The sequence below is a fragment of the Scyliorhinus canicula genome, chromosome 13 (genome assembly GCF_902713615.1).
Source record: "Scyliorhinus canicula chromosome 13, sScyCan1.1, whole genome shotgun sequence".
Taxonomy (NCBI): domain Eukaryota; kingdom Metazoa; phylum Chordata; class Chondrichthyes; order Carcharhiniformes; family Scyliorhinidae; genus Scyliorhinus; species Scyliorhinus canicula.
The window spans coordinates 1,886,013-2,000,541 of NC_052158.1; the positions used below are offsets into that span (position 1 = coordinate 1,886,013).

The following is a 114,529-nucleotide window of genomic DNA, read 5'->3' on the forward strand; positions in this document are numbered from 1 at the left end:
ATGGTCTTATGGACAGCAGCCTCCAGCCCGGGGCGGCCTCCAGCCCGGGGCAGACAGCAGCCTCCAGCCCGGGGCGGACAGCAGCCTCCAGCCCGGGGCGGACAGCAGCCTCCAGCCCGGGGCAGACAGCAGCCTCCAGCCCGGGTCAGCCTCCAGCCCGGGGCAGCCTCCAGCCCGGGGCAGCCTCCAGCCCGGGGCAGACAGCAGCCTCCAGCCCGGGGCAGACAGCAGCCTCCAGCCCGGGGCAGCCTCCAGCCCGGGGCAGACAGCAGCCTCCAGCCCGGGGCAGCCTCCAGCCCGGGGCAGCCTCCAGCCCGGGGCAGACAGCAGCCTCCAGCCCGGGGCAGACAGCAGCCTCCAGCCCGGGGCAGACAGCAGCCTCCAGCCCGGGGCAGCCTCCAGCCCGGGGCAGACAGCAGCCTCCAGCCCGGGGCAGCCTCCAGCCCGGGGCAGCCTCCAGCCCGGGGCAGACAGCAGCCTCCAGCCCGGGGCAGACAGCAGCCTCCAGCCCGGGGCAGCCTCCAGCCCGGGGCAGCCTCCAGCCCGGGGCAGACAGCAGCCTCCAGCCCGGGGCGGACAGCAGCCTCCAGCCCGGGGCAGACAGCAGCCTCCAGCCCGGGGCAGCCTCCAGCCCGGGGCAGCCTCCAGCCCGGGCAGCCTCCAGCCCGGGCAGACAGCAGCCTCCAGCCCGGGGCAGACAGCAGCCTCCAGCCCGGGGCAGCCTCCAGCCCGGGGCAGACAGCAGCCTCCAGCCCAGGCAGCCTCCAGCCCGGGGCAGCCTCCAGCCCGGGGCAGACAGCAGCCTCCAGCCCGGGGCAGACAGGCAGCCTCCACCCGGGCGACAGCCCTGGGCAGACAGCAGCCTCCAGCCCAGGGCAGCCTCCAGCCGGGCAGCCTCCAGCCCGGGGCAGACAGCAGCCTCCAGCCTGGGGCAGACAGGCAGCCTCCAGCCTGGGGCAGCCTCCAGCTTGGGGCAGACAGGCAGCCTCCAGCCTGGGGCTGGCTGCAGGAACTGACATTTGAACAGACAGCAGAGGGTGGCTCGCCCAGCTGGGTGGAATTTCCCTGGAATGGAAACAACTGAGAGAGAAAAATCCCCCAGTCTGAATCTCCCCTTGGCGGTGAGCACCTTCACCAACAACTGCAACATGGGCTGGACAGCAGGCAGTAATTCCAGTCTGTGTGTGTCTGTATCTTTCTGTATCTGTCTGTGTCTGTGTCTGTGTCTGTGTCTGTTTCTGTATCTGTCTGTGTATGTGTCTGTGTCTCTGTATGTGTCTGTTTCTGTATCTGTCTGTGTGTGTGTCTCTGTATGTGTCTGTATCTGTATCTGTCTGTGTGTGTGTCTCTGTATGTGTCTGTTTCTGTATCTGTCTGTGTCTCTGTATGTGTCTGTTTCTGTATCTGTCTGTGTATGTGTGTGTGTCTCTGTATGTGTCTGTTTCTGTATCTGTCTGTGTGTGTGTCTGTGTCTCTGTATGTGTCTGTTTCTGTATCTGTCTGTGTGTGTGTCTGTGTCTCTGTATGTGTCTGTTTCTGTATCTGTCTGTGTATGTGTCTGTGTCTCTGTATGTGTCTGTTTCTGTAATTGTCTGTGTGTGTGTCTGTGTCTCTGTATGTGTCTGTTTCTGTATCTGTCTGTGTGTGTGTCTGTGTCTCTGTATGTGTCTGTTTCTGTATCTGTCTGTGTGTGTGTCTGTGTCTCTGTGTGTGTCTGTTTCTGTATCTGTCTGTGTATGTGTCTGTGTGTTTGTATATCTGCATGTGTCTCTGTGTGTGTGTCCGTTTGTGTCAGTTTCTGGTCTGTATGTGTCTGTGTTTGTATGTGTCTGTCTGTGTGTGTGTCTGTGTTTGTGTCTTTGTCTGTGTGTCTGTGTGTGTCTGTGTCTCTTTGTGTGTGTATGTGTCCGTGTGTGTCTGTGTGTGTGAGTGTGTCTGTGTAAGTGTGTCTGTATGTGTGTCTATGTTTGTCTGTGTGTGTCTGTATGTGTGTGTCTGTGTGTGTGTGTCTGTCTGTGTGTGTGTCTGTGTGTGTTTGTCTGTGTGTGTGTCTGTATGTGTCTGTGTGTGTGTGTCTGTGTGTGTGTCTGTATGTGTCTGTGTGTGTGTGTCTGTGTCTGTATGTGTCTGTGTGTGTGTGTGTGTCTGTGTCTGTATGTGTCTGTGTGTGTGTGTGTGTCTGTGCGTGTGTCTGTTTGTGTGTGTATGTGTGTGTGAGAGACTGTGTGTGTGGGAGGGGGGGGGTGGGGGGGGGGGAGCGTTGCTGTTAGAATGAAGAGGGAAAATCTGACATCCTTATATCCCGGGTGACAAATATATGTGTAATAACAACTGGAAACTTCTGAAAACTCTGGACTGCAATAAATCCAGTCTATTTATTTATATATATATTTATATATCCCCCCCCCCCCACACACACACACACACACAATTCCACATTGGCAGCACTGACACATGTGCTCAGAGCCCTGTGACACACACAAGGTCACAGTGAGCGGGGCTCAGACAGATCCCTGAGGCCAGTGGGTGGGGAACAAGGGCAGCCAGGGCTACATTCTCCGGAGCAAAGCCAGCGACTGCAGGCAAATGGTTTCATCCTGAGAGCTCGAGGCTGCCGGCACGGACAGTTCCCATTTTCCAGGACACAGCGGACCGCGGAGACCAGATCCTCAATCCAACTTGTGTTCCTCAGAGATACATCTGTCCCTGTGTCAACAGTTACATCCCTCTGTGGTTCCTGTGTTCCTTGTGCACACTGTCTGTTTCCTAGCTCACTATGTGTGTCTCTCTATCTCTGTGTATACCTCTGATTTTCCCTCTCTCTATCAGCACCGGCTTTGGCAAAGAGTCATCGGACTTGAAACGTTAGCTCCTTTCTCTCCCTACAGATGCTGAGATTTTCCAGCATTTTCTCTTTCGTGTCTATCAGCGCGGTTGCACAAGTGGATAGCACTGAGGCATCACTGCGCCAGGGTCCCAGGTTCGATTCCCCGCTGGGTCACTGTGCGTGCGGAGTCTGCACGTTCTCCCCGTGTCTGCGTGGGTTTCCTCCGGGTGCTCCGGTTTCCTCCCACAGTCCAAAGACGTGCAGGTTAGGTGGATTGGCCAAGGTAAATTGCCCTTAGTATCCAAAAAGGTTAGGAGGGGATATGGGGATAGGGTGGAAGTGAGGGCTTAAGTGGGTTGGTGCAGACTTGATGGGCCGAATGGCCTCCTTCTGCACTGTATGTTCTATCTCTATGTGTATCTCTGTGTGTATCTCTGGTTTGATCTCTCTCTCTCTATCTATCTTCATCGACTTCCTAGAACATACATTGCAGAAGGAAACCATTCGGCCCATCGAGTCTGCACCAACCCACTTAAGCCCTCACTTCCACCCTATCCCCGCAACCCAATAACCCCTCCTAACCTTTTTGGTCATTAAGGGCAATTTATCACAGCCAATCCACCTAACCAGCATGTCTTTGGACTGTGGGAGGAAACCGGAGCACCCGGAGGAAACCCACGCAGACACGGGGAGAACGTGCAGACTCCGCACAGACAGTGACCCAGCGGGGAATCGAACCTGGGACCCTGGCGCTGTGACACCACAGTGCTAACCACTGTGCTAGCGTGCTTCCGTAAATGTGTGTATCTCTGGTTCTGTCGCACTCTCCCTCTCTCTCTATCTCTGTGTGTATCTCTCATTGTCCCTCTCTCTCTATCTCTGTTGGGAGTTTTTTATTTACTTAAATTACGGGGATCGATGCCAGGCTATCAGCTTGCGATTTATATACCTCATAATGAAACGTCCATGCCCTGACTTTTCATTCTTTTAGAGAGGGAGGTACGCAGCGGCCCTTCCTGTTTATTCTCTTCTTTCCGCATTCTCCTCTCTTGCCGATTTAATTATTGATCCATGGGTGATGAATGGACATGTGTCTTTAAGTCAAGCAGCAGAGAGAGTGAAGAGTTCAGAGGTTACAGGAGAGAACACTCTGCGAGGCTGTTCGTCTGAACAGGACCGTCAGGCCTTTCAGCACGGGAGAGGGAGATGGGGTGGAACTCGGTTTGATTAACTGGCGGGGGGGGGGGGGGGGGGCAGAGGAGGGCAAGGGATTGGTCAAAAGGCTGCACTCTGCCCGTTAACAGGTGGTGATTGGAACCTATCCCCGTGGGATCGTTCTCAGAGTACCTGAACACGCAGATTACCCGAATGAATGAATCTGCGGGGGAACCATTACAGGCTGCAAACAAAGACGGGGGAGGTGGTATTCTGCGCAAATCATCGGGGCGGTAAAAACGGCGCAAACACTGGCGGGAACCACTCGGCGTCGAGCCGCACTGAAGGTGTGGAAGGGGCTGGAGTGGTTTGCGACGCGCCGGCCAGCAGGAAGGGGCTTGGCACCACGCCAACCGGAGCCGAAGGGGGGTGCGCAGGGGAGGGTTCATCTCCGCGTTGGCCATCGCAGATCGGTACAAGGCTGAGGCGGAGGAACAGAGTGCCCCCACGGCATAGGCCCATCCACGGATCGGTGGGCCCCGATCGCGGGCCAGGCCACCATGGGAGCACCCCTCCCCGGGGCCAGATCGCCCCCCCCCCCCCCCCCGAGGACCCCGGAGGCCGCCCACGGAGCTGGGTCCCGCCGGTAGGGATCAACCTTGATTTACGCCGGCGGGACGCTCGTTAAGCGGGCGGGACTTCAGCCCATCGCGGCCCGGAGAATTCGGGCGGCCCCGGGGCCCATTGAGTCAAGCCGGTTCCCGCCATTCTCCGAGGCGACTGGCGCGTTCAGGCCGGGGCGATTTTTGGGGGGCTGGAGAATTCGGAGGACGGCGGGGGCGGGATTCATGCCGAGCCCCAGCGATTCACTGACCCGGTGGGGGGTCGGAGAATCCCGCCCAAGAACATGCTCTCTCTCTCCCTCTCTCCAGAAAGACTGTGAGTGCTGTATTTCTGAAACCACAGGGACCTTAATTATCTATAGTAAAACCTTTGAACTGAAAGCCAAGTTTGAAGAGGTGCTTAAAACCACCAGCTGAAACAAAGACACTTTTTATCTTTTATTTAGATTTTTTTTTACCCCTTTCTTCCCCTCTGTGTTTGTGTGGCTTGTGTGTGTGCGTGTATAGAAGGTGGGGGTGGCTAGTTAAATTGGTGAATTAGCAATCAGATAATAGATTACCAGTTGCCCTTGCTGCACATTTCATTATAGATCTTATTGATCATTAAATGTTTAAATTAATAAACCTGACAACATTAATTACTGGGCAGCCAAGGGCCAAATAGTTTGCGTGTATTTCTAAGAATTATTGGTGCTCACTTGTGTTGTGACTCTGGGTCACGGGGGGCTGGAATTGACCGTGCCCTAGCCCAGGGTGGCACAACGCAGGCCAAAATTAAAAATGAGGTGGGTGTTGTTGCATTGATATGATGTGGAGATGCCGGCGTTGGACTGGGGTGAGCACAGTAAGAAGTCTTACAACACCAGGTTAAAGTCCAACAGGTTTGTTTCAAACACGAGCTTTCGGAGCGCAGTGATAATAAGGGATGAGGTCTCAGATCGAAAGAAGAAAACAGGGAGTCTGTGTGGGTGGAACTACGACACAGCGAGGGACATAACCATTGGTAAGGGTTTCTCAGAGGCCACCAAACTGTGGTGGTACTGATGGGCATGGTATTAATGAAGGGGTGAGCGATGTATACAGCGTGGGCAATGCTGTGATCATGGGTGTCTTCAATCTGCACATTGTAATGCCACCTTGGGCACATGTACGATCCAGGAGTCGCAACACAAGTGAAATTAACAATTAGGGTTTTAGAAAATAACCAAAGTCTCTGCTCTTTGGCTGCCCAATAAGTTTGGATACCAGGTTTGTAAATGTAAACACAATAATCATTCCTAACAATAAAGGGGAAATAGAGAACTGGCAGAGTTAATGGGGAATAGGGAACGGGCAGAGATAATGGGGGATATGGAACGGGCAGAGATAATGGGGGATAGGGAACTGGCAGAGTTAATGGGAAATAGGGAACTGGCAAAGTTAATGGGGGATAGGGAACTGGCAGAGTTAATGGGGAATAGAGAACTGGCAGAGTTAATGTGGAATAGGGAACCCACAGAGTTAATGGGGGATAGGGAACCGGCAGAGTTAATGGGGGATAGGGAACGGGCAGAGTTAATGGGGGATAGGGAACTGGCAGAGTTAATGGGGGATAGGGAACTGGCAGAGTTAATGGGGGATAGGGAACCGGCAGAGTTAATGGGGGATAGGGAACTGGCAGAGTTAATGGGGGATAGGGAACTGGCAGAGTTAATGGAGAATAGGGAACTGGCAGAGTTAATGGGGAATAGGGAACTGGCAGAGTTAATGGAGAATAGGGGAGTGTCAGAGTTAATGGGGAATAGGGAACTGGCAGAGTTAATGGGGGATAGGGAACTGGCAGAGTTAATGGGGGATAGGGAACTGGCAGAGTTAATGGGGGATAGGGAACTGGCAGAGTTAATGGGGGATAGGGAACTGGCAGAGTTAATGGGGGATAGGGAACTCTGACTTTTTTTTTCTTTTTTTTTATAAATTTAGATTGCACAATTATTTTTTCCAATTAAGGGACAATTTAGCGTGGCCAATCCACCTACTCTGCACATTTTTGGGTTGTGGGGGTGAAACCCACGCAGACACGGGGAGAATGTGCAAACTCCACATGGACAGTGACCCAGAACCGAGATCGAACCTGGGACCTCAGCGCCGTGAGGCGGTTGTGTTAACCACTAGGCCACCGTGTTGCCCTGCGGAGTGTCAGAGTTAATGGGGAGTGTCAGAGTTAATGGGGAGTGTCAGAGTTAATGGGGGATAGGGGAGTGTCAGAGTTAATGGGGAGTGTCAGAGTTAATGGGGAATTGGGGAGTGTCAGAGTTAATGGGGGATAGGGGAGTGTCAGAGTTAATGGGGAATTGGGGAGTGTCAGAGTTAATGGGGAGTGTCAGAGTTAATGGGGATAGGGGAGTGTCAGAGTTAATGGGGATAGGGGAGTGTGAGGGTTAATGGGGAGTGTCAGGGTTAATGGGGAATTGGGGAGTGTCAGAGTTAATGGGGAATAGGGGAGTGTCAGAGTTAATGGGGAGTGTCAGGGTTAATGGGGAATAGGGGAGTGTCAGAGTTAATGGGGAATAGGGGAGTGTCAGAGTTAATGGGAAGTGTCAGAGTGAATGGGGGATAGGGGAGTGTCAGGGTTAATGGGGAGTGTCAGAGTGAATGGGGGAGTGTCAGAGTTTATGGGGAGTGTCAGATTTAATGGGGAGTGTCAGAGTTATGGGGAGTGTCAGGGTTAATGGGGCGTGTCAGAGTTAATGGGGAGTGTCAGAGTTAATGGGGAGTGTCAGAGTGAATGGGGAGTGTCAGAGTGAATGGGGAGTGTCAGGGTGAATGGGGAGTGTCAGGGTGAATGGGGAGTGTCAGAGTGAATGGGGAGTGTCAGGGTGAATGGGGAGTGTCAGGGTTAATGGGGGATAGGGGAGTGTCAGGGTTAATGGGGAGTGGCAGGGTTAATGGGGAATTGGGGAGTGTCAGAGTTAATGGGGATAGGGGAGTGTCAGAGTGAATGGGGAATGTCAGGGTGAATGGGGGATAGGGGAGTGTCAGGGTTAATGGGGAGTGTCAGAGTGAATGGGGGAGTGTCAGAGTGAATGGGGATAGGGGAGTGTCAGGGTGAATGGGGGATAGGGGAGTGTCAGGGAGAATGGGGAGTGTCAGGGTGAATGGGGAGTGTCAGGGTTAATGGGGAGTGTCAGGGTTAAAGGGGAGTGTCAGGGTTAATGGGGAGTGTCAGAGTGAATGGGAGATAGGGGAGTGTCAGAGTTAATGGGGTGTCAGGGTTAATGGGGATAGGGAAGTGTCAGGGTTAATGGGGAGTGTCAGGGTTAATGGGGAGTGTCAGAGTGAATGGGGGAAGGGGAGTGTCAGAGTTAATGGGGAGTGTCAGGGTTAATGGGGATAGGGGAGTGTCAGGGTTAATGGGGAGTGTCAGGGTTAATGGGGAGTGTCAGGGTTAATGGGGAGTGTCAGAGTGAATGGGGGATAGGGGAGTGTCAGGGTGAATGGGGGATAGGGGAGTGTCAGAGTTAATGGGGAGTGTCAGGGTTAATGGGGATAGGGGAGTGTCAGGGTTAATGGGGAGTGTCAGGGTTAATGGGGAGTGTCAGAGTGAATGGGGGATAGGGGAGTGTCAGGGTGAATGGGGGATAGGGGAGTGTCAGGGTGAATGGGGAGTGTCAGAGTGAATGGGGGATAGGGGAGTGTCAGGGTGAATGGGGGATAGGGGAGTGTCAGAGTTAATGGGGAGTGTCAGGGTTAATGGGGATAGGGGAGTGTCAGGGTTAATGGGGAGTGTCAGGGTTAATGGGGAGTGTCAGAGTGAATGGGGGATAGGGGAGTGTCAGGGTGAATGGGGGATAGGGGAGTGTCAGGGTGAATGGGGAGTGTCAGAGTGAATGGGGGATAGGGGAGTGTCAGGGTGAATGGGGAGTGTCAGGGTTAATGGGGATAGGGGAGTGTCAGGGTTAATGGGGAGTGTCAGAGTGAATGGGGGATAGGGGAGTGTCAGGGTGAATGGTGGATAGGGGAGTGTCAGGGTGACTGGGGAGTGTCAGAGTGACAGGGTGAATGGGGAGTGTCAGAGTGAATGGGGGATAGGGGAGTGTCAGGGTTAATGGGGAGTGTCAGAGCCAGCCTGAGGCTGTTTCGAGTTCGCCTTGCTGTGGACGGCCCGCCTGTCCGCGCGGCGCCGCCGTAGTGGGGGCGGGGAGGGCAGGGAAACAGCCGCTGCCGCCATGATGGCCGCCTTCCTGCGCTACATCTCGGGACCCAAGCTGCGGCGGATCCACCGCGGCACCGACGGCTCGGTAAGCAGCCGGGGCCGGGCGCGTTCCGCGGCTCTCAGCGTCCCGGTGCCGGGGAGGGAGAATGGGGCGGGCTGCGGGGTTAATGTCGGAGCGGAGCCGCCGAGCGCCCGGCCCAGCGGGATGGCCCCGCCCACACTCCTCCTCCATTGGTTATCGGACCGGCCACTCCCCCCTCCCCATTGGTCAGAGCGCCTGTCCATCAGGGCCTTTCCCAGCAGGGTAGAGTGCTCCTCCTGCACTGTCCCATAGAGCTCGTGTGACCCACAGGGGGGGGATTACAGTGGGAGGGAGGGGGGGGGGATTACAGTGGGAGGGAGGGGGGGGGATTACAGTGGGAGGGAGGGGGGGGGGATTACAGTGGGAGGGAGGGGGGGGGGATTACAGTGGGAGGGAGGGGGGGGGGATTACAGTGGGAGGGAGGGGGGGGGTTACAGTGGGAGGGAGGGGGGGGATTACAGTGGGAGGGAGGGGGGGGATTACAGTGGGAGGGAGGGGGGGGATTACAGTGGGAGGGGGGGGGGGGGGTTACAGTGGGAGGGAGGGGGGGGGGGGATTACAGTGGGAGGGAGGGGGGGGATTACAGTGGGAGGGAGGGGGGGGATTACAGTGGGAGGGAGGGGGGGGATTACAGTGGGAGGGAGGGGGGGGATTACAGTGGGAGGGAGGGGGGGGGATTACAGTGGGAGGGAGGGGGGGGATTACAGTGGGAGGGAGGGGGGGGATTACAGTGGGAGGGAGGGGGGGGATTACAGTGGGTGGGAGGGGGGGGATTACAGTGGGTGGGGGGGGGGGGATTACAGTGGGGTGGGGGGGGGGGATTACAGTGGGGGGGGGATTACAGTGGGGGGGGGGGATTACAGTGGGGGGGGGGATTACAGGGGGGGGGGATTACAGTGCGGGGGGGGTTACAGTGGGGGGGGGGTTACAGTGGGGGGGGGGTTACAGTGGGGGGGGGTTACAGTGGGGGGGGGGGTTACAGTGGGGGGGGGGGTTACAGTGGGGGGGGGGTTACAGTGGGGGTGGGGGGGGTTACAGTGGGAGGAGGGGGGGGGATTACAGTGGAGGAGGGGGGGGGGGATTACAGTGGGAGGAGGGGGGGGGATTACAGTGGGAGGAGGGGGGGGATTACAGTGGGAGGAGGGGGGGGGATTACAGTGGGAGGAGGGGGGGGGGATTACAGTGGGAGGAGGGGGGGGGGATTACAGTGGGAGGAGGGGGGGGGGGATTACAGTGGGAGGAGGGGGGGTGATTACAGTGGGAGGAGGGGGGGGGATTACAGTGGGAGGGGGGGGGGGATTACAGTGGGAGGAGGGGGGGGATTACAGTGGGAGGAGGGGGGGGATTACAGTGGGAGGAGGGGGGGGATTACAGTGGGAGGGGGGGGGGTTACAGTGGGAGGGGGGGGGATTACAGTGGGAGGAGGGGGGGGATTACAGTGGGAGGAGGGGGGGGGGATTACAGTGGGAGGAGGGGGGGGGATTACAGTGGGAGGAGGGGGGGGATTACAGTGGGAGGAGGGGGGGGATTACAGTGGGAGGAGGGGGGGGGGATTACAGTGGGAGGAGGGGGGGGATTACAGTGGGAGGGGGGGATTACAGTGGGGGGGGGGATTACAGTGGGAGGGGGGATTACAGTGGGGGGGGGGATTACAGTGGGAGGGGGGGGATTACACTGGGAGGGGGGTTACACTGGGAGGGGGATTACACTGGGAGGGGGGATTACACTGGGAGGGGGGGATTGCACTGGGAGGGGGGGATTGCACTGGGAGGGGGGATTACACTGGGAGGGGGGATTACACTGGGAGGGGGGATTACACTGGGAGGGGGGATTACACTGGGAGGGGGATTACGCGGAGGGGGGATTGCACTGGGATGAGGAGGGGCAGTGGGATTGGATTTGAGCTGGAGGGCAGTGGGATTGGATTTGAGCAGGAGGGGCAGTGGGATTGGATTTGAGCTGGAGGGGAGTGGGATTGGATTTGAGCAGGAGGGGCAGTGGGATTGGATTTGAGCAGATGGGCAGTGGGATTGGATTTGAGGTGGAGGGGAGAGGGATTGGATTTGAGCAGGAGGGGCAATGGGATTGGATTTGAGCTGGAGGGGAGAGGGATTGGAATTGAGCTGGAGGGGAGAGGGATTGGATTTGAGCAGGAGGGGCAGTGGGATTGGATTTGAGCTGGAGGGGCAGTGGGATTGGATTTGAGCTGGAGGGGCAGTGGGATTGGATTTGAGCTGGAGGGGAGAGGGATTGGATTTGAGCAGGAGGGGCAGTGAGATTGGATTTGAGCAGATGGGCAGTGGGATTGGATTTGAGCAGGAGGGGCAGTGGGATTGGATTTGAGCAGGAGGGGCAGTGGGATTGGATTTGAGCTGGAGGGCAGTGGGATTGGATTTGAGCAGGAGGGGCAGTGGGATTGGATTTGAGCTGGAGGGCAGTGGGATTGGATTTGAGCTGGAGGGGAGTGGGATTGGATTTGAGCAGGAGGGGCAGTGGGATTGGATTTGAGCAGGAGGGGCAGTGGGATTGGATTTGAGCTGGAGGGCAGTGGGATTGGATTTGAGCAGGAGGGGCAGTGGGATTGGATTTGAGCTGGAGGGCAGTGGGATTGGATTTGAGCTGGAGGGCAGTGGGATTGGATTTGAGCTGGAGGGCAGTGGGATTGGATTTGAGCAGGAGGGGAGGGGGATTGGATTTGAGCAGGAGGGGCAGTGGGATTGGATTTGAGCTGGAGGGCAGTGGGATTGGATTTGAGCTGGAGGGCAGTGGGATTGGATTTGAGCAGGAGGGGCAGTGGGATTGGATTTGAGCTGGAGGGGCAGTGGGATTGGATTTGAGCAGGAGGGGCAGTGGGATTGGATTTGAGCTGGAAGGGCAGTGGGATTGGATTTGAGCAGGAGGGGCAGTGGGATTGGATTTGAGCAGGAGGGGCAGTGGGATTGGATTTGAGCTGGAGGGCAGTGGGATTGGATTTGAGCTGGAGGGCAGTGGGATTGGATTTGAGCAGATGGGCAGTGGGATTGGATTTGAGCTGGAGGGGCAGTGGGATTGGATTTGAGCAGGAGGGGAGTGGGATTGGATTTGAGCAGGAGGGGCAGTGGGATTGGATTTGAGCTGGAGGGGCAGTGGGATTGGATTTGTGCTGGAGGGGCAGTGGGATTGGATTTGAGCAGGAGGGGCAGTGGGATTGGATTTGAGCTGGAGGGGCAGTGGGATTGGATTTGAGCTGGAGGGGAGTGGGATTGGATTTGAGCAGGAGGGGCAGTGGGATTGGATTTGAGCTGGAGGGGCAGTGGGATTGGATTTGAGCTGGAGGGGCAGTGGGATTGGATTTGAGCAGGAGGGGCAGTGGGATTGGATTTGAGCTGGAGGGGCAGTGGGATTGGATTTGAGCAGGAGGGGCAGTGGGATTGGATTTGAGCTGGAGGGCAGTGGGATTGGATTTGAGCTGGAGGGGCAGTGGGATTGGATTTGAGCAGGAGGGGCAGTGGGATTGGATTTGAGCTGGAGGGGCAGTGGGATTGGATTTGAGCAGGAGGGGAGTGAGATTGGATTTGAGCTGGAGGGGAGGGGGATTGGATTTGAGCAGGAGGGGAGAGGGATTGGATTTGAGCTGGAGGGGAGTGGGATTGGATTTGAGCTGGAGGGGCAGTGGGATTGGATTTGAGCAGGAGGGGCAGTGGGATTGGATTTGAGCTGGAGGGGCAGTGGGATTGGATTTGAGCAGGAGGGGAGTGAGATTGGATTTGAGCTGGAGGGGAGTGGGATTGGATTTGAGCAGGAGGGGCAATGGGATTGGATTTGAGCAGGAGGGGCAGTGGGATTGGATTTGAGCTGGAGGGGCAGTGGGATTGGATTTGAGCTGGAGGGGCAGTGGGATTGGATTTGAGCTGGAGGGCAGTGGGATTGGATTTGAGCAGGAGGGGCAGTGGGATTGGATTTGAGCAGGAGGGGCAGTGGGATTGGATTTGAGCTGGAGGGCAGTGGGATTGGATTTGAGCTGGAGGGGAGTGGGATTGGATTTGAGCAGGAGGGGCAGTGGGATTGGATTTGAGCAGGAGGGGCAGTGGGATTGGATTTGAGCAGGAGGGGCAGTGGGATTGGATTTGAGCTGGAGGGCAGTGGGATTGGATTTGAGCTGGAGGGCAGTGGGATTGGATTTGAGCAGATGGGCAGTGGGATTGGATTTGAGCTGGAGGGGCAGTGGGATTGGATTTGAGCTGGAGGGGCAGTGGGATTGGATTTGAGCTGGAGGGGAGTGGGATTGGATTTGAGCAGGAGGGGCAGTGGGATTGGATTTGAGCTGGAGGGGCAGTGGGATTGGATTTGAGCAGGAGGGGCAGTGGGATTGGATTTGAGCTGGAGGGGAGTGGGATTGGATTTGAGCAGGAGGGGCAGTGGGATTGGATTTGAGCTGGAGGGGAGTGGGATTGGATTTGAGCAGGAGGGGAGGGGGGTTGGATTTGAGCTGGAGGGGAGTGGGTTTGCCCAGAAAGTGGAGAAGGATTGAGAGGCAACAAAGCAGCCTGCTCTTGGTTTAGGCGGAGAACAGGATTAAGCGCAGTGGAGGGGGATTGCTATGATATGCAGTGATGCAGTGGGGAAGGTAACAATGACAAAGGAGAGTACTTGCAGGCAAGGAGATGGGTTGAAGTGTGTATACTTTAATGCAAGAAGCATCAGGAATAAGGTGGGTGAACTTAAGGCATGGATCTGTACTTGGGACTACGATGTGGTGGCCATCACGGAAACTTGGATAGAAGAGGGGCAGAAATGGTTGTTGGAGGTCCCTGGTTATAGATGTTTCAACAAGATTAGGGAGGATGGTAAAAGAGGTGGGGGGTGGCATTGTTAATTAGAGATAGTATAACAGTTGCAGAAAGGCAGTTCGAGGGGGATCTGCCTACTGAGGTAATATGGGTTGAAGTTAGAAATAGGAAAGGAGCAGTCACCTTGTTGGGAGTTTTCTATAGGCCCCCCAATAGCAGCAGAGATGTGGAGGAACAGATTGGGAAACAGCTTTTGGAAAGGTGCAGAAGTCACAGGGTAGTAGTCATGGGCGACTTCAACTTCCCAAACATTGAGTGGAAACTCTTTAGATCAAATAGTTTGGATGGGGTAGTGTTTGTGCAGTGTGTCCAGGAAGCTTTTCTAACACAGTATGTAGATTGTCCGACCAGAGGGGAGGCCATATTGGATTTAGTACTTGGTAATGAACCAGGGCAGGTGATAGATTTGTTAGTGGGGGAGCATTTTGGAGGTAGTGACCACAATTCTGTGACTTTCACTTTAGTAATGGAGAGGGATAGGTGCGAGCAACAGGGCAAGGTTTATAATTGGGGGAAGGGTAAATACAATGCTGTCAGACAAGAATTGAAGTGCAGAAGTTGGGAACATAGGCTGTCAGGGAAGGACACAAGTGAAATATGGAACTTGTTCAAGGAACAGGTACTGCGTGTCTTTGATATGTATGTCCCTGTCAGGCAGGGAAGAGATGGTCGAGTGAGGGAACCATGGTTGACAAGAGAGGTTGAATGTCTTGTTAAGAGGAAGAAGGAGACTTATGTAAGGCTGAAGAAACAAGGTTCAGACAGGGCGCTGGAGGGATACAAGATAGCCAGGAGGGAACTGAAGAAAGGGATTAGGAGAGCTAAGAGAGGGCATGAAAATCTTTGGCGGGTAGGATCAAGGAAAACCCCAAGGCCTTTTACACATATGTGAGAAATATGAGAATGACTAGAGCGAGGGTAGGTCCGATTAAGGACAGTAGCGGGAGATTGTGTATTGAGTCTGAAGAGATAGGAGAGGTCTTGAACAAGTATTTTTCTTCAGTATTTACAAACGAGAGGGGCCATATTGTTGGAGAGGACAGAGTGAAGCAGACTGATAAGCTTGAGGAGATACTTGTCAGGAAGGAAGATGTGTTGCGCGTTTTGAAAAACTTGAGGATAGACAAGTCCCCCGGGCCTGACGGGATATATCCAAGGATTCTATGGGAAGCAAGAAATGAAATTGCAGAGCCGTTGGCAATGATCTTTTCGTCCTCGCTGTCAACAGGGGTGGTACCAGAGGATTGGAGAGTGGCGAATGTCGTGCCCCTGTTCAAAAAAGGGAATAGGGATAACCCTGGGAATTACAGACCAGTTAGTCTTACCTCGGTGGTAGGCAAAGTAATGGAAAGGGTACTGAGGGATAGGATTTCTGAGCATCTGGAAAGGCATTGCTTGATTAGGGATAGTCAGCACGGATTTGTGAGGGGTAGGTCTTGCCTTACAAGTCTTATTGAATTCTTTGAGGAGGTGACCAAGCATGTGGATGAGGGTAAAGCAGTGGATGTAGTGTACATGGATTTTAGTAAGGCATTTGATAAGGTTCCCCATGGTAGGCTTATGCAGAAAGTAAGGAGGCATGGGATAGTGGGAAATTTGGCCAGTTGGATAACAAACTGGCTAACCGATAGAAAACAGAGAGTGGTGGTGGATGGCAAATATTCAGCCTGGAGCCCAGTTATCAGTGGCGTACCGCAGGGATCAGTTCTGGGTCCTCTGCTGTTTGTGATTTTCATTAACGACTTGGATGAGGGAGTTGAAGGGTGGGTCAGTAAATTTGCAGATGATACGAAGATTGGTGGAGTTGTGGATAGTGAGGAGGGCTGTTGTCGGCTTCAAAGAGACATAGATAGAATGCAGAGCTGGGCTGAGAAGTGGCAGATGGAGTTTAACCCTGACAAGTGTGAGGTTGTCCATTTTGGAAGGACAAATATGAATGCGGAATACAGGGTTAATGGTAGGGTTCTTGGCAATGTGGAGGAGCAGAGAGATCTTGGGGTCTATGTTCATAGTTCTTTGAAAGTTGCCACTCAAGTGGATAGAGCTGTGAAGAAGGCCTATGGTGTGCTAGCGTTCATTAGCAGAGGGATTGAATTTAAGAGCCGTGAGGTGATGATGCAGCTGTACAAAACCTTGGTCAGGCCACATTTGGAGTACTGTGTGCAGTTCTGGTCACCTCATTTTAGGAAGGATGTGGAAGCTTTGGAAAAGGTGCAAAGGAGATTTACCAGGATGTTGCCTGGAATGGAGAGTAGGTCATACGAGGAAAGGTTGAGGGTGCTAGGCCTTTTCTCATTAGAACGGAGAAGGATGAGGGGCGACTTGATAGAGGTTTATAAGATGATCAGGGGAATAGATAGAGTAGACAGTCAGAGACTTTTTCCCCGGGTGGAACACACCATTACAAGGGGACATAAATTTAAGATAAATGGTGGAAGATATAGAGGGGATGTCAGAGGTAGGTTCTTTACCCATAGAGTAGTGGGGGCATGGAATGCACTGCCTGTGGTAGTAGTTGAGTCGGAAAAGTTGGGGACCTTCAAGCGGCTATTGGATAGGTACTTGGATTAGGGTAGAATAATGGAGTGTAGGTTAACTTCTTAAGGGCAGCACGGTAGCATTGTGGATAGCACAATTGCTTCACAGCTCCAGGGTCCCAAGTTCGATTTCGACTTGGGTCACTGTCTGTGTGGAGTCTGCACATCCTCCCTGTGACTGCGTGGGTTTCCTCCGGGTACTCCGGTTTCCTCCCACAGTCCAAAGATGTGCAGGTTGGGTGGATTGGCCATGAAAAATTGTCCAAAATTCTATGATTAACCTAGGACAAAAGTTCGGCGCAACATCGTGGGCCGAAGGGCCTGTTCTGTGCTGTATTTCCCTATCTCTATCTATCTCTATAATGATGAGAGGGAGTGCACTGTGAGGATGGGTGGGGCAATGTGCGGAATAGCTCTGGAAGGTCAGGATTGAGAGGGGGACTGGCAGCACCTGGGCTGTGGAAATGCACTCGGGGAATGAGCCAATGACAGGTTTTGTACCGAGGGGATTGATGTCATTACCCGCAGGGCCTTTCTTGAACTGCACTGGCTGGTGCGTGAAGTGAGGTTGTTTTCCAGTCGATGCTGTTGACTGCCTCGGGTGCGGTGGAAAAAAAATCGTCCCCATGTTTATCAGGGGAGTGCTTTCCCATGTAAACTGTGGGAAATCAGGAAGAGGCCCATTCATCCCCTCCTGATCACAGCTGACCTGGATTTGAATTCCATCAAGCTGTTGAGGATCAATAAACAGTTCAACTGATGTTGAAGAAGAATCTGTAACCCCCCCCCACAATCCCCAGCCTCAGAATGGGGGTGGGAGACGGGGGGGAATTGCTGGAGAGCGGTTTCGCTTTCTGTCATCCTTTACGTGTAGAAGGGCCTTCTGACTTCACTCTTCATCTGCCCAGTGCTAATTGTGTAACTTACGTCCTCGCAAACCATAAGACATAGGAGTAGAATTAGGCCATTTGGCCCATCGGGTCTGCTCCGCCGTTCAATAATGGCTGATATGTTTCTCATCCCCATTCTCCTGCCTGCTCCCCATAACCCCTGATCCCCTTATTAATCAAGAACCTATCTATCTCTGTCTTAAAGACACTCACTGATTTGGCCTCCACAGCCTTCTGCGGCAAAGAGTTCCACAGATTCACCACCCTCTGGCTGAAGAAATTCCTCCTCGTCTCTGTTTTAAAGGATCGTCCCTTTAACCTTAGATGGTGTCCTCTGGTTCTAGTTTCTTCTACAAGTGGAAACATCCTCTCCACGTCCACTCTATCCAGGCCTCGCGGTATCCTGTAAGTTTCAATAAGGTCCCCCCTTCATCCTTCTAAACTCCAATGTGTACAGACACAGAGTCCTCAACCGTTCCTCATACGACAAGCTATTCATTCCAGGGATCATTCTTGTGAACCTCCTCTGGACCCTTTCCAAGGCCAGCACATCCTTCCTTAGATACGGGGCCCAAAACTGCTCACAATACTCCAAATGGGGTCTGACCAGGGCCTTGTACAGCCTCAGAAGTACGTCCCTCGTCTTGTATTCTAGCCCTCTCGGCCTGAATGCTAACATTCCATTTGCCTTCCTAACTGCCGACTTAACCTGCAGAGAATCGTGAAAGAGGACTCCCAAGTCCCTTTGTGCTTCTACTTTCTGAACCATCTCCCTAATTAGAAATTAGAAGATACCCAATGCCTCCATTCCTCCTTCCAAAGTGCATAACCTCACACTTTTCCAGAGGAAATAGTTTTTCTTGCTCCATGTCTGACACGTCAACACCTTTAATCTTTGAATATTTTCAAGTAGGTGTTGGATGGCGAGGGGGGAGAGGGGGGTGGGTATAGAGAATCGCTGGGGAATGTGAAGGTCAAACAGCTCCGTTCTCATGGGGAAGGGGAGAGGTGGGGGTGTCAGGCTTAAAGGGGTGAATGGCTAACTCTCTTTCCTTATGATATCATAGAATTTACAGTGCAGAAGGAGACCATTTGGCCCATCGAGTCTGAACCGGCCCTTGGAAAGAGCACCCCACCTAAGCCCACAACTCTACCCCATCCCTGTAACCCAGTAACCCAACTCAACCTTTTAAAAAATAAATTTAGAGTATCCAATTATTTTGTTTCAAGTAAGGGGCAATTTAGTGTGGCCAATCCACCTACCCTGCACATCTTTGGGTTGTGGGGGTGAAACCCACGCAGACACGGGGAGGATGTGCAAACTCCACACAGACAGTGACCCAGAGCCGGGATCGAACCTGGGACCTCGGCGCCGTGAGGCAGCAGAGCTACCCACTGTGCCACCGTGTTGCCTCCAACTCAACCTTTTTGGACACTAAGGGCAATTTATCACGGCCATTCCACCTAACCTGCATGTCTTTGGACTGTGGGAGGAAACCGGAGCACCCGGAGGAAACCCACGCAGACACGGGGGAGACAGTGGTTAGCACTGTTGCTTCACGGCGCCAGGGTCCCGGGTTCGATTCCCGGCTTGGGTCACTGTCTGTGCAGAGTCTGCACGTTCTCCCCATGTCTGCGTGGATTTCCTCCGGGTGCTCCGGTTTCTTCCCACAAGTCCCGAAAGATGTGCTGTTAGGTGAATTCTCCCTCTGTGTACCCGAACAGGCGCCGGAATGTGGTGACTGGGGTATAATCACAGTTACGTCATTGCAGTGTTAATGTCAGCCTACTTGTGACACTGATAAAGATTATAAACTAAGAGTCAGGAGGACAAATGTTCACGGATCGTCGGGAAGCTTGCTTACATCTGAAGGGCCAATTCCCACAGAAGCTCTCGGGTATTGGAGGTTCTCACCGGAGCAGTCATGACCGGTCGATTCTCTTGACGAATCTACGACCTAACTCCATTTACGAACATGCAGAATGGGAGTCGGCCATTCGGCCGCCTGCTCCACCATCACACACGGCCGATCTGTTTGTGTTTCAAACTCCGCACTCTCTTGCCTAACGGGAATCCTTAAATTTATTCAGTCATTCCACCTTCTGAGGTAGAGTTCCAAAGTCGCACATCCCTCAGGGAAATAATCCTCCCAATCTCTGTCCGTGTCCCCGAGTCCTGGACTCGCCCACAAGAGGAAACATCCTTTCCACGGCCAACTTCTCGACGCTGTTCAGGGTCTTCTATACTTCAATCAAGCCGCCCCCTCACTCTTCAAACCTCAGTGGAAAATACACCTATGTTTGGATCACCTGGGGCCGTCTCAAGATTTTATACTAGGTATCAATCGAGCAAACCAGGGCCGTTAAGTATGTTCAAGGTTTTATAGACAGGATTTCCAATCAGTCAGTGAATCAAGGATGATGGGAATAAGGTGGGAAAGTGGAGTTGAGGATTATCACATCAGATCGATCATGATCTCATTGAATGGCGGAGCAGACTCGATGGGCCGAATGGCCGGCTTCTGCTCTTACGTCTTACCTCCTCTGAACTGCCTCCCGACGCATTTGGGCGGCATTGTGGCGCAGTGGTTAGCACTGCTGCCTCCCCGCTCCAGGGACCTGGGTCCAATTCCAGCCTCGGATGACTGCGTCTATGCATTCTCCCCGTGTCGGCGTGGGTTCCTCCGGGTGCTCCGGTTTCCTCCCACAGTCCAAAGATGTGCAGGTTGGGTGGATTGGCCATGATCAATTGCCCGTTGGTGTCCGAAAGGTTAGGTTGGGTAATGGGACAGGGTGGAGGCGTGGGCTTGAGTATGGTGTTCTTTCCAAGGGCCGGTGCAGACTCCATGGGGTGAATGGCCTCCTTCTGCACTGTAAATTCTATCATTAACATCCTTTCTTAATTCAGGACACCAAAAGTGTCCTCAGTATTCGAGATGCGGTCTCGCCAATGCCCTGTAAACTGAAGCATAACGTCCTTACATTGACGTTCAATTCCTCTTGTAATAAAGGATAGTATATACCTACCTCTGTACATATCAGTTCATACCTTTGGAGGGAAAAAAACAAAGTCTCCCGGGTTTTAAATTTATCTTGCATCAACTGCAGTTTGCGAAAAGGAGTTGCAGATTTCTACCACCCTCTGTGTGTGTGCGTGTTTGTGTGTAGAACAGTTTCCGAATTGCTCTCCCGAAAGTCTTTTTGAGACTAGAATTGTAGATGGTTAGTCGTTCATATGGACTTTCAGAAGGCATTTGACAAAGTTCCACACAAGAGACTGTTTCGGAAATGGGTTGAGTGGCAGGTGACAGAGTGGGGATAATGGGTAATTACTCTAATGGCCGGAGGTGGCTAGTGGTGTACCACATGGAGCTGTGTTGGGGCCTGAATTATTCACATTATGGGCAGCACGGTAGCATAGTGGTTAGCGGTATGGCTTCACAGCGACAGGGTCTCGGGTTCGATTCCCGGCTGGGTCACTGTCTGCGCGGAGTCTGCGCGTTCTCCCCGTGTCTGCGTGGGTTTCCTCCGGGTGCTCCCGTTTCCTCCCACAGTCCCGGAAGGTTTTAGGTGAATTGCATATTCTTGGGGCAGCACGGTGGCGCAGTGGTTAGCACTGCTGACTGACGGCGCTGAGGTCCCAGGTTCGAATCCCGGCCCTGGGCCACTGTCCGTGTGGAGTTTGCACATTCTCCCCGTGTTTGCGTGGGTTTCACCCCCCACAACCCAAAGATGGGCAGGATTGGCCACACTAAATTACCCCTTAATTGGGGAAAATTAATTGGGTAATATATATTTATAAAAAAAGGGAATTGTATATTCTGAATTCTCCATCTGTGTACCCGAATAGGCGCTGGAATGTGGCGACGAGGGGATTTTCGCATTAACGTAATTGCAGTAAACCTACTTGTGACAACAAAGATTATTTAAAAATATATAAAAAATTATTCATCAATGACTTGCATGATGGCATTGAAAGTCATATATCCAAATTTGTTGATGATACAAAGTTAGGCAGCATTGCAGACAGTCTAGATTTAGGATAAAAGTTATTGACAGATTGGGTGAGTGGGCAAAATTGTGTCAGATGGGATTCAATGTAAGCAAGTGTGAGGTTATCCATTGTGGACCAAGAAAGGATAGAGCAGAGCACTTTCTCAATGGAAAGAGGTTAGGTACAGTGGATACAAAGGGACTCGGGTCGCAGGGGCTGGGGTGCATCGTCATCCCCAACAATGACAATTTCATTTACTAAGTTGGGGCCTCACGGTAGCATGGTGGTTAGCATCAATGCTTCACAGCTCCAGGGTCCCAGGTTCGATTCCCGGCTGGGTCACTGTCTGTGTGGAGTCTGCACGTCCTCCCTGTGTGTGCGTGGGTTTCCTCCGGGTGCTCCGGTTTCCTCCCACAGTCCAAAGATGTGCGGGTTAGGTGGATTGGCCATGCTAAATTGCCCGTAGTGTAAGGTTAATGGGGGGATTGTTGGGATACGGGTTACGTGGGTTTAAGTAGGGTGATCATTGCTCGGCACAACATCGAGGGCCGAAGGGCCTGTTCTGTGCTGTACTGTTCTATGTTAAGTTTCCTTTTGCCGTTTTATTTTTTGGTTTCAATACAATAATAATCGCTCATCGGGCGGCAAGGTGGCGCAGTGGTTAGCACTGCGACCTCACGGGGCTGAGGTCCCAGGTTCGATCCCGCCCTGGGTCACTGTCCATGTGGAGTTTGAACATTCTCCCCGTGTTTGCGTGGGTTTCACCCCCACAACCCAAAGATGTGCAGGGTGGGTGAATTGGCCACGCTAAATTGGCCATTAATTGGAAAAAATGAATTGGATACTCTAAACATTTTTTAAATAACAATCGCTTATTGTCACAAGTAGGCTTCAATGAAGTTACTGTGAAAAGCCCCTAGTCACCACATTCCGGCGCCTATTTGGGGAGGCCGGTACGGGAATTGAACCTGCGCTGCTGGCCTCGTTCTGCATTCCAAGCCAGCTGTTTAGCCCACTGCGCTAAACCGGCCCCAATACCGGGCTGTCACTCCTGGTGTTTTGTTTAATGTATTTATTATTTTTCTGAAAAGAGTATAGCCAAGCCCCGTTGCTCCTGCACCCCCTTGAGAATTGTAACCTTGGTTTTATGTTGCCTCTCCATGTTATTCCTCTCAAAACAAATCACTTCACTTTTCTGTGCATTAAATTTCATCCGGCCCCTGTCGACCAACTCAATCGGCCTGTCTGTGTCCCCTTGAAGCCTTCAGTCCTGCACTCAGCTGAAATATCTATCTCTTCCTCTCAATATTTCTTCAGCTGCTCCATCAATGACCTCCCTTCCATTATCAGGTCAGAAGTGGGGATGTTTGCGGATGACTGCACAATGTTCAGCACCATTCACGACTCGTCTGATAATGAAGCAGTCCATGTCCAAATGCAGCAAGACCTGGACAATATCCAGGCTTGGGCTGACAAGTGGCAAATTACATTCGCGTCACACAGTGTCAGGCAATGACCACCCAACAAGACAGAATCTAATCAACACTCCTTGACATTCAATGGCTTCACCGTTACTGAATCCCCCACTATCAAAATCCTAGGAGTTCCCACTGACCAGAAACCGAACTGGACTAGTCATATAAATACTGTGGCTACAAGAGCAGGTCAGAGGCTGGGAATTCGGTGGTGGGTAACTCGATCTCCTGGCTCCCCAAACCCTGTGCACAAAGCATGTAGGTACAGCAAACAGTGAGGAAGGCAAATGGTATGTTGGCCTTCTCTGCAAGAGAACTTGAGTACAGGAGCAAGGTCTAGAAGGAGGCAGAGCTTTAGCTAGTGATGTAGAAGATGTCATGATTAATAATAATCTTTTATTGTCACAAGTATGAAGTTACTGTGAAAAGCCCCTAGTCACCACATTCCGGCGACTGTTCGGGTAAGCCGGTACGGGAATTGAACCCCCCCCCCCCCCCGCTGCTGGCTTTATTTGGATCACAAACCAGCTGTCTCGCCCACAAAGTTTAAAAAGTATCCAGCAAGGGAATATGGTGGGTTAAACTGCTTTGAGTTCAATACAAGGAGTATTACAAACAAGGCAGATGAGCTAAGGGCACAGGTAGATACATGGCAGCAGGATGTCATTGCGATAACAGAAACCTGGCTAAAGGTGGGGCAAAATTGGCAGCTCAATATCCCTGGTTATAGAGTCTTCAGGCAAGACAGAGGGGGGAGATAAAAACTGAGGGGACGTAGCATTAATGGTTAAGGGATACATTCCAGTTGTGAGAAGGGATAATCTACTAAACGGGTCAACAAAAGAGGCTTTATGGGTTGAACTTAGAAATAACTAAGTGGCAGTGACATTACTGGGAGTGACATTACTGGGAGTGGCATTACTGGGAGTGGCATTACTGGGAATACAGGGGAAGATCAAACAGAAAAAGAAAGCACATGATAGGCTCGAAGAACTGAACACTGCAGATAGCCTAGACGAGTATAGAAAGGGCAGGGACAAGGTCAAAAAGGAAATGAGATCAAAGACAGGGCATGAGAAAAGATTAGCAAGGAAAGTTAAAGAAAACCCAAAGATGTTTTACCAATATATTAATGGTAAAAGGTTAGTCCATGAGAAACTGGGACCTATCAGAGCTGAAGAGGGGAACTTGGTGCGTGGATGCAGAGGCCGTGGGAAATGTTTTAAATGAATATTTTGTATCTGTGTTTACAACGAGAATGGATGATGCAGATACAGTAGTCCAGGAGGAACACCGTGTGATATTGGATGGGATAATCATTAAGAGAGAGGAAGTACTCGAGGCACTGAAACCCACGAAAGTTGATAAGTCGCCAGGGCCAGATGGATTGTTTCTGAGGCTACTGAAGGAGGTCTGGGAGGAGATAGGAAAAGCTCTGAGGATTATTTTCCAATCCTCACTAGATACAGTGGAGGTATCGGAGGACTGAATAAATGCAAACGTGGTTCCATTGTTTAAGAAGGGATCAAAGGAAATGCCAGACAATTATCGGCCAGTTAGTCTTACGTTACTGGTGGGCAAATTATTGAATCAATCCTGAGATAGGATTAACAGTCACGTAGAAAGACATAGACTACGGCTACCCGGTGGAATTCTATAAGAAGTTTTCAGAGATATTGAGCCCACTGCTGGTGAGGACATTTAACGAAGCAAGAGAGAAGGGAGTTCTCTCCCCAACAATGTCGCAGGCCTCGATATCATTGATCCTGAAACGGGAGGAGGATCCGGAGCAATGCGGGTCATACAGGCCAATTTCTCTACTGAATATGGATGCCAAACTGCTGGCTAAGATACTGGCCACAAGGATAGAGGACTGTGTCCCGGGGGTGGTAGGGGAAGACCAGATGGGATTTGTAAAGGGCAGGCAACTCAAGGCCATTGTTCGCGGGCTTTTGAATCTTATCATGATGCCCTCGGAGGGAGGGGAGGTGGAGGTGGTGGTAGCGATGGATGCGGCGAAAGCTTTTGATCGGGTGGAGTGGAATTACCTGTGGGAGGCGCTGGGAAGGTTTGGGTTTGGTGAGGGCTTTATTGACAGGGTGCGGTTGCTCTATCAGGCAGCAGTAGTGAGTGTGCATACGAGCCGGCTGAGGTCGGGGTACTTTAAGCTACACCGAGGGACGAGGCAAGGGTGCCCCCTCTCCCCCGTTACTGTTTTCTCTGGCCATAGAGCCATTGGCCATGACATTAAGAACCTCTAGGAACTGGAAAGGGCTGGTTCGGGGGGGATGGAGCACCGGGTCTCGCTCTACGCAGATGATTTTGAAATTTGATCTAATTCTTCGAGGAAGTGACAAGGAGGGTTGATGAGGGTCGTGCGGTAGATGCGGTGTACATGGATTTTAGCAAGGCGTTTGACAAAGTCCCACGTGACAGATAGATCAAGAAAGTGAAAACTGGGCGGCATGGTGGTGCAGTGGTTAGCTCTGCTGCCTTACTCTAAATTTGTATTAAAGATGGAAAGTGATAGCCCATTGGGATGCAGGACGTGGTGGAAACTGGATAAAAAGTTGGCTGAGTAACAGGAAACAAGAGGTAATGGTTGATGGCTGCCCTTGTAAATGAAAAGTTGTTTGAAGTGGTGTTCCACAGGGCTCGGGACCCTTACTGTTTGTGTTATGTATTAACCATTTGGAAATTTGTAGATGAGACAAAGATTGGCTGAGTGGTGGACAGTGTAGAGGATAGCTACAATCTCCAGAATGATACAGATGGAGAGGGCGATAAAGTGGCAGATGGAATTTAACACCGAGAAGTGTGAGGTGAGGTATTAAGGGAGGTCAAACAGTTGGAGGGATACACATTCGATGGGAATATACTGAGAGGGGTGGATGAAGTGAGAGATCTTGGCGACTGGTACACAGGACCCTAAAGGCAGCAGTTCAAGTAGACAAGGTTGTGAAGAAAGCAGATGGAATGCTCTCCTTCATTGGCAGAAGTATAGAATATAAAAGTAAGGATATAATGTTGGAATTGTATTAAACACTGGTGAGGCCACAACTGGAGTATTGTGGGCTGTTCCGGTCGCCACATTACAGGAAGGACGTTATTGCCCTGGTGAGAGGGCAGAGGACGTTTACAAGAATGTTGCCAGGGCTGGAGAATTGTCGCTACGAGGAGAGATTGGAGAGGTTGGGGTTATTTTCCTTGGAATACAGAAGGCTGAGGGGTGACTTAATTGAGGTGTGCAAAATTATGAGGGGAAGAGATGGAGTGGGCAGGATAAAATCGTTTCCCCCGGTGGAGAATTCTCGAACCAGGGGACATAGATTCAAGATAAGAGGCAGAAGGTGGAGGGGGGACGTGCGGAAGAGCGTTTCTACGCAGCAGGCAGTGGGAGTCTGGAATTCGCTGGCCGAGTTGGTGGTGGAGGCAGAGACCCTAAACTCTTTTAAAACGTACCTGGATCTGCACCTTCTGCAGCTGTACAGTGTCTGGGTGAACCCCCACCCGGTGTATTGTGGGCAGGTTTGGTCTCCTTATCCAAGAAGGGATGTACTTGTCATAGAATCATAGCATTTACAGTGCAGCAGGAGGCCATTCGGCCCATCGAGTCTGCACCGGCTCTTGGAAAGACAACCCTACCCAAGGTCAACACCTCCACCCTATCCCCATAACCCAGCAACCCCACCCAACACTAAGGGTAATTCTGGGCACTAAGGGCAATTTATCATGGCCAATCCACCTAACCTGCACATCTTTGGACTGTGGGAGGAAACTGGAGCACCCGGAGGAAACCCACGCACACACGGGGAGAATCTGCTGACTCCGCACGGACAGTGACCCAAGCCGGAATCGAACCTGGGTCCCTGGAGCTGTGAAGCAATTGTGCTGCCCACTGTGCTACCGTGCTGCCCTGTATTCGGCACGGTCCTTTTGTTTTTGAAACCATTTCTTTTTCTTTTTCAGAAATATTTTAAATTCTATTCGTAAAACCATTTGACAGCGAAGGTGGGGAGGGAGGTGTGGGTTTGCGAGATGGCGACAGGAATTTGAGGGGTGGATTTAAGGTGTGGGGGTTGGAGAAGAGCGGAGGGTCACTCAATTGGGGGGGGGGGCTGACACAAAGCCAAGGAAGAGACTGACCTACACTGTAGATCCAGGGAAGGATGCTAGACACTTGGTGTGGGACGGAGCCCCCCATGCAGAGAACAGGCGAGGCCCAGGCTCCATCCACAGCCTACGCTCCGTTATCTCCAGATTGGGAGGGAGGGATAGGGGGTGGGAGGGAGCAAAGCAGGCTGGCAAGGACATGAGGTGGGGGTGGGTTTAACTTTCTGACAATCACTTTATAAGTCATAAGAGGGAGTGCAGTGAAGATTGACCAGACTGATCCCTGGGATGGCCGGATTGTCGTATGAGGAGAGATTTGGTCGACTGGGCCCGTATTCCCTGGGTTTAGAAGAAGGAGAGGGGATCACATTAAAATGTATAAAATTCAGACAGGACGGGCGGACTGGCTGCAGAGATGTTGTTTCCTCTGGCTGGGGGTGGGGGTCTCGAACATGGGGGACGCAGTCTCAGGATACAGGGTGTACCTTTAGGGCTGAGATGGGCAGAAACGTCTCCACTCAGAAGGTTGTGAACCCGTGGAATTCTCAACCACAGAAGGTTGTGGAAGCTAAATTCCGAGACTCTTAAGGTGTAAAACCCCTTTACATGGGGAGAGGACGGGAGTATGGGAGACAAGAGGATGAGCCATGATCATAATGTATAGTGGAGTAGCCTCGAAGGGCTGAATGGCCTCCCCCTGTTCCTATTTTCTATATTTCTAAGTCAGGTGTGAGATGGAATACTCTCCACTTGCCTGGGTGAGTGCAGCTCCAACACTCAAGAAGCTCCACACCATCCAGGACAAAGCAGCCCCGCTTGATTGGCGTCCCTTCCACAAACATTCACTCCTTCCACCTCCGATGGACAGCGTCAGCCGTGTGGACCATCGACAAGATTCACTGCAGGAACTGACCGAGGTTCCTCAGGCAGCACCTTCCAAACCCACGGCCACCACCATCTAGAAGGACAAGAGCAGCAGATACCTGGGAATCACCCCCCCACCTGGAGGTTCCCCTCCAAGTCACTCCCCATCCTGACTGGGAAATATATCGGCCGTTCCTTCAGTGTCGCCAAATCCTGGAGCTCCCTCCCTAACAGCACGGTGGGCGTACCTACACCCCAGGGACTGCAGCGGCTTCAAGACGGCAGCTCAGCACCACCTTGTCAAGGGGCAATTAGGGATGGGCAATAAATGGTGGTACCCATGAAGAAAGAAAAATAGAGACGGGGTGGATTTGGGCTGTTTTATGTGAACATTGTTGAGATGACCTTTTTATTTTAACGTCCTCTTAGCCGGGATTTTATTATCAACCGAGGGCACTGGAGAAGCATTCAGACAGCATTCTGGGATGGGTAAGTGTTCAACCTTTTACCTTGTTTTTCTGTGAAATGTCGCCATCCCGAATCTTGCAGTTGCTCCTTCCCGATAGAGACACTCTTAATCTGCCCCATGTGACTGGCGTGTTTATTGAGAACATGCTGAACTATCTCTGCTGCGACAGTCACTAACTGGATGTGAAGCCGAACAACTGCTCAAGCAGAAATTACCCTTGTTGTTTGTACTCGTGCGCGGTCGTGTGACTGCCTTGCGATCCAGGGATATTCCCAGGTTGGCTGTCTGTCTGTTTTTAACTTGCAGAGAGAGGACTGAAACAAGTGCTGACATCACAGTGACATTTAAACACGATGTCGGTGGTTACCACACCTCTCCTCGGAGCCAGAAGGTTTTGGGTTTCAGTCACACCCACGAGAATTTAAAATTAAGCTGACGCTCCCTAACTTCCAGTACTGAGGGAGTGCCGCACTGTCAGAGGGTCAGTACTGAGGGAGTGCCGCACTGTCAGAGGGTCAGTACTGAGGGAGTGCCGCACTGTCAAAGGGTCAGTACTGAGGGAGTGCTGCACTGTCAGAGGGTCAGTACTGAGGGAGTGCCGCACTGTCAGAGCGTCAGTACTGAGGGAGTGCCGCACTGTCAGAGGGTCAGTACTGAGGGAGTGCCGCACTGTCAGAGGGTCAGTACTGAGGGAGTGCCGCACTGTCAGAGGGTCAGTACTGAGGGAGTGCCGCACAGTCAGAGGGTCAGTACTGAGGGAGTGCCGCACAGTCAGAGGGTCAGTACTGAGGGAATGCTGCACTGTCAGAGGGTCAGTACTGAGGGAGTGCTGCACTGTCAGAGGGTCAGTACTGAGGGAGTGCCGCACTGTCAGAGGGTCAGTACTGAGGGAGTGCTGCACTGTCAGAGGGTCAGTACTGAGGGAGTGCTGCACTGTCAGAGGGTCAGTACTGAGGGAGAGCTGTACTGTCAGAGGGTTAGTACTGAGGGAATGCTGTACTGTCAGAGGGTCAGTACTGAGGGAGTGCCGCACTGTCAGAGGGTCAGTACTGAGGGAGTGCCGCACTGTCAGAGGGTCAGTACTGAGGGAATGCCGCATTGTCAGAGGGTCAGTACTGAGGGAGCGCCGCACTGTCAGAGGGTCAGTACTGAGGGAGTGCTGCACTGTCAGAGGGTCAGTACTGAGGGAGTGCCGCACTGTCAGAGGGTCAGTACTGAGGGAGTGCTGCATTGTCAGAGGGTCAGTACTGAGGGAGTGCTGCACTGTCAGAGGGTCAGTACTGAGGGAGTGCTGCACTGTCAGAGGGTCAGTACTGAGGGAGTGCCGCACTGTCAGAGGGTCAGTACTGAGGGAGTGCTGCACTGTCAGAGGGTCAGTGCTGAGGGAGTGCCGCTTTGTCAGAGGGTCAGTACTGAGGGAGTGCCGCATTGTCAGAGGGTCAGTACTGAGGGAGTGCCGCACTGTCAGAGGGTCAGTACTGAGGGAGTGCTGCACTGTCAGAGGGTCAGTACTGAGGGAGTGCCGCACTGTCAGAGGGTCAGTACTGAGGGAGTGCCGCACAGTCAGAGGGTCAGTACTGAGGGAGTGCTGCACTGTCAGAGGGTCAGTACTGAGGGAGTGCCGCACTGTCAGAGGGTCAGTACTGAGGGAGTGCTGCACTGTCAGAGAGTCAGTACTGAGGGAGCGCTGCACTGTCAGAGGGTCAGTACTGAGGGAGTGCTGCACTGTCAGAGGGTCAGTACTGAGGGAGTGCCGCACTGTCAGAGGGTCAGTACTGAGGGAGTGCCGCACAGTCAGAGGGTCAGTACTGAGGGAGTGCCGCACAGTCAGAGGGTCAGTACTGAGGGAGTGCTGCACTGTCAGAGGGTCGGTACTGAGGGAGTGCTGCACTGTCAGAGGGTCAGTACGGAGGGAGTGCCGCACTGTCAGAGGGTCAGTACTGAGGGTGCGCCGCACTGTCAGAGGGTCAGTACTGAGGGAGTGCCGCACTGTCAGAGGGTCAGTACTGAGGGAGTGCCGCACTGTCAGAGGGTCAGTACTGAGGGAGTGCCGCACTGTCAGAGGGTCAGTACTGAGGGAGTGCCGCATTGTCAGAGGGTCAGTACTGAGGGAGTGCCGCACTGCCAGAGGGTCAGTACTGAGGGAGTGCCGCACTGTCAGAGGGTCAGTACTGAGGGAGTGCTGCACTGTCAGAGGGTCAGTACTGAGGGAGTGCCGCACTGTCAGAGGGTCAGTACTGAGGGAGTGCTGCACTGTCAGAGGGTCAGTACTGAGGGAGAGCTGTACTGTCAGAGGGTCAGTACTGAGGGAGTGCCGCACTGTCAGAGGGTCAGTACTGAGGGAGTGCTGCACTGTCAGAGGGTCAGTACTGAGGGAGTGCCGCACTGTCAGAGGGTCAGTACTGAGGGAATGCCGCATTGTCAGAGGGTCAGTACTGAGGGAGTGCTGCACTGTCAGAGGGTCAGTACTGAGGGAGTGCCGCACTGTCAGAGGGTCAGTACTGAGGGAGTGCTGCACTGTCAGAGGGTCAGTACTGAGGGAGTGCCGCACTGTCAGAGGGTCAGTACTGAGGGAGTGCCGCACAGTCAGAGGGTCAGTACTGAGGGAGTGCCGCACAGTCAGAGGGTCAGTACTGAGGGAGTGCTGCACTGTCAGAGGGTCGGTACTGAGGGAGTGCTGCACTGTCAGAGGGTCAGTACGGAGGGAGTGCCGCACTGTCAGAGGGTCAGTACTGAGGGTGCGCCGCACTGTCAGAGGGTCAGTACTGAGGGAGTGCCGCACTGTCAGAGGGTCAGTACTGAGGGAGTGCCGCACTGTCAGAGGGTCAGTACTGAGGGAGTGCCGCACTGTCAGAGGGTCAGTACTGAGGGAGTGCCGCATTGTCAGAGGGTCAGTACTGAGGGAGTGCCGCACTGCCAGAGGGTCAGTACTGAGGGAGTGCCGCACTGTCAGAGGGTCAGTACTGAGGGAGTGCTGCACTGTCAGAGGGTCAGTACTGAGGGAGTGCCGCACTGTCAGAGGGTCAGTACTGAGGGAGTGCTGCACTGTCAGAGGGTCAGTACTGAGGGAGAGCTGTACTGTCAGAGGGTCAGTACTGAGGGAGTGCCGCACTGTCAGAGGGTCAGTACTGAGGGAGTGCTGCACTGTCAGAGGGTCAGTACTGAGGGAGTGCCGCACTGTCAGAGGGTCAGTACTGAGGGAATGCCGCATTGTCAGAAGGTCAGTACTGAGGGAGCGCCGCACTGTCAGAGGGTCAGTACTGAGGGAGTGCTGCACTGTCAGAGGGTCAGTACTGAGGGAGTGCCGCACTGTCAGAGGGTCAGTACTGAGGGAGTGCTGCATTGTCAGAGGGTCAGTACTGAGGGAGTGCTGCACTGTCAGAGGGTCAGTACTGAGGGAGTGCTGCACTGTCAGAGGGTCAGTACTGAGGGAGTGCCGCACTGTCAGAGGGTCAGTACTGAGGGAGTGCTGCACTGTCAGAGGGTCAGTACTGAGGGAGTGCTGCACTGTCAGAGGGTCAGTACTGAGGGAATGCTGTACTGTCAGAGGGTCAGTACTGAGGGAGTGCTGCACTGTCAGAGGGTCAGTACTGAGGGAGTGCCGCACTGTCAGAGGGTCAGTACTGAGGGAATGCCGCATTGTCAGAGGGTCAGTACTGAGGGAGCGCCGCACTGTCAGAGGGTCAGTACTGAGGGAGTGCCGCACTGTCAGAGGGTCAGTACTGAGGGAGTGCCGCACTGTCAGAGGGTCAGTACTGAGGGAGTGCTGCATTGTCAGAGGGTCAGTACTGAGGGAGTGCTGCACTGTCAGAGGGTCAGTACTGAGGGAGTGCTGCACTGTCAGAGGGTCAGTACTGAGGGAGTGCCGCACTGTCAGAGGGTCAGTACTGAGGGAGTGCTGCACTGTCAGAGGGTCAGTACTGAGGGAGTGCTGCACTGTCAGAGGGTCAGTACTGAGGGAGTGCCGCACTGTCTGAGGGTCAGTACTGAGGGAGTGCTGCACTGTCAGTGGGTCAGCACTGAGGGAGTGCTGCACTGTCAGAGGGTCAGTACTGAGGGAGTGCTGCACTGTCAGAGGGTCAGTACTGAGGGAGTGCTGCACTGTCAGATGGTCAGTACTGAGAGAGTGCTGCACTGTCAGAGGGTCAGTACTGAGGGAGTGCTGCACTGTCAGAGGGTCAGTACTGAGGGAGTGCTGCACTGTCTGAGGTGCTGTGTTTCGGATCTGAATCAGAGGCCCCATGAGGCGGGCGTACTCACTAACGCTCAGTCTGTGTTCTGCCAGGGCCATTCGGTTCCAGAACTCATGGCAGCCTTGGTAGAACATGGGACAAAAGAGCTGAGTTCCCGAGGGGACAGTGACATCAGGGCAGCATTTGATTCAGAGTGGTATCGGCACTCCTGGCAATGTCGAAGTCAATGGGGATCAGGGGAAAATACTCCGCTCATTGGAGTCATACCCGGCACAAAGGAAGATGGTTGTGGTGGTTGGGGGTTAATCATCTCAGCTGCAGGACATCACTGCAGGAGTTCCTCAGGGAAGTGTCCTCGGCCCCAACCATCTCAGCTACTTCATCAATGACCTTCCTTCCAACACAAGGTCAGAAGTGGGGATGTTTGCGGATGACTGCACAATGTTGAGCACCTACAGTGCAGAAGGAGGCCTTTCGGCCCACCGGGCCTGCACCGACCTCGGCCTGTTCTCAGAAGCCCACCAAAGCTGCACATCTTTGGACACTAAGGGGCAATTCAGCATGAGGCAATCAGCGCTCATTTGCAGCAAGGCCTGGACAATATCCAGGCTTGGGCCGGCACGTGGCAAGTAACATTCACAACACACAAGTGCTAGGTAATGGCCATCTCCAACAAGAGAGGCACAAGTCGGGAGTGTGATGGAAAACTCTCCACTTGCCTGGATGAGTGCAGCTCCAACAACACTCAAGAAGCTCAACACCATCCAGGGCAAAGCAGCCCCGGTTGATTGGCAGATGACACCAAGCTGGGTGGGAGGATGAGCTGTGAGGCGGATTCGGAGATCCTTCAGTGTGATTTGGACAAGTTGAGTGGGCAGATGAATGGCAAATGCAGTATAATTTGGATAAATGTGAGGTTATCCACTTTGGTCGCAAAATGAAGAAGGCCAACTATTATCTAAATGGCCATAAATTAGGAGGGGGGAGTGTGCAATGAGTCCTGGGTGTCCTCGTACACCAGTCGCTGAGGATAAGCAGGCAGGGGCAGCAGGCGGTAAAGAAGGTAAATGGTATGTTGGCCTTCATAGCGAGAGGATTTGAGGACATGAGCAGGGATGTCTTGCTGCAATTGTACAGGGTCTCGGTGAGGCCACACCTGGAATATTGTGGGTAGCCTTGGTCTCCTTCTCTGAGGAAGGATGTTCTCGCTATAGAGGGAGTGCAGCGAAGGTTTACCAGGCTGATTCCAGGGATGGCAGGACTGACGTACGAGGAGAGATTGAATCGGTTAGGATTGTTCTCGCTGGAGTTCAGAAGAATGAGGGGGGAACCTCATAGAAATCCCAGCTTCACCAACCCTAACCTTGCGTTGCAGTTCAATGCCCCGCCCGACCCATGGCACTGCTGACAATGCAGCACCCCCTGCTTGGCGTCACGCTGCCAATCTCTGAGTCAAGCACTTCGTACGCTGAGGCACAAAGTGTGACCAGTTGACAACGATTGAATTACAAAAAATAATGAAAAACTTGCAACGACCGCTTGCATTTATCAGGAGCACCAGCGGACAGAGTAAAACTCTTACCGAGGCCCTTCAGGGGAGCTTTATTCAGGAGAAATCTCACTCCGATTTTGAAAAAAACACCACTGGAACAGCCAGTCTGTCCAATGTTCAAGCAGCAGAAATAATCCAGAGTGCGCCGGTCTAAAGTCTAATTCACTGCACAACCACATCTTATCTCATTCCGTCATGAGACGCAAAATTAGCCAGATCAATATTCAATCTTATATGTGAGGGACTGGGTGGGGGAGGGGATCAGACACGGTCCTTTCCCCCTCTGGGACTGGGTGGGACAGTGGGTCAGACACTGTCCTTTCCCCCTGTGGGACTGGGTGGGACAGTGGGTCAGACACTGTCCTTTCCCCCTCTGGGACTGGGTGGGACAGTGGGTCAGACACTGTCCTTTCCCCCTCTGGGACTGGGTGGGACAGTGGGTCAGACACTGTCCTTTCCCCCTCTGGGACTGGGTGGGACAGTGGGTCAGACACTGTCCTTTCCCCCTCTGGGACTGGGTGGGACAGTGGGTCAGACACTGTCCTTTCCCCCTCTGGGACTGGGTGGGACAGTGGGTCAGACACTGTCCTTTCCCCCTCTGGGACTGGGTGTGGGTCAGACACGGTCCTTTCCCCCTCTGGGACTGGGTGGGACAGTGGGTCAGACACTGTCCTTTCCCCCTCTGGGACTGGGTGGGACAGTGTGTCAGACACTGTCCTTTCCCCCTCTGGGACTGGGTGGGACAGTGGGTCAGACACTGTCCTTTCCCCCTCTGGGACTGGGTGGGACAGTTGGGCAGACACTGTCCTTTCCCCCTCTGGGACTGGGTGGGACAGTGGGTCAGACACTGTCCTTTCCCCCTCTGGGACTGGGTGGGGGTCAGACACTGTCCTTTCCCCCTCTGGGACTGGGTGGGGGTCAGACACTGTCCTTTCCCCCTCTGGGACTGGGTGGGACAGTGGGTCCGACACTGTCCTTTCCCCCTCTGGGACTGGGTGGGACAGTGGTTCAGACACTGTCCTTTCCCCCTCTGGGACTGGGAGGGACAGTGGGTCAGACACTGTCCTTTCCCCCTCTGGGACTGGGTGGGACAGTGGGTCAGACACTGTCCTTTCCCCTTCTGGGACTAGGTGGGACAGTGGGTCAGACACTGTCCTTTCCCCCTCTGGGACTGGGTGGGGGAGGGGATCAGACACGGTCCATTCCCCCTCTGGGACTGGGTGGGACAGTGGGTCAGACACAGTCCTTTCCCCCTCTGGGACTGGGTGTGGGTCAGACACTGTCCTTTCCCCCTCTGGGACTGGGTGGGACAGTGGGTCAGACACTGTCCTTTCCCCCTCTGGGACTGGGTGGGACAGTGGGTCAGACACTGTCCTTTCCTCCTCTGGGACTGGGTGGGACAGTGGGTCAGACACTGTCCTTTCCCCTTCTGGGACTGGCTGGGACAGTGGGTCAGACACTGTCCTTTCCCCCTCTGGGACTGGGTGGGACAGTGGGTCAGACACTGTCCTTTCCCCCTCTGGGACTGGGTGGGACAGTGGGTCAGACACTGTCCTTTCCCCCTCTGGGACTGGGTGGGACAGTGGGTCAGACACTGTCCTTTCCCCCTCTGGGACTGGGTGTGGGTCAGACACTGTCCTTTCCCCTCTGGGACTGGGTGGGACAGTGGGTCAGACACTGTCCTTTCCCCCTCTGGGACTGGGTGGGACAGTGGGTCAGACACTGTCCTTTCCCCCTTTGGGACTGAGTGGGACAGTGGGTCAGACACTGTCCTTTCCCCCTCTGGGACTGGGTGTGGGTCAGACACTGTCCTTTCCCCCTCTGGGACTGGGTTGGACAGTGGGTCAGACACTGTCCTTTCCCCCTCTGGGACTGGGTGGGACAGCGGGTCAGACACTGTCCTTTCCCCCTCTGGGACTGGGTGGGGGTCAGACACTGTCCTTTCCCCCTCTGGGACTGGGTGGAGGTCAGACACTGTCCTTTCCCCCTCTGGGACTGGGTGGGGGTCAGACACTGCCCTTTCCCCCACTCTGGGACTGGGTGGGACAGTGGGTCAGCCACTCTGAAATGAATTGATCGTTGGCTGTTGCTGGTGTCAGTTTGGTCTGTCAGTCACTGCCGCTGCACAGAAATGCCTCTGTGTTAAACCGGTTTTGTGTCTCCTCGGGGATCCTGAGGGCTCTCCCTCACACCTCGAGGAGGTCCACATGAGCCATCTCTCTGCTGGAAGTAACACAGCTTACCCTGTCCTGCACTCCCAGGATACCGTATAAACCGTCAACCTCATGCTAAATAATAACCTTTTGACCTCATTTATGTCTTTCTCATGCAGGCGTACATCCTGTGGTCTGTGTCCTACTACACTTCCCCATTACTGCTGCTTTACTGCTACAGGAAAGGTAAGGCTTGCGGCTCAACCCTGCGGTGTGTTGCGATGTTAACTGGTCCTCCCAGCCCGCGGATATACCGCGGGAACTCCCCCTGCCTGCTCTTCGGAAAAGCACATGTTCCGAGCGTGTTAATAAACGCTAATGCCTCTTTTCTCTTCCTTACGTACAATCCTAACAGCACAGGACGAGGCCATTCGGCCCACCACACCCATGCTGGCCCCTTTGAAAGAGCTATGCGATCCCTTTCCAATTCTGCTTTCCTCTCCCTCCATCATCCTGTTTCCCTTTGAAAAGTATTGTAGAATCTGATTGCAACGAAGCGGGGGGTGGGGGGGGGGGGGGGTGGGGAATCAGTGTAATTGAAATTTTGTTGACTCGTGTCGTGAGGACGGAGTTTTTGGGAATGCACGTCACATTTTTAATAATCTTTATTGTCACAAGTAGGCTGACATTAACACTGCAATGAAGTTACTGTGAAAAGCCCCTAGTCGCCACATTCCGGCACCTGTTTGGGTACACAGAGGGAGAATTCAGAATGTCAAATCCACCTAACAGCACGTCTTTCGGGACTTGTGGGAGGAAACCGGAGCACCCGGAGGAAACCCACGCAGACACGGGGGAGAATGTGCAGACTCTGCACAGACAGTGACCCAAGCCGGGAATCAAACCTGGGATCCTGGTGCTGTGAAACAACAGTGCTAACCACTGTGCTGCCGTGCCGCCCTTTTGAAGCACGGCACCCACAAAACGCAGGTCGCAATTTGATTTCACTGGTTTAGTTTGCGTGCGGTTCCACCCGTGTGCGGAGTGCTGGGGCCAGCCTACCTATCGCAGACCATGGAGGAAAACCAGGCCCACCAAATTATTCAGGGCCAGCAATCGGCAGCCGGCAGTTACAACAACTGCGGATAAGGACCCCTGGTATTAAATTAGCAACGCTACAACTGGTTAACTATTATCCAATTTCTAACTTGTCACACACACAAAACATAGCCGGAAAGGGGGTGAAAAAATAAAAGATAGGGATCTTTGACTTCATGATGGATATCCTCCAGTTATTTTCTTTCTCCAGTTTAGGCCTTCAGCTGAATGTTACCTTTTCCTTCAGCTTGTTATGGTCTTCGCTGTCGGCTCTCAGAGACAGCAGGCAGCCGAGAGAGAGCGAGAAGGAGGGAGAAAACACATCTTCAGATTTCAAGGCTCTCATGCCTTTTGGAGGGTTCTCTCTGAAAAACCCCACCCGGCAGGAACCGATCACTGTTGCCAGGGAGAACACCGTCCCTGGGCAACGCGTTGGCCGCCAGCCAGCCCATCAAACCAAATCGCCCCGCGATGTGCCAGGTGCCAGAAAGTCTGGGATTTCCTTTCCCAAATACAAACCTTGCGGACACAGTGTTCTGGTGATCAAGCTATTTGAAGGTTTGCGGCCGGCACTCCCTCCGCTCGACCTGAAGCTTCTCTCAATTACCGATCTCCAGATCAAAAACAGAAAACAATAAAGATAAAATAAAAGAAACGGGAACAAAGGGATATCGAAAAGAAGGACTCCCAATGCTGCCAAACAATCAGTTACCAACGACAGCTTTGGAATTCCCTGTTGTCAATTATATTAATAGCGGCCGAGTTCTTTTCTGGTCAGGGATCTTTGCCCAGCAAACCACCCACTCCTCAACCACGACTGTCCAGAGTATAAAGCCAATTTTTAAAAAATGTGTTCTTGCAATGTGAACGTCCCAGGTAAGGTCGGCATTTACAGCCCATTCTCATTGCCCTTGGAGAGTTGGTGGTGCTGCCTTCTTCAATCACCCACACTGTCCTATTTTTTGCCGCGGTTTAATACAGATTGCCTGGATGAGCGCAGCTCCAACAATGCTCGAGAAGCTCGACACCATCCAGGACAAAGCAGCCCCGCTTGATTGGCGTCCCTTCCACAAACATTCCCTCCCTCCCCCCCGATGGACAGTGTCAGCCGTCTGCACCATCCACAAGATTCATTGCAGGAACTGACCGAGGCTCCTCAGGCAGCACCTTCCAAACCCACGGCCACCACCATCTAGAAGGACAAGAGCAGCAGATACCTGGGATCACCCCCCCCCCACCTGGAGGTTCCCCTCCAAGTCACTCCCCATCCTGACTGGGAAATATATCGGCCGTTCCTTCAGTGTCGCCGGGTCCAAATCCTGGAGCTCCCTCCCTAACAGCACGGTGGGTGTACCTACACCTCAGGGACTGCAGCGGCTTCAAGACGGCAGCTCAGCACCACCTTGTCAAGGGGCAATTAGGGATGGACAATAAATGATGATCCAGCGATGACCCACATGCCATGAAAGAATTTATAAAACAGTTCCTGGCTGATCGTATCTCTATATCCCGTGATATCTTTAATAGCTTGAAATCTATCGATCTCCGTCTTGAATAACCTCATTGATGGAGCCTCCAGAGCTCTCTGGGTTAGAATTCTAAAGATTCTTGAGTCCTGAAATTTCTCCTCAGCTCGGTCCTGAATGATGTCTCCCTTGGTTCTCGATCTCTTCCCACCCACACAGCCAGAATCATGGAATCCCGACAATCCCTGACATGCCTCCACTGCAACCCCCTAACCCCACCTAACCTTTTGGACACTATGCGGAATTGGTCATGGCCAATCCACCTAACCTGCACATCTTTGGACTGTGGGAGGAAACCGGAGCACCCGGAGGAAACCCACGCAGACACGGGGAGAACGTGCAGACTCCGCACAGACAGTGACCCAAGCCAGAATCGAACCTGGGACCCTGGCGCTGTGAGGCGGCAATGCCAACCACTTTGCCACCGTGCCACCTCCTACCTGCAGCTACCCTGTCGAACCCTGCAAGGATTGTGAGGAGGTTGGCGTGGAGCGAAAAGGCCAGCGTACACCAGTTGGGACTGAATGGCCTGGTCCGCTGCTGTATATTAGAACAGTACAGCACAGAACAGGCCCTCCGGCCCTCGATGTTGTGCCGAGCAATGATCACCCTACTCAAACCCACATATCCACCCTATACCCGTAACCCAACAACCCCCCCCCCCCCTTTAACCTTACCTTTTAGGACACTACGGGCAATTTAGCATGGCCAATCCACCTAACCCGCACATCTTTGGACTGTGGGAGGAAACCGGAGCACCCAGAGGAAACCCACGCACACGGGGAGGATGTGCAGACTCCGCACAGACAGTGACCCAGCCGGGGATCGAACCTAGGACCCTGGAGCTGTGAAGCATTTATGCTAACCACCATGCTACCGTGCTGCCCTCTGTATTCTGTAACAATAACACAGAAGGCTGGAAAAAGGCAGAAAAACCTGTGAGGAGAGAAAACAGTCGACGTTTTGAGCCCGTTTGACTCTTCATTGGAACTAAAGGAGAGGGAAAATGTGTTGGATATTGCACCGTAGCAGGGGGAGATATAGTTCCGCCTCTCAACAGGTGTTAGCTGCGTGGGGAGATCCTCCAGAAGGTGGGCATGACCTGGTGCCCGGTGAAGAAGTTTGCATCAAAAAGCTGCAGAAGGAACCCCTGGGATCGAAGTGGGAAGGACCATTCGTAATCCTTCTCACCACCCAATCCGCTGTAAAGTTAAAAGGAAAGAAAAGTTGGATCCATTCATCACAGGCAGCAGTGTAGCATAGTGGTTAGCACAATTGCTGCACAGCTCCAGGGTCCTAGGTTCGATTCCCCGCTGGGTCACTGTCTGTGTGGAGTCTGCACATTCTCCCCGTGTCTGCGTGGGTTTCCTCCGGGTGCTCCGGTTTCCTCCCACAGTCCAAAGATGGTTACGTGAATTGGCCGTGATAAATTGCCCTTAGTGTTCAAAATTGCCCTTAGTGTTGGGTGGGGTTACTGGGTTATGGGGATAGGGTGGAGATGTGGGCTTGGGTAGGGTGCTCTTTCCAAGAGCCGGTGCAGACTCGATGGGCCGAATGGCCTCCTTTACTGTAAATTCTATGATTGCGACAAGATGTAGCAAACTTAAAAACAATAGGCAGACGACCAGAAGTGGAGGGAGTGCATTGAGGCAAAAAATGTTTGGGATTTAAAAGAAGAGGTTAAGGTGGAGGTGAAAGGTCACAGTGCAAAGTTGCTGAACCCAACGTTGAGTCCTGAGGACTGCAACGTGTCAAATCCAAGGCCAGGTGTTTGCACCGGGACAGGGCCAAGGACAGGCATTGGGCGCGAGAGCAAGGCGCTGAGTTCAAATGGTCAGCGACGTGAAGGTTAGGGGTCACGTTCGCGGGCTGAGCGACGGTGTTCCGCAGAGCGGGCATCCCCAGTCTGCGTTTAGTGCTCCCCGCCCCCGATGTAGAGGAGACCGGGTTGGGAGCAGCGGATAAACCAAATTGAAGGAGGTGAAAATGAAACGCTGCTTAACCAGAAAGGAGCATTTGAGGCCTTGGGTAGGGGATGGGGGTGGGGTGTGTGATGGAGGGGTGGGCCAGGGAGTCGGGGAGAGAACGTTTACTATCAGGTCGCGGTAAAAGCCGCCCTAATGTCTTTTTTTTTTTCTCTTGTTTGTTTAGGTTACATCATTCTGTCCAAGATCGTCCCTGCTGCTTCGTACGCGAGTGTTCTCCTGCTGGTACTCACCGGCGTCGCCTGCCTCAGAGGTACGGGAGTTCAACACCGACCTCCCGTCGGTAAATCTCCCCGTTCTGTTCAAAGGCCGTGAAACTGGGATTCCTTCCCCCTTCCTCAGCCTTTCCTTTCCTTCTGCTGCTCACTAATTCCCAAAAGCAGGAGAACGGAATCACCCACCCGTTCCTCCCAATCTGCCGCATTTTTATCAAGGCGCAAGAGCAGGAGGGAGGCCATTTGGCCCACTGCTTCCCATGCTAGCCCTTTCAGCCGGTTTCCTCATTGAAGAGCAATGCGGGGGGGGGGGGCAGAGAATGGGGAAAACCGGGCGCCCAAAATGGCTGCCATCCTGGGCCGTGCCTCACTCCACTTTTCATTCCAATCCCTCATCCCGATCTCTGTGACCTCCTCCAGCCCCTACCGCCCTCTGAGGCCGCTTCGATCCTCCATTTCTGGTTTCCTGTGCATCCCTCTCCGATTTAAACATCCCTCTCCCCCCCCAGCCCTAACCCGCGGAATACCTCCTTCCGTGACTGACCACTGCTTCCTTGTCAAGAGGCCCTGGAAAATTGCAAGTTATCGTCGTGACTGTGGATTTTCTTTTTTGTGACTTAGGTGTGGGACGGTGGAGCAACTCTGAGTACGTGCAGTTTGTCAGCATCTTAGAGGAGACGAAGCGAAGCAACACGGCGGAAAACAAGGTAGCGCAGTGAGGAAATTGGAAGCTGAGCAGTCTCCCAGCGCAGTCAGGTCCCTGCTGGCTCGACATCGCACACTGCAGGACGCGAGAGCTGCCTGTGTATTTCTTTGTTTGCTACCTTTCGCTTTGGCACTTCCCGACTGCATAGTGTAACGGCCGCCCTGAGGTAGAATTGACAGGGTGCGCACGAGGGTTTCAACCTGACTGCTGGATGCTGACACATGGGCAAGTTCACTGTGCTCCACCCTGTGTCCCACTCTAACAAAGAACAATACAGCCCAGGAACAGGCCCTTCGGCCCTCCCAGCCTGTACCGGTCACAATACCAACCTTTTCCAAAACCCTCAGCCCTTCCTTGTGCCGTATCCCTCTATACCCATCCTATCCATGTGTTTGTCAAGCTGCCTTTGAACGCCGTTAATGTATCTGCTTCCGCAACCTCCCCTGGCAACACGTTCCAGGCACTCGCCACCCTCTGCGTAAAAAACCTGCCTCGCACATCTCCTCTAAACTTTGCCCCACGGACCTTAAACCTCTGCCCCCTGGTGACTGACCCCTCCACCCTGGGGTAGAGTGCCTGCCCATCCACTCTATCCATGCCCCTCATAATCTTGTAGACCTCGATCAGGTCACCCCTCAACCTCCGTCTTTCTAATGAAAACAGTCCGAGTCTATTCAGCCTCTCCACATAGCTAACACCCTCCAGACCAGGCAACATCCTGGCAAACCTCCTCTGCACTCTCTCCAAAGCCTCCACATCCTTCTGGTAGTGTGGCGACCAGAATTGTGCGCAATATTCCAAGTGCGGCCTTACCAAGGTTCTATACAACTGCAGCATGACTTGCCAGTTGATGTCCCCGTCCAATGAAGGCAAGCATTCCGTCTGCTTTCTTGACTACCTTGTCCACTTGTGTTGCCACCTTCAAAGATCTGTGGTCCTGCACGCCCAGATCTCCCTGACTGTCTATATTCCGAAGAGTTTTGCCATTTACAGAATATTTCCCCTCTATGTTAGACCTACCAAAATGCATTACTTCACATTTGTCTGGATTAAACTCCATTTGCCATTTCTCTGCCCAAGTCTCCAACCTATCCATGTCCTGCTGTATCCTCTGACAATCCTCAATCAACTCTGTCTGCCACTCCACCAACCTTGGTGTCATCCGCATTAGGAATTGGAGCAGGTTTGGCCAGTATGGCTCCTCAAGCCTGCTCGGCCGTTCCATCAGAGCAAGACCGATTTTTCCTGCCCTATCTCCCACCCATTGAATCCCTCAGTGCCCCAGTGTTCAGCCCCATTGGCGGACCCTCAGACACCGAAGCAGCTCGTGCCCAGACGTGGCGAGACCTGAACAGCATTCAGGCTGATGAGTGGCAAATAACATTGGCAACAAGTGCCAGGCGACCAACATCTCCCAACAGAAGAATTGCCACAGGGCATAAGGAGGCCATTCGGCCCATCGTGTCGGCTCTTCAAACGAGCATTCTGACTCAGTGCCGTTCCCCTGCCTTTCCCAGGAACCCCTGCACATTGTTTCTGTTCAAATAATCATCTAATGCCCACGTCAATATCTCAATTGAAGCTGCCTCCACCTCACTTCCAGGCTGCACATTGCAGACTCTAACCTCTCCCAGTCTGAACCGGCCTCCACCTCACTTCCAGGCCGCACATTGCTGACTCTAACCCCTCGCTGTGTGAACCGGCCTCCACCTCACTTCCAGGCCGCACATTGCTGACTCTAACCCCTCGCTGTGTGAACCTGCCTCCACCTCACTTCCAGGCCGCACATTGCTGACTCTCACCCCTCGCTGTGTGAACCTGCCTCCACCTCACTTCCAGGCCGCACATTGCAGACTCTCACCCCTCGCTGTGTGAACCGGCCTCCATCTCACTTCCAGGCTGCACATTGCAGACTCTAACCCCTCGCTGTGTGAACCTGCCTCCACCTCACTTCCAGGCTGCACATTGCTGACTCTAACCCCTCGCTGTGTGAACCTGCCTCCACCTCACTTCCAGGCTGCACATTGCAGACTCTTACCCCTCGCTGTGTGAACCGGCCTCCACCTCACTTCCAGGCTGCACATTGCTGACTCTCACCCCTCGCTGTGTGAACCTGCCTCCACCTCACTTCCAGGCTGCACATTGCTGACTCTCACCCCTCGCTGTGTGAACCGACCTCCACCTCACTTCCAGGCCGCACATTGCTGACTCTCACCCCTCGCTGTGTGAACCTGCCTCCACCTCACTTCCAGGCTGCACATTGCTGACTCTCACCCCTCGCTGTGTGAACCGGCCTCCACCTCACTTCCAGGCCGCACATTGCTGACTCTAACCCCTCGCAGTCCCCCCCCCCAACGAGAATCTACCCGTTCCCCCTCGACTTTCAGTGCCATTACCACTGCTGTGTGCCCCACAGTCGACATCCTGGGGGGAGGGTAGTTACCAGTGAACAGGAACGAAACTGGAAGAGCTATAAAAAGTGCAGTGGCAGGTCAGAGAGGCTGGAAATTCTGTCACTTTCTGACTCCCCAAAGCCTTTCCACCTGTTGGTCTCAGCAATGGGCCATAGAAACATAGAAAATAGGAGCAGGAGGAGGCCATTTGAGCCTGTTCTGCCATTCATTATGGTCATGGCTGATCATCCAGTTTTATAGTCTGACCCCCCCCCCCCCCCCCCCCCCCCCCCCACAATGTCCTTTGATCCCCTTCGCCCCCAAATGGTATATCTAACTGCTTCTTGAAAACACCAGGGGATTGTCAGGAGTGGGATTCGAACCCACGTCCCTCGAAAGGGTCCAGAATTCATCAGGGTTCCAAAGGCATAGAATCACACACCTTACGTCTAAGCCTAGGGGCTGGATTAGCACACTGGGCTAAATCGCTGGCTTTTAATGCAGACCAAGGCAGGCCAGCAGCGCGGGTTCAATTCCCGTACCAGCCTCCCCGAACAGGCGCCGGAATGTGGCGACTAGGGGCTTTTCACAGTAACTTCATTGAAGCCTACTCGTGACAATGAGCCATTTTCATTTTTCATTTTCAAGTGCTTTGGACCACTCGGCCATCCGGGCAACGTGGTCATCCACAGCTCCCTCATGAGAGGGAATTCCAAAGGTTTGCGAGCCCTCTGGGTGCTGATGTTTCGCCTCCACTCAATCCGAAATAGCAGTGAATTTAAACCCTTTTCCAGATGGCCTAATCTCGTCGGACAATTCTCCTATTCCTCAGAGTCCGCCCGGCTAACCTTAGTTGCATCCTCGCGCTGTCGATTATCTCTTTAATTGGCCCACGATGACGCAGGGGGGGAAGAGATAGGGCAGATGGAGAGAAAGTATCTCCGCTGGCTGCAGAAATCTACGCCTCACGACACAAATATCAAGAACAGTCCTTTCGGGAATGAAGTTAGTGAAGAAACATTTCCACAGGCAAAGGGATTGGAGGCGTTCTGGAAGAAGTAGCTCATGTTGCGTCAGTTGTTAACTTTACATCTGAGGTTGATAGTTTTGCGTTGCCCACTTTGGTGGAGGGACCAGATGTGCAGAGTATTTCGTAAACGGTAAAGAATGGGGTGGAGCGGCGGCAGAACGGTTAGCACCGCTGCCTCACGGCTCCAGGGATGCCGGGTTCAATTCTGGCCTCGGGTAACTGTCTGCGCGGAGTTTGCATGTTCTTCCCCCGTGTCTGCGTGGGCTTCCCTCCGGTTTCCTCCCACAGTTGAAAGATGTGTATGTTAGGTGATTGGCCGTGCAAAATTGTCTAAAAGGTTAGGTGGGGTTATGGGGGGAGGTGGTGGCGTGGGCTAAAGTCGGGTCCTCGTTCCAAGGGCCGGTCCAGACTCGATGGGCTGAATGGCCTCCTTCCACGCTGTCAGTTCTGTGAATTAGAAAGTGTGGATGTACAGAGGGATCTGGATGTCCTTGCCCATAAGTCACTGAAGGCTAACATGCAGTTGCAGCAAGTTAGTAGGGAGGCGAATGGAATGTCAGCCTTTATCACAGGAGGATTGAGTACAGGAGTAGGGAGGCCTGGCTCCAATTGTACAGCAACGTGGTTAGACTGCATCTGGAGTAGTGTGTGTAGTGTTGGTCCCCTTACCTCAGGAAGGATATTATTGCCGTAGAGGGAGTGTAGTGAAGGTTCACCAGTCTCGTTCCGGGGACAGCGGAAGAGAGATTGGGCAAACTGGGCCTGTATTCTCTCGAGCCTCGAAGGACGAGAGGCAATCTCATTGAAAGCTACTGAAAGGAATGGACGGGGGTAGACGCAGGTGAGATGTTTCTCTTGTTCGCCGAGTCTAGAACCAGGGGGCACAATTTCAAAATAAGAGGGAAGCCACTTAGCATGGAGACGAGGAGAAATATCTTTCCACAGAGGGTTGTGAATCTTTGGAATTCTCCATCCCAGAGGGCTGTGGAAGCTCAGTCACTGAGTAAGTTTGGAGCAGAGGTTGATAGAGTTCTGATGAACAATAATGTACAGAGTTCTGGGGGAGAGTGGGTGTACAAGACATTGAAATGTCCCATCAACCGTGACCGTATTGAATGGCGGAGCAGGCTCGACGGGCTGAATGGCCTCCTCCTGTTCCGACGTTCCTCTGACTTTGAGTGGGGGGACCCAAAGTGTACCTTCCTGTCTTCCCCCTTCGCCGAATCTGTGCTTTCTGCCTCGACGACTTGTGGTAGTGAGTCCCATCTTCTTCCTTGTGTCTCTGCAGAAGAGGTTGGCGGCCTACAGCTTCGACTTCAACCATTGGCCCGAAGACTTCATTTGGAACGAGGTCAGCAGCCAGTAAGTGTAAGAAAGAACTTGCGTCTGCGCACAGCGCCGCTCCCACAGTCTGGGCACCCCAAAGTGCCCGACAGCAAAAGCTGTCAGTTTGGGCACAGTCAGATCCCATCAGTGGCACCGTGATCACCGTGGCCTGCGAACACGGCTGGCGGGTCCAGCATTTCTTACCCATGGTGAGCCACCTTCCCGAACTGCAGTCTGTCTGCTGTAGGTCCACCTCCAGAGCTGAGGGAGGGGGCGTTCCAGGATATTGACCCAGCAACCTTGAGAGAGCAGTGCTGTAGTTCTGAGATAGGACGGTGTGTGGCTTGGAGGGGAGCTTGTAGGTGGTGGTGTTCCCAGGTATCTTCTGCCCCTGTCCTTCTAGAGGTTGCGGTTTTGGAAGGTGTTGTTGGGCGAGCCTTGGTGAGTTCCTGAAGTGCATCTCGTAGATGGTACGCACGGCTACTACCGTGCATCGGTGGTGGAGGGAGTGAATGTTGGGTGGATGGGGTGCCAATCAAGCGGGGCTGCTTTGTCCTGGATGGTCAAATTTCTTGAGCTTTGCTGGAGCTGCACTCATCCAGGTAAGTGGAGAATATTCCTTCACATTCCTGACTTCCGCCTTCGATAGCCTTTGGGGGGTCAGGAGGCGAATTAATAACAGCCTCTGGCCTACTTTTGCATCCACAGTATTTATATGTTAGTCCAGTTCAGATTCGGGGTCAATGGTAAACCCCAGGAGGTTGATAGTGTTACAACCTCCTGGTCAAGTGTGCGGTCAATTTCAGCCCCACAGACCCCGGAGTCCCATCATAAGTGAATTAACAATAATTTGTGTATTTTCCTTGAGCCTTGACTGCTCCAATGAGTTACAGGCACCAGATTTATAAGTAAAACCCTGAGAACTGGTGATGTATAACAAGAGTAAAAGATGAACGTATAACATAGCCACTAGTTCAACTGTCTTATGATATGAGGTCAGGAGCTGAGTGACCCTGGCGGAACCCAAACTGAGCATCATGGGCAGGTTATTGCTGAATAAGCACCGCTTGATAGCCCTGTTGATGACCCCTTCCATCACTTTGCTGATGATGGAGAGGAGACTGATGGGGTGGCAATGGACTAGGTTGGATTTGTCCTGTTTATTTTTGTGTACAGGACCTACCTGGGTGATTTTTCACATTGGCAGGTAGATGTACTGGAACAGCTCGGCTAAGGATGTATCCAGTTCTGTAGCACGGGCCTTTCAGTGCTCCAGCTGGAATGTTGCATTGGCCCAGAGCTGTTGCAGTGTCCAGTGCCTTCAGCAGTTTCTTGATATGACGGGGAGTCTATCGACTGAAGACTGGCATCTGCGATGCTACGGAAGCTCCAGAGGAGGCCGAGGTGGGTCACCCACCGGGCACCTCTTTTGGAATCAATCCTCGCTGCCAATGTAACATTCCAGGGGGACGCTGGCTACCAAGGCAAATGTATTTTTATGATGCACCGAACAACTGTCCCAGCCCAGGATATGTCCGGCCCCGGTCTGGCTCGGCATTTCAAACCCGCTAATGGTTCCCTGTTGGGCGGGGAAACTTGCATTCCACAAAGCCCAAGTGGGAGATCAATCAGCAATGCCGCTGGGAGTTTGTACAGGAATTTGGGAGAAGGTTCACCTCGATGACCCCTGCGATGAAGGAGTTGTCTCACACGGAGAGGTCTGTGCTCATTGGGCTTTAGCAGAATGAGAGGCGGCCTTATTGAAAAATATACGTTTCCCTCATCAGTCTGAAACTAGAGTTTCAAAATAAGGGGGCTCCCGTTTTAAGGTGGAGATCAGGAGACATGTCTTTTCCCAGAGGGACTTTGGAATTCCCCTCCGCAGAGAGCAGCGGAGGATGGATCGTTCCAGTCAGCAGTGTGGCACAGTGGTTAGCACTGTTGCCTCACAGCACCAGGGTCCCAGGTTCGATTCCCGGCTTGGGTCACTGCCTGTGAGGAGTCTGCACGTTCTCCTCGTGTGTGTGCGTGGGTTTCCTCCGGGTGCTCCGGTTTCCTCCCACAAGTCCCGAAAGATGTGCAGGTTAGGTGGATTGGCCATGATAAATTGCCCCTTAGTGTCCATGGATTCGCAGGTTAGGTAAGTGGGCCTCCAGTGAGTTGTTCAATTGTCCACCGCCACTCACAAGTGGATGGTCGCACGACTGCAGAGCTGGCATCTGATCCGTTAGTCGTGGGATCGCTTAGCTCTGGCCGTAGGTCAGTGTTTCTGCTGTTTAGCCTGCACACCCTCACTAGGTGAGCACTTCATTTTTTGGGGGGGGCGTATCGGTCCTGGTAATCGATCCTACGATAGGCTTGGTGGTGATGGTTGAGTGGAGGGTACACTGACGTTCCAGATTGTGGTGGTTGAGGGTCCGCACTGCCCCCTGGTGCCCAGTTTTGTCCTGCAAGGTCTGTTCTGAATCCATCCCTACTACCACGGTGGCAGCGATGCACAGCACGATGGGACGGGAGGGTGTCCTCAATGTCTGCGGTCCCACAGTGGTCACTCCTGTCGCAAACGGCGGCTGGTAAATTGGTGAGGACGAGCGTCAGTTGTGAATTTCCGCTTGCTTGTGTTCCCTGGCTGTCGCAGTCCCAGCCCAGCAGCCAAGTCCCTTAGGATGGACATTGAAGTCTCCCACCCAGGGTACGTTCTGCACCCTCACCACCCTCAGTGCTTCCTCCAAGTGATGCTCAAGATGGAGGGATACTGATTCAGCAGCTATTGGGGGAGGGGGGTGGAACGGTACGAGGTAATCAGCAGGAGGTCTCCTTACTCAACTTATTTCTTTATAGTTTGAGGGATAAATATTAGTCCCTGCACACCAGGTTAACTATTCCGACCCTTCTTTGAAATACCGAGCACCTCGGCTCATTTACATCCAGGTCAGAGGGCAGACGGGGCCCCGGGGCTGCCCCTTTAAGACAAAAGACGAGGAGGATATTTTTTTCCCGCTCCCTGGGTCTTTAGTCTGTGGTTTTCTCTTCCCCAGGGAGCAGCGGAGGCTGTGGGTCACCGAATAGATTCAAAGCTGCGCAAGCCTGAAATCTGAAATCAAAACAGAACAGTGCAGTGAAAATCCCAGCCGGTGAGGCAGCATCTGTGGAGAGCGTTTGAGTCCACGTGGCTCTTCTTCAGAGCGAAAGAGAGGTGGACAGGCGATGGGTGTTATACTGTTGTGGGGGGGGGGGAGCAGAGTTAGTGATAGGTGGGAGCTCGGAGAGACGGCACGAAAATGTGTAGGAAGTGTTGGTGGCACTGTAAAAGACAATGAGGAGCATCAATAAGGTAGATAGTCAACATCTTTTCCCAAAGGTAGGGGAGCTTAGGACTAGAGGGCAGAGGTTTAAGGTGAGAGGGGAAAGATATAAAAGAGACCAGAGGGGAAATTTCTTCACACAGAGGGTGGTGAGCATCTGGAACGGGCTGCCAGAGGCAGTGGGAGAGGGGGGTACAATTTTGTCTTTTACAAAGCAGTTAGACAGTTACATGGGCAGGGTGGGTACAGAGGGATATGGACCAAATGCGGGCAAGTGGGACTAGCTTAGTGATAGAAACTGGGCAGCATGGACCAGCTGGGCCGAAGGGCCTGTTTCCATGCTGTAAACATCTAGGACACTCTCGTGTCAATAGCTGCGGGGGCTGTGCCTCAACTGAAAACATGAAAACGGTAAATTTGTGACAGGTTTGGAGATGGGATACAGATCGACCTGGTCCTGAGGGACTGAGTTGCCTCCTCCTGCTGCTCCTAACCACTTGTCGTTTCACACCGGCTGACGTCTCCCTTTCTTTGTGTTCCAGGAAGGACCATCGATTGACAAAGGTGTCCAAGACCGGGGTTCCTCTCCTGAAGCCGGAGCTGAAGTACAGGGGGACGCCGGACAGCTTTGTCGGACAAATTCTCAGATTCCCTTGCCACATTGTCAGGTACGGCCATCACCGCACAGCGATCTGGCCTTCAAACTTGACATTGCTGAAAACAGAGACATACTGACGAAGCTTTCCACATTGCACTCATCAGGACAATTTGGAAGAATAGTAAAGGGAACAACAATTTCTACTGCATGGGAAGAGAGTGCTGAGTGGAAGGCAAGTGTATTCTGATTGGTAGCTGCACCGCAGCGATTAGCACTGTTGCTTCACAGCGCCAGGGTCCCAGGTTCGATTCCCGGCTTGGGTCACTGTCTGTGCGGAGTCTGCACGTTCCCCCCGTGTCTGCGTGGCTTTCCTCCGGGTGCTCCGGTTTCCTCCCACAAGCCACGAAAGACATGCTTGTCTGGTGAATTGGACATTCTGCATTCTCCCTCTGTGTAGCCGAACAGGCGCCGGAATGTGGCAACTAGGGGCTTTTCACAGTAACTTCACTGCAGTGTTAATGTCAGCCTATTTGCGACACTAATAAAACATAACATTTTTAACCTTCCCCAACCCCTCCAACTATCTGAGCCGTTGCATTTCTATCCCTCTTCAGCCCTGAAGAAGAACCGTTCGGACTCGAAACTAGCCCTGTTTCTCTCCTCCCCAGTCACTGCCGGACCTGCTGGCCTTACCCGGCCTTTTCTGTTTTCATTTCAGACTCCCAGCATCCGCAGCATTTTGATTTTGTTGCGACTACAAATTGCGATGGTTTGAAATTTGGTGTCCTGACATTTGTTCCTGATGAGTCAAGAGGCAAAGTTTTGGCAGCATGTCTCCCTTTTCAGCATTCCGTCAGCTCTTTCAGCAGCACATCAGCGTCCAGCTGGTCAGTGCGGTTTTCTTTCCATTCCACACGTGCTTCCTCTGGCTCCCGCCCTGCATTCATCCACCTGCGGTGATACCTCAGCTTTGTCCGAAATGATGTTGGGTCTTGCGCCACCAAGTCGAGCTTCACCCTCATCCCTGGAGCAGCAGCCGGGGAGCATTCCGACAAACCCCACCCCTCCCGCCTCCTACAACGCTCGGTAAACATGAGCATTCCCATAAGACACAGGAGCAGAATTAGGCCACTCGGCCCATCGAGTCTGCTCCGCCATTCAATCATGGCTGATATGTTTCTCATCCCCATTCTCCTGCCTTCTCCCCATAACCCCTGATCCCCTTATTAATCAAGAACCTATCTATCTCTGTCTTAAAGACACTCAGTGATTTGGCCTCCACAGCCTTCTGCGGCAAAGAGTTCCACAGATTCACCACCCTCTGGCTGAAGAAATTCCTCCTCATCTCTGGTTTGAAGGGGCAGCATGGTGGCCTAGTGGTTAGCACAACCGCCTCACGGCGCCGAGGTCCCAGGTTCGATCCCGGCTCTGGGTCACTGTCCGTGTGGAGTTTGCACATTCTCCCCATGTCTGCGTGGGTTTCGCCCCCACAACCCAAAAATGTGCGGAGTAGGTGGATTGGCCACACTAAATTGCCCCTTAATTGGAAAAAATAATTGGGTAATCTAAATTTATAGGATTGTCCCTTTAGTCTGAGATGGTGTCCTCTGCTTCTAGTTTTTCCTACAAGTGGAAACACCCTCTCCACGTCCACTCTATCCAGGCCTCGCAGTATCCTGTAAGTTACAATAAGATCCCCCCTCATCCATCGAGTACAGACCCAGAGTCCTCAAACGTTCCTCACGCGACAGCTCATCATAAATATTCTTGAATAATAATCTTTATTGTCACAAGTAGGCTTACATTAACACTGCAATGAAGTTACTGTGAAAAGCCCCTAGTCACCACATTCCGGCGCCTGTTCGGGTACACAGAGGGAGAATTCAGGATGTCCAAATTCACCTAACAATCACGTCTTTCGTGGGAGGAATCTGGAGCACCCGGAGGCAACCCACGCAGACACAGGGAGGACTCCGCACAGTGACCCAAGCCGGGAAGCGAACCTGGGACCGTGGCGCTGTGAAGCCACAGTGCTAACCACTGTGCTACCGTGTCACCCCGATTCCAGGGATCATTTTTGTGAACCTCCTCTGGACCCTTTCCAAGGCCAGAACATCCTTCCTTAGATACGGGGCCCAAAACTTCTCACAATACTCCAAATGGGGTCTGACCAGAGCCTTATACAGCCTCAGAAGTACATCCCTGCTCTTGTATTCTAGCCCTCTCGACATGAATGCTGACATTGCATTTGCCTTCCTAACTGCCGACTGAACCTGCACGTTAACTTTAAGAGAATCGTGAACAAGGGCCCCCAAGTCCCTTTGTGCTTCTGATTTCCTAAGCATTTCCCCATTTAGAAAATAGTCTGTGCCTAGATTCCTCCTTCCAAAGTGCATAACCTCACACTTTTCCACATTGTATTCCATCTGCCACTTCTTTGCCCACTCTCCTTGCCTGTCCAAGTCATTCTGCAGCCTGCCTGCTTCTTCAATACTACCTGCCCCTCTACAGATCTTTGTCCAAACCTCTGTTGCCCTCACTCAGTCGTGCTCACGCACTTCGTGTTCACAAGTACATTAACACTGCAATGAAGTTACTGTGAAAATCCCCTCGTCGCCACATTCCGGCGCCTGTTCGGGTACACGGAGGGAGAATTCAGAATGTCCAATTCACCTAACAGCACGTCTTTCGGGGTCTGTGGGAGGAAACTGGAGCACCCGGAGGAAACCCACGCAGACACAGGGAGGACTCCGCACAGGCAGTGACCCAAGCCGGGAATCGAACCTGGGACCCCGGTGCTGTGAAGCCACAGTGCTAAGCACTGTGCTACCGTGCCGCCCCCTGCAAGGGGGCCAAAAGTTTGGGAGTCTGCGCAGAAAGAGGGGCGGACGTTTCCCAGGTTGCTGGAGTCCACTCTGTTGGAGCAGCCGCTGCTTCCGGATGTGTTGGGGGGGGGGGGGGGGGGGGGGGGGGGGGGGGGGGTTAGGATCGGAGATATTTGCGGATGGTTGGGGGAGCAGGGTGGGGCGCAAGTGGTGAGGATCAAGAATAAATGGGAGGAGGAATTGGTGGGAGGGATAGGTTGGGGGCTGTGTTGGCTGTGCGGAGGGTGAACTCAACCTCCTCCTGCGGGAGGATGAGCTTGATTCAGTTCAAGGTGGTGCACAGGGTGCATCTGACTCGGGCGAGGATGAGTGGGTTCTTTCAGGGGGTGGCCAATGGGGGCGAGACTGTGGGTGAGGGCCGGCGAATGATGTGCAGATGTTCTGGGACTGCGAGAAGCTGGAGTGATACTGGGAGCTGGTGTTTGGGGTGTTATCCAGGATAATGGGGGTGGAGGTCGGGCCGGACACGATGGTGGCGATCTTTGGGGTATCGGATGTGGCAGAGCTTCCGGAGGGGAAGAGGGCCGATGTTGTGGCCTTCGCCTCTCCAGTTGTCCGCCGAAGGATCCTGTTGGCGATCGGTACACCGCTGGGGGTGATGGCTTGACCGGGGGACTTGTACGACTTTCCCCAGTTGGAGAAGATGAAGTTCGAGTTGAGGGGCTCAGGGGAGGGCTTTGGGTTGCAATGGGGGTTGTTTATGACGCTGTTTGAGGAATTGTTCGTCGCGAGGTGGGGAGGAAGAGGGGAGGGGATTACAGGAGAAAAACTGCCCAAATTGTGGATTGTGATTGTATATTTTATATGTTGTTATTTTTACATGTTTGGAATAAAGTCCCTTTTCAAGAAAAAATTAATCTTTCCTGTACCGGGACAGTTCTGGCACCAGACTAAAACAACGCGACCTCCCCTCCCCTGTCAGTTGGTAGCACAGTGGTTAGCACAGCTGCCTCACGCCGCCAGGGACTCGAGTTCGATTCCGGCCTTGAGTGACTATCTGTGCGGCGTCTGCATGTTCTCCCCGTGTCTGCGTGGGTTTCCTCCGGGTGCTCCGGTTTCCTCCCACAGTCCAAAGGCGTGTAGGCTAGGTGGATTGGCCAGGCTAAAATTGCCCCTCTATGGAACACACTGCTATGAGTCTGATGGTGAGGCAATTTGGCAGCGAGTCCACACTTATCATGATTTCAACCTTTTGTTGAAAATCGGGTGGTTGATTCATGTTTTGTCCATAATATGTTCATTGTGTTTAATTGCATGGAGGTAATAGGCATTAGCTAGGGATTCGCTTGTGCTCCTAAAAATGGGAACAGACTGAAACTTGAAGGTCGGGTTAGGAGGCGCACGCTTGTAATGTGTGTCTCTGCAAATAAATGCTGACCGAAGCTGACAAAGTTTGAATCCATTTCTATCCTTCACCATCTGGCTATCTGGAAAAGAACACCATATGGCATGCTTGCCCTCATTGGCCGGGGTATTGAGTATAAAAATTGGCAAGTCATGTTGCAGCTGTATAGAACCTTAGTTAGGCCACACTTGGAGTATAGTGTTCAATTCTGGTCGCCGCACTACCAGAAGGATGTGGAGGCTTTAGAGAGGGTGCAGAAGAGATTTACCAGGTTGTTGCCTGGTATGGAGGGCATTAGCTATGAGGAGAGGTTGAATAAACTCATTTTTTTCTCAATGGAACGTCGGAGGTTGAGGGGCGACTTAATAGAGATCTACAAAATTATGAGGGGCATAGACAGAGTGGATAGTCAGAGGCTTTTCCCCAGGGTAGAGGGGTCAATTACTTGGGGGCATAGGTTTGAGGGGCGAGGTTTAGAGGAGATGTACGAGGCAAGTTTTTTTACACAGAGGGTAGTGGGTGCCTGGAACTCGCTGCCGGAGGAGGTGGTGGAAGCAGGGACGATAGTGACATTTAAGGGGCATCTTGACAAATACATGAATAGGATGGGAATAGAGGGATACGGACCCAGGAAGTGTAGGAGAGTTTAGTTTAGATGGGCAGCATGGTCGGCGCAGGAGGGCTGAGGGCTGTTCCTGTGCTGTACTTTTCTTTGTTCTTTATTTACCTATTTTTCACTTGGCAATTTAAAGAAAAATGGAACCCTCCCCTCGACCTGGTATCTATCCACTGGGCCACTGTGTGCGCATGTATGTGCGACCTGTGATAAACTTTCACCACTTTGTATTGTCTATTCTAATAACCGTGAGATTGGTTGGCGCTCTATATATCATCAAGGAGCAGTTCTTTACTTGCCCCCCTCCCGCTAACAGTGACGTCCCCGTTAACACACTACCTGTTGGTTTTTACAGCTATTTAATGGCCAACTCTTTTGGTCGCCGGATGCTGTACCCTGGCTCGGTGTCGCTGCTACAGAAAGCCATCATGCCCATGTTGCTACAGGGACAGGCTCGTCTGATGGAGGAGGTAAGGTCCATCGCTCCGGATGCTGCCCGGGAAGTGTAAAGAGTCGGGTCGACGGTGCTTATCTATCAGGACCGGGTATCCAGACAACCTGGGTGGGGTGGGCGCTTCCTTACCGTGCGAGCCAGGAGGTGGTGGGTTCGCGTCCCCATCCCAGTGACTTCAGCGCACGATGCAGGCTGACACCTGTTCAGCAACAAAGGCGGAGAAAGCTGGAAAACCTCACCAGGCCTGCCAGCATCCGTAGGGAGAGAAAACAAGGTGAACGTTTCGAGTCCCGAAGCCTCTTCTTCAGAACTGCAGAGTGGGGGGGGAAGGGGATGGAAATGTGTTGGATTATACACCGTGGAAGAGGGGGTGGGAGAGATTGCCACAAAGATGTAGCAACACCGGGGAACAAGTGACAGACGGCCCAGTGGCGTGGGAGGGTTTTGTCCCATCGGAACAAAAAAACCCATTAAGGTGGAGGAGGAAGGTCCCTGTTCAGTGCTGGGGGGCTGGTGGGGGGGGCGGGGGCTGGTGGGGGGGCGCACACTGTTGTAGGTGTGACGGCTTTTCAGAGAGACGTTAACCGAGGGCCTCAGCCGCTCTCGCAGATGGGTATGAAAGATCCGACGTCACCTTTCGAATAGATGGGACAGGGAGTTCTGCATGAAATCTCCGGCCGATGCCTCGTCCTCAGCCAGCATCAGTGCACGTTTTTGTGTCGAATGACCTGTTTGTTGGAGGTTGCCGTGCACAGATTGGCTGTCGGATTTCCTGACCTTGCAGCACTGACTCCCCTTCGAGGGTATTGGATTGGCTGTAAAGGTGCTGTGGGATATCCAGAGGCTGTGCTGTACAAATGGTCCCTTTTCCTCCTCCACGGTCCAGGAAGCTAAACGAACCGTACGGCACTGCACACAGTGAAGGTAGGCTCCCGGTTGAACAGCATCTAGATTGTAAACTTCTCGCCGGAAACTTCCGGACGTTCGCTGGGGGTGGGATTCTCCAGTCCTACCGGGAATGCACTCCCCCCCCCCCCCCCCCCCCCCGCAAGTTTCCCGGCGGGGCAGCCTCACTGGGAATGACTATTGACAGCGGCAGGCGCAGAGAATCCCGCGCGTAGCTGAGAAACGTGCGGTCATCTGTTTTTATTAAAAAAAATCAAATCCTTCCCCAAGCTCTGGGGTTTCCTCCTCCACACATCGTTTTCCTCGTTCAACACGAGGCTGTGCCCGAGAGTGTGGCGGAGGACACGTTCAATCGAGGCTCACCAAAGGGAATTAAGACTGTCGTCGGAAAAGGAAGAATGTTCCAGGTCACGGGGAGAAGGCGGGAGAGAAACATGGAGGCCATAAAGGAGCAGACTTGATGGGCCGAATGGCCTAATTCAGCTCCTATACCTTATGAGTTGGCACTAAGCCAATTGTGTGGTGGGCTGGTGTCGTCACAATGGGCCGAATGCCCTCCCGCACTGTAACAATGCTTTAAAACCTGCCTCTTTATCCAAACCTTTGGTCATCTCACCTAGTTTCTTCCAACGTGGCTCATTGTTTACCACGCTCCGTTTATCAAATAAGGAGACCAGTATCGCTCGCGCCTTGGGATTTTTCACAGCGTTAAAGGCACAATGCTCGTCTCTTTATTAAAAAAAGCGACATGAAGCAACAGAGAGGAGATCCACTCGATTCATTCCTGAGATGAGGTTGCTTATCTTAGGCAGAGGGGTTTGAACAGGTTGGGCCCATATCCACATTGGAGTTCCCGTGAATGAGAGGCGATCAGATCGACACGTATAACATCCGGAAGGGACTTTGACAAGGGTGCTGACCGGTGGGATGTTGTGGGAGAGACGAGAAACGGTGGGGGGGGGGGGGGGGGGGGGGGGTGCAGTTTAACATATAAGGAGCCTCCCTTTAGTGAAGGAGACGAGGAGAATTTTTTCTCTCTCTGATGGTGGTTGGGTGTGTGTGGGATTTTCTTCCCCAGAGGGCAGTGGAGGCTGTGGGTGACTAAATATATTCAAGGCTGAGTTGGACCCATTTTTGATTGACGTGGGAGAGGGCCGGGGGGGGGGGGGGGGGATGTCAAGGGTTATTGGGGTGTGTGGGGGGGAGGGGGGAGGGTAGCGCAGTCAGCAAAGTGGAGTTGAGGTCACAGCCATGATCCTGTTGAAGGGGGCAGCAGGCTGAAAAATGGCCGCCTTATGCTCCGAATGTGTCCGCCAATATAAGTGTCTGCATCAATGCTACGAAGGGAGCGGGAGGGAAATGACCTGCAATGTCAGGTCAACGGCCCTGTCATCAATAACTCAATGAGTGATGCAGTGGTTGCCAGCGAGTGCAGAGCCCGAGAAAACTGGGCGGGGAGAGGGGAGGACCCCCTCCCTCGGATCCTTTCCCAACTTGCCTTTCACACATCCATTCAATTCCACTCCCCCCCCCCCATAGTAGTGAGTTCCACCTTCTCCGCTCATCCTGGATAAAGCGGTTTTGCCTGAACTCCCTGTCGGATTTCTCGGTAACTAACTTACGTTGGCCAAGAGGGGTGGACGAAGTGAGAAATCTCAGCGTACAGGTACACAGATCCCTAAAGGCCGCAGGTAAAGTACACACTGCTGTTAAGAGAGCGTATGGAATGCTCTCCTTCGTTGGCAGAGGTACAGAATATAAAAGCCAGGATATAATGTTGGAACTGTATAAAACATCGGTGAGCCCACAACTGGAGTATTGTGCACTGTTCTGGTCGCCACATTACAGGAAGGATGTTATTGCCCTGGAGAGAGTGCAGAGGAAATTGGCTAAAATGTTGCCCGGGCTGGAGAATTGTCACTGAGAGGTTGGGATTTGTTCCCCTTGGAACCCAGGAAGCTGAGGGGGTGACTTGATTGAGATGTACAAAATTATGTGGGGAAGAGGACAGGATAAAATTGTTTCCCCCGGTGGAGAATTCTGGAACCCGGGGACATAGATTCAAGATGAGTGGCAGAAGGTGTACGGGGGGACGTGAGGAAGAACGTTTCTACTCAACGGGCAGCGGGAGTCTGGAATTCGCTGGCCGAGTTGGTGGTGGAGGCAGAGACCCTAAACTCTTTTAAAAAGTACCTGGATCTGCATCGTAAGTGCTCTAAGGTATAGGGCTATGGACCGGGTGCAGGGAGGTGGGATTAGAAGAGCACCTTGGTGCCCTTGGGCTGGCATGCACAAGATGGACCGAAGGGCCTCCTTTTGTTCGGTAGCTTTTCTATGGTTCTATGGCCACGGGGAGGAGTAAAGGAACAGAAGGTGGGTTTGGGAGGGCTGCAGATGGTGACAGCAGAACCGCAGACTGACAGCTTTTGGTGGGGAGATGCCCAGAGCTTGGAGGCAAAGCTGGGAACCTAGCTCGCGGAGGGCTACTTTGCAGGTTGTCTGTCTATCGCCCATCCCGAAAGGCCGCTTGAGCTGAGTGCCTCGCCCGACCATTTTGACAGTCAACCTCACGGCCGTGAAGGGTGGCAAACGGCTAAGGCGTTGGAGAGAGTGCGAAGGGACCTTTTACTGGAATGAACCCAGGGATGAGGGACTGCAGTCACACGGACAGTCTGGAGAAGCCATGGGGTGGAGGTTAGAGTCGGGAAGGTCCGGCCTGATCTGATACAAAGACTCGAGGTGGCCTGCTCAGGGTAGCTGGGGAGGAGGAAATTCCTATTCCCGTTGAAACTATCTCCCGTTGGCGGAAGAATCGGGAGCCCAGAGGGCACCGATTGAAGGTAATTGGCGAAGGAAATTAGGACAGGAGGTGGGGTCAGGGAGTTGGGGTCAGGGAGTCATAGAGGCAGGTTCGATCGAGGCCTCGTCTGAAGGCAGAAATAATTGCTGCACCGGCCCTCCGAAAGCGCACCCTACCTAGGCCCCCTCCCCCGCCCTAACCCCGTAGCCCCACCGATAACCGGCACATCTTTGGGCTGTGGGAGGAAACCGGAGCACCCGGAGGAAACCCACGGAGACCCAGGGAGAACGTGCAGACTCCACACAGACAGTGACCCAAGCCGGGAATTGAACCCGGGACCCTGGAGCTGTGAGGCAGCTCATTGGGGCGTTTCCAATGGCAGTGAGTTACTCTGACTGGAATGCACTGTCTGACAGGGCAGTGCAAACAGATTCAGGATGACCTTTCCACAGGAAACTGGGTTTAAGGGTCGGAAGGTGCTGCAAATTGATTAACTTTACCGGAGAGCTAGCAGCAGCTGGATGGGCCGAATCCCCCCCCCCAACCCGGCTCTGTGCCGCCTGAGTCAATGATAAAGGTGGTAGCCCCTTTGATTTTCTTCTCCTTCTTGTCTCAGTACCAGGGGAAGCGAGCCAAGCTGATCGCCTGCGACGGCAACCAGATTGACACGGTGTTTGTGGACCGGAGGTCAGCGGCGAGCGAGCGCGGGGCGAAGCTGGTGAGGCACTGCGGGGCCCGGCTCGTGGCCGGGGCGGGGAGGGACGGGGCCCCGAGCGGACATAGGCCCACCTGTTCATCTGGCCGGCCTCCAATCCCGGTTGTAAAAGCTGGAGAATCAAAGAGCAGCTGTGCTGTGGAGTCAGCCGGCCAGTTTAATGCCCATGGGATATAACCGGAACCGGCAGAGGGAGCACAGCCAGATTCTGGAGTATCAGCTCCAACCCGTCACCAATGCTCAATCTAGGCCGCGCGGCCTTGTGTCCTGTAAATCCCCACGCGGTCAGCGTGCAGGACGGCCCCTGTAGATCACTGCACCAACCCAACAGTGCAACTGAAATCGTTAAGGGACCGCATGCTGAAACCAACTTCCCACCCACTCCACACCTTCTGAAGGTCTCCCATGACCGGAATCCGTACAATCCCTACAGTGCTGAGGAGGCCATTCGGCCCATCGAGTCTGCACCGACCCCTCCGAACGAGCACCTGGCCTAGGCCCACTCCCCACCCTATCCCCGTGACCAATCCACCTAACCTGCATATCTTTGTGTCTGTGGGAGGAAACCGGAGCACCCGGAGGAAACCCACGCAGACACGGGGAGGACGTGCAGACTCCGCACAGTCAGCCGAGGGCGGAATTGAACCCAGTTCCCTGCCGGTGCTAACCACTGTGCCGCCGTGCTGCCCACGGAATGTGATGGAATCCAGCTCCACTTGCCTGGTTGAGCTCAGCTCCAACACTCAAGAAGCTCCACACCATCCAGGACAAAGCAGCCCCGCTTGATTGGCGTCCCTTCCACAAACATTCACTCCCTCCACCCCCGATGCGCAGTGGCAGCCAACGAGCAGCTCTGGACGTCAAGAGACGGAGGCCGCACGCTAAACTAACATGTTTCTTGTCGTAACAGGTGATCTGCTGTGAGGGCAACGCTGGCTTCTACGAGGTTGGCTGTGTCAGCACACCACTGGAAGGTATTGCACATTTTCGACACGTCCTCAAGGCATCCTGCATGAAATGGGGGGGGGGGGGGGGGGGGAGAGTGGGGAGCCACAGAGGAGAACGGGGAAGTGGGTGATGATCTGGAAACAGTTTCAATCGTGATTTCCTAACAAAGTTTGGCTGAGGAACTGAACAGAAAATAATACGTTTTGCCGTTAAAGCGGGGATATGGTGGGGGAGTGGGAGGAAATGGCTGGCGCTCTCACTGAGCCAGTACGGACACAGTGTGTCGAATGGCCTCCACCCTGTGCTCTACGATTCCATGAGTTTTACCTGAGTTTACGCCACCTCTTGGTTTTGTTTGTTTTTTTGTGCAGCTGGATATTCAGTTCTCGGATGGAACCACCCTGGCTTTGCAGGAAGTACGGTGAGTGGACAGACCGACCCATGTTGGTGAACAGGGAATGCTACGTTGGCTGTGGAGCTTTAAACACTTGCCCCTCCTGAGGCCCTTACCACTCTGCGTTGGACTGAGGCACTCAGGACACTGGGAAAGGGCAGCAGCAATCACCAATCAGGAGGCATCTGGATAGAAATTGTCCCATTGGGCAGACGCAGCATGGGTTCATAAAGGGCAGGTCGTGCCTAACTAATTTAGTGGAATTTTTTGAGGGCATTACCAGTGCAGTAGATAACGGGGAGCCAATGGATGTGGTATATCTGGATTTCCAGAAAGCCTTTGACAAGGTGCCACACAAAAGGTTGCTGCATAAGATAAAGATGTATGGCATTAAGGGTAAAGTAGTAGCATGGATAGAGGATTGGTTAATTAATAGAAAGCAAAGAGTGGGGATTAATAGGTGTTTCTCTGGTTGGCAATCAGTAGCTAGTGGTGTCCCTCAGGGATCCGTGTTGGGCCCACAATTGTTCACAATTTACATAGATGATTTGGAGTTGGGGACCAAGGGCAATGTGTCCAAGTTTGCAGATGACACTAAGATGAGTGGTAAAGCGAAAAGTGCAGAGGATACTGGAAGTCTGCAGAGGGATTTGGATAGGTTAAGTGAATGGGCTAGGATCTGGCAGATGGAATACAATGTTGACAAATGTGAGGTTATCCATTTTGGTAGGAATAACAGCAAACGGGTTTATTATTTAAACGATAAAATATTAAAGCATGCCGCTGTGCAGAGAGACCTGGGTGTGCTAGTGCATGAGTCACAGAAAGTTGGTTTACAGGTGCAACAGGTGATTAAGAAGGCAAATGGAATTTTGTCCTTCATTGCTAGAGGGATGGAGTTTAAGACTAGGGAGGTTATGTTGCAATTGTATAAGGTGTTAGTGCGGCCACACCTGGAGTATTGTGTTCAGTTTTGGTCTCCTTACCTGAGAAAGGACGTACTGGCACTGGAGGGTGTGCAGAGGAGATTCACGGGGTTAATCCCAGAGCTGAAGGGGTTGGATTATGAGGAGAGGTTGAGTAGACTGGGACTGTACTCGTTGGAATTTAGAAGGATGAGGGGGGATCTTATAGAAACATTTAAAATTATGAAGGGAATAGATAGGATAGATGCGGGCAGGTTGTTTCCACTGGCGGGTGACAGCAGAACTAGGGGACATAGCCTCAAAATAAGGAGAAGTAGATTTAGGACTGAGTTTAGGAGGAACTTCTTCACCCAAAGGGTTGTGAATCTGGAATTCCTTGCCCAGTGAAGCAGTTGAGGCTCCTTCATTACATGTTTTTAAAGATAGATAGTTTTTTGAAGAATAAAGGGATTAAGGGTTATGGTGTTCGGGCCGGAAAGTGGAGCTGAGTCCACAAAAGATCAGCCATGATCTCATTGAATGGCGGAGCAGGCTCGAGGGGCCAGATGGCCTACTCCTGCTCCTAGTTCTTATGTTCTTGTGTTCAGTGATGGGGGCAACGGGCTTGCGGGATCGAAAGGCTACTCTTCAAAGTTCCCTCAAAGTTGCCACCTTAAGAAGGCGTATGGTGTGTTGGCTTTCATGAACAGGGGGATTGAGTTTAAGAGCTGCGAGTTTTGGCTGCAGCTTTATAAAACCCTGGTTAGACCACACTGGGAATATTGTGTCCAATTCTGGTCGCCTCATTATAGGAAAGATGTGGATGCATTGGAGAGGGTGCAGAGGAGATTTACAAGGATGCTGCCTGGACTGGAGGGCATGTCTTATGAAGAAAGGTTGAGGGAGCTAGGGCTTTTCTCACTGGAGCGAAGAAGGCAGAGAGGTGACTTGATAGAGGTGTCAAGGTGATGAGAGACATGGATAGAGTGGATAGCCAGAGACTTTTCCCCAGGGCGGAAATGGCTGTCACGACGGACATAATTTTAAGGTGATTGGAGGAAGGTATAGGGGAGATGTCAGAGGTAGGTTCTTTACACAGAGAGTGTGTCTGATCCACACCCAGTCCCAGAGGGGGAAAGGACAGAGTCTGACCCACTGTCCCACCCAGTCCCAGAGGGGGAAAGGACAGTGTCTGACCCAATGTCCCACCCAGTCCCAGAGGGGGAAAGGACAGTGTCGGACCCACTGTCCCACTCAGTCCCAGAGGGGGAAAGGACAGTGTCTGATCCACACCCAGTCCCAGAGGGGGAATGGACAGTGTCTGACCCACTGTCCCACCCAGTCCCAGAGGGGGAAAGGACAGTGTCTGACCCACACCCAGTCCCAGAGGGGGAAAGGACAGTGTCTGACCCACACCCAGTCCCAGAGGGGGAAAGGACAGTGTCTGACCCACTGTCCCACCCAGTCCCAGAGGGGGAAAGGACAGTGTCTGACCCACACCCAGTCCCAGAGGGGGAAAGGACAGAGTCTGACCCACTGTCTCACTCAGTCCCAGAGGGGGAAAGGACAGTGTCTGACCCACACCCAGTCACAGAGGGGGAAAGGACAGAGTCTGACCCACACCCAGTCCCAGAGGGGGAAAGGACAGTGTCTAACCCACTGTCCCACCCAGTCCCAGAGGGGGAAAGGACAGTGTCTGACCCACTGTCCCACCCATTCCCAGAGGGGGAAAGGACAGTGTCTGACCCACTGTCCCACCCAGTCCCAGAGGGGGAAAGGATAGTGTCTGACCCACACCCAGTCCCAGAGGGGGAAAGGACGGTGTCTGACCCAGTCCCAGAGGGGGAAAGGACAGTGTCTGACCCACTGTCCCACCCAGTCCCAGAGGGGGAAAGGACAGTGTCTGACCCACTGTCCCACCCAGTCCCAGAGGGGGAAAGGACAGTGTCTGACCCACTGTCCCACCCAGTCCCAGAGGGGGAAAGGACAGTGTCTGACCCACTGACCCACCCAGTCCCAGAGGGGGAAAGGACAGTGTCTGACCCACTGTCCCACCCAGTCCCAGAGGGGGAAAGGACAGTGTCTGATCCACACCCAGTCCCAGAGGGGGAAAGGACAGTGCCTGACCCACTGTCCCACCCAGTCCCAGAGGGGGAAAGGATAGTGTCTGACCCACTGTCCCAGCCAGTCCCAGAGGGGGAAAGGACAGTGTCTGACCCACTGTCCCACTCAGTCCCAGAGGGGCAAAGGACAGTGTCTGACCCCCACCCAGTCCCAGAGGGGGAAAGGACAGTGTCTGACCCACTGTCCCACCCAGTCCCAGAGGTAGTGGTAATAACACAACTGTCTCATAGAGAGCAACATGTTCCATCTGAATTCATTGTTTAAGTATTTTGATTGATAGCTATTTGCCAGACTAGGGCCTGTGGAGTTGGATGGGCCTGATTCAGACTGCACCTGATCCTTCTGAATGGTGGAACAGGCTTGAGGGGCTGAATGGCCTATTGTTGTTCCTACGTTCACATTAATTTGTTACCTGTAGACCTGGTTACTCAGGTATTATCTTGGCCTTCCATCTTTCACCCTCTGTAAGCTTAAACTCATCCACAACTCTGCTGCCCCGTATCCTAACTTGCATCAAACCCTGTTGATCCTTCACTCACTGACGTAGGTTTACCCCCCGGTCCGTCGACTCCCTTTGTTGCAATCCCAGTTGAGGTTGTAACTGGATTGGGAAGATCCCAGAATGTAACCTTGGCTCAAGGTTAGGCAGCACGGTAGCATTGTGGATAGCACAATTGCTTCACAGCTCCAGGGTCCCAGGTTCGATTCCGGCTTGGATCACTGTCTGTGCGGAGTCTGCACATCCTCCCCGTGTGTGCGTGGGTTTCCTCCGGGTGCTCCGGTTTCCTCCCACAGTCTAAAGATGTGCAGGTTAGGTGGATTGGCCATGATAAATTGCCCTTAGTGTCCAAAATTGCCCTTAGTGTTGGGTGGGGTTACTGGGTTATGGGGATAGGGTGGAGGTGTTGACCTTGGGTAGGGTGATCTTTCCAAGAGCTGGTGCAGACTCGATGGGCCGAATGGCCTCCTTCTGCACTGTAAATTCTATGTAAAAGATGGTAAATTCTGTTAATTGTTTTGGAGCAACAGAGTCTCAGGACCGCTAATTTGTTTTAACAACAAGGAAAAAACATTTAATAAATGTGAAAAGTTGGATTATATTACAATACTCCTTTACTTTCCCTTTAGCTTATCAAATAATAATAATATAATAATTGATTATTGTCACAAGTAGGCTTCAATGAAGTTACTGTGAAAAGGCCCTAGCACAGGGGCACAAATACGCACAGATTTCAAGATTAGCACAGATTGCAACGTACATCTTAAGATGCAATGGCCTTGTTAACACAAAGTCCCTTTTAAGCACACAGTTTGGCTCTGATCAAATACACATACTCCACTCTGAACCCAATTGCCCTGATGGGTGCAAGACCAAATGCTTCGACCAAAATTTCTTTCTTTCTCCCCTCAATACTTGGGTCTTGTGCGACCAAACGGCTGTTTCTGTTGTTCATTGAGACGTGTTGCAGGTGAGGTCTTATTCAAGTGGTGGTTATGCCAGCGTTGTTGATCGGTGTGTGTGCGTGCTTCATTCCGTAGGGCGTTCCTTTCCCTCAGAACGAGGCCAACTCCATGGACGTGGTGGTGCAGTACGCCATCCATCAGCTTAACTTCCGGATCGAGGACATCATCGTCTACGCCTGGTCCATCGGCGGATTCACAGGTACTGTCTGCTCCCCCTCCTGCCTACCCCTGACTGAGCTCCACTTACCCCAGCCGGAGAGTGGTAAGTTCTCCCCGATGGCCTGGTCTTAGGCAGGCGCTATTTAAAAGAAAAAGCGATCAGGAGGTTGCTGTTATTGGGAGCTGACTTTGCACAAATTGGTTGTTGTCGCTCATACTTTATCTTCTCTAACCGCAGGAAGTCGTACAGGTCACCCAGCCATGCTGCTACCCCCGGTGGCGATGCCGACCGCCACTCCAGTAAAATTGGCCGCCGCGCAATCAGAGAGGCGAAGGCCAAGACATCGGCCTTCCTCCTCTCCATGAGCTCCGGCTTCTCTGAGACCCCAAATATCGCCACCAAAGGGCCCGGGTCCACCTCCTCCTCCACTATCCTGGCTAAGACCCCGAACACTCCCGCCCAGAATCTTCCCAATTATTCGTGACCCCAAAACACGTGCGCGTGATTCGCTGGCCCCCACCGCACCTCTCACACTCATCTGCTACCCCCTGAAAGAACCCACTCATTCTCACCCGAGTCATATGCACCCTGTGCACCACCTTAAACTGGTTTAAGGGGCTGGTTTAGCACAGTGGGCTAAACAGCTGGCTTGTAATGCAGAACAAGACCAGCAGCGCGGGTTCAAATCCCCTACCAGCCTCCCCGAACAGGCGCTGGAATGCGGCGACTAGGGGCGTTTCACAGTAACTTCATTGAAGCCTACTCGTGACAATAAGCGATTTTTATTATTAATGGTATCCTTGCACAGGAGGAGGTCCCGTTTACCCTACGCAGTGCCTCACTCTATACTTCCCAATTGATCTCCTGTCCCAACTCCGCTTCCCACTTCTTCTTGATCTTCACCACCCGCTTGCCTCCCTGCTCCCCCAGCCAGCCACTTGTATATATCCCCAATTCTTCTCTCCCCTTCCACATCCGGAAGCAGCAGTCGCTCCAGCAGGGTGTAGAATGCCTGTAGTTCTGATCGAGGCCCTGTTTCTCATCACATCCTCCATCTCTATTGCTTTTTAATAGAGCTATCTTGTATTGTTCCGGGATCTCTGTATTAAGGACAGGTCTGCATGGTCACTGGATTTCCCTGTGCACCCTGCGTTACAGTGCCTCAATGGGCCAGGGCACAGGGACAGGGAACCCCCCCCCCCACATCCTCCTGCCCAGTGGCTCACGGAGTCCTGAGCAGAACAGGAGAACAAAACGAAACCATGCGTACGCGGTCCAGACCGCCTGTCGTTCACTTGCACGTGGTTGTCAGCTTTGCCAATGTCTTTTCCAGCTACCTGGGCAACGATGACCTATCCAGAGATCAGTGCCCTCGTCTTGGACGCTTCCTTTGATGACCTGGTACCCCTGGCGCTGAAGGTCATGCCGGAGAGCTGCAGTAAGTGACCTTTAACCCCACCCACCCTGCTTCCCCCGGACTAGAATTAGCCGCAACTTGTGTATTGCGCGTGCAGTTCAGATCACGTCGTTACAGAGAGGGCGTAATTGCACTGGAGAAGGTAGAGAGGAGATTTACGTGGATATTGCCAGCCAGGGCTGGGAAATTGCAGCGAAGAGGAAAGGTTGGAGAGGCTGGGGTCCTTCCCCCGGGATCAGAGGAAGCTGAGGGGAGATTTGATTGAGATGTTTGAAATTGTGAGTGGGCCTGGATAGAGTGGGTGGGAAGGGACTGACTGCTGTAGCAGAGAGGTCAGTGACCCAGGGGGCATCGTTTTGAAGTGATTGGCGGAAAGATCAGAGGGGAGATGAGGGAAAATATTGTTTACCCAGAGGGTGAGGGGGAGGGAGGGGTCTGGAACTCACTGCGTGAAAGGATAGGAGAGGCAGAAACCCTCAACTCATTGAAAAGGTATCTGGATATGGACCTCGAGTGCCGTAACCTTCAGGGCTACCAGCCAAACACTGGAAGGTGGGATTAGACTGTGGGGAGCTCCTTTTCCCGCCGGCGCAGGCATAACGGGCGGAGTGGCCTCTTCCTGTGCCGTAAATCTTCTCCGGTTTGATTGCACACCGGTCTTTAAATTGCTGGCCCTTAATCAAAGGTGGGAGTGCAGCTGTGAAAGCCAATCATTTGTATTTGGGGGCGCGAACTCTCACCTTGGCCTATTCCCCTGGTTTTCCTGTCCCTGGAAGGAACAGATCCTCCCTCATTCCCTTCTGTCGGATCCACGTGTGGCTCGACATCACTGGAGAGCAAAACAGCAGTTAGCCTTTCGCGTCCGTGCGACCTTGAATCAAGACTGAAGAGAGGTCACTGACCCTGAGACGTCAGCACTGCTTCCCGTGCACGGCCGACCTCTGACCTGCTGGATTTTCCCCCCTCATCTTTTGTTTTAATTAGAAAGAGTGTGTTGTTCATGGACCCTGTCTTCAATGGTTTAATTTGCCAGCTTTATCCAAATGGAGATAACAGTAATTATAATGTTCCTCTCCCCGCACACCCCTCCCGTCTTTTCTTCTGGTATGTTGTCGTGAGAAGTTCATTCTGTTGTGCGTCGGGCTCGAGTGGAACTTGAATGACCTTGACCTCTAACACACTCTCTCTCTCTTCCTCCCCACCCTCCTCCTGTCGTCGACAGAGGGTCTTGTCACACGGACCGTCCGCGACTACCTGAACCTCAACAACGCGGAGCAGCTGTGCAAGTGAGTCAGTTTGGGTGGCTGCCCATACCGCCGTATCCCTGCGGCCGGCTCGGAGTGCTTTGCGCAGTGTTTCCCAAGGCTTTGGCAGTGGGCGATTGCCCGGTGTAAAGTCAGAGAAGTGTCGTCTCTCCCGAGGCTACCGCCGTTGCCGCTGGTGACGTGGACCTTTTGTTGTTGTTGGCGGCAACCAGTGCGGCTGAAGGCAGCGTCGCCGATGCCGCAGCGGCGAAAATTGGGGGGGGGGGGGGGGGGGGGGGGGGGGGTGGTGGTGTGCATGCGTGGCCATACAATGGAGGAATTTGCCAACAGGGTTGAGAGTTTGAAAGAGAAGCTGAAATATGGCTGGAATTCTGAATTAAAGACAGAAATCTCAGCGGGTCTGGCACCATCCGCGGAGAGGGAAAACCAAAAGATAACGGCCAGTTGGCACTTCTTCAGAACTGAAGAGGGGACGGATCTGTGTAAATGAGCTGCGGCCAAATCGATATTAATGGAAACTCTGGGCGGGGTTTTCCGGCCTTCCCACTGGCGATTAGCCCCCCACTCCCACGTCACGGGTACGAACAATGGGAAAGCCCGGGAAGATCCCACCTTTGGTCAATGGGAAAGCCCGGGAAGATCCCACCTTCGGTCAATGGCGAGAGGCGACCGCCAAGCATGCCGGCCTCTGTCATTGACATCTGTGTAAATTGTGAATCATTTCGAGTGAGGCCCAGCTGTCTAAACCTTCCCTTTTATTCCAAAGGTATCAAGGACCTGTGTTACTGATCAGGAGAACAAAGGACGAGATCATCACCACCACGTACGTACAACTCACTCTTTCGATTGCACCCACTTTTCTTTGTGTGTGTGAAGGGCCCCCCCCTCGTTTCCCCCCTCCGTTACCCGAGGGCGCTCTTTCAGAGGGGTCGATGCAGGCGCTCGATGGGCCAAATGGCCTCCTTCTGCAGCGTAGGGATGCTACGAAGGGCCAAACAGGCCTTTGAAGGCTGAGAGGAGATTTGATCGAGGTGTTCAATATCACGGGGAGGCCGGACAGAGTCGTTGGGGAGAAACTGTTCCCCCTTGGAAAAGGATCGAGAACGAGAGGGGCACAGATTTCAAGCGATTTGCAAAAGTGAAGCGTTTTCAATCAGCGTAAAAGGGGATCTCAATGCGTCCGTGTCCAATTTCAGATGTTGGATTGCCCTATTGTCACGTTAACCATGCAGTTTATAGGCAATGTAAATACATAGACACAGGCATTGGGTGAAGCATACGGAGTGTAGTACTACTCAGCAGAGCTGATGTGTGAAGAGATCAGGTCAGTCAATAAGAGGGTCGTTTAGGAGTCTGGTAACAGTGGGGAAGAAGCTGTTTTTGAGTCTGTTCGTGCGGGTTCTCAGACTTCTGTATCTCCTGCCCGATGGAAGAGGCTGGAAGAGTGAGTAAGCCGGGTGGGAGGGGGGTCTTTGATTATGCTGCCCGCTTTCCCCAGGCAGCGGGAGTTTTAGATGGAGTCCATGGATGGGATTAATCGGGGCTGGCACATTAGCACAGTGGTTAGCACTGCTGCTTCACAGCTCCAGGGTCCCAGGTTCGATTCCCGGCTTGGCTCACTGTGCTGAGTCTGCACGTTCTCCCCCGTGTCTGCGTGGGTTTCCTCCGGTTTCCTCCCACAAGTCCCGAAAGACGTGCTGTTAGGTGAATTGGACATTCTGAATTCTCCCTCCGTGTACCCGAACAGGCGACGGAATGTGGCAACGAGGGGAATTTCACAGTAACTTCATTGCAGTGTTAATGTAAGCCTACTTGTGACACTAATAAAGATTATTATCGCTGTTTCATCAGACAGCAGGAAATGACTGTGCACGGCTGCAACAGTGCAGCCGGGCGGATCCCAGTGACTCCCTCACTGGAGAGTGGATTCCAGTGACTCCCTCACACTGGAGAGTGGATCCCAGTGACTCCCTCACTCTGGAGAGCGGATCCCAGTGACTCCCTCACACTGGAGAGCGGATCCCAGTGACTCCCTCACTGGAGAGCGGATCCCAGTGACTCCCTCACTGGAGAGCGGATCCCAGTGACTCTCTCACACTGGTGAGCGGATCCCAGTGACTCCCTTACACTGGAGAGTGGATCCCAGTGACTCCCTCACACTGGAGAGTGGATCCCAGTGCCTCCCTCACACTGGAGAGTGGATCCCAGTGACTCCCTCACTCTGGAGAGTGGATCCCAGTGACTCCCTCACACTGGAGAGCGGATCCCAGTGACTCCCTCACTCTGGAGAGCGGATCCCAGTGACTCCCTCACTCTGGAGAGTGGATACCAGTGACTCCCTCACTCTGGTGAGCGGATCCCAGTGACTCCCTCACACTGGAGACTGGATCCCAGTGACTCCCTCACTCTGGTGAGCGGATCCCAGTGACTCCCTCACACTGGTGAGCGGATCCCAGTGACTCCCTCACACTGGAGAGCGGATCCCAGTGACTCCCTCACACTGGAGAGCGGATTCCAGTGACTCCCTCACACTAGAGAGTGGATCCCAGTGACTCCCTCACACTGGAGAGCGGATTCCAGTGACTCCCTCACACTGGAGAGTGGATCCCAGTGACTCCCTCACACTGGAGAGTGGATCCCAGTGACCCCCTCACATTGGAGAGTGGATCCCAGTGACTCCCCACACTGGAGAGTGGATCCCAGTGACTCCCTCACACTGGAGAGCGGATCCCAGTGACTCCCTCACTGGAGAGTGGATTCCAGTGACTCCCTCACTGGAGACTGGATCCCAGTGACTCCCTCACACTGGAGAGCGGATTCCAGTGACTCCCTCACACTGGAGAGCGGATCCCAGTGACTCCCTCACTGGAGAGTGGATTCCAGTGACTCCCTCACTGGAGACTGGATCCCAGTGACTCCCTCACACTGGAGAGTGGATCCCAGTGAGTCCCTCACACTGGAGACTGGATCCCAGTGACTCCCTCACACTGGAGAGCGGATCCCAGTGACCCCCTCACACTGGAGAACGGATCCCAGTGACTCCCTCACACTGGAGAGCGGATCCCAGTGACTCCCTCACACTGGGGAGTGGATCCCAGTGACTCCCTCACACTGGAGAGTGGATCCCAGTGACTCCCTCACACTGGAGAGCGGATTCCAGTGACTCTCTCACACGAGAGTGGATCCCAGTGACTCCCTCACACTGGAGAGTGGATCCCAGTGACTCCCCACCTGGAGAGTGGATCCCAGTTACTCCCTCACACTGGAGAGTGGATCTCAGTGACTCCCTCACTGGAGAGTGGATTCCAGTGACTCCCTCACACTGGAGAGTGGATCCCAGTGACTCCATCACACCGGAGAGTGGATCCCAGTGACTCCCTCACACTGGAGAGTGGATCCCAGTGACTCCCTCACACTGGAGAGTGGATCCCAGTGACTCCCTCACACTGGAGAGCGGATCCCAGTGACTCCCTCACACTGGAGAGTTGATCCCAGTGACTCCCTCACACTGGAGAGCAGATCCCAGTGACTCCCTCACACTGGAGAGTGGATCCCAGTGACTCTCTCACTGGAGAGTGGATTGCAGTGACTCCCTCACACTGGAGAGCGGATTCCAGTGACTCCCTCACACTGGAGAGCGGATCCCAGTGACTCCCTCACACTGGAGAGTGGAGCCCAGTGACTCCCTCACACTGGAGAGTGGAGCCCAGTGACTCCCTCACTCTGGAGAGCGGATCCCAGTGACTCCCTCACACTGGAGAGTGAATCCCAGTGACTCCCTCACACTGGAGAGCGGATCCCAGTGACTCCCTCACACTGGAGAGTGGATCCCAGTGACTCCCTCACACTGGAGAGTGGATCCCAGTGACTCCATCACACCGGAGAGTGGATCCCAGTGACTCCCTCACACTGGAGAGTGGATCCCAGTGACTCCCTCACACTGGAGAGCGGATTCCAGTGACTCCCTCACACGAGAGTGGATCCCAGTGACTCCCCACCTGGAGAGTGGATCCCAGTGACTCCCCACCTGGAGAGTGGATCCCAGTTACTCCCTCACACTGGAGAGTGGATCCCAGTGACTCCCTCACTGGAGAGTGGATTCCAGTGACTCCCTCACACTGGAGAGTGGATCCCAGTGACTCCATCACATCGGAGAGTGGATCCCAGTGACTCCCTCACACTGGAGAGCGGATCCCAGTGACTCCCTCACACTGGAGAGTGGATCCCAGTGACTCCCTCACACTGGAGAGCGGATCCCAGTGACTCCCTCACACTGGAGAGTGGATCCCAGTGACTCCCTCACACTGGAGAGTGGATCCCAGTGACTCCATCACACCGGAGAGTGGATCCCAGTGACTCCCTCACACTGGAGAGTGGATCCCAGTGACTCTCGCAGCCATTGATGTGGAGGTTTGAGTTTGTCGCCTCCCAGATCATGTTACACTGGATAGAATGCTCCAAAAGGCAATTTGAAACTAAAAAAAGTCATCAAGCAATGTGAGAGTTGCTGGCTAGCCCAGCATTTACTGCCCATCCCTAATTGCCCCTTGACAAGGTGGTGCTGAGCTGCCGTCTTGAAGCCGCTGCAGTCCCTGGGGTGTAGGTACACCCACCGTGCTGTTAGGGAGGGAGCTCCAGGATTTGGACCCGGCGACACTGAAGGAACGGCCGATATATTTCCCAGTCAGGATGGGGAGTGACTTGGAGGGGAACCTCCAGGTTGGTGGGGGAGGTGATCCCAGGTATCTGCTGCTCTTGTCCTTCTAGATGGTGGTGACCGTGGGTTTGGAAGGTGCTGCCTGAGGAGCCTCAGTGAGTTCCTGCAGTGAATCTGGCGCACACGGCCAATGGAGACGGAGGCGAGGGTGAATGTTTGTGGAAGAGGCGCTAGTCAACTTGCCTTTTGACTTAGTAAAATGTCCCAAATGCTTGACAGGCACGATTGTCAAACAATTGTCACTAAGTCGCACATCAGGAAGGGTGACCAAAAGATTAGTGAAAGGTTTCCAGGGGCATCCTGGATGTGAGAGCGAGAGTGATGAAGAGGTCTGTGGAGGGAATGCTGGAGTTGAGCGCCCCAGGCTGCTGAAGAGACGGTTGCCGATGTAGTGCAGCTGTGATCCACCAGAGGTCAGGATTGCAGGAGGGGCTGGAGGAGGGAACAAGTAGGGACTGGTTTAGCACACTGGGATAAACAGCTGGCTTGTAATGCAGAACAATGCCAGCAGCGTGGGTTCAATTCCCGTACCGGCCTCCCTGAACAGGCGCCGGAATGTGGCGACTCGGGCTCTTCACAGTGACTTAATTGAAGCCAACTCGTGACAACTTATTGGATCTAACATTTGGGGCAGCACGGTAGCATTGTGGATAGCACAATCGCTTCACAGCTCCAGGGTCCCAGGTTCGATTCCGGCTTGAGTCACTGTCTGTGTGGAGTCTGCACATCCTCCCCGTGTGTGCGTGGGTTTCCTCCGGGTGCTTCGGTTTCCTCCCACAGTCCAAAGATGTGCAGGTTAGGTGGATTGGCCAGGCTAAATTGCCCTTGACCAAAATTGCCCTTAGTGTTGGGTGGGGTTACTGGGTTATGGGGATAGGGTGGAGGTGTTGACCTTGGGTAGGGTGCTCTTTCCAAGAGCCGGTGCAGACTCGATGGGCCGAATGGCCTCCTTCTGCACTGTAAATTCTCTGTATGATCACAGGGAGGTCAGAGACTCGGGCAAGGCTTTCCTGAGCTCGAGACTGAAACTGGCAATGCCGAAGGTGGAGGCCATTCAGCCCCTCGAGCCTGCTCTGCCATTCAGCAGCTCATCCCCTTCAACACCATTTCCCTGTAGTAGCCCACCCCCCTCCCTTCTGCGTCCGCGGGGCAGAGAATCCGAAGTATTCGTGCCAGCCAGCGTCATTGTGGAAGAGGAGAAAGCCAGTCTGCCCATCGAGCCTATGCAAGCCCCTGAGGGGCAATCCGCCCCGTTTCACCCCCCCACCCCTCTCCGCTCTGTCCCCATTGCCCCGGCAGGTTTGTTTCCCTTGAGTAGCTACCCGATTTCCTTTCACGATCATTTGTCCTCTGCCTCGCCCCCATCATAAGGAACGATTCCCAGGTCATTCCCACCCACTCCGTACCCCTGAACTACCAGCATCCCACCATGCAGCTGTCCCTGCCAGGCCTGGGTTCCTCTTCGTGTCTGCACCGGCCCTTGGAAAGAGCACCCTCCTTCACCCACACCTCCACCCTAACCCCGAAACCCCACCAAACCGTTTTTGGACACTGAGGGCACTTTAGCGCAGCCAATCAATCCACCCTAACCCGCACATCTTTGGACTGTGGGAGGAAACCCACGCAGACACGGGGAGAACGTGCAGACTCCGCACAGTGACCCAGCGGAGAATCGAACCCGGGTCCCTGGAGCTGTGAAGCTACAGTGCTAACCACTGTGCTGCCGTGCCGCCCGCTGTGTGGAATTTGTACGTTCTCCCCGTGTCTGGGTGGGTTTCCTCCGGGTGCTCCGGTTTCCTCCCACAGTCCAAAGATGTGCCGGTTAGGTGGATTGGCTGTGATCAATTGCCCTTAGTGTCCAGCGATGTGCAGGTTAGGTGGGGTTCGGGGTTAGTGTGGCCGAATGGACTGAGATGGAATGCTCTTTCCGAGAGTCGGTGCAGATTCAGTGGGTCGTACGTAAGGTGGATTGGCCATGCTAAAATTGCCCCTTGGTGTCCAAATATTCGGTTGTGTTTGGGAGATAGGGAGGAGCAGTGGGCCTGGGCAGGGGCCTCTTTCAAACGGTCAGTGTGGACCCGATGGGCAGAATGGCCTCCTTCTGCTGTAGGGATTCTATAATTATTCTAAAATCCACCTGGTTCACTCATGTCCTTCCATCTGCCGTCCTTACCCGGTCTGGCCGACGCGTGACCTCAGGCCCCACAGTCATTTGGTTGACCCTTAGCTGTGTCTGAAATGGCCGAGCGAGTCAGCCAGTTCAAGGGCAATTCGGAAAGGGCAATCAACACCCAAGTCCCCTGAATGAATATTTCAGTAACATCACAAGAGGTGAAATGCCTTGAATGAAGTGGCCTTGTGAGTCAGGCACTTTTGAAAATCATTGAATGAAACCACCTCCCTCCTCCCCGGGGGCGATCGGGAACTGGGTAACAAGTGCTGCTTGCCCCGATTCCAAGGAGAACGGAACAAAAAGACGGGCCTGCCCGCTGTACGGCTGACCAATGTCGTGTGTGGGATTCAGTGCTGGCGTGATGCCGACAGGTTGGTCCAAGGTCCCGGCGATTCGCTGAGCCAATCAAACAGCATGTTCCGCCGGTGGCTCATAATAGGCAGGGTGCAGACCACACTCGACCATCCCCCGCTTTCAAAAACCCCAAACTAAGGTGTCTACCGTTCGATTCTGTGATTGGGCAGCACTGGCTGAGCAATCCGGAGTGCGCTGATAGCTACGCTAACAGCCGGACAGTTTACACTTGCTGGAAGCCACACACATTCATGAGCCACTGCAAATGAAAGGGATGTGCCCCTTTAATGAATTACCCAGGAGCTTGGGGAACCTATAGTTCCCCTGTTGCTTTCCCCATGGCAACGCCCCGGCCAATCAGAGTCAACTTGCCAAGCAGTCTGCACCTTTTCCTCCTGTAGTATAAATTGTTTTAAGAGTTTAAAATTTGGCGTTCTTGGGTTTGTCCCGAGGAGCGCAAGGCGAACGTTTCTCCCGATAACAGATGAACAGAAAAGGGCTGGGACAAAACGCCTGGTCTTTTCATTAATTGTTGTCCCCTTCAGGAGACCCTCCTGTGACCTGATACCCAGGCAAGGAAGGTGGGTTTGGGGTGACGGGTGACTGACAAGGAGGGGGAGGGTTTGGAGGGGGTAGCGCTCACATGACGTTGCTGCTCTTGTCCTTTATGGACAATGACCTTGGAGAATCTGGGAAGACGACAATCTGCTTTTATCCGGGCGCTTCACCAGCTGTTCCCTCTCTGTGTCCCTCTTTTCAGCGTTCCTGAAGATATCATGTCAAACCGTGGCAACGATCTCCTCCTAAGGTTCCTCCAGTTCAGGTAATGGACCGCCGATTTGACATCTTCCGTCTTGAGTCATTGACCCGTCTCTTGCCCACCCTGTCCCTCCCTGAGTGCCGATTGTTCCAGTGTCTGAGCTTCCCCCTTCACTCAGTGGTGGCTGTTTGCACAGAAGGCTAAGTAGCAAGCGCCGACAGGCTGCCTGAGCCTGGCAACCGTTGTCACCTGGGCCCACCCCCTCCCCATGCCACACTTGTCCAATGTGCACTCGCATGGGCTCTCCCACAGGGGTCGCTGGGTAGCCAACTGGCTGCTTCGCTTCTCCTCCTGCGATGCATCCCTGTTCCCAGCCGGCGTGACTGACTCTCGCCTCCCAATCGGTCACCGCTCCAAGCATTAACAATCGCAGCCTCCGCCGTGTGCTGCTGGCCCTTTCGATCATTTGGGAGGTGCTGGAAAACATGCATCTTCTTTGCCGCGACACACGCTCTGCGTTAATCTTGCTGAGTACAGCACTAGTTCCCTGACTGGCCAGTGCTGCACCGTAACTGCAGTTGCACACCGCTAACTTCAGATGGCAGCACTGAGCTCTCTCAACCCCCCCTCACCCCAAAGAAAAATCCAGGACCAATTGCTTCCACACCGGATCAATAGGATTGAAGGTGGCTGACCCGTCCAGTGGGTGATCCGCAGGCACTGCTAAGTGTGGTGCTTGAAGGATCGGGCAGATGAGGAGCAATGAGAGTGTATCGGGCGCCTTAGCTGTTGAATCTTTCCACCATTTTCTGTTTTTCAGATTTCCAGCACCTGCAATATTTTACTATTATTTAATCGTGGGGGATAATCTCTGTAATGAGGGTGTAATGTGGGTCAGTGGGCGATAATCTCCCTGTAATGAGGTGTAATGTGGGTCAGTGGGCGATAATCTCTGTAATGAGGGTGTAATGTGGGTCAGTGGGCGATAATCTCTCTGTAATGAGGTGTAATGTGGGTCAGTGGGTGTTAATCTCTGTAATGAGGGTGTAATGTGGGTCAGTGGGCGATAATCTCTGTAATGAGGGTGTAATGTGGGTCAGTGGGCGATAATCTCTCTGTAATGAGGTGTAATGTGGGTCAGTGGGGGATAATCTCTGTAATGAGGTGTAATGTGGGTCAGTGGGGGATAATCTCTCTGTAATGAGGTGTAATGTGGGTCAGTGGGCGATAATCTCTCTGTAATGAGGGTATAATGTGGGTCAGTGGGTGTTAATCTCTGTAATGAGGGGTAATGTGGGTCAGTGGGCGATAATCTCTGTAATGAGGTGTAATGTGGGTCAGTGGGCGATAATCTCTGTAATGAGGGGTAATGTGGGTCAGTGGGCGATAATCTCTCTGTAATGTGGGTCAGTGGGCGATAATCTCTGTAATGAGGTGTAATGTGGGTCAGTGGGCGATAATCTCTCTGTAATGAGGTGTAATGTGGGTCAGTGGGCGATAATCTCTCTGTAATGAGGTGTAATGTGGGTCAGTGGGCGATAATCTCTCTGTAATGAGGTGTAATGTGGGTCAGTGGGCGATAATCTCTCTGTACTGAGGGGTACTGTGGGTCAGTGGGCGATAATCTCTGTAATGAGGGTGTAATGTGGGTCAGTGGGTGTTAATCTCTGTAATGAGGTGTAATGTGGGTCAGTGGGCGATAATCTCTGTAATGAGGTGTAATGTGGGTCAGTGGGCGATAATCTCTAATGAGGGTGTAATGTGGGTCAGTGGGCGATAATCTCTCTGTAATGTGGGTCAGTGGGCGATAATCTCTCTGTAATGTGGGTCAGTGGGCGATAATCTCTCTGTAATGAGGTGTAATGTGGGTCAGTGGGCGATAATCTCTCTGTAATGAGGTGTAATGTGGGTCAGTAGGCGATAATCTCTGTAATGAGGGTGTAATGTGGGTCAGTGGGCGATAATCTCTGTAATGAGGGGTAATGTGGGTCAGTGGGCGATAATCTCTGTAATGTGGGTCAGTGGGCGATAATCTCTGTAATGAGGGTGTAATGTGGGTCAGTGGGCGATAATCTCTCTGTAATGAGGTGTAATGTGGGTCAGTGGGCGATAATCTCTGTAATGAGGGTGTAATGTGGGTCAGTGGGTGTTAATCTCTGTAATGAGGTGTAATGTGGGTCAGTGGGCGATAATCTCTCTGTAATGTGGGTCAGTGGGCGATAATCTCTCTGTAATGTGGGTCAGTGGTGTTAATCTCTGTAATGAGGTGTAATGTGGGTCAGTGGGCGATAATCCCTCTGTAATGTGGGTCAGTGGGCGGTAATCTCTCTGTAATGTGGGTCAGTGGGCGATAATCTCTCTGTAATGTGGGTCAGTGGGCGATAATCTCTCTGTAATGTGGGTCAGTGGGTGTTAATCTCTGTAATGAGGTGTAATGTGGGTCAGTGGGCAATAATCTCTCTAATGTGGGTCAGTGGTGTTAATCTCTGTAATGAGGTGTAATGTGGGTCAGTGGGCGATAATCTCTCTGTAATGTGGGTCAGTGGGCGATAATCTCTCTGTAATGTGGGTCAGTGGTGTTAATCTCTGTAATGAGGTGTAATGTGGGTCAGTGGGCAATAATCTCTCTGTAATGTGGGTCAGTGGTGTTAATCTCTGTAATGAGGTGTAATGTGGGTCAGTGGGCGATAATCTCTGTAATGAGGTGTAATGTGGGTCAGTGGGCGATAATCTCTCTGTAATGAGGTGTAATGTGGGTCAGTGGGTGTTAATCTCTGTAATGAGGGTGTAATGTGGGTCAGTGGGTGTTAATCTCTGTAATGAGGTGTAATGTGGGTCAGTGGGCAATAATCTCTCTGTAATGTGGGTCAGTGGGCGATAATCTCTCTGTAATGAGGTGTAATGTGGGTCAGTGGGTGTTAATCTCTGTAATGAGGGTGTAATGTGGGTCAGTGGGCGATAATCTCTCTGTAATGAGGTGTAATGTGGGTCAGTGGGCAATAATCTCTCTGTAATGTGGGTCAGTGGTGTTAATCTCTGTAATGAGGTGTAATGTGGGTCAGTGGGCGATAATCTCTCTGTAATGTGGGTCAGTGGGCGGTAATCTCTCTGTAATGTGGGTCAGTGGGCGATAATCTCTCTGTAATGTGGGTCAGTGGGTGTTAATCTCTGTAATGAGGTGTAATGTGGGTCAGTGGGCAATAATCTCTCTAATGTGGGTCAGTGGGTGTTAATCTCTGTAATGAGGTGTAATGTGGGTCAGTGGGCGATAATCTCTCTGTAATGAGGGTGTAATGTGGGTCAGTGGGTGTTAATCTCTGTAATGAGGTGTAATGTGGGTCAGTGGGCGATAATCTCTCTGTAATGAGGGTGTAATGTGGGTCAGTGGGCGATAATCTCTCTGTAATGAGGTGTAATGTGGGTCAGTGGGGGATAATCTCTGTAATGAGGTGTAATGTGGGTCAGTGGGTGTTAATCTCTGTAATGAGGTGTAATGTGGGTCAGTGGGGGATAATCTCTGTAATGAGGTGTAATGTGGGTCAGTGGGTGTTAATCTCTGTAATGAGGTGTAATGTGGGTCAGTGGGCGATAATCTCTGTAATGAGGGTGTCATGCGGATTGTTGAGGTGTAATTTGCACTACCAGGTACCCCAAGGTTATGGCGGAGGAGGGAGTCCGGGTCGTTCGAGAATGGCTGGGTGCCTCAAACCCCCTCCAGGAAAGTAAGTTCAGCTCACATTATTACCGATAGAGTTAACCTGCTGCCCACCCTCCTTGGCAGGAAAGTAAGTTCAGCTCACATTATTACCGATAGAGTTAACCTGCTGCCCACCCTCCTTGTTAAGAACGCGGAGCTAACTCTTTGTGTTGGGTGGGTTCGTGATCCAACGCTTCCCGCCTGATTTTAGCTTGGCCAACGAGAAGGACGTAGATTCAAGGTGGTGAGTAAAAGGGCGAGCGGTGAGGTGACAGTCCAATGACGGTCTGCTCGATGGGGGCGCGGGTTCAACAGTAGATTTTGACAGGGTACTTGGGTAAACACTTGAAGGGGAGCGATCTGCAAAGTCACCGAGTAAAGAGACAGGGATTGATTGGGTTTCCAAGGACCAGCACAGGAATGATGGACCGAATGGCTTCTATTCTACTGCACCATTCTGTGAGGCAAAGGCAGTCCTCAGCCGCATGATTTAGTCAATTTATTTGTTCACGGGAGGTGGGCGTCGCTGGCTATTGTTGTCCATCCCTAATTGCCCCTTGACAAGGTGGTGGCTGAGCTGCCGTCTTGAAGCCGCTGCGGTCCCTGAGGTGTAGGTACAGCCACCGTGCTGTTAGGGAAGGAGCTCCAGGATTTTGACTCGGCGACGACCTCTCTGTGCCCCGGAGCAAAATAATTTTTTTCTTCTCTTTTTAGACAATTCCTCCCCCCTCTTCAGTCGGTGGGCTGGAGCACGGATTCTGCGGCATTCCGGAAATCCAGGTCCACCACATCCCTTTGTTCCTAACGTTCAATGGACGAACTGCAAAGTGGAGTTGGGGCCACAATCAGGTCGGCCACCATCTAGCAGAACGGGGCAGCAGGCCCGAAGGGCTGAGTGGCCTACCCCAGCTATCGCTAACATTCCCCGTGCTGTGCGGAGGGAGTGCCGAGCTGGCCCAAGTGCCACCTTGCGGATGAAACATTGCGATCCTGATTGGCCCCCTCAGGCGAATGTTGGAAGGTTTTACGGCCGCTGTCAACAACAAGAAACAGCAGCAACAGCGGCATCTGTCTGTACAAAACCTTGAATGAAATAAAACGTCACAAGTTGCTTCATGCGAGAGTTACAAACCATAATGTTACTCCCAGCTGCAACAGGAGATATTGAGGTCAGGCGAGCAAAATCTTGGTCAAGGGGGTGGGTTTTTAAGCAGCGTCTGAAAGGAGATAAGAGAGTTGGACAGGCGGAGGTACACAGTGTTCTGGGCCAGGGTTTAGAGGACCCCAAAGTGCATCATGGAGTTCACCTGACCCACAACCTTTAATAGATTGTGGTATGGGGAGCACACGGCCCACTCTACAGGTGTGGTACAGCAGAAATGGAAAAGTATTTTTTAAAGCAAAACAATGTTTATTCTATGAACTCAAGTTAACCTTTTTAAAACATACAGTGAACATCTTAGCAACCATCAATTCAAATACAACCCCCAAAGAATACAGCACTAAGTAATGCTTAATAACTTCCCAACCAACATCCAGACAGAATAAACACCTTTTAACAGAAGCACATCAGGTTTACATTCACTACTGAGAACATTTATAATTCTGAATTCACCAAACGATCAAGAGATAGTCTTTTCATGGCAGAGAGAACAGCAGTACAGCTGTTCTGTCTGGCTTCAGCTCCAACATTGAAAACAAAACTAAAACACACCCTGCAGCAAACAGCCTAAAATGAAAGTAAAAAGCTGACTGACAGCCCAGCTCCACCCACACTCTGACATCACTGGTAAACACCCATTTCTTAAAGGTACTCTCACATGACAACAGGGAGAGGAATTCCAAACTATCGGGGCCCAGGCGGCTGGCTGGAGGCACTGCCTCCCACTGGTCGGCAGGGGGCGTGGGGGCAGCGATTAAATTCAGGGATGCACGTGAGGCCAGAATTGGAGGAGCGGAGATATCCCGCTGGATGTGTTCGGGACACTACAGCACAGAAACAGGCCCTTCGGCCCTCCAAGCCTGCACTGACCATAGTACATGCCTAAACTAAAACCGTCTGCACGTACGGAGTCCGTATCCGTCCATTCCCACCCTAGTCATATATTTCTCTAGATGATCCTTAAATGCCGCTATCGTACCTGCTTCCACCACCTCCCCACGCAGCGCGTTCCATATATTTACCACCCTCTGTGTAAAAACTTGCCCCACACATCAGTTCTAAACTTTTCCCCATGCACTTTAAACCTCTGTCTCCGAGTACTTGATTTTCCTACCCTAGGAAAGAGCATCTGACTGTCCACTCTGTCCATGTCACTCAGAATCTTGTAGAACTTTATCAGATCATCTCTCAACCTCCGTCTTTCCAGTGAGAACAGACAGAGTTTATCTAACCTCTCCTCACAGCTAATGCCCTCCGTACCAGGCAACATCTTAGTGAACCGCTTTGGTACCCTCTCCAAAGCATCCACATCCTTCTGGTAGTGTGGCGACCAGAATTGTACACAATATTCCAAAAGAGGCCTAACCAAGGTCCTGTACAGTTGCAACATGACTTGCCAATTTTTATATTCAATACCCCGACCGATGAAGGCCAGCATGCCGTATGCCTTCTTGATCATATTATTCACATGACATGCGTTGCCACTTTCAGTGATTAGTGGACATGCCCAGATCTCTCTGCCTGTCAGCACTCGCAAGAGTTCTACCATTTATTGTGTAATTCCTACCTGCATTGGACCTTCCAAAGTGCATTACCTCACACTTCTCCGGATTAAACTCCATCTGCCATTTCTCCGCCCAAGACTCCAACCAGTTGATATCCTGCTGTATCCTCTGACAATCCTCTTCACTTTCCCCAACTCCACCAATTTCTTGTGTCGTCTGCGAACTTACTAATCAGACCAACTGCATTTTCTTCCAAATCATTTATATACACCGCAAACAACAACTCAGGGAAGGGCAGCTGGTCCTGAACCAACGTTAATTTCCCCCAAACAGAGGAGCCGGCCGTTTCCTCCGTGCTGTGTGTGGGATCGTGCTGTGCCTGCATTGGTTTCTGCGTTTCACGGAGCGTTTCAGAAAGGGCTTCAGTGGCAGCGAAGCGCTGTGAGGCCCCGTTGCGTGGCAGAAGACGCCGGGTCGCAGCCCGGGTTCTCGAGGACTGGGCCCCCCCCCCCCCCCCTCCAGCCCCGGGCGCGTGAACGGGTTGGTCCGCTCGGCTTAGCTTCTCATTCAGGTTTCTGTGTCTTTTCTCGGCAAGCTGCCCTCTACAGCCGGTACGAGGTGGACGACGACTGGTGCACCTCCGTTCTGCAGTCATACAAGTCGGAACACGGAGGGCAGTTCCCCTGGACTGTTGGTGAGTGCAGCAGAGCGTCGGGACCATTCAGCCCATCGAGCCTGTCGCCTACGCTCCATGTGATCCTCCTTCCGCCTGATTTCAGCTCGCTCTGTCAGCACAATCTTATATAATCTCTCCCCCCCCCCCCATTCCTGCCATTCGAACAATGGACTGCCCGTCAAAAGTATCATCAGAATCTTAGAATTTACAGTACAGAAGGAGGCCATTTGGCCCATCGAGTCTGCACCGACACCCTGAAAGAGCACCCCACCCAGGCCCCCACCCTATCCCTACAACCCCAATTAACCTTTGGACACTAAGGGGCAATTGATCATGGCCAATCCACCTCACCTGGACATCTCTGGTCTAACCGGAGGAAACCCACGCAGACACGGGGAGAACGTGCAGACTCCACACGGACAGTCACCCGAGGCTGGAATTGAACCCGGGTCCCTGGTGCTGTGAGGCAGCAGTGCTAACCCTTTGGTGCTGTGAGGCAGCAGTGCTAACCTTGGTGCTGTGAGGCAGCAGTGCCAACCCCTGGTGCTGTGAGGCAGCAGTGCTAACCCCTGGTGCTGTGAGGCAGCAGTGCTAACCCCTGGTGCTGTGAGGCAGCAGTGCTAACCCTTGGTGCTGTGAGGCAGCAGTGCCAACCCCTGGTGCTGTGAGGCAGCAGTGCTAACACTTGGTGCTGTGAGGCAGCAGTGCTAACCCCTGGTGCTGTGAGGCAGCAGTGCTAACCCCTAGTGCTGGGAGGCAGCAGTGCTAACCCCTGGTGCTGTGAGGCAGCAGTGCTAACCCTTGGTGCTGTGAGGCAGCAGTGCTAACCCCTGGTGCTGTGAGGCAGCAGTGCTAACCCCTGGTGCTGTGAGGCAGCAGTGCTAACCCCTAGTGCTGGGAGGCAGCAGTGCTAACCCCTGGTGCTGTGAGGCAGCAGTTCTGACCCCATGTACTGTGAGGCAGCAGTGCTAACCCCTGGTGCTGTGAGGCAGCAGTGCTAGCCACCCTGCCATCCCCTAACCATTGATGCTTGAAAAAGACACAATCCGTCAAAACTTTCCACCCTGTACTCATCAGGACAGAAACGCGAGAATACCAAAGGGAACAGCAATTTGTAATATTTTAAAAAGATGCCGATTGGTCACGGTGTTGCTATGGAGAATGCACCAGGCAACATTTAAACATTTAGCCTTCGTTTAAATTGAAACCAGGCAAGTCGAGTCCCGATTGGTTGAGGCATTGCCGGGGGATGTCCCAGGGAACCTTTGTTTAATTTGAAAAGGTGCAATGTTTGGACGGGTTCTGTTTGTTTGCAGAGGATAGGACCCTGCATGAATATACGTAGCTTCGGGGAAGCAGACGTGACCCGTGTTGCTGACCTGACTGATAACTGACGGGTTTTTTTTCAACTTAAAATGTGGGCGTCGCTCTTTGTTGCCCATCCCTAATTGCCCTTGAACTGAATGTCTCACTCAGCCATTTAATAATCTTTATTAGTGTCCCAAGTAGGCTTACATTAACACTGCAATGAAGTTACTGTGAAAATCCCCTAGTCGCCACATTCCGGCGCCTGTTCGGGTACAGAGGGAGAATTCAGAATGTCCAATTCACCTAACAGCACGTCTTTCGGGACTTGTGGGAGGAAACCGGATCACCCGGAGGAAACCCACGCAGACACGGGGAGGACGTGCAGACTCTGCACAGACAGTGACCCAAACCGGGAATCGAACCTGGGACCCTGGCGCTGTGAAGCTGCAGTGCCAACCACTGTGACTTTCAGAGGGCTTTTAAGTGTCACCCAGATTGCTGTGTGGGGTCTGGAGTTCACGTGTCGGCCAGACGGGGTAAGGACGGCAGATTTCCTTCCTTGAAGGGACGTTAGTGAACCAGCTGGGTTTTTACAACAGTGCAGTGTCACGGTCACCCTTCCAGAGACTGATTCGATATTCCAGATTTTATACATTGAATTTAAATTCCACTAGCTGCCGGGTGAAGCCCCCCCCCCTCCTGTGGTGTCCCCCCCCCCCCCCACCGTCTCTCCCCCCCCCCCCCCCCCCCCCCCCCCCACCCTCCCGTGGTGGGGCTACTGCTGGCTACCCTCGCTTTCTGTATTTCCACCCGATCAAAGCCGATCATCGACCGTGATTTATTTGTGTTTTAAACCCATCCGGTTCGTTAATGCTCCGTCAGGGGCAGTAAATCTGCTATCCCTACCCGGTCTGGCCTACTCCAGACCCACAGCAATGTGGTCGCCTCTCATACGAAATGGCCAAGCGAGCCGCTGACTTCCCAGAGTAATTGGGGAGGGGTGACGAATGCCAGCCCCGCCGGAGACGCCCACATCCCGGGGGGTAAACGAAGGAAAAGAGACATCGATCAGGCCATTCAGCCATCCTTCTGTCTCGAGAAGAGAGATTGTTTACTCTTTCCCAAATGCTTAAGACATAGGAGCAGAATTAGGCCACTCGGCCCATCAATTCTGCTCCGCCATTCAATCATTACTTATATTTTTCTCATCCCCCAATCCCCTTATTGATCAAGAGCCTATCTATCTCTGTCTTAAAGACACTCAGCGATTTGGCCTCCACAGCCTTCTGCGGCAAAGAGTTCCACAGATTCACCACCCTCTGGCTGAACAAATTCCTCCTCATCTCTGTTTTAAAGGATCGTCTCTTCAGTCTGAGATTGTGTCCTCTGCTTCTAGTTTTTCCTACAAGTGGAAACATCCTCTCCACGTCCACTCTATCCAGGCCTCGCAGTATCTTGTACGTTTCAATAAGATCCCCTCTCAACCTCCTTAACTGCAACGAGTACAGACCCAGAGTCCTCAACCGTTCCTCATACGACAAGCTCTTCATTCCAGGAATCATTCTTGTGAACCTCCTCTGGACCATTTCCAAGGCCAGCACATCCTTCCTTAGATACGGGGCCCAAAACTGCGCACACTACTCCAAATGGGGTCTGACCAGAGCCTTATACAGCCTCAGAAGTACATCCCTGCTCTTGTATTCTAGCACTCTTGATGTGAATGCTAACATTACATTTGCCTTCCTAACTGCCGACTGAACCTGCACGTTAAGAGAATCGTGAACAAGGACTCCTAAGTCCCTTTATGCGGGAGCAGAACAGTGGCTCAGTGGTTAGCACAGCTGCGTCACGGCGTTGAGGTCCCAGGTTCGATCCCGGCTCTGGATCACTGTCCGTGTGGAGTTTGCACATTCTCCCCGTGTTTACGTGGGTTTCGCCCCCACAACCCAAAGATGTGCAGGGTAGGTGGATTGGCCACGCTAAATTGTCTCTTAATTGGAAAAAATTAATTGGGTACTCTAAATTTATTTAAAAGAAACAAAACGAAAAAAAAGTCTCTTTGTGCTTCTGATTTCCTCAGCATTTTCCCATTTGGAAAATAATGGGTTTCCCCCGTTGACACGTCCTGAGCAGTCCCTTGGCTGGGAAATGGCAGATTCGCGGCCCTGCTGGGTACCATCATCCTGCCCCCCTCGTGCATCGGAAAGCGGGTTCGGGCGACTGGAGCAGCGGGACTGAGCCAGGGCTGCTGAATCCCATCGAGCTGTCCGGAAGGCTGTCCCGCTCGGGCTGGCCTGGCCCCGGCACGCAGGGAGACGAGGGTTGAACCCAGAGCGGTCCTGGTGTGAGAGTGATTGAAGGGTGACTTCGTACGGCCGCGCTGTTTGCTCGTGTTTTGTTCCCATGATATTAACCTGCGTTCCCTCACGGACCTTTCTCTCTTCCCAGGGGATGATATGACAACAGACGGGAGAAGACAGCTGGCGATATTCCTGGTGAGTGATCACCCGCCGAGACTGAGCAAGTGCCGTGGTGTTGCACCGCTGCTTATTATGGATTCTGTGCCATCGGGTGGGTGGGGGGACGGGGGACGGGCGGGGGGGGGGGGGGGGGGGGGGGGGGGTGATCTGATCACGCTGTTTCAGATGCGAAAGGATTTGATTGGCTCTGCCGGGCGCAACTTATTTGCCTGGAGGGGTTGCCCAGAATCGGGACGGGAACTGCAGCAAGTGTCGCTGTCTCGACCATCGATTGGGAAGGGGAATCGCAATAGAAAAGGAAGGGAGAGAAATGTGCCAAGGATTCAAGGGCAGCACGGTAGCATTGTGGATAGCACAATCGCTTCACAGCTCCAGGGTCCCAGGTTCGATTCCGGCTTGGGTCACTGTCTGTGCGGAGTCTGCACATCTTCCCCGTGTGTGCGTGGGTTTCCTCCGGGTGCTCCGGTTTCCTCCCACAGTCACAAAGATGTGCGGGTTAGGTGGATTGGCCATGATAAATTGCCCTTAGTGTCCAAAATTGCCCTTAGTGTTGGGTGGGGTTACTGGGTTGTGGGGATAGGGTGGAGGTGTTGACCTTGGGTAGGGTGCTCTTTCCAAGAGCCGGTGCAGACTCGATGGGCTGAATGGCCTCCTTCTGCACTGTAAATTCTAAAATTCTATGATACCCCCAATCCATAGAATCCCCCTCAAGTGCCAATATTTTGCTTGTTTCTGCCCTCTCCAGGGCAACCTTAATTCCATCCCTCCCACGGCCCCCGCTTGTCCAAGTATTTTCTTTTTTTATTATAAATTTAGAGCAGCCAATTATTTTTTCCAACTCCAGGGGCAATTTAGCATGGCCAATCCACTTAACCAGCGCATCTTTGGGTTGTGGGGGCGAAACCCACGCAGACACGGGGAGAATGTTCAAACCCCCACACGGACAGTGACCCAGAGCCGGGATTCGAACCTGGGACCTCGGCACCGTGAGGGAAAAACATCCGTGATCTCAACTTCACCAACGTACCTGCCTCAGGTGCATCAGTCCATGACAGTGGGATCTCTGAGGAGCCAGTCTGGCCAGTGAGGAAGCAGAAGTTTTAAGTGCGGGCTAGGCCCGAAAGGGTCTGGAGAACTGACAAGTGTAGTTAGATAGCGGTGGGCAACTCGGAGACAAAGCCAGGGAGAAACTCCCAAGTAAAACCATTCTGAACTGACAGAAACGTTTCTGTTCGATCGCACCCGAGGAGGGGGGGGGGGGGGGTCTCTGGAACTCTCTTCCTCAAAGGGCAGTGGAAGCAGAGTCTTGGCTTAATTTTAAGGCAGAGCTGATTAACAAGTGGGGGGGGGGGGTTGAAAGGTTATCGAGGGGGTCAGCAGGAAGGTGGGTTAAGGTTACAATCAGATCAGCCAATGATGGTATTAAATGGGGGGGCAGGCTCGAAGGGCTGAGTGGCCTCCCCCCTTGATCCTATTCCCTGTGTCAGAGCGAGTGAAGGACGAGTTAATTTCGTAGCTACTTTTTACGCAGACGCTTGTGTGCCGGAGGGTCGCGGAGGGTGTGTGAAGGTAGCAAAGTGAGATTGAGAATCCCCCTCGTGCTCACGGCCTCTCATCTTCTGTGTCGCAGGCGCACAAGCACATGAAGAATTTTGATGCCACGCACTGCACGCCTCTTCCCTCGTACGAGTTCGCGCTGCCCTGGTCCTTGTAGAGGGACGGGACAGGACAGCCCAGCGTGAGGGTCGCGGGAGGAGTTACGGTGCGGACTGATGCTCCGCACCTCCAGACCCTGGAAGTCCTGCTGCTGCTCTGAAGCTCTCAAAGCGGCTCCAAGCTGTTTGGAGTTTACCCGTCCAGCGCTTCTCTTCTCTTCGCCTTCCGAGGATCTGAGGGGGAAGGACCGTCTCTACTCTTCGACTGCCGATCTGAAGTTGCAATGATTCTTTTAAATATCTGAAGTGAGATTCGGGTGGCTGCTTGTCTGGAAGGCCTGGGTCCCCCGAACGTACTCCCTCCGCCCGTACCCATCCCACACTCTCTCTCCCCCACCCCCCTCCCCAGAGCCCCTCCAGCGCCTCAACCATATGTCCTTGCGCATCAGTGAGGGTCGGCTGGCTGCTCGACTCTGCGGGGCATCACAGATGACTCCCCCTCCCGCCTCACTGATGATGCTCCTCTTTGACCCAGCCCTCCCTGAATGGCAGCGGACCTATCTGTCGCTGCCTGATCATTGTCTCTTCTGACCAGCGCAGCCCCAGAGGGGTTGTAGCCGGAGCTCTCGTGTGGTGCACGAGGCTCGGTGTCACTTTGGCTCCGTGCTGTTGTTGTCAAAGCTCCAGCTGGGAATGGCGTCTCTTCAATGACACCGACTTCCACCCCACCCATCGCCAGTGGGAAAGCCGTTCTCCTGACGGGCGATCACAGACTCCTGTGTGGGTATGTGAGCGTGCCCCCTTTCTGCAGCCCTCACCCTCACTGTTTGGTCAACGCTGAAGTGTGTGTGCTGTGGAGGACTTCTGTTTGACCCTAGTTCTGACCCCCTCTCGTGTGTGTGTCTCTCTGTCTCCGCGCATGCGCGTGTGTGTGTGTATTTGTATGTGTCCCTCTGTGTGTGTGTCCCCTGAGTGTGTCTCTCTCTCTCTGTGTGTCCCTGTGTGTCTGTGAGTGTGTTCCTCCCCCTGTGTGTGCGTGTATCCCTGTGTGTGTGTGTCCCCTGTGTGTGTCCCTCCCTCTGTGTCCCCCTGTGAGTGTGTGCGTGTATCCCTCTGTGTGTGTCCCTCCCTCTGCGTGTGTGTGTGTGTCCCGAGTGTGTGACCCTCTGTGTGTGTGTCCCCTGAGTGTGTGTCCCTCCCTCTGCGTGTGTCTGTGTGTGTGTGTGTGTGTGTGTGTCCGCTGAGTGTGTGTCCCTCCCTCTCTGTGTGTGTACCTCTCTGTGTGTGTCCCCTGAGTGTGTGTGTGTCCCTCTCTCTCGGTGTCCCTGTGTGTGTATGAGTGTGTCCCTCCCTCTGTGTCCCCCTGTGTGTGTGTGTCCCTCTGTGTGTGACCCTGAGTGTGTGTGTCCCTCTCGGTGTCCCTGTGTGTGTGTGAGTGTGTCCCTCCCTCTGTGTCCCCCTGTGTGTGTGTGTCCCTCTCTCTCGGTGCCCCTGTGTGTGTGTGTCCCCTGAGTGTGTGTGTCCCTCTCTCTCGGTGTCCCTGTGTGTGTGTGAGTGTGTCCCTCCCTCTGTGTCCCCCTGTGTGTGTGTGTCCCTCTGTGTGTGACCCTGAGTGTGTGTGTCCCTCTCGGTGTCCCTGTGTGTGTGTGAGTGTGTCCCTCCCTCTGTGTCCCCCTGTGTGTGTGTGTCCCTCTCTCTCGGTGCCCCTGTGTGTGTGTGTCCCCTGAGTGTGTGTGTCCCTCTCTCTCGGTGTCCCTGTGTGTGTGTGAGTGTGTCCCTCCCTCTGTGTCCCCCTGTGTGTGTGTGTCCCTCTGTGTGTGACCCTCTGTGTGTGTGTCCCCTGAGTGTATGTGTCCCTCTCTCTCGGTGTCCCTGTGTGTGTGTGTGTGTTCCTCCCTCTGTGTGTGCCTGTGTGTGTGTGTCCCTCTGTGTGTGTGCCCCTGAGTCTGTGTGTCCCTCCCTCTGTGTGTTTGTGTGTGTGTGTGTGTGCCTGTGTGTGTGTGTGCCTGTGTGTGTATGTGCCTGTTTGTGTGTGTGCCTGTGTGTGTTTGTACCTGTGTGTGTGTGCCTGTGTGTGTGTGTGCCTGTGTGTGTGTGCTTGTGTGTGTGCCTGTGTGTGTGTGTGTGCCTGTGTGTGTGTGTGTGCTTGTGTGTGTTTGTGCCTGTGTGTATGTGTGCGCCTGTGTGTGTGTGTGCCTGTGTGTGTGTCCTGAGTGTGTCCCTCCGTGTGTGTGTGTGTCCCCTGAGTCTGTGTGTCCCTCTCTCTGTGTGTCCCCATCTTTGTGTGTGTCCCCCCTGAGTCTGTGTGTCCCTCTCTCTGTGTGTCCCCATCTTTGTGTGTGTGTGTGTGTCTCTCTCTTCTGTCTCCCCACCTCTCTGCCACCCTCTCTTTCTCTCTCTCTCTGTTCCCCCACCCCTCTCTCTCTCTCTCCACCATTTGTTCCTCTGGTTGTCTGACTGTTTCTGGCTGTTGATCTGCAATCGCTGAAAGCTGTTTGTCAGCTTGGTCCAACTGGCCGTGACGCAGCAGTACAGCGATGGGCAGCACTGGGGCGATGGGCAACAGTACAGCGATGGGCAGCACTGGGGCGATGGGCAGCAGTATGGCGATGGGCAGCACTGGGGCGATGGGCAGCAGTACGGCGATGGGCAGCACTGGGGCGATGGGCAGCACTGGGGCGATGGGCAGCACTGGGGCGATGGGCAGCAGTACGGCGATGGGCAGCACTGGGGCGATGGGCAGCACTGGGGCGATGGGCAGCACTGGGGCGCTGGGCAGCACTGGGGCGATGGGCAGCAGTACGGCGATGGGCAGCACTGGGGCGATGGGCAGCAGTACGGCGATGGGCAGCACTGGGGCGATGGGCAGCACTGGGGCGATGGGCAGCAGTACGGCGATGGGCAGCACTGGGGCGATGGGCAGCACTGGGCCGATGGGCAGCACTGGGGCGATGGGCAGCACTGGGGCGATGGGCAGCACTGGGGCGATGGGCAGCACTGAGGCGATGGGCAGCACTGGGACGATGGGCAGCAGTACGGCGATGGGCAGCACTGGGGCGATGGGCAGCACTGGGGCGATGGGCAGCACTGGGGCGATGGGCAGCAGTACGGCGATGGGCAGCACTGGGGCGCTGGGCAGCACTGGGGCGATGGGCAGCACTGGGGCGATGGGCAGCAGTACGGCGATGGGCAGCACTGGGGCGATGGGCAGCAGTACGGCGATGGGCAGCAGTACGGCGATGGGCAGCAGTACGGCGATGGGCAGCACTGGGGCGATGGGCAGCAGTACGGCGATGGGCAGCACTGGGGCGATGGGCAGCACTGGGGCGATGGGCAGCAGTACGGCGATGGGCAGCACTGGGGCGATGGGCAGCACTGGGCGATGGGCAGCAGTACGGCGATGGGCAGCAGTACGGCGATGGGCAGCACTGGGGCGATGGGCAGCACTGGGGCGATGGGCAGCAGTGCTGCGATGGGCAGCAGTACGGCGATGGGCAGCACTGGGGTGATGGGCAGCACTGGGGTGATGGGCAGCACTGGGGCGATGGGCAGCACTGGGGCGATGGGCAGCACTGGGGCGATGGGCAGCACTGGGGCGAAGGGCAGCAGTACGGCGATGGGCAGCAGTACGGCGATGGGCAGCACTGGGGCGATGGGCAGCACTCAGGCGATGGGCAGCACTGGGGCGATGGGCAGCAGTACGGCGATGGGCAGCACTGGGGCGATGGGCAGCAGTACGGCGATGGGCAGCACTGGGGCGATGGGCAGCACTGGGGCAATGGGCAGCAGTACGGCGATGGGCAGCACTGGGGCGATGGGCAGCACTGGGGAGATGGGTAGCACTGGGGCGATGGGCAGCACTGGGGCGATGGGCAGCACTGGGGCGATGGGCAGCACTGGGGCGATGGGCAGCACTGGGGCGATGGGCAGCACTGGGGCGATGGGCAGCACTGGGGAGATGGGCAGCACTGGCGATGGGCAGCACTGGGGCGATGGGCAGAACTGCCTGTCTTTGCCCATCACCTGAACCCATATGCACACGTGTAGGATAAGTTCCTGAAGATGATCTCCGCACCCATTCCCCAAACACATCCCACAGGCCCACTTCTCGATCAGCAGTGGCCCAGGGATCTTCCTGTGTAGTATTTACATCGGGGGGGGGGGGGAGGCCGACCCAGACCCGTTAAGTTGCAGTGGAAAAGCAAGCCCCTTCGCTCCGTTGAAATGTGCACTGTTTGATTTCGACTTCGACCTGACCTCGGAAATCCCGGTGAACCGTTTTGCTGATCGGTTTCGTTGTAAATGTCTGATTATGTGCTGGTTTCCAGGTGGTCGCAGGGAAAGGTGTACCTCATATTAGTCTAACCTTTTGATCAGGGACGTCCCAGTATGTGACGGAGCAGCAATTTCACACCCTGCTCAATATTAACCTGACGAGAGAGGTCCAGAGTGTTGAACCAGCTCTGGCCCCAGTGCTGTCAGTTGTTGACCTTGATACTTACACGGCAACAACACCACCATGGCCAGAGTGAGACAGTGGGCAACCTTTTTAACCTCTTCAATCGGGTGATAACCCTTCTAAAATATGGGAACACGAGGAGGCTATACATCCTCTCGAGCCTATTCCACCGTTCCCTGAACTCCATGGCGAATCTGTATCCTGACTCCATCGACCTGCCCTGCCTCCATATCCCCCAATGCCCACATCTTTCAAACGATATACATCAACCTCAGCTTTGAAGAGACATGTGGCCGAAAATTTTCACCCTTGTGCTCATCTGGACAAACTCAAGAGTACCAAATTTCAAACCATCACAGCAAGTTATACTCCGGGGGGAGGGGGGGTAAGGGGTGTAGATTGGATGACCAGTCAACCCCACGGTGGTGTTCCATTGTCTCTGGCTCATCCCCACCGTGCCCACCCCCTTGCTCCCCAACTCCATCAAATGGGTGAAGAATGAACACGAACATTGCGCCGTATCTACCCGTTTAAAAAGAAAAATGTAAACATTTGGTCGACTTGACAAACCAGCCGTGCGAATTGCTGAGAGTTTGAAAATTGGTCATCCTTGCTTTTTGTCTTGACGTGCACCGCCCCTGGTACCATGTTCCTTTCCAGAGGGATATGCAAGCTCTGTGCCACCGAGTGGACAGTCCAAAATGATTCATTGAGCCCGTCTCTACAGGCCTTTAAGGGGGAGAGGATTTCTGCCATTGAGTGGTCTTTGCGACGGCTTTCCCGAATAACCCTTAGGATTGCGTCTGCTTCCCCTCTCTCGCCCTACCGCCCCCCCCCCCCCCCCAACCCACTTCCATCCGATGATGGTTAGTGACTGATGAAAAAGTGGATCAGTACATGTTTGTGCATCTATTATTTTGCTATTTTAAAAAAATTCTTGGTTGTGAGGCGAAGGAATGTTCCCTTTTTAGTCGTTCAATCTGTTGTCCAGGTGATATTTCCCGACTACGGGAGCTAGGCTTCCTCTGCGACTGATCTGTGTGCCGTTATCGCTCCATTTCCCCTGCATTTGCGAATTTGGACCAAATGTCTAAAGAATAAAAATACACCCCTGCCCTCCCCCTATTCCCCCCCCTCCTCCCGCTTCCCCCCTTCCCCCTCCTCCTCCCGCCTCTTCCCCCTCCTCCTCCCGCTTCTCCCTCTCTTCCCCCCCGCCCGCTTCTCCCCCACTTCCCCCTTCTCCTCCCCTTCCTCCAACCCCTCCCCTCTTCCTCCTTCTGCCCCACCTCTCCCCACTCCTCCTGTCCCTCATCTCCCCTCCTCTTCTCCCCCCCCCCCCCCCCCAGATGATTTCTAAGAATGTATAAAGTGCATCATTGGACTTCATATCTGAAGAGTGGTTCATATGTGAAAATATAACTTAGAGATAAAAAGAGAATGACAATTAAAGATTTCTACTTGCTCCTGTTTTCAATGGGGGAACTGCTGCCAAGTTTTAAGGAGTTTTCTTTCAGGTGTGGTTTTTGAACGGTGGGGCGCCTCCTCGCTCCCCACCCCTGACCTCGTCTCTTTGCAACATCAGCAACAGCCCACAGTTCTATGTCTGTCTTCCGGGAACTAGCCGCACCAGTGTAGTTTGGTTATTTTCCGTTCTAGAGGCCAGGGACTGGGCCTGCTCAGAGGAACTGTGCAGAAAGTCCAGGTCAGAGGACCTGGTACAGAGTGCCATCATCTCGTAGATCTCCGAGGAGAGCAGGACACGGGAGGGAGGAGCAGGGAGAGGTTCGAAACCAGGCTGGGGAGCCCAGGGAGAGGTCCCAAACGGAACAGCGGATAAAAGGCTGGACAGAAATCGGCCACGTTAAGTTAAAAGAAAGGAGTGGAGACATAGGCTCCAGATCGAAGAGAGCTGCAGGACGCACATGTTGAGCTACGTGGGGCATGAAAGAAGCCCAGAAGATCCAGGGACGCAGCCGAAGGTTGGTGATGGAACCCCGAGGAGCAGTGGTGTTCTGTCTGGCACGGGCCGCAGACCTGGAATTGTAAAGTGACGCTCGAGTGTGGTCCGAAATCCAGGGGGGAAGGAATCTCAGAAGGCGAGATTGAAACCTTTGAAGTGGGTCATCGTTGAGACTACCCAAGTGAGAGCGACTTTCGGCACAATCTTCAAATATGGGGATTGGAAACCTGTGTGATGAAGGTTCAGTCAGATTGGTTGGCTCCAAAAGTAACAAACACCTGGGCAGGTTGTTGAGAAATCCATGGAATCGGTTTTGGTCGCATCTGTCTATTGTGCAGTGTGGTGAATTTGACCACAGTTCACCTGTTAATTCACGTGTACCTCATAGTTATTCTGAATGTTCAGAGTCTAAGATGCGTACTGGAAATTGTTTTATCTCCCTGACCTTGTCTAGGAAAAGTCCATTTTTGTTTGTTCAAAACACGTGGAATAGAACAGTACAGCACAGTCCAGGCCCTTCAGCCCACGATGTTGTGCCGGCCATTTATCCTAATCTAAGATCAACCTAACCTACACCCCTTCAATTTACTGCTGTCCATGTGTCTGTCCAAGAGTCGCTTAAATGTCCCTAATGACTCTGACTCCACCACCTCTGCTGACAGTGCATTCCACACACCCACCACTCTCTGTGTAAAGAACCGACCTCTGACATCCCCCCCTATACCTTCCTCCAATCACCTTAAAATTATGTCCCCTCGTGACAGCCATTTCCGCCCTGGGGAAAAGTCTCTGGCTATCCTCTCTATCCATGCCTCTCATCACCTTGTACACCTCTATCAAGTCACCTCTCTGCCTTCTTCGCTCCAGTGAGAAAAGCCCTAGGTCCCTCAACATTCCTTCATAAGACATGCCCTCCAATCCAGGCAGCGTCCTGATAAATCTCCTCTGCACCCTCCTTGTCGCCTTAGTCACTTAGCAAGCACCTTGACTCTGAAACTTTATCTATTTTAAGCAAAATGTTATTGGTCCCAAACCGGATCTCCCTCCATGTCCCGGGGTCTGGCCAAGGATCATAACAAGGTAGCATGCTGAGGAAGAACCCAGCTAGTTGTCTGCTATTAATACTGGCAATAATATCAGGGTTAACGCTATTGATCTATATGGAGGTCTTGTGATGCATTGGGTAGTGCCTCTGCCTCTGAGCCCAAAGCTCCAGGTTTGAGCCCCACTAAGACTGGATGACATTGGAAGGTGCATTCAGAACGTGGCCAAGCAGGTTGAGTATCAGCCCACAAAACCCTATCAACATGCCAATGGCTGGTGGTAAGAGTGGGAGAATACCGTGTTGAGCGATAAGCCTCCGGCGGCAGGCTGGATACCTGTTCCAGGAAAGAATGTGATGTGGAGAACCCGGCGTTGGACTGGGGTGAGCACAGTAAGAAGTCTTACAACACCAGGTTAAAGTCCAACAGGTTTGATTCAAACACGAGCTTTCGGAGCGCAGCTCCTTCCCCAACATTCAGGGAGGAATGTGATGTGGGAATAGTTGAAACACGGTAGCACAGTGGTTGACACTGCAGCTTCACAGCGTCAGGGTCCCAGGTTCGATTCCCGGCTTGGGTCACTGTCTATGCGGAGTCTGCACGTTCTCCCCGTGTCTGCGTGGGTTTCCTCCGGGTGCTCCAGTTTCCTCCCACTAGTCCCGAAAGACGTGCTGTTAGGTGAATTGGACGTTCTGAATTCTCCCTCTGTGTACCCAAACAGGCGCCGGAGTGTGGAGACGAGGGGATTTTCACAGTAACTTCATTGCAGTGTTAATGTAAGCCTACTCGTGACAATAAAGATTATTATTATTGTGCATTATTAGATGGGGGAAGAGAACAACTATTGATCTCCTCATCTTCATTGATAAAACTGCCTCAGTTTCCTGTTTTTCTATCAAACACTTTTTCCTCTTGACCATTATGACCCTTGGCCAGACCCCCAAGTTGTTGGTGATATTCAGTTTGGAACCAGTGACTTTGTCGACAGAACTTCCTCAGTTAATAAAGCCATGGGATTCCATGGGTTTTGAACCAGCAAAAATAAACATTGGGCACAAAGTCAGATTTGCGATATTTATCTTATTCTCTACTATTTGGGATTAATGTGCCGTTAATGTGTAATGTGTAATTAGGGAGCACGGTAGCATGGTGGTTAGCATCAATGCTTCACAGCTCCAGGGTCCCAGGTTCGATTCCTGGCTGGGTCACTGTGTGCGGAGTCTGCACGTCCTCCCCGTGTCTGCGTGGGTTTCCTCCGGGTGCTCTGGTTTCCTCCCACAGTCCAAAGATGTGCGGGTTAGGTGGATTGGCCAGGCTAAATTGCCCTTAGTGTCCTAAAAAAAATAATGTTAATGGGGGTTGTTGGGTTACTGGTATAGGGTGGATACGTGGGCTTGAGTAGGGTGATCATTGCTCGGCAGAACATTGAGGGCCGAAGGGCCTGTTCTGTGCTGTACTGTTCTAATTCTAATGTAAATTAACAGGCAAACTGGTTGAGCACACTACACTGCACAATGCATGACAGATGCGACCAAGTAAGATTCCATGGATTTCTCAATCAGTGATCACCGTGAGTCAATCAATCTCACTGAAACTGTCTCGAGTGAGCGATTCCAGTCTTCACGTTCAAAGATTTAACCTGGGAGTTCTCTCCAAAGGTTGCTTGTATTCAGTCGGCATCAACAAAGGCCAGGTTTCAATCTTGTCTCCCGCCATTCCGTTCGGCTTTTCACAGTAACTTCATTTGAAGCCTACTTGTGACAATAAGCGATTTTCATTTTCATTCCTCTGGGTTCCCGAGTATCCGCCCACACACCAACTCACCGGCCCAGCTTCAGATCTTAGGCCGCCCTTAGCAGAACACAACTTCCCCCAAGAGGGTAAGGTGTCCCTGACAGCAACTTGCCTCAGGGGAGTCTCTTCACTGCCCTTTCTAACGAAAGTGGGACATTTTCCTGCCCCTGCCCCCCCCCCCCCCCCCCCCCCCTCTCTGGGTCTGTTCTTTTGGGGATCTCCCTGTCCTCTCTCCACTTTGGGACCTCTTCCCGCCCCAACCCCGGACCTCTCCACTCTGATTTTTGGGGCTCAATACTAAATAGCTATCTTTCGAACTATCACTCTTACCTATTAGATGTATTAGGAAACAGCGGGCTTCCACACCTCTCCCAGCCCCCTCTGCACTTTGAGGCATCTCTCCGTCTGCTGCCTGAGACACTAGTCTCCTGTGACGCTCTGCCCCCAGTCACCTGACACAGATTTCTGTGCTGTATTTCTTTGTGTGTGTCCACATAAGGTGTGTGAGCGTGTGCGCGGCCTGTTCCTGGTCTGCACGCGTGCCAAATGCTCTGAAGTTGCTGATCTCCGCTCTCAACATTTTAAGGTAAGATTAGTTTTCAAAACACAGCGGGCAATACAGAAAGATTGGCATTTATATCGTGACTTTCATGACCACGACCACCCCAAAGTGCTTTCCAGCCAAATTGCAGTGAGCAAGTTCCCAAAAACGCTGATAATTTTCAGATGCTCGATGCGTTGCGGGAGGGAGCCATACTGGCCCATTGTGTCTGCACCGACTCTCCGATCGAGCAGTGTCATTCCCCCGCCTTCGCTCTGTGCCACTGAAGTTGTCCTTTTGACATAACCGTCTCCTCCCCTTTTGCAGACCTCGATTGAACCTGGCTCTAACTCACTCTCAGGCAGAACATTCCCGACTAACCACTCGCTCCGTGAAAATTGCTTTCCCTCGCATCACTTTTGCTTGTTTTGCCAAATATATGAAACTTCGTTCTCGATCCTTTCATGAACAGGAACAGTTTCTCCCCCTCATGATTTTGAACATAGAATCTTTGCAGTGCAAAGCTAGGCTATTCGGCCCATCACGTTTGCTTCGAAAGAGCACCTAATAAGACATAGGAGCAGAATTAGGCCACTCGGCCCATCGGGTCTGCTCCGCCATTCAATCATGGCTGATATTTTTCTCATCCCCATTCTGCTGCTTTCTCCCCAGAACCCTTCATTAGTCAAGAACCTATCTATCTCTGTCTTAAAGACACTCAGTGATTTGTCCTCCACAGCCTTCTGCAGCAAAGAGTTCCACAGATTCACCACCCTCTGGCTGAAGAAATTCCTCCTCATCTCTGTTTTAAAGGATCGTCCCTTTAGTCTGAGATGGTGTCCTCTGCTTCTAGTTTTTCCTACAAGTGGAAACATCCTCTCCCCGTCCACTCTATCCAGTCCTCGTAGTATCCTGTAACTTTCAATCAGATCCCCCCCCTCACCCTTCTAAACTCCAATGAGTACAGACCCAGAGTCCTCAACCGTTCCTCATATGTAAGAAGTCTTACAACACCAGGTTAAAGTCCAACAGGTTTGTTTCAAACACGAGCTTTCGGAGCACGGCTCCTTCTTCAGGTGAATGGAAAGGCTTCTTCCAGAAATGTTTATATAGACACAGTCAGAGATGCCCCGGCATCTCCACATCAAGGGTTCCTCATATGACAAGCTCTTCATTCCAGGGATCATTCTTGCGAACCTCTTCTGGACCCTTTCCAAGGCCACCACATCCTTCCTTAGATACGGGGCCCAAACTGCTCACAATACGCCAAATGGGGTCTGACCAGAGCCTTATACAGCCTCAGAAGTACATCCCTGCTCTTGTATTCCAGCCCTCTCGACATGAATACAAATTTGCCTTCCTAACTGCCGACTGAACTTGCACGTTAACCTGAAGAGAATCGTGAACAAGGACTCCTCGACCCACTCCCCTGCCCTATCCCTGTAACCCCACCTAACTGTTGGATACTAAGGGGCAATTTATCATGGCTAATCCACCTAACCTGTGCATCTTTGGTCTGTGATAGGAAACCAGAGCACCCGTAGGAAACCAACACATGGAGAAAACAAAGAACAAAGAAAAGTACAGCACAGGAATAGGCCCTTCGGCCCTCCAAGCCCGTGCCCACCGTGCTGCCCGACTAAACTAAAACCTTATAAACTTCCTGGGTCCGTATCCCTCTATTCCCATCTTATTCATGTATTTGTCAAGATGCCCCTTAAATGTTACTATTGTCCCTGCTTCCACCACCTCCTCCGGCAGCGAGTTCCAGGCACCCACTACCCTCTGTGTAAAAAACTTGCCTCGTACATCTCCTCTAAACCTTGCCCCTCGCACCGTAAACCTATGCCCCCTAGTAATTGACGCCTCTACCCTGGGGAAAAGCCGATGACTATCCACTCTGTCTATGCCCCTCATAATTTTGTAGACCTCTATCAGGTCACCCCTCAACCTCCGTCGTTCCAGTGAGAACAAACCGAGTTTATTCAACCGCTCCTCAGCTAATTCCCTCCATACCTGGCAGCATCCTGGTAAATCTCTTCTGCACCCTCTCTAAAGCCTCCACATCCTTCTGGTCGTGTGGCAACCAGAATTGAACACTATACCCCAAGTGTGGCCTAACTAAGGTTCTATATAGCTGCAACATGACTTGCCAATTCTTATACTCAATGCCCCGGCCAATGAAGGCAAGCATGCCGTATGCTTTCTTGACTACCTTCTCCACCTGTGTTGCCCCTTTCAGTGACCTGTGGACCTGTACACCTAGATCTTTCTGACTTTCAACACTCTTGAGGGTTCTACCATTCACTGTATATTCCCAACCTGCATTAGACCTTCCAAAATGCATTACCTCACACTTGTCCGGATTAAACTCCATCTGCCATCTCTCCGCCCAAGTCTCCAAACGACCTAAATCCTGCTGTATCCTCTTGACAGTCCTCATCGCTATCCATAATTCCACCAACCTTTGTGTCGTCTGCAAACTTACAAATCAGACCAGTTACATTTTCCTCCAAATCATTTATATATACTATGAACAGCAAAGGTCCCGGCACTGATTCCTGCAGAACACCACTAGTCATAGCCCTCCAATTAGAAAAGCACCCTTCCATTGCTACTCTCTGCCTTCTGTGACCTAGCCAGTTCTGTATCCACCTTGCCAGCTCACGCCTGATCCTGTGTGACTTCACCTTTTGTACCAGTCTACCATGAGGGACCTTGTCAAAGGCCTTACTGAAGTCCATATAGACAACATCCACTGCCCTACCTGCATCAATCAGCTTTGTGACCTCTTTGAAAAACTTATCAAGTTAGTGAGACACGACCTCCCCTTCACAAAACCATGCTGCCTCTCACTAATACATCCATTTGCTTCCAAATGGGAGTAGATCCTGTCTCGAAGAATTCTCTCCAGTAATCTGCCTACCACTGATGTAAGGCTCACTGGCCTGTAGTTCCATGGATTATCCTTGCTACCCTTCTTAAACAAAGGAACAACATTGGCTCTTCTCCAGTCCTCTGGGACATCACCTGAAGACAGTGAGGATCCAAAGATTTCTGTCAAGGCCTCAGCAATTTCCTCTTTCGTCTCCTTCAGTATTCTGGGGTAGATCCCATCAGGCCCTGGGGACTTATCAACCTTAATATTTTTCAAGACGCCCAACACCTCGTCTTTTTAGATCTCTATGTGACCCAGGCTATCTACACACCCTTCTGCAGGCTCAAGATCCACCAATTCCTTCTCTTTGGTGAATACTGATGCAAAGTATCCATTTAGTACCTCGCCCATTTCCTCTGGCTCCACACATAGATTCCCTTGCCTATCCTTCAGTGGGCCAACCCTTTCCCTGGCTACCCTCTTGCTTTTTATGTACGTGTAAAAAGCCTTGGGATTTTCCTTAACCCTATTTGCCAATTACTTTTCGTGACCCCTTCTAGCCCTCCTGACTCCTTGCTTAAGTTCCTTCCTACTTTCCTTATATTCCACACAGGCTTTGTCTGTTCCCAGCCTTCTAGCCCTAACAAATGCCTCATTTTTCTTTTTGACGAGGCCCACAATATCTCTCGTTATCTAATGTTCCTGAAATTTGCCGTATTTATCCTTCTTCCTCACAGGAACATGCCGGTCCTGAATTCCTTTCAACTGACACTTGAAAGCCTCCCACATGTCAGATGTTGATTTACCCTCAAAACATCCGCCCCAATCTAGGTTCTTCAGTTCCCGCCTAATATTGTTATAATTAGCCTTCCCCCAATTTAGCACATTCACCCTAGGACCACTCTTATCCTTGTCCACCAGCACTTTAAAACTTACTGAATTGTGGTCACTGTTCCCGAAATGCTCCCCTACTGAAACTTCTCCCACCTGGCCGGGCTCATTGCCCAATACCAGGTCCAGTACAGCCCCTTCCCTAGTTCGATTGTCTACATATTGTTTTAAGAAGCCCTCCTGGATGCTCCTTACAAACTCTGCCCCATCTAAGTCCCAAGCACTAAGTGAGTACCAGTCAATATTGGGGAAGTTGAAGTCTCCCATCACAACAACCCTGTTGTTTTTACTCTTTTCCAAAATCTGTCTACCTATCTGCTCCTCTATCTCCCGCTGGCTGTTGTGAGGCCTGTAGCAAACCCCCAACATTGTGTTCTGGGAGAGGTGTTTTCAGAACCCCAAAATGTACCATGGAGTTCAACCAACCCCCACCTATAATGTATTGTTGCTTTTGAAGCACACGGCTTGGTCTCCAGGTGTGGTATTACAATTATGGACACGTGGGTTTTTAAACACAAAATAATGTTTATTCCATGAATTCAACTTAACCTTTTAAATGAACATTGGATCACTTAACACCCCTTACTTCAAAGATAACCCCGAAAATAATACAACACTACCCAATCCTGCAAACTGTTCCTTTACACATCCAAAGACTTAACAAATCCTTCAAACAGAAGCACATTAGATTTATATTCAATACTGAGACCTTTTTACAATTCTGATTTCACCAAAGGATTAAGAGATAGTCCGTCATGGCAGAGATCACCAGCAATGCAGCCACACCCAAGCTTTCTTCAAACTGAAACTAAAAAACTCCCAAAAAAGCAGAAATGAGCTCAGCTGCCCCCCGTGACATCACTTCAGTAATATGATCAGCCTTCATTTCTTAAAGGTACATTTCTTAAACATCCAATTCTTAAAGGCACTCTCACATGACAATTGTGACTGCACCCTTCTTATTCCTGATCTCTACCTATATAGCCGTACTGCCCTCTGAGGTGTCCTCCCGTAGTACGGCTGTGATATTCTCCCTAACCAGTAGTGCAACTCCACCACCCCTTTTACATCCCCCTCTATCCCGCCTGAAACATCTAAATCCTGGAACGTTAACCTGCCAATCCTGACCTTCCCTCAACCAGATCTCTGTAATGGCAACATCATAGTTCCAAGTACTAATCCAAGCTCTGAGTTCATCTGCCTTACCCGTAATACTTCTTGCATTAAAACATATGCACTTCAGGCCACCAGACCCGCTGTGTTCAGCAACATCTCCCTGTCTGCTCTGCCTCAGAGCCATACTGGCCCTATTCCCTAGTTCTCCCTCAATGCTTTCACCTTCTGACCTATTGCTCCGGTACCCACCCCATTGCCATACTAGTTTAAACCCTCCCGTGTGACACTAGCAAACCTCGAGGCCAGGATATTTATGCCTCTCCAGTTTAGATGCAACCCGTCCTTCTTATACAGGTCACACCTGCCCCGGAAGAGCTCCCAGTGGTCCAGATAACGGAGACCCTCCCTCCTACACCAGCTGTTTAGCCATGTATTGAGCTGCTCTATCTTCCTATTTCTAGCCTCACTGGCACATGGCACAGGGAGTAATCCTGAGATTACAACCCTAGAGGTCCTGTCTTTTAACTTTCTGCCTAGCTCCCTGAACTCCTGCTGCAGGACCTCATGCCCCTTCCTGCCTATGTCGTTAGTACCAATATGTACAATGACCTCTGCCTGTTTGCCCTCCCCCTTCAGGATGCCCGCTACCCGTTCAGAGACATCCTGGACCCTGGCACCAGGGAGGGAACTTACCATCCTGGAGTCTCTTTCACGTCCACAGAAGTGCCTATCTGTGCCCTTGACTATAGAGTTCCCTATGACTATTCCTCTTCTGAGCTTTGACCCTCCCATCTGAACATCTGAGCCAGCCGTGGTGCCACTGCTCTGGCTGCTGCTGTTTTCCCCTGATAGGCTATCCCCCCCGACAATATCCAGAGGGGTATACCTGTTCAAGAGGGGGACAACCACAGGGGATTCCTGCACTGGCTGCCTGCCCCTTCTGGTGGTCACCCATTTCTCTGCCTGCACCTTGGGTGTGACCACATTTATATAACTGCTATCTATGACCTGCTTTCCGCCACCTGCATGCTCTTAAGTGCATCCAACTGCTGCTCCAACCGAACCATGCGGTCTGTGAGGAGCTCCAGTTGGGTGCACTTTCTGCAGACAAAGCCACCCGGGACGCTGGAAGCCTCCCGGACCTGCCACATCTCACAGTCAGTGCACTGCACCCCTCTAATTGACATTGCGTCAATTAATTAGGAAATTAAATTTAAAAATTTTTTAAAAAGTTACTGTTAACTATGTTTACTAACACTAGATTTCTACTATAAATGTGAAAGGTAAATACAGTACTGTCCAATCTCTGGCTTAGATACCCCCCTAAATTATAATTAAATAATAAGTAATTATGTTTAATTAGTTTAACAATGTTTAATTTTTAAATTTAGTGTGGCTTCCCAACCAGCCAATCAGGTCACAGCCTTACTGTGATGTCACTTCAGTCCCCCCCCACACACACACACAGTTTGAAAAGGTAATAAAAATAAATAAAAATCACTTACCTTCCCAGGTTCTCAGATGCGCTCTGGTTCTCTCCCTGCAGATTAAAAGTTACAGGCCAGAAGAAAGAGAGAGAACAACACAGTAGGGAAAAAGCACTGTCTCCCACTCTGCACCGAATTACCTCACTGCACCAAATTACCAAGTTCCAAATTCCCACTCTGGATGTGGCTCACTCCAGCTGTGTCTCCTTCACGTGCGCAAAGCTTGCAAAACGTGCAAACTCCACAGAGTCACCTAAGGCTGGAATTGAACCCGGATCCCTGGCGCTGTGATGCGGCGGTGCTAACCGCCCTGCCGCCCTATCTCTCAAACCTCCTGTCCCGTCGTCTTCTCGCCAGGGAGAACAGTCCCAATTCTATCCTCAGGATCGAAGCTCCCCAGCCCTGGAACCATTCTCGTGAATCTGCTCGCTCTCTCTCCAATGCCGTCACGTTCTGAATGCAGCTCCCAGAACGTCACTCAGTAACGCAGAGGAAACATTGGTCCGTGACACGGTGCAGGGGCGAATATTTGGGGGACAATAAAGGAATGGAATCTGAAGTGGACACTGGAGCGGTGCACTAGCAAGGAACCTCTGTCTGCCGCAAGGCAAAGAAAGTCTGGCAAAAATTAAAAGACAAGAGGCCTTTCCAAGGAAGGAACGAAAGCTCTGGTATTTGGAATGAGGGTCTTCAGCCACCTCTGTCCTGCTACGAAGCAGGTCAAGGTAATCTGTTTGGTTTTACTCGCCTACAACTCTGCATCCCTTCCCTGGACGTGAGTCTACACAGGGCTCCGTGGTGGCCGGGCTGTCCAATTTGCGGCAAACATTTTTTTTTTTTGGTTTGGATTGTTGACATTTTTTTTTCAGGGCGTTATGCCCATGTGTCCCCACCCCCCGGGGCTGCATGCCTCACATTCTTCCTTCAGCAAAATTCCTCCTTCACAATCTCACGTGAATTGGTGTGCCTGGTCCTTTGGTCCTGCCGTGAGTTGTGTGGGAACTTCCTTCTGGCATTTAACATGCCACGAGCGTCTTGCAACCTTGCCAACTTCGCGAAAGCAATAGAATAAACTTCACACAATAGAGCAGAACACTGCAGATGCTGGAAATCTGAAATTAAATGGGAAATGCTGGGGAAATCGGTGGGGGCATCAAAGATGGAGGAGACATTTTGACCCCCCTCCCTTTTTCAACCCTTTTTTTTGTGTCCCAATAATATCCCCCACCCCGACCACCAAGAAAACTACAGGACCCTCTGTCACTTGTTTGTAAGTTTTGCTTTCATTTACCTCTCTCTTCTGACCTGCACTCTGCTATCAACACCTCCTTTAGTCTTTAACATCATTAATACTCCCTTTATCTTGTTCGTTGTCAAGTCTCTCCTTGACCCATCTGTCTCTGACCTTCCGCTCTGCTCCACCCCTTCTTAAACCATATCCAATCCATCGCTCTCTTTCGCCCTGAAGAAGAATCGTAGACTCCCTGCAGTGCAGAAGGAGGCCGTTCGGCCCATCGTGTCTGCACCCACCCTTCGAAAGAGCACCTTTCCTCGGCCCACTCCTCCACTCGACACCTGGACACCCCCAACCAACTCAGGGACATGAAGGGGCAAATTTAACATTGACAAGGCATTCAATACATATTCTATTCTCTTTGAAATTCACGCAGGAGTGCAGCGTGTAGCCCATCAAACGGCAGGTGGAAAACACACCTTGCCTGCTTTTCTCAGCATGATGTGCGGGCATCGGAATGTGATCTCAGTGAAAACAAGTTCAACAACCTGCGGGGAAATATGTAGTCGGGCAGCATTTCAGGCAGGTGCCCTTCAGGGTTGAGCGAGAAGTGAACAAAGGCACCAGGAGAATGAGGAGCGCCAGAATAAACACAAGACTACCACGGGACTGCTTGTCGTGCATGAATCAAACTTTTATTGATTTATCTTTTGTGGGATGTGGGAATATCAGTGTTGGTTGCACATCCCCGAACTGCCTTTGAACTGAGCGCCCTTCGCTCGTCCATTTCAGAGGGCAGTCCAAATTCGACCCCGTTGGCTGGGGGGTCTGGAGTGACGGGGAGGCCGGATCAGGTAATTACAGCAGATTTCCTTCCCCGGGAAGGGATGCATCAGTAAACCAGATGGATTTTTGAAAATAAATTTAGAGTACCCAATTAATTTTTTTCCCAATTCAGGGGCAATTTAGCGTGGCCAATCCACCTATCCTGCACATCTTTGCGTTTAGGGGGGGGGGGGGGGAACCCACACAAACACGGGGAGAATGTGCAAACTCCACACGGACCCAGAGTCGGGATCGAACCTGGGACCTCGGCGCCGTGAGGCTGCTGTGCTAACCACTGTGCTCCCCAACCACATGGGCGTTTACGATAATTGGCCAATAGTTTCATGGTCGCCATGACTGAGACTAATTATAGAATCATAGAATTTACAGAGCAGAAAGAGGCTATTGGACTCATCAAGTCTGCACCGACCCACTTAAGCCCACACCTCCACCCTATCCCCTTCACCCAGCAACCCCACCAACCCTTTTGGACACTAAGGGGCCATTTAGCACGGCCAAAGCACCTAACCTGCACATCTTTGGACTGTGGGAGGAAACCGGAGCACCCGGAGGAAACCCACGCACACACGGGGAGAACGTGCAGACTCCACACAGAGAGTGACCCAAGCCGGGAATCGAACCTGGGACCCTGACGCTGTGAAGCAACAGTGCTAACCACTGTGCTACCGTGCTGCCCAAGATTTAATTGATTGAATTTAACTCCCACCAACTGGGGGTGGGATTTGAGACCCGTATGGCAGTAGCCTGGGCTGCAAGTCCAGTCCAGTGACATTAACACTAAGCTAATCATTTTGATCTAGGCTGGGATTCTCCGGTACCGCTTCACAGAATGGGGTTTGGGGTCAGTGCGAAATTCTCCACCTCGCTGGAGCACGAGCTGCCCAAGTCTATGAAAAGCGGTCAGGAAAGATACGAGAAATACGTTTCATAGCTTCTTTCACTTGCCGTTCAGGTCCTTACACAGCACAGAAAAAGGCCCTTCGGCCCATCATTGGCTTCAGGGCCATTTTCTACATTGAACTTACTATCTCAAAGAAAACTGCTAAATGATGGAAAGAGTTACTTACACAAAATGGACAGTATGAGCACCCTATCTGTTAACATCCTCATTTCCCATTTATTTTATTTTGCCGTTCTAACTTTTTTAGAAGATATTTTTATTGGAAGCATTTTTAATTATACACAGAAAGAGAGAAAAACAATATCAGTAAACCTCCTTCATCAACCACACTCCAGATTGCCACACCCCTCCGCCCCAGCCCACTCCCTCTGCACCAGCCCCCAGCCCACTCCCTCTGCCCCAGCCCCCAGCCCACTCCCTCCGCCCCAGCACCCAGCCCACTACCTCCACCCCAGCCCACTCCCTCCGCCCCAGCCCACTCCCTCCGCCCCAGCCCCCAGCCCCCTCCGCCCCAGCCCCCAGCCCACTCCCTCCACCTCAGCCCCCAGCCCACTCCCTCCGCCCCAGCCCACAGCCCACTCCCTCTGCCCCAGCCAACTCCCTCCACCCCAGCCCCCAGCCCCCTCCGCCCCAGCCCCCAGCCCACTCCCTCCGCCACAGCCCCCAGCCCACTCCCTCCGCCCCAGCCCACAGCCCACTCCCTCCGCCCCAGCCCACTCCCTCCGCCCCAGCCCCCAGCCCACCCCTCCGCCCCAGCCCACCCCTCCGCCCCAGCCCCCAGCCCACTCCCTACACCCCAGCCCCCAGCACACTCCCTCCGCCCCAACCCACTCCCTACATCCCAGCCCCCAGCCCACTCCCTCCACCCCAACCCCCAGCCCACTCCCTCCGCCCCAACCCACAGCCCACTCCCTCCGCCCCAGCCCCCAGCCCACCCCTCCGCCCCAGCCCCCAGCCCACTCCCTCCACACCAGCCCCCAGCCCACTCCCTCCGCCCGAGCCCTCAGCCCACTCCCTCCACCCCAGCCCCCAGCCCACCCCTCCGCCCCACCCCTCAGCCCACTCCCTCCGCCCCAGCCCCCAGCCCACTCCCTCCAGCCCCAGCCCCCAGCCCACTCCCTCCGCCCCAACCCCCAGCCCACCCCTCCGCCCCAGCCCACACCCTCCGCCCCAGCCCCCAGCCCACTCCCTCCACCCCAGCCCCCAGCCCACCCCTCCGCCCCAGCCCCCAGCCCACTCCCTCCGCCCAGCCCACTCCCTCCGCCCCAGCCCCCAGCCCACTCCCTCCACCCAGCCCCCAGCCCACTCCCTCCACCCCAGCCCCCAGCCCACTCCCTCCACCCCAGCCCCCAGCCCACTCCCTCCGCCCCAGCCCCCAGCCCACTCCCTCCACCCCAGCCCCCAACCCACTCCCTCCACCCCAGCCCCCAGCCACTCCCTCCACCCCAGCCACCAGACCACTCCCTCCACCCTAGCCCCCAGCCCACTCCCTCCACCCCAACCCCCAGGCCACCCCTCCAGCCCAGCCCCCAGCCCACTCCCTCCGCCCCAGCCCCCAGCCCACTCCCTACACACCAGCCCCCAGCCCACTCCCTCCGCCCCAGCCGCCAGCCCACTCCCTCCGCCCCAGCCCACTCCCTCCACCCCAGCCCCCAGCCCACTCCCTCCGCCCCAGCCCCCAGCCCACTCCCTCCGCCCAGCCCCCAGCCCACTCCCTCCGCCCCAGCCCACTCCCTCCGCCCCAGCCCACTCCCTCCGCCCCAGCCCCCAGCCCACCCCTCCGCCCCAGCCCCCAGCCCACTCCCTACACCCCAGCCCCCAGCCCACTCCCTCCACCCCAGCCCCCAGCCCACTCCCTCCGCCCCAGCCGCCAGCCCACTCCCTCCACCCCAGCCCCCAGCCCACCCCTCCGCCCCAGCCCCCAGCCCACTCCCTCCGCCCAGCCCACTCCCTCCGCCCCAGCCCCCAGCCCACTCCCTCCACCCCAGCCCCCAGCCCACTCCCTCCACCCCAGCCCCCAGCCCACTCCCTCCACCCCAGCCCCCAGCCCACTCCCTCCGCCCCAGCCCCCAGCCCACTCCCTCCACCCCAGCCCCCAACCCACTCCCTCCACCCCAGCCCCCAGCCACTCCCTCCACCCCAGCCACCAGACCACTCCCTCCACCCCAGCCCCCAGCCCACTCCCTCCACCCCAACCCCCAGGCCACCCCTCCAGCCCAGCCCCCAGCCCACTCCCTCCGCCCCAGCCCCCAGCCCACTCCCTACACACCAGCCCCCAGCCCACTCCCTCCGCCCCAGCCGCCAGCCCACTCCCTCCGCCCCAGCCCACTCCCTCCACCCCAGCCCCCAGCCCACTCCCTCCGCCCCAGCCCCCAGCCCACTCCCTCCGCCCCAGCCCACTCCCTCCGCCCCAGCCCACTCCCTCCGCCCCAGCCCCCAGCCCACCCCTCCGCCCCAGCCCCCAGCCCACTCCCTACACCCCAGCCCCCAGCCCACTCCCTCCACCCCAGCCCCCAGCCCACTCCCTCCGCCCCAGCCGCCAGCCCACTCCCTCTACCCCAGCCCCCAGCCCACTCCCTCCGCCCCAGCCCCCAGCCCACCACTCCGCCCCAGCCCACTCCCTCCACCCCAGCCCCCAGCCCACTCCCTCCACCCCAGCCCCCAGCCCACTCCCTCCACCCCAGCCCCCAGCCCACTCCCTCCACCCCAGCCCACTCCCCAGCCCCCAGCCCACCCCTCCACCCCAGCCCCCAACCCACTCCCTCCACCCCAGCCCACTCCCTCCGCCCAAGCCACCAGCCCACTCCCTCCGCCCCAGCCCCCAGCCCACTCCCTCCACCCCAGCCCCCAGCCCACTCCCTCCACCCCAGCCCACTCCCTCCGCCCCAGCCCCCAGCCCACTCCCTCCACCCCAGCCCCAGCCCACTCCCTCCGCCCCAGCCCCCAGCCCACCCCTCCACCCCAGCCCCCAACCCACTCCCTCCACCCCAGCCGACTCCCTCCGCCCCAGCCACCAGCCCACTCCCTCCGCCCCACCCCCAGCCCACTCCCTCCACCCCAGCCCCCAGCCCACTCCCTCCACCCCAGCCCACTCCCTCCACCCCAGCCCCCAGCCCACTCCCTCCGCCCAGCCCCCAGCCCACCCCTCCGCCCCACCCCTCAGCCCACTCCCTCCGCCCCAGCCCCCAGCTCACTCCCTCCGCCCCAGCCCCCAGCCCACTCCCTCCACCCCAACCCCCAGCCCACCCCTCCGCCCCAGCCCACACCCTCCGCCCCAGCCCCCAGCCCACTCCCTCCACCCCAGCCCCCAGCCCACCCCTCCGCCCCAGCCCCCAGCCCACTCCCACCGCCCCAGCCCACTCCCTCCGCCCCAGCCCCCAGCCCACTCCCTCCACCCCAGCCCCCAGCCCACTCCCTCCACCCCAGCCCCCAGCCCACTCCCTCCACCCCAGCCCCCAGCCCACTCCCTCCGCCCCAGCCCACTCCCTCCGCCCCAGCCCCAGCCCACTCCCTCCACCCCAGCCCCCAGCCCACTCCCTCCACCCCAGCCCCCAGCCCACTCCCTCCGCCCCAGCCCCCAACCCACTCCCTCCACCCCAGCCCCCAGCCACTCCCTCCACCCCAGCCACCAGACCACTCCCTCCACCCCAGCCCCCAGCCACTCCCTCCACCCCAGCCCACTCCCTCCGCCCCAGCCACCAGACCACTCCCTCCACCCCAGCCCACTCCCTCCGCCCCAGCCACCAGACCACTCCCTCCACCCCAGCCCACTCCCTCCGCCCCAGCCCCCAGCCCACTCCCTACACCCAGCCCCCAGCCCACTCCCTCCGCCCCAGCCGCCAGCCCACTCCCTCCACCCCAGCCCCCAGCCCACTCCCTCCGCCCCAGCCCCCAGTCCACCCCTCCGCCCCAGCCCACTCCCTCCACCCCAGCCCCCAGCCCACTCCCTCCGCCCCAGCCCACTCCCACTGCCCCAACCCCCAGGCCACTCCCTCCACCCCAACCCCCAGGCCACCCCTCCAGCCCAGCCCCCAGCCCACTCCCTCCGCCCCAGCCCCCAGCCCACTCCCTACACCCCAGCCCCCAGCCCACTCCCTCCGCCCCAGCCGCCAGCCCACTCCCTCCGCCCCAGCCCACTCCCTCCACCCCAGCCCCCAGCCCACTCCCTCCGCCCCAGCCCCCAGCCCACTCCCTCCGCCCCAGCCCCCAACCCACTCCCTCCGCCCCAGCCCACTCCCTCCGCTCCAGCCCACTCCCTCCGCCCCAGCCCACTCCCTCCGCCCCAGCCCCCAGCCCACCCCTCCGCCCCAGCCCCCAGCCCACTCCCTACACCCCAGCCCCCAGCCCACTCCCTCCACCCCAGCCCCCAGCCCACTCCCTCCGCCCCAGCCGCCAGCCCACTCCCTCTACCCCAGCCCCCAGCCCACTCCCTCCGCCCCAGCCCCCAGCCCACCACTCCGCCACAGCCCACTCCCTCCACCCCAGCCCCCAGCCCACTCCCTCCACCCCAGCCCCCAGCCCACTCCCTCCACCCCAGCCCCCAGCCCACTCCCTCCACCCCAGCCCACTCCCTCCGCCCCAGCCCCCAGCCCACCCCTCCACCCCAGCCCTCAACCCACTCCCTCCACCCCAGCCCACTCCCTCCACCCCAGCCCCAGCCCACTCCCTCCGCCCCAGCCCCCAGCCCAGTCCCTCCACCCCAGCCCCCAGCCCTCTCCCTCTAACACCCCAGCCCTCTCCCTCCGCCCCAGCCCCCAGCCCACTCCCTCCACCCCAGCCCCAGCCCACTCCCTCCGCCCCAGCCCCCAGCCCACCCCTCCACCCCAGCCCCCAACCCACTCCCTCCACCCCAGCCCACTCCCTCCGCCCCAGCCACCAGCCCACTCCCACTGCCCCAACCCCCAGCCCACTCCCTCCGCCCCAGCCCCCAGCCCACTCCCTCCGCCACAGCCCCCAGCCCACTCCCTCCGCCCCAGCCCACTCCCTCCACCCCAGCCCCCAGGCCACTCCCTCCGCCCCAGCCCCCAGCCCACTCCCTCCGCCCCAGCCCCCAGCCCACTCCCTCCGCCCCAGCCCCCAGCCCACTCCCTCTGCCCCAGCCCACTCCTTCCGCCCCAGCTCCCAGCCCACTCCCTCCGCCCCAGCCCACTCCCTCCGCCCCAGCCCCCAGCCCACTCCCTCCGCCCCAGCCCCCAGCCCACTCCCTCCGCCCCAGCCCACTCCCTCTGCCCCAGCCCACTCCTTCCGCCCCAGCCCCCAGCCCACTCCCTCCGCCCCAGCCCACTCCCTCCGCCCCAACCCCCAGCCAACTCCCTCCACCCCAGCCCCCAACCCACTCCCTCCACACCAGCCCGCAGCCCACACCCTCCGCCCCAGCCCCCAGCCCACACCCTCCGCCCCAGCCCACCCCTCCGCCCCAGCCCCCAGCCCACTCCCACCGCCCCAGCCCCCAGCCTACTCCCTCCACCCCAACCCGCTCCCTCCGCCCCAGCCCCCAGACCACTCCCTCCGCCCCAGCCCCCAGCCCACTCCCTCCACCCCAGCCCCAGCCAACTCCCTCCACCCCAGCCCCCAGCCCACTCCCTCCACCCCAGCCCACTCCCTCCACCCCAGCCCCCAACCCACTCCCACCGCCCCAGCCCACTCCCTCCGCCCCAGCCCCCAGCCCACTCCCTCCACCCCAGCCCCCAGCCCACTCCCTCCGCCCCAGCCCCCAGCCCACTCCCTCTGCCCCCAGCCCACTCCCTCCGCCCCAGCCCCCAGCCCACTCCCTCTGCCCCCAGCCCACTGCCACCGCCCCAGCCCCCAGCCCACTCCCTCCACCCCAGCCCCCAGCCCATTCCCTCCGCCTCAGCCCCCAGCCCACTTCCTCCGCCCCAGCCCCAGCCCACTCCCTCCGCCCCAGCCCACTCCCACTGCCCCAACCCCCAGCCCACTCCCTCCGCCCCAGCCCCCAGCCCACTCCCTCCGCCCCAGCCCACTCCCTCCACCCCAGCCCCCAGGCCACTCCCTCCGCCCCAGCCCCCAGCCCACTCCCTCCGCCCCAGCCCCCAGCCCACTCCCTCCGCCCCAGCCCCGAGCCCACTCCCTCCGCCCCAGCCCCAGCCCACTCCCTCCGCCCCAGCCCCCCCCAGCCCACTCCTCTGCCCCAGCCCACTCCTTCCGCCCCAGCCCCAGCCCACTCCCTCCCCCCAGCCCACTCCCTCCGCCCCAGCCCCCAGCCCACTCCCTCCGCCCCAGCCCCCAGCCCACTCCCTCTGCCCCAGCCCACCCCCTCCGCCCCAGCCCCCAACCCCCCCCTTCCGCCCCAGCCCCCAGCCCACCCCCTCCGCCCCAGCCCACTCCCTCCGCCCCAGCCCACTCC

The 114,529-nt window shown here is 54.0% G+C and overlaps 1 protein-coding gene across 1 annotated transcript; it reads left to right on the top strand.

Annotated features, from left to right (window-relative positions):
* Nucleotides 1-8,747: 8,747 nt before the first annotated feature.
* Nucleotides 8,748-90,023, top strand: abhd16a (abhydrolase domain containing 16A, phospholipase). Its single transcript, XM_038816222.1, has 20 exons — nt 8,748-8,882; nt 28,011-28,070; nt 36,128-36,194; nt 40,724-40,810; nt 41,394-41,479; nt 46,190-46,263; nt 50,075-50,200; nt 55,332-55,446; nt 59,753-59,854; nt 60,762-60,825; nt 61,171-61,220; nt 65,762-65,885; nt 67,180-67,284; nt 68,486-68,549; nt 69,295-69,351; nt 76,533-76,595; nt 80,178-80,254; nt 83,492-83,590; nt 87,329-87,375; nt 88,991-90,023. Exons 1-20 carry the CDS (start codon nt 8,811-8,813, stop codon nt 89,072-89,074), a joined length of 1,623 nt encoding a protein of 540 aa, XP_038672150.1. The 5' UTR covers nt 8,748-8,810; the 3' UTR covers nt 89,075-90,023.
* The last annotated feature ends 24,506 nt before the right edge of the window (nt 90,024-114,529 follow it).

Bases quoted from the DNA above. Each gene is read 5' to 3' on its own strand.
- abhd16a (XM_038816222.1), top strand. From the start codon at position 8,811: ATGATGGCCGCCTTCCTGCGCTACATCTCGGGACCCAAGCTGCGGCGG. The intron at 59,855-60,761 runs GTGAGGCACTGC...TTGTCGTAACAG, and splicing joins GCGAGCGCGGGGCGAAGCTG to GTGATCTGCTGTGAGGGCAA. The intron at 69,352-76,532 runs GTACGTACAACT...CCCTCTTTTCAG, and splicing joins GACGAGATCATCACCACCAC to CGTTCCTGAAGATATCATGT.